General features: G+C 44.4%; 2 protein-coding genes across 17 annotated transcripts; one reads left to right on the top strand and one right to left on the bottom strand.

The window, feature by feature from the left end:
* Positions 1-12,622: 12,622 nt before the first annotated feature.
* Positions 12,623-97,145, top strand: LOC115083930 (zinc finger protein 569-like). 3 transcript variants are annotated; one of them, XM_029588045.1, is made up of 6 exons: positions 12,623-14,270; positions 17,674-17,800; positions 27,978-28,091; positions 37,110-40,560; positions 87,495-87,667; positions 97,014-97,145. In XM_029588045.1, the coding sequence occupies exons 1-4, from the start codon at positions 14,247-14,249 to the stop codon at positions 39,338-39,340; spliced, it is 2,496 nt and encodes an 831-aa protein (XP_029443905.1). In that variant the 5' UTR covers positions 12,623-14,246; the 3' UTR covers positions 39,341-40,560; positions 87,495-87,667; positions 97,014-97,145. The 3 variants fall into 3 exon arrangements, with proteins under 3 accessions (XP_029443905.1, XP_029443906.1, XP_029443904.1); XM_029588046.1 differs by lacking the exons at positions 87,495-87,667; positions 97,014-97,145 and adding an exon at positions 55,303-55,443; XM_029588044.1 differs by lacking the exons at positions 87,495-87,667; positions 97,014-97,145 and adding an exon at positions 53,046-54,878.
* LOC115083932 (gastrula zinc finger protein XlCGF57.1-like) lies at positions 95,675-125,848 on the bottom strand. Of its 14 annotated transcripts, none has more exons than XM_029588048.1 (7): positions 124,426-125,171; positions 120,503-120,584; positions 119,172-119,250; positions 116,815-116,921; positions 104,500-104,570; positions 101,568-101,684; positions 95,675-99,844 (listed from the first exon to the last, which is right to left on the bottom strand). In XM_029588048.1, the coding sequence occupies exons 4-7, from the start codon at positions 116,868-116,870 to the stop codon at positions 98,397-98,399; spliced, it is 1,692 nt and encodes a 563-aa protein (XP_029443908.1). In that variant the 5' UTR covers positions 116,871-116,921; positions 119,172-119,250; positions 120,503-120,584; positions 124,426-125,171; the 3' UTR covers positions 95,675-98,396. The 14 variants fall into 14 exon arrangements, with proteins under 14 accessions (XP_029443908.1, XP_029443909.1, XP_029443910.1 ...); XM_029588049.1 differs by lacking the exon at positions 124,426-125,171 and adding an exon at positions 120,811-122,324; XM_029588050.1 differs by lacking the exons at positions 120,503-120,584; positions 124,426-125,171 and adding an exon at positions 125,584-125,848.
* Positions 125,849-131,511: the final 5,663 nt, after the last annotated feature.

Genomic DNA, 131,511 nt, shown 5'->3' with positions numbered 1-131,511 from the left:
ACAGAAAAAGCTCTATTCCTGGTTCTGGCACCTCATGGCTCTCGCACAGAGGGGATGGCGTGCAGTGCCTCCTGACTCTGGAGTGCAACTCCCTTGAGGGGCTAAACCAGCTCATTCTATCCCTTATGAATATAGGGCCTTGTGGTCTTGATGCTTTGTGCATCCTAGTTAGGTGCTTGAATTTTAGCCTTGAGGTAACAGGCAGCCAGCGGAGCTCCTTTAGTGTAGGCCTAGTTCTCTGCCAGTATAATCTCCTTAAAATCAATCGTGCTGCAGAGTTTTGGATCAATTAAAGTCTGCATACATTTCTCTCTTTGTAGTCATGTATATAGGACATTACAGTAGTCCAAATGGGAGAAAGTGAGCTGGAGAGCTAGGACTTTGAAGGCGTTTTGATCCAAAAATGTTCAAATCTGGCGAATCAGCCTGCGTTTGGGAAAGACCTATCTACAACTAAGGAGATTTAGGGCTCCATAGATAGGGAAGGGTCCAATAAAACTCTGGCTCCTGACTCATCAGTTGACGATAAAGGGAGACTGAGTGGAATCTCACTTGCCAAGCCATTACACTTCGCTTTTTCTCCAAGTTACCTTAAGTTTGCTCTCTTCAGTTTAGAACTATTTTTGCCACCTGTGCAAAAATACGATTGGGCTAATATTTAGTGGGTAAGTGAAGTGGCAGTGACCTTTGGTGACTCAGCTCCATCAATTGTTAAGTTAAAAGAAGACCATTGAGATCTGATTGCTAACTCTGGGAAAAAAACAACCCTCTGCACGTCTGTAGCTAGTTCCGTACAAACAAAATATTTCCTTCTTAGCCCCAAATAGAATGATGGGCTCTGAATCACAGGATTATTACTTAGCCCTAGCATGTAGTTATATCACTGTACTCCCCTCTAAAAACATGTCTAATTTACTTTTGAATTGCTTTAATATTGTAATCATAAGGAATTCTGCTAGCAATAATGTTCCATTATTTTGCTGCTCTTTGAGTAAAAGGTCCCTTTGCTTGAAGGCTATAAAATCTGTTCCTCGTAATTGTAGGAGATAAGAACATATACAGCAAGTTGTGCCATAATGGCTCAGACCACAGGTGCATCAAGCCCAGCACCCTGTGTCCGACAGTGGCCAATCTGGGTTATTTGAAAGTAGCTGGCGGCTCCTAATATGGCTTTATTTGTAGCTGCTATGGTAAGAAGAGCACCAGCGAGATTCCTGTAGCTGCCTTTGATATATTTGTATTGCGTAATTATATCTCCTCAAATATCTTTATTTTTTTCTTAATGTAACTAGCTCTAGTTTGGACAGTCTTTCAGCATATGAAAGTCCCTCTGTCCCCTGTGTATCTTTCGAAGATTTAAAAAGCCTTCAGAGCAGGGTTGGTAGATGAGGGGCTGCATTATCTGTTTCCAGTTGGTGGGAGAGGAGGGCCCAATAACCTCTTGGGGGAGTGGAGGAGGTGGTCATCTGCTCTCACGTGACGTTCAGATAGTATAGTCAAATGTAAGAGGCAGGGGGAGACGCACAAAAATCAGAGTCCAGCAGCAACAGCAGAAAATATTTCTTCATGGAAAGGCTGGTGGATGTATGGAGCTGCCTACCAGGGGAAGCGGTGGAGCTCTGTACCGATGATGCAACCAGCTATCTGGGCAGGACTGTGCCAGGGAAGCTGTGGCACCTTACCCTCCCTTCTGATGGCTCTGAAGTCACGGTGAGGGAGATCAGACTAGTGTCCAGTGCAGTCAGTTGAACTGCCTGATGTGCCAGGGCCTAGGCATAGGCAATTAATTCATTTAAAAAAAATACAAATACAAGTTGAGAACTAAGATTATGATATTCTTATGTGTTTTAATGATGTAACCCACTTTGAACACTATATGATGGCTTAAGTGGAATATCAAAACTTAAATATCTATTTATAGCCTGCGTGAATTGTATGTACAAAGTTTGTTGGACCAATCCTGCTTGGAACTGGAACCTTTTAATGAACACAACTGCAGGAAACAGAGAGGTGCAGAAAACCTATAACAGTTTGACCCCCTGAGTCTATGGAATGCCTCATTAACCCACCCTGGTCCCATAGCATCTCTGCATAGCAGCTGAGCTCCTATAAAACAGTCACGCAAACAGGCCAATGCAATACCGTGCGCTGGCTGCAACTTATGGCTCATTTGGATGCATGTCTATAACCTCTGATGCAAAACGGCGGTTTCTTAGCATATAGACAGATGGACTTGGGACCAGTGGGTTATGCATCTCTGCCAGCAGATGGAGACGGAGCAAAGCTGACATCACAGTATATATATACACCCCTGCAGTAAAATCAGCCTTCCAGTATTCTCCGTCTCTAGCAGACGGTGAACGTGCATCTCCCTACTGGGGATTGCTTCAGATTTGAGAAGGAGAATTTTATAAAGAAAAGTATAAGCCCTGCTTTCCTGCGGTGTTACCAAATGGTCCCTCCCCCAGTTGATAATTCCTGAGGTGATTTCCGTGGTCCCTTAGATGTGTGCCTTGGTCCGGTAGCTGATTTCAGCCGGCGTGGACTTAGCTGATTGTACAGCTTAAAGGCAGCGGGTGCAGGAAGCCGAGCACAGCAGTGACAGCAGATGCCCTCTCACTCCTCAGCTGGAGACCATCTTTGTACTCAGCTGGGAAGGGCTGAGGTCAGGTAAGTTTAAAAAGAAAAAAAGGAGAAAGTCAGAGACAGAGTTAGAGGGGTTGTGTAGGACTTCCTTTGGTATCTGTGCTCGTTGCGCCGTTCTGACATTCATTCCCATTCCAATTGGGAATAAATGTTTCCCAGTTTCCTTAACCCAATTGGGGTTAAGGAAACTGGGCAGCCTGGCGGGTTGAGCAGCCCGGGTGGGCTAGGCCCTGCTGTTTAGGCTTTTTCTGTGCGCTGCGTAATAGGCCGTGGCGGCATTTACTTTTTTTTTTTTAAAGTTTCTTTATTGATTTATAAGAAAAAGGAAATACAGACACTCATGCCATATCCCGACAACTGGGTTACAATAGAAATACCATATCAAGGAGGAAACTTTACACATATGTGTAACCAATTAAGAAGGTCTAATATAAATGGGAGTAGGAATGGCAAAGGGAAGAGGAAGAAAGAGTGTGAGGAAGAGGAGAATAAAGGGAGAAAGAAAAGATGTAAAGGAAAAGTCAGAGGAATGTGAAGAAGAAGAACGTAAGAATGTAACAACATCTCACAGATGGCATCAAGAGAAGGGACATATGAAGAAAATATGACAATAACATTGCTGAACTGGTCATGTGATACAGAATCAAGGTTTCAAAATTGTATATAAATCTAATGGCTTACAAACCTGAGACCAGGTCCCCAATCTATTAAATTTTATTGCCATTGCCTTTTTATATTTACAATAAAGACAGCCCGAATTCCACCAAAGGTGTTCAGACAGTAAATCGCTTCTCTTCCAGTTTGACAAAACATTATGCTGCCCCACAGTCAGAAGAAAATCATGCAATTTACATTGCAGTAAGGGGAGAGTAATAGAGGGGTCTGCCCCTTTGAGTATGACCAGGGAGTATGTAGTAGGTTGGTGGAGATGAAGAAAATGAGAGATCACCGACCAAATTTGTTCCCAAAAAATACAGACCAAAGGACAGTAAAAAAGCATATGGCTAAGAGAGGCATTGGGAGAGGTACAGGACCAGCAAGAGTGAGGTGAGCTCTGTACAGCTTCCAGGGAGTCCATAGAGCCCTATGCAAAATAAAGTAGGAGGTCTGAGTCAGACTGGAAGATAAGGAGATACGAGCTGAAATGTTCCAAACATAAGACCAATTTACAGGAGAGGAAATCTGAAGTAATTCAGAGGTCCAAGTTGTATATAAAGTCTTAGAGGAGCGTTGCAATGAGAGTTCTTTAATGAGTTTATAAAAACGAGAAGCAAGATGGCCTTTTGGTCCAAATTCCTTATATTTAGATAAAATGTAAGGAATTTTGTCTAAAGAGAGCTCACGAAGCTTGGATACGGGTAGGGAGCTGCAGAGCTGTAACCAGGCAAAAAATTGCGTTTTGGGGATCCCAAATTTAGTTTGAAGCTCTGAGAAAGCTAGAATAGTGCCTTCAATAAGAAGAGAGGGAAGAATCCAAATACCACAGGACTGCCAGAGTGGCCAGTTTATAGTATGACCCCCTATTCTGACTAGTGGGTTGTGCCATATAGGCGCTAGGTTGGAAGTCTTCCAAGTATATGTGTTAGAGGGTCGGAGCACTTCAAGTTCCAATAAGGCCCAATGAAGTGACCGTAATATAGGGTTAGAGGCCTGTCTGGGAAGAAGGTTCATCCAGGAAAGCAATAGGTAGGGAAAGGCATCAAAAGATGCCGTTCAATAGAGAGCCATCTGGGTTGATGAATAGGATCAGCATCAGATTGAAAAAATGGAGCCCTTGTTGAAGAATGAAAACCTGGTGATATGTATAAAAATCAGGGAAGTTAACTCCTCCACAAGATTTAGCAGCTTTTAACGTTTTCATAGCAATCTTGGGGATTTTATTATGCCATAAGAACGTTTGTAGGATTCTATTGATTTGCGCATAGAAATCTTTAGGGAAATAAATGCGTATCATGGAAAGTAAATAGGAGACTTTAGGGGCTAACACCATAGTGTTAATAGTGTCAAGTCTCCCCCACCAGGAGAGATATAAAGGGAACCACTTCAAAGTAGCATCACGTAATTGTTGTAAGATCGTGGATTCACAATAGTGAGCATAAGCATAGGGTCAGTAAAGAAACGCATTCCCAAATATTTCAAGCGTTTTGTAACCTTTTGTAAAGGTATCAGGAAAGGTCCACCGTGGAACCTAGGAAATTCAAGGGGAAGGAGTTCTGTTTTATTCCAATTAACTTTATACCTAGATAAGGAAGAATAGCAAGAAATCAAATCAAAAAAACTAGTGAGAGAAGAGTCCGGATTAGCTAGAAACAGAAGGACATCATCTGCGTACGCGGATAACTTATACATCTCAGAACCAATAGTTACACCTTCAATAGATGGGGACTGGTGAATTTCCAGTAGTAGCGGTTCCAAAGCTAGATTGAATAGAAGTGGGGACAGGGAACACCCTTGACGGGTTCCTCTAAAAAGGGAGAATGAAGAATAAGCAGAATCATTTATGTATAAAAAAGTGGATGGGGATGTATATAGAAGCCGTACCCAGGATATAAATGTGGGGCCTATACCAAACCACTGGAGTGTCGCGAAAAGAAAAGGCCATTCGACACGGTCAAAGGCCTTTTCTGCATCCAAAGAGACAGCCACCATAGGATCAGAGCTAGAAATGGCCTGCACCTGCACGTGCAAAAAAAAAGCAAGTATTGTTGGCAATCAATCGGTGTTTGAATCCCAATTGATCAGTATGAATAATAGAACAGATAGGATGGGATAGCCTGGTGGCCAAAAGTTTTGCAAAGATTTTATAATCAGTATTTAAAAGGGAAATGGGCCTATAATTTGCTACATCTATAGCTTCTCTACCTGGTTTTGGAATTACCACAACACAAGCTTCGGTAAACGGACCAACAGCAGTGGGATGCGATGAGAGGGATGAAAAATAATTGTGTAAGTGGGGAGTTAAGTCTTTTTGAAATGCACGGTAGAAGTCCAAAGAGAAATCATTGGGGCCAGGTGCTTTACCCGCAGACAAAGAGGTGATAGCCTTTATAATTTCGTTTTCTGTGATCGGTTCATCCAAAATGGAGGACTGCGCCTTCGAGAGAGCGGGATGAGAGAGCGTAGAGAAGAAAGCATGAAATAAATCCGGGGTTGCAGTGTTTTCCGATTAATATAGGAAAGCGTAGAAATCTCTAAAGGCGGAGAGGATGTCAGAGTTCATTGTCACCGGTTGGCGAGCCTTTATTTATTTATTTATTTATTTATTTATTTAAAAAGTTTTTATATACTGCGATATGGTCAGGATCTGGCTGTCTAGGCAGTTTACAGTAAAAACATACACAATTTAAGATTACAGACAGATAAGATAAAAAATAAAAGTAAAAATTCTATCTACTATAAAATTAAAACAAGAACATAGTAAAAATAATCTAGACATCAGTATCATAATAAACTATTATGGTCAGAACTTGACATGTAGATATTGATAAACAAAGTCTGTATGGAGTAGTATTGTAAAATATTAAAGTGAGGTTATGTAAACAGAATTAACTCATTTAACTGAGGTTGTAAGCATGCTTAAATAGGTAAGTTTTTAAGCATTTTTTAAATTCTCCTGTATTTTGAATTAATCTGATATTTTCTGGTATAGAGTTCTAGAGCCGTGGGCCTGCAACTGAGAAGGCCCTTTCCCGTGTTATATCCAGTCTTGCATTTTTTACCGATGGTACTTCTAGAATGCACTTATCCATGGAACGTAATTGTCTTGTTGAAGACCTTAACAATCTGTTTCTTTTCTATCTTTTTTTTGAGAAAAGATGACAGTAAATGTCCACATTTATTATTTTCGGCATAATAACACTTTTGTCCGAAAGAGACCCAGTTTAACCTGGGAACTCATCTGTTGGTTGTACTGATAGCATGCTTTCAGTAGATCGTTGAGAGAAGTAGCCGATGGATTGGTTAAAACTTTTTCTTTACGTTCAAGTGTCCGCTTGCTGTTTGCTCCCTCTCAGCCACCTGCACAAAAGGGCGCAAAGAATGTGTATTTATTATTTTATTAAAATACTTAAAATGCTGCTTTAGTCAGAGTTCTAAGCGGTTTACAGCCAAAACATCCGTGATTAAAACAGGGGAAACACAACTCACAATTAACACATTAAAAACGTATACAATTTTTACATAAAAATCAAAGCTGCCACTTTACAGCCCATTGTTTCCTGGCAAAAATAAAACAACAGGTCAGCAGATTATATCAAAAGCCTGGCAGAAGAAATGTTTTAAAACATGCCTTATTCCTGCAGCTAATTCCATAATACTGGTCTACTAGCGACAGGAAACATGCAGACTTTTGATTCAGCGAGCTGAATAATACCGGATGAAGGAACATTTAATAAACACTGAATGGCTGATCTGAAGATCTTAAGCAATGAGCTAAAGCACAAGGGGGCTTCACTATTCAAGGCTTTATGAATCAGAGAGCATTTTAAAGATCGTTGTCCATTTAATAGGCAGCCAATTTAATGGATGCTAAGGCAGGCGTGATATGATCAAAGTGACAAGTACCCGTAAGGATATGTGTGGCTGAGTTATGTACAACTTGAAGGGCATAGACCGTAGAGGCAGGCAAGCCCAAAAAAAATGGAATGGCAGTAGTCAAGGCCTGTTAAAATCAAAGCCTGAAGCACAGTTCGAAAATCCTCAGGCTCCAAAAAAGGTTTCAAGTTGCATGATAGATAATAGAGCTACGGACTATGGATTTTAATATTGGCTTTGAAAATAACACCCTGGTCAAAAATAATGCCTAAATTACAGTGCATTCAGAAAGTAGTCGGACTCCTTCACTTTTTTCACACTTTGTTACATTTCAGCCTTATTGTAAAATGGATAATATGCATTTTTTCCCTTTCTCAGTCTACACACAGTACCCCATGACGACAAAGCGAAATCGGGGTTGTAGAATTTTGTGCACATTAATTAAAAATAAAAAACTGAAATATCACATTTCCATAAGTATTCAGACCTTTTACTCAGTACTTTGTTGAGGCACCTTTTGCAAGTGATTACATCAAGTCTTCTTGGGTATGATGGCAGAAAAAACCATATGGTCCATCCACTCTGCCCAAATAATTCTCATCATTTCCTTAAAAATCCCCTGAATTTATCTCATGCTTTCTTGAATTCAGATACATTTTTTGTCTCCTCCACCTATCCTCTCTGTAAAGAATCTACCCCCTTTCACCCTCATCCCATGACCTCTAGTTCTAGAGCCTCCTTTCCATTGAAAAAGGCTCACCTCCTGTGCATGGAAACCTTTGAGAAATGTGAATATCTCTATCATATCTTCCCTGTCTCGCCTTTCCTCTAGGGCTATACATGTTTATATCTTTAAGTCTATCCCATATGCCTTAGAACAAAGCCCATTTTAGTAGCCACCCTCTGGCCCCTCCTTTTGAAGGTGGGGTCTCCAGAAATGTACACAGTATTCCAACTGAGGTCTCTCCAGGGACCCATATGGGGCAATATTACCTCCTTTTTTCTGCAGACCATTCTTCTCCCTATGCAGCCACGCATCTTTCTGGCTTTTACCATTGCTTTATCCACTTGTTTGGCCACCTTAAGATGATAAGATACATTTACCCTAAGATCTCGTTTTTCCTTTGTGTTTGGAAGAATTTCACCTCCAACACTGTACCTTTCCCTTGGGTTTTTGCATCCTAAATGCATTCCTTTGCATTTTTTAGCATTAAATCTTAGCTGCCAGCCCTTAGACCATTCCTTGAGCTTCGCTAGATCCCTCCTCATGTTTTCCACTCCTTCCTGGCTGTCCACCATTACAGATTTTGGTATCATTGGCAAAAAGACAAACCTTTCCTGATAACCCTTTTGTTATGTTGCTATAACCTTTGCACGCCTGGATGTGGGGATTTTCTCCCACTCATCGCTGCAGATCCTCTCAAGTTCTGTCAGGTTGGATGGGGAGCATTGATGCACAGCTATTTTCAGGTCTCTCCAGAGAATGTTCAACTGGGTTCAAGTCCAGGCACAAAATGTGGAAAAAGTGATGGGATCTGAATAATTTCTGAATGCACTGTATGTGCTTTGCTGCTGCTGATTTTTCCTTTAAAAATTCAAATGAACATAGGCTCTTCAGAATGATCCAATAATGTCATGCATGTAACCCCATCCTGGGGAGCTGACTTCACGCTGATGGGACCATGAAAGATTTTAATGTCTTCTAGCATTTCCTCTTTGCCCAGGGGCTGGATTCTTTGTTGGTGGGGGGGATAGGAACTCCTTTCAGGGCCTGAAGTGATAGAGGTGACTCAATTGTATTTCTTTTCCCTAGGAGATGGGTAGGTTTTCCCTGTGCTGTGCGTACCCAAAGAATATACTGCAGCCACTGTTTTAGTGTTCAAAAATAAATTCTTTACGGAGGGGTAATCAGGTTGAAATATGGTACAAATTAACTCTAACTTCAGTACCAGAGATTGACTCTTTGTTAACAGGTTCTTTCCTTCTATCCGTTCGTGGGTCTCGATTACCAGGCCCAAGGAAGCATCCACCTGCCAGGGCTTGGCTAAGTGGATTCGCAGGTGGGCAGGAAAACCCCTTTAAAAACTAGGAGTATGTGCACAGCGTCATCGTCCTTCCTCTCCCCAGGGGTGAAGACTCCAGATGGGTGTCCTCAATGGTCTCGACGCAGTTCTTAATCACGGTTAGTTGATGTTCCTTATTCTCGCTATCTCTCAGTCAAATCTCTATAGGGTGGGATCCCTTCCGGAACAAGCGCCTCCAGTTGTTCCTTGGCAGGGTAGGAAAGAGGGGCAGCCAAAATTTTCTTCCTGATCTACTCAACCAAATTCTTCTCCCCAAAACAGATGCAAAACACCAGAAGACACTAAGCGGGTTACCCCCGTTCCTCTGCTTCCTGGGAAGATCAAAGCGGGGCAGATATTCATTACCCATGCACCCCTCCTTGCCTGTTTATATAAGACACTGCTGTGGTGCTGTCGGAAAGGACTCGTACCGGCTTCGCTCTGACTCTGGGGCTTAGGTATTTCAGTGCAAGCCTTACTCTTCTCAGCTCCAACAGGTTTGTTGAGGCCTCCCTCTCTTTGGCTGACCATCTGCCCTGCACCACATTTCTTCACAATATGCCCCTCCCCCCAGCCTAGTCTGCTGGCGTCTGCCACTAATGTCACCCAGTCCAGTGGAACTAGACTGACCCCTGCTAATAAGTTGCTTTCTACTAGTCGCCAACGTAAGCTGGCTCTGGCCTTGGAGGTGAGCCTGAGCCTCTCTCCATATCTTTACTTGCTGGGGTTCCAGCTTGAGAGCAATGCTGTCTATAGTAGGCACATATGAGCCTTTGCCCATTGGCTTACCTCTATGGTTGCTGACATTGACCCCCAACACCTGCAGGTAAGCTCTTGCTGCCGGTTTCTTGGTCCCTGTAAGCTTCCTCACCTGGTAACTCAGTTTGCCCTTTTCCACATCAAAAACACCTTTGCCTGCTTGGTGTTGAACTGAGCCCCCAGATATACGGTACTAACCTATGAGCAGGCTCTGACCTGCTTTTGGCCTCCTTGAGGATGGCCCTCACTCCTTGTGAAGCTGCTGTTCTCATCATCTGACCTGGCATCTCACAGTCTTTACAAAAAAAAAAGGCCCAAAATCCCCAAAACAACCTGGGATTCTGTCCTTACCCACTAGAGAGTGGATAGGCAGGGCAGCCCCTCGACCTGACTCACAAACTCCAGACAGGGTTTGCCCAAGTCCTAAAGAGGAGGATCCAAAAATCCAACTCAGGAAAAACTCCACCCACCTTCTATAGCTCGAAAAGTCAACTACACTGAATTCTCTGGAGCAAGCTGCTTATGAGTTCTTCTAAAGGTGACGACCATTCCAGCACCCTCAAAGGGAAAGGCTGTACATATGGTGTCTCCCTCTACTTGCTAGCCTATATTACACTAACACCAAGAGTTATCCAGGGCTTAATGGTAAGGAGCCCAGAGGGACCATTACATGTACTATACCAGGTACAGTAGAAAAAGCAGAGAGCAGCCTGGGCTGACATCTAAAAAGGGTTAAAATCTGGACAGATGGATGAAACAAGACAGCTGAGTCCAAAGAGAATTGGTGCATGAGTGTTACCAACCTTCACATCCAAGACAGATGGGACTCAATGATAATGGTTTCCAGAACCTTCATTCTCAATTTGTTTTTTTATTTATTCATTGTAAACAATGATGGAAAATCTTTTAAGTATTAGTTACAATGAAGTAATTTTGGGTTGACTTGTCAGGCATTAGAAACCTGTCTTTTGGAGTACACATACTCTCCATCTTCTCTTTTATCCTGATTTCTCTGTATCACATTACTCCCAAGATCCTCTTCCTCCTCCTCTCCTTCAGGTTCCTCGCAATTCCTTGTGGCACAGTCCTTTGTGCAGAACAGCCCCTGGCCAGCAGAGCAAGTACACAACAAGCACATGCTCTTCCCCCATGTGCATGCTTCTTTTGTAGTCAGAAAGCATGAGGAGAGGAGACATCCTGGATACAGAGTGCAGGTGTCCCATGCTGCCAGCCTGCTATCATTACTGCTGACCTGATTTCTGGGGAAGATGTAATGCCGAGGAAGATCAGTTGTTTAAACCTGATAATGTTTGTTATGATTTCTACCAAGAGGGTATTCTGTATTCTAGGGATGTGTAAGTGGTCACGTCACCCTCAGATCAACCAAACAGGCTTATCCAGTCCTGGTTTTGCCCCATTGCGTGCATCAATTTGTAGTTTTAATTTTCTTAGGGAAATCAGTGCATGCAATAGGACAAAATTAGCATTAGATTAGCCTATTTGAGTGAAGTAAGATAAGGTTGCAACTCCAGATAATGGAGAAGAATATAGAGCATGAGATGAGATGAACAGGGGGGAAAATCCAGGGGAAGCTGATGGAAGATAACTTGAAAGGAAGGGGTTGTGGGGCGGGGGCGAAAGAAGCCAGAAATTGGTCTGGGAACATACCCAGTGAGGATTAGATGAGAATGTGGAAGAGTCAATGGAGAGGAGAGATGGATTAGGGTTGGGAGAAGGGTTAACAGGGTGATAACACTTGCTGAATGGAAGGAGGGTGAAATCCAGATATGAACGGATGGAGGCGGTGAGACGAGAAATGTGAACCAGAGATGAGGAAAGGAGAACCTGGAAAGTTAAAAGACAACCAAAAGGGAGGCAGAGAAGAGAACGATCAGGACAAAAACAGATAGGTATTTTATTTCTGTACAAAACAAAGGTCTCTGGGGGGTGTTACTGGACACCCAACCAACCTCACGCTAAAGTTACCTTAGCTAACTTTGGCTTTCTGCCACCGCTAAGAGGAGGGATACAATCACTATTTTAAAAACATTAGAACTTACGTATTTGAGGGGGTTATAGAATCAGAAATATATGCGGCAGACAGTTCCCCCTAAAACCGGAATGTGTATAATGTGGTTTCATTCTAAGGGGGCTACAAATCCCAGAACAGAATCGCCTTTGTTCACACTGCCGCAGAAGCGCGGAAGTTTCCGGTTTGGGCTGTCAAAAACAATGACAGGCGTCCAATTTTAGAAGAATTTATATCTCAGGGGGAAAAAAGTATTAGCAAACGATTTATTTTTTAAAGAAAAAAAGACAAAAGTTGCTATTTGCTTGCAATGATCTCAGGAGTAGTAATGAAAGCGTAGGGAAGATTAATAAAGGAAGAGGATTAGGAGGAGGAGTCTGACACACCCACTCAGCTTTCATTGGTCCAAGGGCTTCGTAATATCTCGGCCCCTGGCTCTGATGTCACCTCTCCCGCAATCATGTGCATCTTGATTGGTCCTTTTTTATATCACCTGACATCGGCCACCAATAAGAACTGTCAATGTTCAGTGGCCTCCTACACCGGCTGCTTCCACTATCCGGTGCTCTCATAGGTTCATTTCCCTGCCCAATGAGATTACTGGTTTTCATGGGTGCAACCAGGCCTGCTGCTTGCTCCCTTCTGCCCCGGAGCCTCCGACAGCGGGAGAGCCTGGCACACTGGGCTCAAAGCATCCGAGAAGAAGGAGAGCCTGGCACAGGGCTCAGTGCCCGTGAGAAGAGGGAGGGCCTGGCACACGAGTCTCAGAGTCCCTGAGAAGAGGGAGAGCCTGGCACACGAGTCTCAGAGCCCCTGAGAAGAGGGAGAGCCTGGCACACGAGTCTCAGAGCCCCTGAGAAGAGGGAGAGCCTGGCACAGGGCTCAGTGCCCGTGAGAAGAGGGAGAGCCTGGCACAGGGCTCAGAGCCCCTGAGAAGAGGGAGAGCCTGGCACAGGGCTCAGTGCCCGTGAGAAGAGGGAGAGCCTGGCACACAGGGCTCAGTGCCCCCGAGAAGAGGGAGAGCCTGGCACACAGGGCTCAGAGCCCCCGAGAAGAGGGAGAGCCTGGCACACAGGGCTCAGAGCCCCTGAGAAGAGGGAGAGCCTGGCACAGGGCTCAGTGCCCGTGAGAAGAGGGAGAGCCTGGCACACAGGGCTTAGAGCCCCCGAGAAGAGGGAGAGCCTGGCACACAGGGCTCAGTGCCCCCGAGAAGAGGGAGAGCCTGGCACACAGGGCTCAGAGCCCCCGAGAAGAGGGAGAGCCTGGTACACAGGGCTCAGAGCCCCCGAGAAGAGGGAGAGCCTGGCACACAGGGCTCAGTGCCCCCGAGAAGAGGGAGAGTCTGGCACACAGGGCTTAGAGCCCCTGAGAAGAGGGAGAGTCTGGCACACAGGGCTCAGTGCCCGTGAGAAGAGGGAGAGCCTGGCACACAGGGCTCAGTGTCTCTGAGAAGAGGTAGAGCCTGGCACACAGGACTCAGAGACCCCGAGAAGAGGGAGAGCCTGGCACACAGGGCTCAGTGCCCCCGAGAAGAGGGAGAGCCTGGCACATAGGGCTCACAGCCCCTGAAAAGTGAGAGAGCCTGGCACACAGATCTTAAAGTACCTGAGGAAAGGAAGAACACTGTAAACAGGGCTCAGAGCCCCAGGAGCCCTGCCCTGTAGCCCCCTGAGAGAGGGAAGCAGAGGGAGAGCCTGTTAACCAGGAGTCCTGCCTGGTCTTTGTGTCTGTCTGTGTCTCTGACCAAAAGGCCCTCAGACTTTGACAATCACTGAACAACTGTCAGCCCTACTGTCACCTCAGGTCTACTCCTGCTTGGTCTCTGCAGAGTTCTAAAAGCTGCCCTGCATTCCTACAGGCTGGGAATAACTTCCAGAACTGTGCAATCACACCCACTGATGAGGAGTTGAGTTTGCTACATTTCTAGCATGATAGCCCTGGAGCACATCAACAAGGCAGTTTTTCTTACCTCTCTGAAGACCTCCATTCATATCTTTGTTTTTAGTGTTCTTTGTTTTAAAAAAATCCCTTCTAGTTATGTAAAAAAATGTTAAACACTGCTGTCGTGAACAGGGGATCCAACTGATCAATGCCTGCACCTTAGGGAGAAAACGATTTGCAGCCACAGGGGGAAATACCGAAGCTCTCCTTTTCCAGCCTGAAATTAAGAAAAGTAACATTCATCAGTGTCATCCCGAACAATTATAATTCATGAGATGCTGGGAGGAGATCCCATTCAGGTATAGTGCACCTGAACGCATAATTTTTTATTTATTTTGTTTATATTCCACCTTTCAGGCATCTGTTTGTGATCTTCCCTCTTGAGAAAAGTACAAAGATATCACCTACGAACTTGTTTCTTGACTGTTTACAGGTTTGTTATCAGGAATCTTATGTAAGCTTCCTTAATGTAAAACTGAGAGCAACCAACTTTTTGTGGTTAAAATCCTTAAGGTACACAGCAGAGCTGTATAACCACAGAGCATTTATAAAGTTCAAGCAGTGTTTATACGCAGTGCTGTACAGAGGGCAAGGATTATTATTTCAAATAACTTGCCCTTCTCACAGAATGTGACCTTCAGTTACTTTCTGTATATGGGTGCAGACTTTCCCAGGGTCCACGTTGTCTGAAACTGAAAGCACACTGAAACAAAGTGAGAAGTAAACTTTTTAAAAATCATTGTAAAAACCAGTGAGTGATCTGAGTTTCATCTCTCTCTGCTTATTTCTGGTATAAAGAGCCAGATGTACTAAAGGGGTTTTTCCGTTTTGTGTCTATAGTAGAATTGCTTAATGCTTAGTACATCAAACTCAATGATTCTCTGGATTCTTTGAGTTCTTTGCAAGTAGTCTCAGAATCCAGTTGGCGGAAAGTGATGAACAAACTAACGGGCCGATACATAATAATATGTACATAATAATATGTACGATAATATCGCCATGATATTAAGTCGGAGGGTGCACAGAAAAGCAGTTCTTACTGATTTTCTGTGCACGTTCCCGGTGCCCGGAGAAATTAACGTCTACCTTTGGGTAGGTGCTAATTTCTGAAAGTAAAATGTGCGGCTTGGCTGCACATTTTGCTTTCTGAATCGCGCAGGAATACCTAATAGGCCCATCCATATGAATTTGCATGTTGCGGGTGCTATTAGGTTCGGGGGGGGTTGGACACGCGTTTTTGATGCGCTATTACCCCTTACTGAATAAGAGGTAAAGCTAGCGTGTCAAAAATGCACGTCCAATCGCGGGTTAATAGTGCGCTCCGCACTGTACTGGATCAGCCTGAAACTGTCTGTGGAATTAGTTGTGGGGGGGGGAAGAGGGGTTCTGAGAAACTAGAATTAGTTATAGTAAGTGTACCCAGTTGTTTTTTTTTGGCATTACCATGGAAGTTCTGATGGTTGTGAGAACTGTTTTCTGGGCACAACCCCCCCCCCCCCCCCATTTCCCCGCCCCCACAAACACATACAAAAGTGTGCAAGTATCATTCTAGGTTGTATGAGCTGTGCAGTGCCAGGAAACACCTTCTCAGATGCCACATCTGCTCGGACGCCGGTTGTGCACCTTGAGTTGGCGCTGTACTGCAGCGACAGCCACACCATTGCACCAGGGACCTGGCAAGCTCAGTAGTGGTAGCAGTTTTCCAAGCGCTTACATAGCCATATCTGTCTAGCAGGCTGCACCAGAGACCTAGGAGGCCAGATGTTTGGGCAACAACCATGCTAGTACTGCTGGTTGTTTTAGATTATTATAGAATCCATGTGGTTGGGCATGGGAAAGGTGGGTGTTGGAGAGGACCGAGTTAAAGATATTATCTAATCTATCCAAGATTTAGTACAGAGGAGGAGGACAAAAAATTCTGTCCTGGATAAGGAAAAATACTGCAAGTGGTCACACATACTCTGTGGCTGGCACCTGGGATGTATCCTTAGCAATGTGGACAGAATAACCGGGCAGACTGTAGGAATCGGATGGCCTTTCTCTGCCATCAGTTACTATGTCACTCCTGCTGCAGTGGTGGTAGATTCTGCATTTTACAGCCTGACTGCAAATTCTGAGGCAAAAGGGTTTCTATTAAAATAACCATGAAACAACCATGTTTTTTTGAAAATCCTAACTTTCATCCAGATAGTACAGAGGAGGAGGCCATACTAGCAGACAGCTGCAGCACTTAAGTAGTGCTGGCACAATTGTTATGTATAAAGAGTGCCTACTACAGAGGAAGCAATTCTCCAGTTTGCACACACCTGTCGCTTCATCAGCTCTGCTCTAAGATTGTACTGGGAGAAATACTAGGAAATTGGCATTTGTCAACTCTAGCTTTTTTCTATGAAATACTATGGGAGGAGGCATGGGCTTTGTGGGTGATGCAGTGGGGTTGGGAACAGATTTCAAATCCTGCTACTCCCACAGAAACGTCTTGTGAATTTGAGCTAAATCACTTTTCCTCCCATTGCTTCAGGCATCCACTTAGATTGAAAGATCTATGGGTTAGGGTCTTACCACACCTGAACACTTATCAGTGCTATAAAAAGAACTGGTAGTGTTATATTGTCATGAAAAAAAAAAAAGAATGGAATCTTTGTAGATTGTGACACCTGGAAAGGGACTTGTGTGGCCTTAAACTCATCCATTATGACATTTTTTAGTGAACCAAAAGTGTCACTATCTACTAAGATTTCAGTTTTCTACAGGACCGGTGTAGTTGCACAAACAAGAAACATGCATCTTTCTGTTCAGATTCTCTTTTGCACAGATTCTGACCTGTCCATCTTGCTGACCTCCAGTCTTCCTGTAGGTAAAAAAAAAAGCTGCCTGTCATGGGAGGAGTCAACGTAATCCTGAGACTGGATCACTGGCTGGCTTTGGTTTTTCATGATAGGCTGATCCAGTCCTGGTTTTACAACTGTCCCATTCCAACTACCACCACATGGACATGTACGTGTGATTTCTGTTGGAAAAACAAGGCTAGAAGTTCATGTTGTGCAGTAAAACCAGGACTGGATTGTGCTGTGCTGAATGGCTTCGGTCTTCCCCCATCTGAAGGACTCAAAAGGGCTGCCCTAGCAGCCAGCTGCAAGAACCTTTCTGATGGGAGTTTAGTTTGAAAGAAAATAAAAGGTTTTCTGCTAATACCAGTTTGAGTCCTGCGCCTCGGTTGCAGGGGTAGTGGGTCCATCCTTTCAGTAGCAACAGAAACAGTGAAACAGTTTCTGCCCCCTTCAGAACAGGGAACTGGCTAATGCTGCAGATTGCTTCCTGCCTTGAACACAAGATGACTGCGCCCAGCAATTTTGGATAATAATTTTGAAGCCAGTTAACCATCAAATCACTTAAATGTTTAAACTAGTTACCAATTTGTATTACACTTGCCTCTGGTTTGAGGCCAGGGCTGCCCTTCTGTGCAATTTGGACTGTGTCCTTTAGAGCAGTTCCTTTTTCATGTACATAATTTTGAGAGTAAACTGTTGTATCCCAAGAATCTAATACTTTGCTTCATTAGCAAATAAAGCCATAATATTTGGCATGTTGGAGTACAGCATGGAATCTGACCTAGCTTTAGCAAACCCCTAGCCTGAGAACTGAGATGTGATGCCAGAGGCCATGGTTACTTCAGTAAGTGCTTTGCTCTTCTTGCTTCAGGCGCCAGTGACATTTGAGGATGTTGCAGTCTGTTTCTCAAAGGACGAGTGGAAGGAGCTGGAGGAATGGCAGAAGGAGCTGTACAAGAGTGTGATGAAGGAGAACTATGAAACTCTGGCCTCTCTGGGTAAGGATCAGCCATCATTGCTACAGAGCCATGTGTTTTAGAACTGTCTGAGTTTCAGTTCAGTTGGTGGCTATGTCTGGGGGATTTCTGGTTCTCAAAAATGCAGTTTTGGAAGAATAACCGATGCACTGTGGTCTGGCTGTTCTCACATAGATCTCGCACAAACTGCTCAGAATGTCTGGGTTGATTTGATTCTCTGAATCTTCTTTCAGGCTCAGTTCTTTGGAAAACTATAGCAAATGCTGTGGGGGATCTAGTTTGGTGCATTGGGCGGAGCTGTAGTCACTGAAGGTTCAATCCAGCTCAACTCTGCCTCTGAAACCTTCAAGCTTGTGCATAGGTCTGGCATCACTGGTGTTGCCTTTGCCCATGAAAAATGGGGGAGTGAACCTACACTGAGCTTTTGGCTTTGCTTATGCACAGGAAAACTCATCTGATCCAGATTCTGTGTGTCATTGCTTCTGGGAAATAGTTTCATAAACCTTTAGATTTGGCTGTAAGTAGGCCATGTGTGGTTTGATTGCTGCTTAAATAATTCTGGGAATATTATTCCATGTTTATTAAAAAATAAAAAAAAATTACTGTTCATTTAGATGATGGGAATGGAGGCAGGTGTTTGCAGTACAAAAGGATTAGTCCTGGAATGTGAACAGGATAAAACTGGGTTGCCTGACTGTCTCTTTCAGCATGACATGGACATTGAAACCAAGGCTAGAGACTTTGGTGTATGGAATCAAAAGGTCTGGGAGTAAATCTGATCAAAAAGCGAGGAGGTCAAGACACCTGCTTTCACTTTTACCCAAACATTGCCTGTTTGTAGGATCTTCTCAGAAAGGTTTGCCAAAGCTGCACATGGACCAGTGGTGACCTACCATCCAGTAACTGGAGATAGATAAACCAGAACAAGGGATGCGAGTCAGCTATACAAAGAGAATGTTCAATGGTTACATCTGTAGCGATGGATAAGACTGCAGTCCCAAAGAACTTGCTGCAGCTTTCAGGATTTGTGAAAGCTTCCATGGGATCCCATTTTTCTCCTAGGACAAGCAGGATGGTAGTCCTCACATGTGGGTGACGTTATCCGATGGAGCCCAGCACGGAAAACCTTTGTCAAAGTTTCTAGAAGCTTTGAGCAGCACACTGAGCATGCCCAGCCTGCCGCTATCCGAGCGTCCACGCAAGGTCCCCCTTCAGTCTCTCTTTTGCTGTAGTGCAGTTGCCTCACGGTTCATGGAGCTCTGCTCTTTTTTCTTCAATTTCTTGCAAGAAAAGTCTTTTTTTCTAATTCCATTGTTGGATCTCCTTTCGTGGACGGTGCCTTCTCGGCGTGGTAGGTTAGAACTTCTGTTTTTTTTCTGCTTCTTTGCAGTCGATTCCCAGCATCTCACTTCTCAGTGACCACTGGTCATTGTTCGCACGTTGGGTTCTTTTTCTATGGTGTCGTTCAGCTTTTGTCGGTGCCCCGGTGCCTGCAGACAATGTCCATCACAGATCCGTATGAGGCTTGCATCCTCTGCCTGGGGGCTTCGCATGACGTCCGAGGGTGTCAGCTGTGTGACCAGTTGACTCCCAAAGGCCGTTGTGCACGCCTTGATAAGATGGAGAAACTTTTCGGTCCTAAATAATCTACTCTGTCCTCTTCTTCGAAGGATCGAGGGAACAGTGATCAGTCCTCCATGATTTCACCAATTTCCAGGATATCGGGATCCTCTGCCTCCTTGGTGTCAGGGAAAGATCGGGCTGAGCAGTGTGGGACATCTCGCAAGCATCGGTCACTTTTGGCACACGGCTCTGGTTCCAGGGTGGTACTGGCTGCCATACCATCACAGAAGCGACCCCAGTCCTCTGATGTACCCAGGAGTCCTAGACATTCCCCACCGACATTGGGATCGGGCACCATGCCACTTTGGAGGACCGAGGAAGAGCCGGTGATACCTCATCCCCCTCCCTCAGTCCTGGCCTCACCGGACTTTCAGAAGGATTTGGACTGCAGGGTGCAGACCGCGGTGCTCAGAGCTCTGCGGAGTGTCGAGCCGCCCCCGCCACTGGCTCCCATGATGGTGCTGGAGCCTCTGCTGTCTATCTTAGCACCTCTGCTTGAGCGTCTGGACATCCTTCTTGGCACCCTCCCGACGCAACCTGTGCCTGAGGGACCTTCAGTTCCCCAGACGCCACTGATGCCCCCCTTAGGAGCTATCCCTATCCTTGGAGGACCCAAGAAGAAAGACTCAGCCGGTGCTGCGTTCCTGAGGCCTCAGTTCCCTGAGCCTTTGCCCGGGCCCTCTGGTCTCCTGTGACCTTGGTTCCCTTGTTACCAGGGGAACCGTCGATTCCCACAGCGCCCTCGTTGCCTCCAAAACCATCTGGGCCCAGGGCTTGGATCTTCCACAAGCATTGCCTGTGGTGATCCTGCGATGGCTTCAGTGAGGAGGAAGGGCCTTATGACCCTTGGGGTTGATGATTGCTTGGAGTCTTCCACCGAGTATTTGGACAACCCCCTTTCCGAGCCTTCTCCACCCGAGGAAAGGCATTGGGCCCACCCCCCAACCAGAGGATCTCTCCTTTGCGGGATTCGTTCGGGCCATGGCCAAGGCCATCCCCTTCCAACTTCTTACAGAGGAAGTTGCGTGGCATAAGATGCTGGAGGTGCTCCAGTTTGTCGACACTCCCAAAGACATCATGGCAGTTCCCATCCATGATATCTTTCTTTCTTTCTTTCTTTCTTTATTTATTTATTTATCATTTTTATATACCGAAATTCTTGTAGGGATACAAATCAATCCGGTTTACATAAAACAAGGATGCCAAAGGGCTTAGGAAAGCCAAGGTTTACATGAAACAGTTTAAACAGAACGATTCCATAGAACATTGAGGTGGTGACTCTTGGGTTTTGTAGAACAGACCCAGGGCTATAAATAAATTGACTTAAAACGATTAAGACATAAAAAATACAAAATAAATTAAATTAAAATTAATCCAAATTATATATAGATTGAGTACAACTACAGTTGTAACTATTATACATCGAAGGAAGCTGTTGCAAATATAAAACAGATTAGTTACAGATAAGTGTTTAAATTATACAGTATTTAAATAAACAGTTATACAGAGAAGGAGGCTGTTTAAAGTTTGACAAATGAGCAAAGTAGTGGAGAGAAACGCATGTGGCAGGGGAGTAAACAAGAACAAAGTAGTGGAGAGAAACGCATGTGGCAGGGGAGTAAACATGATATCAAAATGAAGTAAAGTGGAATAATAGTTGGCGTTGGCGAGAAAACCTGCATAGAGAGGGAATATAATGTGTCTGGGAAAGCTAGGCTAAAGAGCTTAGCTGAGGAGCCTCCTTATGTTTCTGGGAAAGCTAGGCTAAAGACCCAGGTTTTTAGCTTTTTTTTGAAGACAGGATGGCTAGGTTCAAGACGTAGGTCTGGGGGGAGCGCATTTCAATGGTGGGGTCCAGCAGTAGCTAGAGCTCTCTTCCTTAATGATGATTTAGCAGGAGGGGCATAAAGTGTACCTTTGTATGCGCTTCTGATAGGTCTGGTGGAGGTGTGCAGTCGAAGTTGTGTCTTTAACTTGATGGGAGAGATGTTGTGAATTGTTTTATGAATGATGGTGAGGACTTTGAAAAGGATCCTGTATTTTATGGGAAGCCAGTGTAAGTTGCGGAGGATGGGTGTGATATGTTCTCTTTTGTTAGAGCTAGTAAGGATTCTGGCTGCGGCATTTTGGACCATCTGTAAGGGTTTGATTGAGTTGGAGGGGAGTCCGAGTAAAAGAGAGTTGCAATAGTCGATCTTTGTTAGGATAATGGATTGTAGAACTAAGCGGTAGTCGTTGAAGTAAAGGAGGGGTTTTAGCTTTTTTAAGACTTGCAGTTTGTAAAAGCAATCTTTTGTGGTGGTGTTTATGAATTTTTTTAGGTTCAGTTGATTGTCCAGCCAGGCTCCAAGATTCCTGACATCTAGTGAGAGGTTGATGTTTAAACTTGTGGTTTGAGTGATGTTTGCATGGTTGGTGGGAGAGTCATGGGAGATAACGAGCATCTCAGTTTTGTTGTCATTCAGCACTAGGTTGAGGCTGGAGAGGAGTTGTTTGATGGGTTGAAAGCAGTCATTCCAGTGTGTCATTGTTAAGGATCTTTAAGGATCTTCTCCTTCGGATGTGGGAACAGCTGATCTCCATCTCTCCAGATAATAGGAAGGCAGATGCCACCTATTTGGTACAGCATCCCTGGGATTTGAGAGGCGGCACCTCCCCCACCAGTCGGGTGGGGGAGGTGCCGCCCTCAAAAAAGCTAAAAGCACCTGCACTCATTCCTCTGCCTCTCCCAGGAGAGAGTATAGGGAGATGGATGCTCTGAGCAGAAAGATTTGTCAGGGCATTATGCTTACCGCCCGTATTGCTGCCTACCAGTTGCACATGACCCAATACAACCGGGACCTCTGGAAATGGGTCCAGGACATCGCAGAGGGCTTGCCGCAGCAGCAGCAGGAGTCGCTGTCAGCTATTATCCTGCAAGGGTTGGAGGCTGGCAAACATGAGGTGAGGTCCCCTTATGACATGTTTGAGACTGTGGCCTGAGTATTTTATTTCATTTATTTAAATTTGTTATTTATACCGCCTCTATAAATATTCATAGCCGCTGTAGGCATAGGCGCCCGCAAAATGGTCTGGCTCTGGACTTCTCACCTCCGCCTAGAGGTGCAGAAAAAGCTGGTGGACCTCCCATGCACAGGTAATAAACTCTTTGAGGATTAGGTCCGGGATGCGGTGGCCCATTTGAAAGACCATCATGAAACCCTCCAGCAGCTCTCAGCTAGCGCTTTGCATGCTCCATCTGCCAGGAAGTCCTTCTACAGGCAGCGGAAATATTCTCCGTCCATCTCTTGAGCTCGCCCACCACTTGCTAACTCCAGGGGCCGCTGCCCCCATCAGATCTCAGCCAGCACCACAGGAAGCCCTGTTGCAGTGGCAACAGGCCTCCCAGGACCTCGAGAACTGTCTCTTAGTCACAGAACTTCTGAGAACGTCTCCAACCTGGATTGAAAACGCTTCAATCTGGAGCAGGGGATTCTCTTCCAGGCTACCCCGCCTCAGGTGGTCCTCACCACCAATGCCTCTCCTCAGGGCTGGGGAGCCCATGTGGACGGTCTCCACATGCAAGGTCTCTGGCCTGCCCACGAAGCCCGCTGTCAAATAAACTTCTTGGAGCTTCAGGCGATCCGTTACACCCTCTGGGCATTCAGGGACTGGTTGTCTAACATGGGAGTCCTGATCTGGATGGACAACCAAGTGACGATGTGGTATAGCAACAAACAGGGAGGCACGGGAGGTGGTACAGGTGTGGCCCTGAGGTCTAGCACAAGGGATGTCGTTGGGCGCGTCGTACCTACCAGGATCTCTGAATGTCCTGATGAACTGGCTGAGCCGCTCTTTTCAGCCGCACAAATAGTCCCTCAATCCGGAGGTGACGGCCAGAATCTTCCTCAGTGGGGGTACCCCAGATGTGGATCTCTTCACCTCCCCATACAACAACAAGGTGAGCAGTTTCTGCTCCCTATCTCCAGGGGGTGGACATCTGGCTTGGGACGCCTTCACCCTTCACTGGGGGGAAGGATCTGTTGTACGCATATCCTCCTATCTCGCTCCTCCTGAAGAACCTGCTGAAGCTTCATCGGGACAGAGGGACCATGATCCTCATGGCACCTTATTGGCCCCGTCCGGTCTGGTTCCCTCTTCTTCGGGAGCTGACAGTCCAGGACCCCATTCGGTTGGGGACGGCGTCCGACCTGATTACTCAGAACCAGGGTACCCTGCGCCATCTGAACCTTCGGGCGTTAGCCCTCACGGCATGGATGTTGAACGCCTAGTTCCCTGTACGTACCAGGATCAGTCCAGACTGCTGGGTTATGCCTCCCCTCCAGCAGATGGAGTCAGAGAAAAGCTGAAAAGCACCCCCTAGATATACTGGTGTGCCACCTGCGATCCCTCAGTATATCTCTGACTCCAGCAGATTTGAGAGACATAACCTGCGGTCTTGATCTTTTCTAAATTTGAGTTTGGTTATTCAGGTTTGACGTTTTGCTGACCTTTGACTAGATCAATTTCTTTTGTTTAAGGTAGTTAGATCAGCGGATAGGTTTGGTTTCTGTCCTTTCTTTTCACATGAGCTGGGCGAAGTTCTGATTCTTGGCAGGGCAGTGCCCTAAGGCCTATTTCCCGGAGATTATGATCCCTTGGGACCAGGGGGAGTATTCACCGGTGGGCTGGTCACTTCCCCCCCCCCCCCCTATGTATATTCCAGGGGTATTTCACCTCTGAAGGGGGCTCAACTATCACAGAAAAGAAGCGGGGATCAGATTTTACTTTTATAAAAAAAAAAAAAAAAAAAAAATATACAGTAAGTCCTGTTGGTGGCAGGCTGTTTGATCACTTCATTGGCCCTGGCCTGCCACGCTAGGGTCCCGGGACTCCGGAGGGGGTGGCCTGGTCACTCGGCACGTATGGGACAGAGGGTCCATGATCCTTGTGGCACCTTATTGGCCCCGTCCGGTCTGGTTCCCTTTTCTTCGGGGGTTGTCAGTCCAGAACCCCATTCGGTTGGGGTCGGCGCCCGACCTGATTACTCAGAACCAGGGTACCCTGCACCATCTGAACCTTTGGGTGTTAGCCCTCACGGCATGGATGTTGAACGCCTAGTTCTTCAAACCCTAGACCTCTCGGATAGTGTCTCCCAGGTACTGGGGCTTCTAGGAAGCCTTCCACTAGGAAGTCTTACAGTTTGAAATGGAGAAGATTCTTCTCCTGGTGTGCAGGGCATGCCTTGGATCCATTCACCTGCCCTCTTTCCAAACTGTTGGACTACTTGTGGCACCTTTCCGAGTCTGGGCTTCAAACCAGCTCAGTCAGGGTCCATTTCAGCGATGTTAGTGTGTACCGTTGGGGTGTCGCTGGTGCTCCCACTTTGGTGCAGCCCTTAGATTGCTTTATGAGAGACCTGCTCCAGTTGAAGCCCCCTCTTCAGCCTCCTGTTGCATCCTGGGACCTCAACATTGTCCTGGCACGGTTCATGCGTCCTCCCTTTGAGCCTTGCATTCCTGCGACCTGAAGTTCCTAACCTGGAAAGTGATATTTCTTGTGGCAATCACTTCGGCTCGCAGAGTCAATGAAGCTTCAGGCCTTGGTTACATATCCACCCTACACAAGGTTTTTTCATGATCGTGGGGTCTTGCGTACACATCTTATTTATTTATTTAACTCTTTTTTTATACCGACATTCATGATACAGATCATATCATATTGGTTCACATGGAAACAAGGGGTTATAACATTAACATTGAAGAAGAAGCAAAGTTACAATAAAACAAGGGCATGGAAACTTGGGAGTTGAAGGAGCCAAAGACAGAAGATAAACGTGGTAACTTTAACAAGAATATGCAGGAGGTGCATTGAGTCAGCAATAGAGTGCATTGATTAAGTGGCACTTATATATGAACTGTAGGTCGGATAAGAAGCGGAGTCTAAGATGGGGGATTAGCAGGATGGATGAGGCGGCTTGCCGAAGCAAGTCCTGTTGGAGTTCCTTGCTAACTCATTAGAGGTTAGCAAACAAAGACCTTTTAAAGTGGAAATGGATGACGTCACTACGGGGGGATGCCCCCGAGGTTCGCGCCCTTGCTGGTACAAAGTCTGGAGCGCCTAAAGTTCCTGCCTAAAGTTGTGACTGATTTCCAAATCAATCAGTCCATTGTTTTACCCACCTTCTTTCCCAGGCCTCATTCCCAACCAGGGGAATGGGCTTTTCATACTTTGGACTGCAAGAGGGCCATGGCTTTCTATTTAGAATACACAGCCGGTCACAGGCAGTCCACCCAGCTCTTTGTGTCCTTCGATACTAATCAGCAGGGAGTGGCAGTGGGTAAACAGACTCTTTCCAACTGGCTGGCCTTCAGCTGACAGGCCGAGTCAAAGCTCACTCTGTTCAGGCCATGGCGACGTCGGTGGCTCATTTGTGAGCGGTCCCCGTCGTCAAAATCTGCCGCACAGCAACGTGGAGTTCCCTTCACATGTTCGTAACCCATTTCTGCTTAGACAAAGATGGTCTACAGGACAGTGCATTCAGCCAGTCTGTTCTTCGCAACCTCTTCCAAGCTTGAATCCAACTCTTCCAGCCTAGCATCCCTGCTTGGAGCCATGCAGTTCCCTGCCAACCAACAGCATCTCAGTTGTTGTTGTGCTCCTTGGCACCTTGTTTGGTATCTGTTTGTCTCACCTGCTACTTGGGGACAGCCTGGAGCTTGGTGTTCACCCACATGTGAGGACTACCATCTTGCTTTTCCTAGGAGAAAGCACAGTTGCTTACCTGTAACAGGTGTGCTGCAGCAGTCAAAAAAGCAAACTGAATGTTAGGAATTATTAGGAAGGAAATGGTTAATAAAACGGAAAATGTCATAATACCTCTATATCGCTCCATTGTGAGACCGCACCTTGAATACTGTGTACAATTCTGGTCGCTGCATCTCAAAAAAGATATAGTTGCGATGGAGAAGGTTCAGAGAAGGGCAACCAAAATGATAAAGGGGATGGAACAGCTCCCCTATGAGGAAAGGCTGAAGAGATTAGGGCTGTTCAGCTTAGAGAAGAGACGGCTGAGGGGGGATATGATAGAGGTCTTTAAGATCATGAGAGGTCTTGAACGAGTAGATGTGAATCGGTTATTTACAATTTCGAATAATAGAAGGACTAGGGGACATTCCATGAAGTTAGCAAGTAACACATTTTAAGACTAATCGGAGAAAGTTCTTTTTCACTCAATGCACAATAAAGCTCTGGAATTTGTTGCCAGAGGATGTGGTTAGTGCAGTTAGTGTAGCTGGGTTCAAAAAAGGTTTGGATAAGTTCTTGGAGGAGAAGTCTATTAATCAAGTTTACTTAGGGAATAGTCACTGTTATTAATTGCATCAGTAGCATGGGATCTTCTTAGTGTTTGGGTAATTTGTCAGGTTCTTTTGGCCTGGTTTGGCCTCTGTTGGAAACAGGATGCTGGGCTTGATGGACCCTTGGTCTGACCCAGTATGGCAAGTTCTTATGTTAGTACTCAGGAATCCTGCCCACCACCCCACAGAGTTGGGTTCTCCTTCCAGTTTGTTGTTTTATTTTTTTTGCTTGTATTTTTATCTATGTTACGAGACTGAAGTGGGACCTTATGTGGAAGTGTGGAGAGCAGCATGCTGGTCAAAGCTTCTAGAAACTTTGACAAAAGTTTTCCGTGCCGGGCTGCATCAGATGATGTCATCCACATGTGAGGACTAACATCCTGCTGTCCTAGGAGAACACCTGTGACAGATAAGCAACTGCGTGTTGTCTTGTGGCCAGAGCTTTGAAAACTGAATTTTGTTCTTTTATGCACTGTCGACTGATGGACATATAGACAACCAGTTTCCTCTCGAAGCAGGCTTGGGCATGGCATGCGAGTTATGATTGTGTTACTAACTAGTGGTTTGTGTTAGTAAATGCAAAGTCAGTATAAAGTTCCATTTTTTACTTTAATAGTTAAAAGGGAGAGAATGGTGCCTGCTGCATTAGCTAATTTCTCTTTAAGAAATGCTGCTTACAGAAAACATGAGTCCTGGACCTTTTCAGATTCAGATGTGCTTTAACTTCAGTTTCCTCTGCAGCTGTAGGGCATGCTGCAGCCCATGTGCAGATAGTGTATTACTAGCTTTGCTAAAGGCGCCTTTTCTTATCCGGTAACCATAGCATGAAGTCTGATCGTTTCTGCATTAGACAAATTAATTTTGCAGGTGGAGAATCAGTCCCAAGGTAGAGCTTTCACTTAAAATTTTTTATCTTTAACTAGTGTGTTTTGGAAGCTTTAAGTTCACAGAAGATAACAAGGTCCAGGCTCTCTATATGCAGCAATTGAACTGCCAAATCAGATCTTACACTAATGCTGGAGGATCTGACATTTGCACTGCTCATCAGACCAAAGTTCTGCTCTGTGTGCTGGTTATGAATGGCTCTTGTTTGTACTTTGCACCCTTAGCAGTGACTTATTTTGTTAACTGAACCTCCACCCTCCTGACAGGGATCATATTCTTCTGAGGAGATGACAAGATATATTTTCTTTCTCATTGCACTACTAAACCCATCTCTTGTTACGTCCTGTAAACAGGTGGCCACATCACCAAGCCTGACGTCATGGTACAGATTGAGCAAGGGGAAGAGCCGTGCAGCGGCAATGGACAGGACTCTGAAGAAAGAGGCACCTTCTCTAGTAGCTTCAAGGGTAAGTGACATTTGGTGATGTGGCCTTGCTGATTTTAGAGCTGATCGTGCTGTTTAGAGAAGTAGCTGAACAGTTGGTGATATCGGCAGGTCTCCCCAATCCCACTCATCCACCCCTGTCTCCCCCACAAGAGGGGCAGGACAAGCTGATGTTACCACTCGGCTGCTGCAGCTCAGGATGGCGGCTCCCAGCAAAAACAGGGTTGTGATGAGCAGTGTTAGAGGCTGCATGCCTCCCTGCCCAGAGTGTGAATCTGTGTAGTATGTAAGGCAAAAGCAATGTAACAAAGCAACCAAACTGAGTGTAACATGCAACTTAAAAGGGGCAAGTTTCAGATTCTGCTTCAGGGCAAAGCCCACATGTACTTTTTACCTTTGGACTGGGGGGAAGGCATGTGTATTTTACTTTTGAAATGCTGCCACTTTCTTAGCATACAGACAGGTGAATCCAAAATCACTGGGTTATGCACCCCTACCAGCAGATGGAGACGGAGCAAAGCTGACATCACAGTATATATAGCCCTGAGAGTGACCCCAGCCTGCCAGTATTCTCTGTCACCAGCAGATGGTAGACGTGCATCTCCCTACTGGGGATTGCTTTAAGTTTTAGAAAGAGAAAAGGAGGAAATGTAATTCGCCCTGCTCTCTTGCGGTGATACCTTATGCTCCCTCCCCCAGTTAAGAATTCCTGAGGTGATTTCTGTGGTCCCTCAGCTGAGTGTCTTGGTCCGGTAGCTGGTTTTTCAACTGGCAAGGAATTAGCTGTAAAAAAAAACCAGCTGAAAGGCAAGCGGGTGCAGGAAGCAGAGTGTGGCGGTGAAGATTTATGCCCTCTCCTCCCGCAGCTGGAGACAGACCTTGTACTCAGCCAAGATGGGCTAAGCTCAGGTAAAGGGTAACTTAAAAAAAAAAATGGTGAAGAGAAGGGGAGTTGAGTAGGAATTCCTCCCCCCAGTCCTCCCAGTCTCCATGCTCGGTGTGCGATCCGACGGTCGTTCCCACCCTTGATAGAGTTCAGGGTACAGGGGCAGGTTGAGCAGCTCTTGCGCCTAGGCCCCGCTGCAAGGCTCGTCTGGTTTGCTGCATGGTAGGCCTTGTGGCGTTTTCACACATTTTGTTGTGTGCCTCAGACTACCTTCTTCAGTTTCTGTCGGATCGTGTTTGTGTGTCCAACTGTGTGACCCGTTGGGCTTTTGGGTGCATAGGAGTGCCTACCAGGGCGCCCATTTGTGTGTGCTCGCCCATGCCTTTTTACACACGCGCATTATCTGAGTGTCCTGGGGGAGCTCAGGTTGGGCACTTATATAGCCACAGTGTTGTGCGCCTTATCTGTGAGCACCTAATTTTTTGGGTGCACTATTGTCAGACGTCTGTTAGGGCATATTGACAGATTGATGGCGCCCATAGCGAAGAAACCTAAGCACATTGCCCTGTGTGTTGCTTGTCATGTTCGGGCATCTCAACCTGGTGTTCCCTCAAATTTGTCAGTACTGTTTGGAGGCTCAAGGAGAATTACCACCTCCCTGATTTTACTAAGGCTGGTACTTCCCAGCCTGGTGTGGGAATGGAAAAAGAGCTGCCAGAAGGGTCACCTGATTTTGGAATTCCACTAACTGGTTTGCCAGCGGAGGGAAGGTAGTTCAGTTGGCACAGGACAGTTGCCCCCTGGTTTTGATATGGATCCTTCTGCATTTTCTTGGGTAGAATTATTTTCAAGGACTGCACTCCTTCCTTCAGTCGCAGTCCACAGTCCCGGCCAATTTTAACAAGTCAGGATTGCAAGCGGTGAAATCCCACACGCCTGGTGCTGCAGGTAAGTGTCAGGGTATGCCTGGAGCCAATCTTCCCGATAGGGACCCAGATGGCACAGATGATGAAGACTGGTCTTTACTCCCTGGAGGATGGGGAAATTCCCCTGGGATTGGAGCCATATAGAAGCATATTGAGGTTCTTTTATAGAGATGAGTTACCAGCTCTGATTTCCCAGACATTGAAGATGCTGGGAGTACCTGGGGTTGAATCCAAGTCTGAGCCAAAGAAAGATCCAATTTTTATTTCCTTGCATAAAGCCTCATGCTTCTTCCCTATTATGAATTCAGGAATTAATTGATCTTTAATGGGGCACCCCAGAAACTAATTTTAAAGGGGGACGAGCTTGGAAGGACACTGTACCCTCTGGATCCAGTTGTGAAAGAGAAATTACATTTTCTGAAGGTGGATGGGCTTGTGTGTGCTGTTACCAAGTGGACAACTATTCCTGTAGAAGGGGGCGCAGCCTTGAAGGATGCACAGGATAGGAGAATTGAGCCTATCCTTAAGCAGGCCTTAGATGCAGATTCATTGCCTTTGCTTCAAACTTCCTGCTGTTCTCTGGTGGCTCGCTCTTATTACTCTCTCATAAGATTGATTGAATCTGGTGTAAATTCCAGGGCAGTGATGGAATCAGTAGCTGCCTTTTTAGCAGATGCGAGCTGTGATTTGGTCCACACTTCGGCCAGAGGGGTGGCTTCAGTAATAGCGGCTAGACGTCAGCTATGGCTGAGAAATTGGTCAGCAGGTTCAACCTTGAAGCCTAACCTTACAAAGTTGCCCTTTAAAGGCTAGCTCTTATTTGGGAGTGAGCTATAGAAAATGTCCAATAATTGGGGTAAGTCCCTGGTTCCTCAATTACCAGTGGATAAGAAACAGGTGCCGTAATCCTTCAGCACGAGAGGTCGTACTAGGGGGTTCGTACATTTTCGATCCTATAGAGGAGCGGCTTTTCAGAGGACTCAACCTTTGGGTAGATCTCAGTCCTTTCGCCACAGACAGTCTAGACGGGATGCAGGCTCAGGTAGGAGAGCACCCCGAGCCTCCCAAGGAAGGTGTACCTACCCACATCCGGGATCAGGAGATAGATGTTTGCCTCTCTCTTTTTTATCGAAGGTGGGTCGAGATCATGATAGACTAGTGGGTGCTGGAGGTGATAAGGAATGGCTATGCGCTGCAGTTTTTTGCAGTGTTCTTCGGGACATGTTTATGTTGTTTCCCTTCAATACTCCGCAGAAAAGACAGGCAGTGGAGGTTACATTTTCAATACTCCTGAGCCTGTGGGCTATGGTTCCAGTGTCCACGTCTCAAGAAAATATGGGCCGATATTCCATTTATTTCTTGGTGCCAAGAAGGAGGGCACTTTTCATCCCATCTTGGATCTCCAAGGAGTCAATTATAATTTGCATGTGACTCGTTTTCGCATGGAAACCTTGTGCTCAGTGATAATGGCAGTACAGTCAGTGGAGTTCCTGACGTCTCTAGATCTGTCCGAGGCATACCTACATATTCCCATCTGACTAGCGCATCAACGATCCTGCATTTCACGGTTTTGGGATGTCATTATCAGTTTTGAGCACTATTGTTTGGTTTGGCCAGAACTTTTTCCAAGGTTATGGAGGAGTTGAGAAAAGATGGGATCCTAGTATACCTGTACTTGGACGAATGGCTGATTCGAGCCAAGAGTCTGGAAGAGAGCCTCTGGGTCTCACGCAAGGTGACTTCCTTGTTGCAGGAGCTAGGTTGGGTCATGAACCTGGCCAAGAGCAATCTTGAGCCATCACAGTCACAGAATATGGCCCTCTGGCAGGGTGTTCCTGCCAGAGGGCCATATTCAGAAGCTGATGGCACAGGTGCGTCTATTGACGAGCACAATATGCCCGACAATGTGGGCCTATCTTCAGGTACTCGGACTGATGGCGGCAACCCTGGAGGTAGTGCCATGGGCAAGGCGCATATGCGTCCTCTTTAGCGCACTCTGCTTTCTTGTGGAACCCGCAGTCTCAAGATTATTCGATTTGGCTTCACCTGTCGATATCTGCTCTCTTCTACAGTGGTGGTTAGAAGCGTATCATCTGAGAGAGGGGGTTTCTCTAAGATCACCGACTGGCTGGTACTCCTGACAGATGTGAGTCTCTAGGGTTGGGGAGCTCACTGTCAGGAGCTGACAGTGCAAGGGCACTGGAGTGCAGAAGAGTCTTTCTGGAACATCAATCGGCTGGAAGCCAGTGCAGTCTGATTGGCATGCTTGCAATTCGGCGACAGATTGCAGGGTTGAGTGGTCTGGATAATGTTGGACAATGCAACGACAGTGGCTTACATCATTTGGCAAGGAGGAACCAAGAGCCAGCAGCCCAACTTATGGGTTGGGCGGAAGTGCATCTTCATGAGATCTCAGCCTCTCATATTGCAGGAAAAGACAATGTAAGAGCAGACTTTCTCAGCATACAGAGTCTGGATCCAGGAGAATGGGAATTGTCAAATGAGGCGTTTCAGCTAATAGTGGATCGCTGAGGCCGTTTCTGGACCAGTTGGCGACTTCTCGCGATGTGAAGATTTCCCGATTCTTCAGCCACAGGAGAGATCCAAAGTCCTTGGGCATCAATGCCCACATATAGGAGTGACTGGAGGGCAAGCTGCTGTATACTTTTAACTGTGGCCCATGTTGGGCAGAATGATTTGGAAGGTCAAGAATCACAAGGGAATGGTGCTTCTGGTGGCAGCAGATTGGTCCAAGAGACCGAGGTATACAGATCTGCAAAGGCCTCTGGTATTCTCTCCCCTCCAGTTTCTGGCGCACATCTGCTACAGCAGGGGCCTGTTCTTCATGAAGATCTGACTCGATTCTTATTGTATGGCCCTTGAGAAAGCTCTGCTGCCGAAGTGTGGATATTCTACTGCAGTGATTTGCCACCTTGTCACAAGCTAGAGTTCTCCATTTCCTTAACCTATGTGCGGATTTGGCGAGTGTTGAGGCTTTGTGTGAAGATTGAGGGGTTCTTTTTGTTCTGTTAAGATCCCTTTCATTTTGGAATTTTTGCAGGATGGATTGAATAAAGGGTTGGCCCTTAAGAACATAAGAACATAAGAAATTGCCATGCTGGGTCAGACCAAGGGTTCATCAAGCCCAGAATCCTGTTTCCAACAGAGGCCAAACCAGGCCACAAGAACCTGGCAATTACCTTAAAGGTACAGGTGGTGGCTCTTGCCTGTTTCCGAGGTCAGGTGAATGGTGGACCCTTGTTGGCTCATCCAGATATGGCCCGTTTCTTGAAAGGAATGAAGCATCTTCGTCCCTTGTGGAGTCTTAATTTAGTTTTGGATTTTTTAGTGGGCTCTACTTTTCAACCGATGCATAACCTTTCCTTGAGGTTACTGACCTTAAAACAGTGTTTCTTGTGGTAATTTGTTTTGCATGTCGAGTATCCGAACTACAGGCCTTATCTTGTTGGGAACCATTTCTATGAGTGATCCCAGGGGCGATACAGCTACGTACTGTTCCTTCCATTTTGCTAAAAGTGGTCTCGGATGTTCGCTTGAATCAGTCTGTTTCCCTGCTGTCTCTGGACAGGGCAAGAGAGATGTGGAGGAATATCGCCTGTTACGGTCTTTGGATGTCAAAAGGCATATCTTGAGGTATTTAGAGGTTTCTGAACCTCTCAGAAAGACATATTGACTGGTTTTTGGTTTTTTTTTGTTTGTAATATTTTATGTTAAGGGCCAACCCTTTACTCAATCCATCCTGCAAAAATTCCAAAATGAAAGGGATCTTAACAGAACGAAAAGAACCCCTCAATCTTCACACAAAGCCTCAACACTCGCCAACTTCGAATGTAATACAGTAAGATACAGGGAAATTCCAACTGGTAATTTTTAAAATACACAGAAAGCAGGTTGGTTCCGTACACCTTTGCCGTAATGGAATAATCTTAAGTAAAGATATGCCTTGTTCTCAACCCAACTTTTTTTTTTTTTTTTTTTGCTCCTTACTTACCCCCGGCCTTTCCCCTCCCCCCTTACCCATACCCCCCTAAGGCTAATAGGTCTGGTAAAAGAAAGAAATAAGAAAAATAAAGACAAGGAGCATTGTATAATCTTATTAGGCCCAAGTCTGTCATTAGCACAGTGTCTTATTTACCAATATAAGAAAACTTATGAGCTACATTACAATTATCCTGCAGGATAGAGGTATTCTGTAAAGGGGCACCAAATAGCTTTACATTTTGCTAATGATTTTGCAGATTCTCCCCAAAAGTGCATTGTTTCTAGTAAGTAGACATCTGTCAGAACAGTCATGCAATTTTCCACTGAAGGACCCATCGGTTCTATCCAATGCAGTAACATAACATAACATAGAAACATAGAAGTGACGGCAGAAGAAGACCAACGGCCCATCCAGTCTGCCCAGCAAGCTACGCAGTTTATCCATTTCTTTTTTTCCCCCTTTTTTCTCCCTCCCACCCATCTCTATTGGCTTCCAGCACCCTCCGGCCCCAATTCCCTTCCACCCCTCCACCAATGCAGAGAGCAGCACCATCCTAGTGAACATCCAGCTCAATCAATCAATTATTTTCAAGGCTATTACACATCCTTTAATAAGGAGCTCAAGTTGGTTGGAGGAACAACCTGGGTCCCAAGGTGTGACTCCCAGTATACAAAAAGCAGGGGACCAGACGTCAGTGGAAATTAACATTTTCTCAAAATATGACTTTATTGAAGCCCAAAATGTTTTAACCTTATCACAGTCCCATAAATAATGAATTAAAGAAGCTTTGCTCTCCCCACATCTCAGGCAGCAACATGCGCTGCATATCCCTGACTAGGCCAAAAAATTAAACAATATTTTATCTTGATATGTACTTCCCCTTTCAGGGATTTCGTCACTAATTTGGTGCTATTCTCCAAATGTGATTTGGTTAAGGATACCTTAAGTTCTGATGACCATTTAGTAGCAAGATTAGGGAAAATGGAGTTATTGTGTACAGATTGTAAAAATGTATACAATTTAGACATGGATATAGAAGATGAAAACCATAAAGAATGTAGAAGTTGAAAAGGACCATTTTGTTATAAAATTCCAGCCCCTTTCTAAGACCTTCCTAATATTGTTACGAATTTGCAGGTAAAAGAAATAGTCTCTATCTTGAAATGAATAGGTATCCATACAATAAGCAAATGAATGTGGTTCCCCTGTTCTTATATCCACAAATGATGATATTACAGAGTTATCATTTACCATGACCATATGTAGTAGTCTACTACTTAAGCTGGCACTAAACTGTGGGTTCCCCTCCATTGGAAGGTACAAGAAGGATTATTTTGATAAACCAAGAGGGGATCTAATTTTCCACCAGGCCCATCTCATAGCCTTGAACAGTATTGATTGAGTGAAGTCCATACCAATTTCGCAGGCATTTGCATGTAAAAAATATTTTAGACACAATGGGTACAGAAAGGCATTTTCCAGGTTTGTTATTGAACCCCTCATAATAGGTTATATCCAATCTCTTAATATGAGCATTAGGCAAGCCAAGTTGTACGTTCGTAAATCGGCTGTTTATTCTCCATGGTGGGAGTAAACAGGGTGAGCCGGTGTCACAGGCTACAGTAGCTCACAGGATTAAGGAGGTAGGCACGGTCGCGAATGCGGCTGCTGAGCAGCCGTTGCCTAGTCATGTTAGGGATCATTCCACTAGGGCTCAGGCAGTGTCACGGGCAGAAGTTAGATTGTTGTCTCCCATTGACATTTGCCAAGCTGCGATGTGGTCCTCCTTATAACCTTTTCCAGGCATTATCGCCTGGATGTGCAGGTCCAGGAGGATGCAGCCTTCGCATGTGTGGTTTTGACTGGACTATGGGCAGTGTCCCGCCCTCTTCAGGAGTAGCTTTGGTACATTCCACTGGTTTTGGATTCACCTGTCTGTACACTAAGAGAGGAAAAATGACTACTTACCTGATAATTTCCTTTTCCTTAGTAGAGACAGGTGAATCCAACTTCCCACCCTTGGCTGCTGATTGGTTGTGCTATGGTCCTCTTGTGTGGCTGTGTTTTCCAGGGAGTACCAGTAAGTGTCAATCCAGTTCCTAGATTAGTGTTGTTACACTCTTTGAGTTTAGTCTTTTCCTGTTGACTGAGGGCTGGAATGGTTATCTGTTAATCAAGTTTTGTTAGTTTGTCCACAGTTTGCTTTTGCAGAGAATACTGACGGGCTGAGCTTTGCTCTGTCTCCATCTTCTGGTAGAGGTGCATAACCCGCTGGTTTTGGATTTACTGGTCTGTACTAAGGAAAATTAAATTATAAGGTAAGTAGTAATTTCTCCTTTTGTAGCTGCTTTTTTTGGGTGCATATTTATTTTATTTATTTCTTCCAGGTTTTGTAATGTAAACCGCGTAGATTGTGAAAATGCAATCTGCACAGGTTTTTTTCCGGCCCAGAAACTTGCCCCTGGAAACACTGAATGTGGCTAAAGGTTCTACACATTGTGGACCAACCATATGGACTTTTAACCATATAGTGGTAGAGTAACTTTTAGACATTCAGATTACATTGCTAAATCTCTGTTTACTCATGTAAATGGCTTTGAAATGTGACCTCTCCTGAGTAAGGCTACTGAAATCGTATTTTACTTTTTGAATGATGAGCAGGCCTGAAGTGTCTCTCCAGAGTAAATTAAGCCACATGCCCAAAGAATTAAAATGCTGATGGCTGCATGTGGCTTCTTCTGACGTGACACATGCAACACTTCCTTACTAGTAAACAAAATGGCGATTGGTGTGACTGTATTGCTGTTACTATAAGTAATGCAATCCATAAAATTCATACACCAAACTAAACCAAAAATTTAGGGGAATGGCATATGGTGGTTCACACTTCGAGGCCTGGAAATGTTCCTTCCTTCTCACATGTGGGAGAAGGCAGGTCACCTTAAAAAGTATCACTGCAGCCATGTATTACTGTTTCAGCAGCACACGGGAACTCTGGAATAACTGATCAAGACCTGTGTCATATGACTTTCTCCCTGCAATACAACGGTTCATGGACAATGGCTTTGAATAGTTCTTATGTTGTCCTGGGAAAAGGCATCTCAAGCTCTAGATGCAATGCGGCCACTAGAGCAGTGCAGCACACTTGGGGCCATGTGAGGCTCACAGCTCTGGATACTTGCTTCCTGATCTCAAATTCTCTTCTTTTTTTTTTTTCATATCTAGACCACAACAGACTTAGCAAGAAGAGGGAAGAAATGGAGGTGCATGAAGTGGAGTGCCGTGCAGTGCAGCAGACCCAAGAGGAGATAGTTTTGGTAGAGGATAGAGGAAGAACAGGTCTGAATCCTGATGAGAGGAAAACTCATCAGAGTGTGAGCAGCTGCCGCCTGACAGAGCAGAAAGTTCCTGTGAACAAACCCAGTTTAGGGAGTACCAACCCAGCAACAGCCAGTGACGTGTCCCAGAGAAACCCACTGATGGAGGAGCTGTTTGTATTTAGCCAACGTGGCAACATCTGTCAGGCTAAGATGCCCCTCAAGGTGCTCAAGAAAAACCAGCCAGCAGAAAGGCAGTTTCTGTGTAATGTTTGTGGCAAGGGATTCACCTGGTGGTCAGCCTTGAATATCCATCAAAGAATTCACACAGGGGAACGGCCATATAAATGTAGCATCTGTGGGAAGAGCTTTAGCCAGAAGACTAATCTGACAAGGCACCAGCGCAACCACACAGGGGAAAAGCCCTACCAGTGTGCAGAGTGTGGCAGGAGCTTCACTCAGAAGCAGCATCTGTCAAAGCACCAGCAAACACACAAGAGGGAGAGGCAGCAGCTGCACCAGTGCCTGGAGTGTGGCAGGAGCTTCACCCAGAAATGGCATCTCTCAAAGCACATGCAAATACACCAGAGGGAGAGGCAGCAGGTGCACCAGTGCCCAGAGTGCAACAGGCGCTTCACCCAGAAGCAGCACCTTCTCAGGCATCTGGCAACACATGGAAGAACCAGAACATATCCATGCAATGAGTGTGGCAGGAGCTTCCAGCACAGAATAACCCTCCAGATACATCGCAGGACTCACACAGGAGATAATATGGTTACATACACAGAATTTAAGAAGATCTTCAAAAAGAGGGTAGCAGATAAATGTGTGCAGAAGTCACATGTGAAGGATCATCTCTTTACTGTGTCCAGGAGTGAGCAGAGTTGTGTTTGGAAGTCAAGCCTTGCCATGGATCAGGAGACATGTGTGGGAGAAAAAAAGTTTATATGCAACAAGTGTGGGGAAAGCTTCTCTTGTTGGTCATCTCTTGCTATCCATCAAAGGAAACACCCTAGGGAGAAACCACATAAATGTACTGAATGTGGGAAAGAATTTAGAGGGTGGTCATCCCTCAATATCCACCAGCGAATCCACACAGGGGAGAGGCCCTACAAATGCATACAGTGTGGGAAAAGCTTCAGTCAGAAAGCAAACCTGGTGCGGCATCTGAGGAAGCACACTGGGGAAAAACCTTACAAGTGTACTCAATGTGGAAAATGCTTCACCCAAAAACAGCATCTTACAAAACATCAGAGAGTCCACAGAGAGGAGAGACCATGCAGATGCACTGAGTGTGGGAAAAGTTTTCAGGATAACCTGTCACTGATGTTACACCAAAGATCTCATGTCAGAAACAGACAGTCGAAATGTACTGAATGTGGAAAAAACTTCAGCTGGAAGCCAAATATGGTCATACAGAAAACCCAAACTAAAGAGGGACCACGCACATGTCCTGTGTGTGAGAAGAACCTCCAGAAAAAGATAAGCTGGAATAACCATCGGAGAACCCAGGTGGGAGACCTGCTATTTGCTTCAGGTCAGAAGCTTTGTAGCTGGAAGCCAAATCTAATAATGCACCAGAAACCCAGGGCAGGAGAGCGGCAGTTTATATGCAATGAATGTGGGAAGAGCTTTAGCTGGTGGTCAGCTCTTATAGTTCACCAGAGAAAACATACAGGGGAGAAACCATATAAATGTACAGAGTGTGGTAAACACTTCAGCTGGTGGTCAGCCCTCACCATCCACCGCCGAACCCATACCGGCGAGAGGCCTTATCAGTGCACGTCCTGTGGGAAGAGCTTCAGCCAGAGGCCCAATCTGGTTCGTCACCTGAGGCGGCATACTGGGGAGAAGCCATACAAGTGTGCTCAGTGTGAGAAAAGCTTCACCCAGAAGCAACATCTTGTGAAGCACCAAAAAACCCACCGTGGAGCAGGAGGCCACAGCAATGGCTATTGTTTGAAACCAAATAGTAATTCTATGCAAATGGACCTGGTAGAACCACAGCCAGCAAAAGATTTTATAGGGCTTGGAAATATTTGGTCCCCGTTACTCTATCCAGGGTTGCCTGTGAACAGCTCCCCAGAATCACATTTGCTTTCAGTAGGGCTTGTCTACCATCCAGCAGGCTTTTCATGATTGTCAGGGGAGAGACCTTTGCAACAGCCACTTATCTGTTTTCAAATCCACCCTAGAATTCTCTTTTTTTATCTTGATACATTATTATTCATAAACCCTTTGGGCTTGGTATACCATCATCTAGTGTACCCATGTGGCTCATTTTCTCAATTGTCTTTCATTGTCTTGTTTGGCCAGAAGAATTCTTAATTTTTGCCCCTTAATGATCTTCAGATTTAAACATTTCCAGAACTAAGAGTCACCAAATATACCCATGGCTCTATGATACAGTGTGCATACATGGCAGATAGTCCTGCTCAGACTCACGCTTTATCTACCTGTGTAGTAGTTTCAGATTTCACACTGATGCCCTTTGGCTCAGGAATTTCCTCTCACAAACAGCCTGGATTCTCCACACAGAACTGTCACAACTCCTTACTTAGCCAGTAATGTTGAGTATGATAGCAGTTGCACTTCCTTTGCAGCCTGCATGTTCTCTCTTTTTTGCTAAGCAAGTCCTGTGCGCTTTTCTTAACCATGCTATTCCATGCAGCACAGTGTAACGCCACCACTCTTTTACTGCTAACTCAAGCCAGCAGCTTAAGAAGCAGATGACAGGTTTCGGAGCAAGTCCTGAGTACTGTCAGTGGGATGGGAGGCACAGGCTGTTTATCAGGCTTGGAAAGTTATGATACTCCAACCTCAAACCCTAAAAGTAAAATTAGAAAATGGATTACCCTAAGATAAGCTCTCTTACCTCCCCACAAAGGTTATGCCTTAAATCTTTTGCCTTCTCTGGAAAGGCTCAGATCTTTCAGGATTGACTGAGTCACCAGAGAGCATACCCTATGCACAACCTATGCTGCTGATCTCTCTTTCCCCAGACTGGATATTTGAATCTCCACAGGCAATGATGATGCACACCATGAACACTGTCACAGGTGATAATGGCATGTATCAGTGTGACCTCCAGGCTTCAAACTCCACAGCCCCAGCTTCCAGAGACCCCACACCCTTTGCAGTAGAAAAGGACCAGAAGGCTCATCTGCATACTGTTCCCAGCATTCCATGGGAGAGGACTCCAGAGGTCACAGCAACTAATCCAGGTTTCATACTCCAGAGCCCCAGCTTCAAGAGGCCCCACACCCTTTGCAGTAGAAGAGGACCAGAGGCACGTTTGAAATTCAAACCTCAATCCATTGAGAGAAGATCAACTTGCTGCTGGTGGTTGAAGAGGATTGGTAAGTATAGCTTTGGGAAATCTTAGAACCTAAAGTTTTGAGAGAGGTGAAATATAGGGGTATATTCTCTAGAATTTGTGTGTCTAAGATAATGGGCAAGTCAGAGGGAGTTAATTCTAGTGTCTGTCTTTCCTACCCATCCACCCACAGCTCATCCCTTGATTTATAGGCAAGGGCCACTTTCTCTTTGGAAATCAATCAGGCTCTTATCTAAATCATACTATTGCACGAGCCCTTATTGAGAATGTAATCATCCCCTTGTAGGCCACTATCAGATTAATGAGTGAAAACACTTCTAAATTTAAAGGACTCAAATTGTGCACATTCCAACTACCATAGCAACCTAAACTTAACTAGGAACCTAACAGCATTAAGATGAAGGCAGCAGTCCAGCAGCAAGAAGGGGGGTGGGCTTTCCAGTCTTTTGCATCAAGTGATATATATATGATTTTTTACCCATGGGTGAGAGGTTGTATATGTGCACCCGGTGTAAGGAGCTCCTGGCTCTCAGAGAGCAAGTGGTTAGTGCAGTTAGTGTAGCTGTGTTTAAAAAAGGATTGGATAAGTTCTTGGAGGAGAAGTCCATTACCTGCTATTAATTAAGTTGACTTAGAAAATAGCCACTGCTATTACTAGCATGGAATAGACTTAGTTTTTGGGTACTTGCCAGGTTCTTATGGCCTGGATTGACCACTGTTGGAAACAGGATGCTGGGCTTGATGGACCCTTTGTCTGACCCAGTATGGCATGTTCTTAAGTCCGATCTCTGGAGGCTAGAGTGACAGAGATGGAATTTCTGAGGCAGACAGAGAGGTACATTGATGAGACCTTCAGGGTCATAGTAGCCAAGTCCCAAATCCAGTCTGGCAGCCCCAGTGCTGCCTAGGATCTAAAAGGTCTCCCAGCTGGAGAGCATCATCCTGGTGTAGCAGGAAGTGATTCTATAGTAAGGACCTGCTCTCCAGGTGATGCATTATCCTCTCGCACTGAGGACAAGTCTTCCAGGGCTTCTGCCCAGGAGGAAAGGGTTAGATCGGCCATCATAATTGGTGATTCAATTATTAGAAATGTAGATAGCTGGTGGGGGTGAAAAGAGCCTGGTAACTTGCCTGCCTGGTACGAAGGTGGTGGACCTCAAGTGTCACCTAGATAGGAAAATGTGGGAGGAGGTTCTGGAAGCCAAATTTAGGGTTTTAGATAGAAAGCTGAAATCCAGAACCTCCAGGGTGGCATTCTCTGAAATGCTCCCTGTTCCACCTGCAGATCCCCAGAGGCAGGCAGAGCTCTGGAGTTTCAATGCGTGGATGAGACGATGGTGCAGGGAAGAGGGATTAAGTTTTGTAAGGAACTGTATAACCTTTTGGGGAAGGGAGAGGCTTTTCCAAAAGTCCAGGCTCCACCTTTACCAGAGTGGAACCAAGCTGCTGGCGCTAACTTTTAAAAAGGAGACAGAGCAGCTTTTAAACTAGAACAAGGGGGAAAGTTGACAGTCACTCAGCAGTGCATGGTTCAGAGGAAGATATCTTCGAAGGATACTAATGAGCAGAGTTAGGGCATCCCAACAGAGAGATTCCAATAAAAGCAAAGTAGTCCATGTCCCTATAAGTAAAGAATCACCTGAGCTAAAGTATTCCAAATTATCCCTATTAACTGAAAAGCAGGTTGTTAATACAAACAAAAAACACACTTTGAAATGTCTGTATGCCAACGCCAGAAGTCTAAGTAGTAACAAGGGAGAGTTAGTGTTTAACAGTGAATGATGAGATAGGAAAATAGTTTCTTACCTGCTAATTTTTGTTCCTGTAGTACCACAGATCAGTCCAGACTCCTGGGTTTTGCCTCCCTTCCAGCAGATGTAGACAGAGAAAGTTTTGCTGACACTGCCACATAACCTGAAGTGCTACATGCAGTCTGTCAGTATTAAATACCCAAGCCAAGATAACAATACCAAGACCAATAATGAATGAGCAGAGGGGATAGTAAAGTGATAACAAGTAACCTTGCCCACACTAAAAACATGCAGGACTAACAAAAACCTATGTCCATCTTCAGATTAGTTACAATAGCAGATCGAGTGGACTCTCCAAATTCCCTTTATCAACTGGGTGGGACTCTGGACTGATCTACGGTACTTCAGGAATGAAAATTAGCAGAGTAAGAACCAATTTTCCTTTACCTGTACATACCCAGATAAGTCCAGACTCCTGGGATGTACCAAAGCTTCCCTAAATGGGGTGGGACCACGAGAGTCTCGCTCGAAGCACACTCTTACCAAAGCCATGGCCTCTGGGGAATGGACATCCAAAAGATAATGCCTGGTGAAAGTGTGTAATGACTTCCAGGTGTCCGCTCTGCAGATCTCTTTCAGAGACACTTTTTGACACTCAGCCCAGGAGGGCACCTGGGAACAGGTAGAATGAGCCCTTATGTCCCTCAGGACTGAATGACCCGGACAGATATATACGGAGCCCATGACTTCCTTCAACCACTGCGCAGTTGTGGCTTTTGATGCCTTATGATCCTTTTTTGCACCACTCCCCAGCACAAAAAGGTGATCAGAGAACTGGACGCTGTTAGTAACCTTAAGATACCACAACAATGCGCACTGGACATCCAAAAGCTGCAACTCTTTCGCTTGAGGTGCCGTAGCCTCAAAATTTGGGAAAGCTGGGAGCTCCAACAACTGCCTTAAGTGAAATGACGATACCACCTTCGGCAGTGAAGCAGGAACTGTCCGAGTCCAAAATTCTTAAGAAAGGATCTCTACTTGATAACGCTTGAAGTTTCAAGAACCTTCTAGCGGAACAAATTGCAACCAAGAAAACCACCTTCAAAGTGAGATTTTTATAGTAGCCCTTTTAAAAGGCTTGAACGGTGCCACATATATGCCTTTAAGGAACTAAGTTAAGGCTCCAGGAGGGGCACAGCTTCTGAACCTGAGGGCACAAATGCTTTGCCCCCCCCCAGAGAAAATGCACTACATCCGGATGTGCCATGAAGAGAGTCTAATGCTGCCACCCAAACTCTGAGGAGTTAAATGACAAACCCTTCACCAACCCTCTTTGCAGAAAGGACAGAATATGTGACATGGACGTTCGCCTCGGATCTGCCCCCCTGCTCCGCGCACCAAGCCTCAAACGCTCCAAACCTTAACATAACCAAGGAAGTGGAAGTCTTTCTAGCTTGCAAGAGGGTAGAAATAACATCTTCTGAATATCCTTTCTCCCTTAAGTGCTGCCTCTCAAAAGCCAAGCCATGAGACAGAAGCGATCCACCTGATCCAAAAATATGGGACGTTTATGCAGAACCTTTGGCTAGGTTGATCAGATCCACAAACCTCGGTCACTCTGGTGCTACCAGAATCAACGTCGCCCAGATGTGTCTCTATCTACCGCAAGACTTTTCCCACCAGCGGCCACGGTAGGAACACATACAGAAGAATATCCCTCGGCCAAAGTAGAACTAAGGCATTGACCCCTTCTGCTCCTCATTCCCTTGATCGATTGAAGAACTGTGGGACCTTGGCATTTAAGTAAGTTGCCATTAGATCCATGTGCGGCCCGCTCCATTTGTGACTGTTAAGCATTGCCTCCTCTGATAGCTCCCGTTCTCTGGGATCCAGCTGTTGCAGACTGAGAAAATCTACTTGTATATTGTCCATGCCAGCGATGTGAGAGGGTGCTAACATTGCCAGATGCTGCTTTGCCCAGCTGATTAATTCCTGGGTTTGCTGAGCCACCGCCAGACTCTGGTGCCACCCTGTCGGTTGATATAAGCCATCATCATCGCATTGTCTGACAAGATCCTTATTGGCTTCCCTTGCAATCGAGGTAGAAACACACGCAGTGCCAATTGCTTGACTCTAGTCTAATCGATTGATGGATCACAATGCCTCTTCCGCTGCCCCTGGATGGACTGATCCTGACACACTGCTCCCCACCTGAAGAGACTGGCATCGGTGGTAACACTCATCCAGTCTGGAACTTCCAAGTCCACTTCCCGCCTCAACTAGTCCCGACCAAGCCACAATCAGAGACTGGACGGAAGCTGAAACTTCTCAGTCAGTAGGTCCCAGCAGGACAGCAGCGCCGACTGCAGAGGCCACATATGAGCAAACGTCCAAGGAACCAACTCCAAGGTGAAAGCCATGGAACCGAGAACCTACAAGTAATCCCAGAGCCTGGGCACCTGCTTCTCCAACAATCCATGAACTTGCACTTGCAATTTTGAAATGCGTTCCTTGGTGAGAAAAGCCTTCTCCACCTTGGTATTGAAACATGTTCCCAGAAATTCCAGGATCTGAGTAAGTGAAAGATGACTCTTGGGCAGATTGACTATCCAACCTAGAGAGGGCCAAGTCCACTGCCTGATGGCAAAGGACCTCTGACTTCACCCAAATCAGCCAGTCGTCCAGATATGGGTGACCCAAGATGCCTTCCCTTTGGAGGGCCGCAGCCACCACAACCATCATCTTGGTGAAAGTCCTGGGAGCTATCGCCAGATTGAGCAGAAGGACACAAAACTGAAAATGCCTTCCCAGGACCATGAATCTTAGATATCTTTGATCGGGCCATATTCCTCTATGCAAGTACCCCTCTGTTAAATCGAGAGAAGCTAGGAACCCCCCCTTGCGCACCGCGACTATTATAGAACGCAAGGTCTCCATCCGAAAACAAGGAACCTCGAGAGCCATGTTTACCCTCTTCAAATCCAAAATTGAATGGAATGTTTCCTCTTTTTTGGGGACGACAAAATAAATGGAATTGCGACCTGTTCCCCGTTCCTCCAGGGGGACAGGAACAATGTCCCTCAGCTTCTGAAGGCGACTGATGGTTTACTGCACCACCAGCCTTTTTCTCTCATAAGCTTAAAACCCACTGGTCTGACATGATCTTGGGCCATTCCTCGTAACAAAAAAAATGAGTCAACCGACCCCCCTATAGCTGGAACCGAGGAGTGGACTGGCCTCGCTTCATTGGATGGATTTGGCTCCACCACTGCCCTGGCTAGAGCCATCTCTGTTCGGCCTTCACCCATAAAAGGACTGGTTCCAGGATGCTTGCCTCCTGAGGACTGTCTCTGGACTCCACTTTCAGCCCTGTTAGGACAAAAATGCTTATTTCCTCTGAAACTAGAGCACGAAGGAAAAGAGCCTTTCCCTTTCGGCTTATTCTCAGGCAACTTAAGTCCCTTATTTTCCTTCAGATGTTTAATGAACTCCTCCAAGTCCTGACCAAAGAACAGCTTTCCCTTAAACGGTAACTCTCCCAATTGAAACTTGGATGACACATCCGCCGACCAGTTCCTCAACCAGAGGAGTCTCCTGGCTGATATCGTCAACATCATCATTCTTGAAGAAGTCCTAATGAAGTCATATAATGCATCGGCTCCATAGGCAACCACAGCCTCCAGCTGCTCCACCTGCTTTTGACTCTAAGTCAGACATGAACTTGTCGGCCTGCAACTGCTGCACCCAGCACAGACCCACCCTCAGCATAAAACTGCTGCACACCACGACATGTAGGCCGAGGGCAGACACCTCAAAAATCTTCTTGAGGTGAACTTCAGGCTTCCTATCCTGAAGGTCTTTTAGCGCAGCAGCACCTACTACCGAAATTGTTTTCTTCGTGACCGCCGAAACCGAGCCATCCACCTTCGGGACATTCAGGAGCTCAAGAATGTCCTCAGGCAAAGGATATAATTTATCTATCACTCTGCTAACCTTTAAGCCAGTCTCTGGAGTATCCCACTCCCTAAAAGCCAACTTTTTGAGCAACTTATGGAAAGAAAAAGCTTTCGCCAAACCACGTAGGTCATCCATGACCAGGTCTACTTCTTCGTCATCTGACTCCTCCAAAACCTGGGGAATGAGGGGATTCAATTTCTCTCTGTGGAGCAGCCAAACCACCTTCGGATCATCCCCTTCCATAGCCGGGTCCGCTCCCCGGGCCTTCTTCCGGGTCCTGGTCCACCAGAGCCTGATCTGCATCCTGTGGATCCTGAGCCTGCGGATCTTCATCCTCTAAAACCAAAGAGAAGTTATCCACCTTGCTCGCTGGTGAGGGCTTCTGTAGGACTCGCCAAATCCTTGTAGCCCCTGTAGCTCGAGAGGGTCTAGACCTCTTCCACAGTCGGGGACCTATTGACGTTCCATGCTGTGCCCTGCGCTGCCCCAAGGACTTTCTGGTCATATAAGCTCCGTGAAGCAACAGGAAAAGGTCCGAAGAAAAAGTAGAGGAAGCATCCGAAGCTTCCCCCAGGAGGTCCTCTTTCCTTCCTGAATGCAACCCCTGAGCCTCCCCCGGGATTCCTATCAGCTGGGGACAGCGGAGGAGGGAAAACCCCTTCCCCCTCTGCAGTCCACAAAGCAGCCGCGAAGGTGGACAAAATGACTGCCGTTCCCGCACTGACCAGGAAGGGGTCCTCTGCTTCCACCATCGCTCCAGCGAGTCTCCCAGACTCTTGCTGCCTTCCTGATGCCACTGCAACTGTTCCTGTGCTGCCCTCACCTCTGGAGAGGCAGTAGGAACAAAGATCACCGCACACAGTGCAGCTTGTGTCACGCAGCATGATGTCAGGGCACCGGGGTCACAATCACAGTCAGCCGCCCGAGGAATGGAGCAAAAAAACGCCGCTTCAACTCCCCTCGAGAAAACACAGTCCAGCTGCCGGCTATAAGAAAAGTGCATTGCAAGACTACTTTTTCTTTTTTTTTTTTTAAATTTACTAGCGCAGAGCAGTAGAATAAGAAATCACTTCCCTGAAACCTGAAGGCAGCAGGCTTTGTTTTTCCTCTAAAGGGTGAAGGAACTGGAACCACCAGCTTTTAACCCTGGGTGATAAAGGACAGAGAAATTAAGGGTCCCCAACACCCTGCTAATCTGCCTCAAAAACCTGGTGGGATGGCTCCACCAGGACTGACTAACCCCCTGGGAGGCAATCTCAGAAAGATCAAAACTTCTTTCACTGAAAATTTTTTTTTTTTTTTTTAAATAGTCACAGACTGCAGGTTTTGCACCTCCGCCATCTCCCGGAGACAGAGAAATACTGACGGACTGCAGGTGGTACCTTGACTTATGTTGCAGTGCCAGCAAAACTTTCTCTGTCTCTTTCTGTTGGAAGGGAGGCAAAACTCAGGAGTCTGGACTGATCTGGGTACATACAGGGAAAGACATAACTGCATCTCTGAGATCTGGTGGAAGGAGGATAACCAATGGGACAGTGCTATATCAGGGTACAAATTATATCACAATGATAGGGAGGATCAACTTGGTGGGGGTGTGGTGCTTTATGTCTGAGAGATCATAGAATTCAGCAGGATAAAGATCATACAAGAGACTAAATGCACAATAGAATCTATATGGGTAGAAATCCCATGTGTATTAAGTAAGAGTATAGTGATAGGAGTATACTACTGTCCACTGGCCAAAATGAAGAGACTGATGATGAAATGCTAAGAGAAATCAGGGAAGCTAACTAATTTGGCAGTGCAATAATAATGGGAGATTTCCATTACCCCAATATTGATTGGGTAAATGTAACATCAGGACTTGCTAGAGACATAAAGTTCCTGGATGTAATAAATGACTGCTTCATGGAGCAATTGGTTCAGGAACCAACAAGAGAGGGAGCTATTTTAGATCTAATTCTTAGTGGAATGCAGTATTTGGTGAGAGAGGTAGTGGTGGTGGGGCTACTTAGCAATAGTGATCATAACATCACACCATCACCCCCGGGCTCCCTGAAATAACTAACAGTGATGAGAAAGACAGAAAGACAGAAAGAAAGAAAAAAAAGTGAAAGAATCCATCTGGAACTGAGAGGGGAGGGGCGGTGTGTGATCCTTGATTGGGAGACCCGCCCCCTCTGATGTCACTGAGGACTGTGACGGACGTTAAACGGCGCCAGAACACCAGGCATCGCGCGCTGAAGGGGCACTCCCCTTCGTGCATCCCGTAGTGTTAGCCATTCCCCATGTTCTTTTATATCCCTTGTTAACAATCCCCATATTTAAATGTTTAATGTATTTGACAAAGGTAACGCATAAGTTCCTGCAAATTTTGTTTAAATGTAAACCGATGTGATATGTAAAATCGAACACCGGTATATAAAAGTAAATAAATAAAATAAATAAATAAAATAACATGATCTAATGACTGGAAGGGGAGCAATATGTAAATCTTCAGCTCTAACACTAAATTTTCAAAAGGGAAACTGATAAAATGAGGAAAATAAAAAAAAAAATGAAAGGTGCAGCTGAAAGGTTAAAAGTATACAACAGGCATGGACATTGTTTAAAAATACTATCTTAGAAGCGCGGTCCAAATGTATTTACTCAACACACAATAAAGCTCTGGAATTTGTTGCCAGAAGATGTGGTTAGTGCAGTTAGTGTAGCTGGGTTCAAAGAAGGTTTGGATAAGTTCTTGGAGGAGAAGTCCATTAACTGCTTTTAATCAAGTTTACTTAGGGAATAGCCACTGCTATTAATTGCAACAGTAGCATGGGATCTTCTTAGTGTTTGGGTAATTGCCAGGTTCTTGTGGCCTGGTTTGGCCTCTGTTTGAAACAGGATGCTGGGCTTGATGGACCCTTGGTCTGACCCAGCATGGCAATTTCTTATGTTTCTTACTCCATGCATTAAAGGAGGAAGGAAGGCAAAACAATAACCGGCATGATTAAAAGGTGAGGTGAAAGAGGATATTTTAGCCAAACAAACATCCTTTAAAAACTGGAAGAAGAATCCATCTGAAGAAAATAGGAAAAAGCATAAGCATTGTCAAGTTAAGTGTAAAACATTGATAAGGCAGGCCAAGAGAGAATTTGAAATGAAGCTGGCCGTAGGGCAACATCTCATAATAAAACTTTTTAAAATATATCCGAAACAGGAAACCTGAGAGGGAGTCTGTAGATAACAGAGAAGTTAAAGGGGCTCTTAGGGAAGATAAGGCCATTGCAAAAAGACTAAATTAATTCTTTGCTTCTGTGTTTACTAAGGAGGATGTTGGGGAGATACCAGATCCAGAGATGATTTTCAAGGGTGTTGAGTCAGATGAACTGAACCAAATCACTGTGAACCTGGAAGATGTAGTAGGCCAGATTGACAAACTAAAGAGTAGCAAATCACCTGGACTGGATGGTATGCACCCCAGGGTTTTGAAGGAACTAAAAAATGAAATTTCTGAGCTATTAGGTTACAAATTTCAACTATCATTAAAATCATCCATTGTACATGAAGACTGGTGGGTGGACAATGTAACTCCAATATTTAAAAAGCTTTGGGGTGATCCAGGAAACTATAGACCAGGGTGCCTGAATTCAGTGCCAGGTAAAATCGTGGAAACTATTCTAAAGATCAAAATCACATAGCATATTAAAAGACATGATTTAATGGAACACAGCATGGATTTACCCAAGGAAGTCTTGCCTCACAAATCTGCTTCCTTTCTTTGAAGGGGTTAATAAATGTGGATAAAGGGGAACTGGTAGATGGTAGTGTATTTCGATTTTCATAAGTCGTTTGACAAAATCTCTCTTGAGAGAGGCATCTAAGAAAACTAAAAAGTCATGGGTTAGGAGGCAATGTCCTTTCATGGATTACAAACTGGTTAAAAGACAGGAAACAGAGAGTAGGATTAAATGATCAATTTTCTGAGTTGAAAAGGGTAAACAGTGGAGTGCCTCAGGGATCTGCACTTGGTCCAGTGCTTTTCAATATATTTATAAATGATCTGGAAAGGAATATGAAGAGTGAGGTTATCAGATTTGCAGATGATACAAAATTATTCAGAATAGTTAAAGCATAAGAGGATTGTGATAAATTGCGTGAGGGCCTTGTGAGACTGGAAGATTGGCCATCCAAACGGCAGATGAAATTTAATGTGGATAAGTGCAAGGTGATGCATATAGGGAAAAATAACCCATACTGTAATAGTTACATGATGTTAGGTTCCATATTAGGAGCTACCACCCAGGATAAAGATCTAGGCATCATAGAGGATAAAACATTGAAATTGTCGGCTCAGTGTGCTGCAGCAGTCAAAAATGCAAACAGAATGTTGGGAATTATAAGGAAGGGAATGGTTAATAAAATGGAAAATGTCTTATTGCCTCTGTATCGCTCCATGGTGAGACCGCACCTTTGGGCCGATGCAATATCATGATTGAGCGCCTGCTCCCTTAACGCACGCCAATCCACCTCTCCCGGGTGCCCAATGCTAAATGCAAATGGGCTGCTGCAGTAAAAAGGAGGTGCTGGGGAAATTGCATGCCTCTAGCACCTCCTTGGCAGTGGGCGCTCGGGAAAGGTGGTTGTCAGCTGGGTAGGAAAACGGACGCTCAATTTTAGAGGGTCAATTTTTCGAACCTGACCGCCGGCACACTTTTTTTTTTTTTTTTTTTGGGGAGTGGGATCACATTTCTAGTTTTTTATTTCCTCTGACTTAATATGGCCCTGATATAAAGTCTGAGGAAGTACAGAAAAGCAGTATTTTCTGCTTTTCTGTACCCTTTTAGGGCTCCTCCAAAATTAACACCTGCTCTGGAGCAGGCATTAATTTTAGTGAGTAAAAATGTGCACAACGGAGCACTTTTTTTTTTTCTTTTTTGCATAGAGGGGGAATCTATTTATTTTTATTTTATTTAATTTTTATTTGTATTCTTATTGTTATTTCCCTTTTTATTTTTATCTTACTTTTATTCTATCTTATTTCCTTCATTTTATCTTATTCCCCTTTTCTTCCCTTGACCCTCTTCCTCATTATTCCTCTTCTATTTTAAACAACTCCTTGTAAATTTCTCCCTCCTACACTACATTATTTTAATACCACTACAAACCCTCCTACTAAGCATAAACTAAACTGATATGTAAATTGTTACCTTACATTCTGGTTTTCTCTCTGCCTTTGCTGAGATGTTAACTAATTACCTACATGTAAGTACGTTATAAACACGTTTTATGTATGAATTTACTTGTTTCACTGTAAACCGGAGTGAAGGCACTCTGCTATACTTCGGTATAAAAAAGAATCTAAATAAATAAAATAAATAAATCTATAAGAGCTTCATCAACATGCATTTGCACCTAATGAGTGCTCTGACCTATGCCTGCGATTGTACATGCTTTTTGGGCGTGCTAACCCCTGTTTTGCATTGGCGGATATGGACACGCATCCAATCGCAGGTTAAACCATCTGCTGCTGCCAGCGCATGGTATAGCATCGGCCTGATTGAGTACTGTGTACAGTTCTGGTCACCACATCTCAAAAAAGATATAATTGCATTGGAGAAGATACAGAGAAAGGCAATCAAAATGTTAAAGAGGATGGAATGGCTCCCTTATGAGGAACGGCTAAAGAGGTCGGGGCAGTTCAACTTGAAGAGACGGCTGAGGGGGGGATATGATAGACATCTACAAAATCATGAGGTCTAGAATGGGTAAATGTGAATCAGTTATTTACTCTTTTGGATAATAGAAGGACTAGGGGGCACTCCATGAAGTTAGCAAGTAGCACATTTAAAACTAATTGGAGAAAATTCTTTTTCACTCAGCGCACAATAAAGCTCTGGAATTTATTGCCAGAGGATGTGGTTAGGGCAGTTAATGTAGCTGAGATTAAAAAAGGTTTGGATAGGTTCTTGGAGGAGAAATCCATCAACTGCTGTTAATCAAGTTGCCTTAGGGAATAGCCACTGATATTACTGGCGGCATAAGCATGGGCTGTACTTAATGTTTTGGGTACGTGCCAGGTACTTGTAACCTGGATTTGCCACTATTGGAAAAGTATGCTGAGCTTGATGCACTCTTGGGCTGACTCAGTATGGCAACTTCTTATGTTCTCTTTTCCCACCGAAGTGCTTTGTGAAATGCTCATGGGGGAGTTCCTCGTGTTTTGGCCAAGACTCTGTCACTAAGGAAATGCCAGAATAAAGAGGTTTTGCTTTCCTTTCGGTGCACTGTTTTTTTTCTCTCTGTGTACCGATAGACATTAGATTAATTGGCACAATTTCCACACTCTTAACAAAAGGTGTTACAGATCAGCTGAATGTTGTGGGAATTTTGTTGCAGGTCAGTGGCAACATTCACTTAATCAGGCTAAATACTCTTGTGGTCACATACTGGTGACAATTAGTAGTTTGGTTAACTAACCACAGGCCATTAAATTTAAGATAATGTGACGTTTTCAATTTGAGGAAGCAAAGCAACCTTGGAGAGAATAGAGGCTACATGTGTGTGTGTGGGGGGCCTTCACAGTTTGATGCTCTGTGTTAATGATTCTCTCACCCTAGTCGCATAGGCAGCACTGCTCAACAAAAGCTAGAAAAATCCAGGGCTTTCTAGGAACAGATATCTGCCCCGTGACAGCAGAATTATTCCATCTTCACTTTCAGAAGCCCCCAATCACTGGTGGGAGTTTTCTCTCTTAAGCCAAAATCCATACTCCGACTTCATCCCATGCCTTTTCTTTTCTGATCTTCTGTGGCAGGACCTAGCACCTGGCTGGTTTGGGCTGCAATCGAGCTTTGAAATGAAGAAATCTGGCTTAAGAGGCAGCAGCTGGTGCAAGAAGACAGAAAGAAGATTTGCTGCATACACTTTAACAGTTGACAGGAATTAAGCATATGCAAATCTTGGATATAAGTTTGGTTCTGTTACTTTTGTTCATGGTTCTCTGTGATGTCGGCAAGTGCATTCAAGGACTTGGGAAGGATTTTCGATTCAACATTTCTATAACCCAGCTTAGTGTGTGCACATAGTAATAGTAAAGAGGCAAGCGAGGCAGCATCTACTGCAACAGAGCAAAGTCTACTCTTCATGTTCTGTGTTGGATCTTTAATTGCTGTTTAAGTGGGTTTACACTGCTGAAACTGGTGAACTTTATCAGCTTTAGGATGACTTAGATTGTAAACCCTCTGGGGATAGGGAAATACCTACAGTACCTGAACATAATCTGCTTTGAAGTGCTGAAAAAAAGTGCAAAAGGCAGAATCTAAAAATAAATAAATAAAATACATGACTGGTAACTTTCTCTATTGAAAGGTGGAAAAATGGAATTTAGAATGCAGTGGCTATGTTTTGTGGTTAGAGGAGCAAACATAATGGGCACCACAGCTGAGTGCAGATTGCTGAACAGATTTAATTATTTTATTTGATTAAATGTATTACTCCTTTAATGACAGGAACTGTTTTAAGTGAGTTATGCTAAAATTGTATCATATAAACAAATCAATGCATATAAACATCATGCTCTAACTCCAAAGAAGTTCCCATAACCTAAAACAAACAGAATATAATAAATATCACAGTATAATAAAATATTAAAAACAAAAATTAACCATACACAACTAACAGTTAAAAATAAAAAAGAAATGGACCTCCTAAAAGAATATCCCATCAGCCCCCAGCCAAACCCTTAGTGCTTCATCACCTTGGATGTCAAGTTTCAGACCTACACCCAAATAATCAAAACTTTAAAAAAAAAAAGTTGATCTTAAAGAAGAATCCTGCCAGCCAAACCTAAGGGCATCCATATTGCCTTGGAGGTCATACAATCAACCAAATCCTGCCAAAAATAACCCCCTTTTTCCTAATGAGGGTACCAAGATTATCAGAATTCAAAGATATATTATTGCAAGACATTTTAAACCCACAAATGGATTCTTAAATAGAAAACAAGTCACAGTATAAAGCAGTGGTAAAAATGTGGCCAGTAAGACCTTCCCTTAACTACATGAGGGGCTGGATTTAGGATAACTGGCACCCTGGGTGAAAAGAACTCCTTCCCAACTGATGGCATCCTCCCCTCCCCCCACCACTGGTCCTTTCTTCAGCCATGGCAGGATGCGATCTATTGTGGCCAAATGGTTCCTCTCTTTAGCTGCAGTGGGTGGGATCTACTGTGGTCAAGCTGGCCTGGCTTCAGCCGTGGCAGGATGGGATCTGCCATGGCCACACCAGTGTGTCTTCAGCCACAACTGGATGGGATGCTCCCTGGCCATGCAGTCCTCTCTTCAGCCACGTTGAGATGGGATCCACCACGACCATGCTGGGCCTCTCTTCTATCACTATAGTGCTCAGGGTGTTTCTCAGTTGACGATGCCTTAGGTGACTGCCCAGCTCATCCATCCCAAAAAACAGTTCTGGTCAGATAAATTTAGTCAAGGAAAACTTCACACAAATTGTATGTCAAAGCTAACAAATTATTTTGAAGACCAAGTATATTTATTTATTTATTTATTTATTTAACATTTTTATATACCGACCTTCATGAAAGAAATTCATATCAGATCGGTTTACAAATAACATGAGGGAAATAACAAAGTCAACCATATAACAAGAAATGAAAGTTACATATAACAAGGGGTATTAACCTGGAGGGCTAGGATAGCCGGAGCGATAGAAGGCATAACTGGAGATTAGATAATACAATAATATGAAGAGAAGAGGCATAAGTGTATAGGCTACACTTGTCAGAGAGTTTAGATAGGAATCAGTGTCTGATCTAGTGAGGAATTGCTGGGTCTGTAGGTTAGGTGAAGGCCTGGATGAAGATATGTGGAGGAAAATACCTCAGAAACAGATGGAGTTGTAGATTGAACTCACAACTGAGTTGTATAATTAGCAGTCAGAAATAGCTCCTTTGGTACTTTTCTTAATTTATAATGATCATGATTATGTTTTCTTCTTTATATAAATATGTAGTCTTGAACAATATCTGAACATTTTATTTTTTCTTTAAATAGTATATAAAACTACCAAAAAGGGGGCAAGATGGCTGCCGTGTAGATCCATTATAGATCACTCGAGGAGAGGCTCTTTACCTTTATACTGATTTCCTTAAAAAAAAAAAAAAAAAGCCCCATACTGAGAGGAGTGAATGGTAACTCACTCTTTGACGACCCTCTTCTGGCTCGTATCGAAGGATTCTTTGCAGGAGCTACAGCTTTGTCACCAGAGAGTTTGGTCGCTGGGGGAGCGTGTGTCGTCCCCTTTGACCTACGACATCATATTGAGAGCCGAGCAGGCCTGCTCACCCAGGGAATATCAGTGTACCTTCTTGTGCCTCGGAGGCAGCGAGGATTTCCCTGGCGTTGGTTCGGGGAGAAGGAGGCACTGCCGCCCGAGATGAGAGCGTGGGAGAGATCTGTGAGCTGGAAGGAGTGAGAAGCCCACGACCAGGAAGAGCTATGGCGGAGTTAACTTCAGATCTTTCTCTGAAAGAACAGCATGAGGCAGGAACATTTTTTTTGCAAGGTACTGTGGTGAGCATGAGCGATAGTAAGGAAGAGGGAGAAAGTTATTTAAGGGCTCTAACTGCAGGCTTTGCAATATCAACACCGGAAAGTATAACATTAGAAGGAATCTGGACAGTTTTGAAATCGATAGAACAATCTATTAAAACGTTATCTCAAGTTACATTGGACACAAGGAATCAAGCAGTATTAAATAATCTTATTTCAACCTTTAGTAAACAAGCAGAAGATCTGGATAAGAGGATTACCACCTCTGAAAATATTCAACAAAAGTTGTGTCTGAGAAGATTATCAATAAAAGATTAGAAGGGGTAGAAAATGTGCTTAGGGCACACAATTTAAGAGTGCTAAACTTTCCACTGGTATAAACGATTTCTCCTTTAGAACTTTTTAAAACCTAGATGCAGCAAATATTAAAAATTCCAGACACAGCCATGCCGGTAATTGTCAAAGCCTACTACCTACAATAGCGTGCCCAGGCCGAAGAACAGGAACCAGTGGGAACTCAGACTCCAATTTTGGACATAACCAATTTGCTGGAAATGACTTTGGATACAGAGGTAACTCAAAGAAAACCTTTGTTGATCTCTTTTGCTTTTCTTTTGTAGCGTAATCATATTTTGAGACTTTTCTTTAGAAATAGATAGCTTTTTACGGCCAACCAATTTAAATTTATCCCGATGTCATTCAAGTAACTTAAACATGTTGCAAAGATTTCCTCATGATGCATTCTGATGTTCTCCAACTACGTGCTAGTTTTATGTTAAAGTACCTGTGCAAGTGCTGTGTAAGATATTTAAATGTTAATTATGTATTTCAGGAGCCTGAGCAACTTAAGAGCTTTTTCAGTGACATGCTCCCAAGAAGCTTCCATTACAGGCTCGGCTTAAGTAAATAAAAAATAGTTGTAGCACTATTCGACGTACATAATTTTTCCTTTTATATTACCTTAGTTATGCGCTTTTATTTCCGCCTCCCTAAAATTCTTATAATTTAGATGTTGGTAATACCTAGTGGTATTGGAGTAATGTCATATTTCATTTACTTTGTTTTATTTTCTGTAAAACATCAAGTTTTCTGTACAAGAGATGTATTCTTGGGAAAAATTTCAAAATTTGAAAATAAAGAATAAAAAAAATCCTACCAAAAAGTGCCTGGCGTTGCTTGGGCAGTCTGTTTTATAATGTGCATGTTTGCCTCTGGGTGTGTGTGTGTGTGTGAGTGTGAGCCTGTATGTGAGCCAGTGTGTATGCCTGTGCAAACTTGTGTGCACTTATGCCTATGTGGTGTAGTTTGGAGGGGAAAATACATTCATGATTTGACAATTTGTATTCTCAGCTGGTTAGCTGAGAACACAAAATGCCTTTCGGAGGTAGAAGCTCATTTTACGGGAAAAGATGAACTGTAGAAAGCCTAGAGTGTGAGATGGCTATAATGAAATCCATGGCAGATACGAATGAACTGAAAATCGAAGGTCTTGAGAACTGCTCCAGGAAAAGCAGTCTCAGGTTTATTGGATTGCTGGAAACTGGTGAGTGGGATTTGATGGACAAGCTGGAGGCTTGGGTGCCGGAGGCTTTGGGGCTATTGGTGTCACATAGTAAGTACCCTGTTGATTGAGGGGGCGAGGATCCCTTCAAGGAAGGCCCAGACTGGTTACTGCAAAGTTTCTAAACTTTCATCATAAGAAATATTAGGGAAATATCAAGTAGCATTATTCAGCAGTGGTGTTGGCACGCTGAAATGCTCGTTTCAGTTTGCTCTAAGCTGAGGGAGAGGCAAATTAGATTAGTTCTTCAGTTTCCTGCGAGATTAAAGGTTACTCATAATAATAGCCCTCATTTGTTTGACTCTGTATCTGAGGCACAAACCTCTTTGCAAACCTTGCCTACCATCCCATAGTTGCTTGTGGAAGCAACAGTAGAATCTTAATGAGGTATCAGTGTCTAATGTCAGATGGGTGAGGCCCAAGTTACAGGCTGAAAGTGAATCAGCTATGTGGAGTAGAGGTCTGTTTGTAATCTTGGACCATTTCCAAATGAGCAATGATTTTTGAATCAGATGGGTAGATTTTCAAAGGGATACGAGCGTAACCCCTGAAAACCTAACCCTGTGTGCGCCGAGCCCCGGGATGCGCGTATGTCCCAGGGCTTTCCAAAATGGGCGGTCCGGGGGTGGGGGCGTGGCGGCAGGCCGGGGGCGGGGCCGAGTGCTCCAGCACAGCGGCCTGTGCCGGGGTATGGTGTGCTGGCAGCCGGCCAGCAGGTGTAACTTTTGGAACAGAGGTGGGGGGGGATTTAATTAAGGCTGGGGGGTGGGTTAGACAGGGGAAGGGAGGGGAAGGTGGGGGGGGGCCAAAAAAAGTTCCCTCCAAGGCCGATCAGATTTTGGAGAGGCCTTGCAGGGAACGGAGAAAGCCATCGGGGCTCCCCTCGGGCTCGGCATGCGCAAGGTGCACGTGTGCACCCCCTCGTGCGCCGACCCCGGATTTTATAACGTGTGCACATAATAAAATCGGATGTAAATTTGTGCCCGCCATTTTTAAAGATGGCGCGGGCCATCCAGTGCTCCTACCATGTGACAGGGGCCGGCCAATGGCACGGATACCCTGTTACATGGTAAGGGCAAAGGGCCATCGGCGCCATTTTGATTAGTGGCAGCCGACGGCCCGAGAGCGGAAGATCGATCCCGGGACCCCCACTGGACCACTAGGTACCTGTAAAATGTTTTTTTTGGGGGGTCGGGAGGGTTGAGGAAGCAAAGGGATTAGTTTTAAAGGGTGGGGGTGGGTTTAGGGGTTATTTTTGGTGCCGTTTTTCCCACCCTCCCCCAAAACGATAAGTGAACCCCCACGATCAATATCGTGGGGTTTTCCTATTGTTTCGGGGGAGCCCCCGATTTCTGACGATTTTGAAAATATCGACGATATTTTCAATCGGCCGAAGCCCGATTCACATCCCTAATTATTACTTCCCACATGTTCAATGAGCATAAATCATAATCTTCAATAAAAAATGCAACCAATACTGTAAATGTCACAAACTCTCTGCTTATTGAAAGAAACAAAACATCTCAGACTTGTCACTTGACATGCAGAGATTAAATCGAGGTAATTCTCAAAGGAATTAGATGCATAAAAGTGTATATTGTAGCAATTTTCAAAAGCCCATTTTATGTATGTAAAGTATTGAAAATTCAGCCCTATAGAGTGAATTTTCAAAGGAGCTATGTACATAAAAGTAGCAATTTTCAACAGTCCATTCTTTTGAATATTACCTCTAATGTATGCAAACTTTACCATCTACAGAAATCTTCCCTCCTTTCTCCGGACTATCGGGGCTGTTACCACCATACAGCCCGACTAAATTTGAGAGAGGAGAGGGTGAGAATTCAAGGACTTTTCTCCCGTGTTTGCCAGCCCCGTTTCCAGCTCCTCGGGCTGGGAGCCACGCCCCCACAGTGATGTCACTCTGTGGGGAGGGTCAAAAGTCGGCCTGGGACGCCGGGGAAATTCAAACTTTACCATCTACAGAAGTCTTCCCTCCTTTCTCCGGACTATCGGGGCTGTTACCACCATACAGCCCGACTAAATTTGAGAGAGGAGAGGGTGAGAATTCAAGGACTTTTCTCCCGTGTTTGCCAGCCCTGTTTCCAGCTCCTCGGGCTGGGAGCCACGCCCCCACAGTGATGTCACTCTGTGGGGAGGGTCAAAAGTCCGCCTTGGACGCCAGAGGCGCCCCGCGACTTGTCGCGCCGACGGAGCGCCACAAAGGAGCTCCTTTGTGCGCTCCTTCGTGCGCGATGAGTGCTGATGAGGGTGCCGCATTGTTGTCTGATGATATGTCTTCCTTATGTTATTCTATACCAGTGATTTCTGGCAAAGGTGTGTATGGTTCTTTAGTGAAAAGGAATGTTTATTCTAGGAAAGTCTCTCGGCGTTCTTCTCATTTAGTGAAAATTTCCTTGTCTGATTTAAATTTAGTTCCTACCTCTTGTGATATAAAAATAGCTTTGGTAAATGCTCAATCAGTCAGGAGTAAGTTTCAGCTCATACACGATCTTATAATTGATGAGAAGCTTGATATATTATGTATCGTTGAGAGTTGGCTACTTGATTCAGATTTTATTGTTTTAAACCAGCTTTGTCCTCAAGGTTTTACATTTTTTTCACAGCCAAGAGCTTCAGGCCGGGGTGGTGGCCTTTTAGTAATTTGTAGGGAATGCTTTAATTTAAAAACCCAGAATCTTAGTGGGTCATCAGCACAGGAATTGTTGTTAGTTTATAATTCCTGTTTTTCTATTTGTTTGGTTTATTGTCCTCCTAAAGTTCTACAGTCAAATCTTTCCCTTCTTTTTGAACAATTATTTCTTGCTCCAGTTTGTTTTAATAATATGATTTTATTGGGTGATTTCAATCTTCCTTTTAGTCATTCCAGTACTGATCCTCAGGTTCAGCTGTGCCATGACATTTTGCATTCCTTAGGTTGGCTTCAGGTGGTGAATTCTGCCACGCATCGATTAGGAAATATTCTTGATTTAGTCTTTATCAATGAAAGTTCGAATTTAAAGCTGGTAGGCCTTTTAAGCAATAAAGTAGTTCCTTGGTCAGATCATTCTTTGCTTAGTTTCTGTCTTCATGGTCCAACAGGAAGCTTAAATTCTAATGATAGTGATGAGATATATGAGAAAGAGGTCTTTCCTGGATATTAGTAATTTAAAAGAATCTTTAAAGGATTTTCCTGAAATTCCTGATGATATTGATTTAAATGTTTCTTTTAATGAGTGGGTTTCTCATTTAAACAATTCTATTGATAAAATTGCTCCGTTGAAATCTTTTTCTATGTCTGATTCTAACAAAAAACAGCTTTGCCCTTGGAAGTCCCCTGCTCTAATTCTGTTACGTCAACAGTTGCGTAAATCTGAACGCAAGTGGTCAAAATGTCCTTCTCATAATAATGCAAATTTATTTCGATCATTGTTGAAAGAATTCCAATCCGCTGTATTAGCCGCTAAGAAGGATTATTATGCTAAAAAGATATACGAACTTGGTTATGATTCTAAAGCATTGTTTACTTTAGTACACAGATTGACTGGAAAACAGAGCTCCAAAAAGTATTCTGATTCTTCTTCATTACATGTCGACCTATTTGTTCAGTATTTTTCTACTAAATTAGAGACACTACTTTTATCTTTCAAGGATGTTCCATCTTGGTACCTTGAGACACCGGATTGTGGCCCTTCTCAATGGTCTGAATTTGAACAAGTAGCCTCTACTCAATTAGCAAGTATTATAGCTAATCTTAATAACACTGTGTGTCCACTTTTAAAAATTTCAACAATTACATTTAAAGAGATCTTTGAATTACTGAAATCATCTTTTACTTTCCTTGTGAATTCCTCTCTTAGTACAGGTATAATGCCTACAATGTTAAAATCTGCTGTGGTTAAACCTTTGTTAAAAAAACCTGCATTAGATGCTTCAAAGGTTGAAAATTATAGACCGATTTCATCGCTTCCTTTACCTTCTAAAGTTATCGAAGGGATTGTGCTTCAACAACTTACCAATTTCCTTGAGAAACACGATATCCTAAGTCCTCATCAATTTGGTTTTCGGCAAGGTCTTAATACAGAGCTTCTCTTGATCTCTTTGGTCGACTCCTTTAAAAGAGGTCTTGATCGTGGAGAGCAATTTATATTAGTCTCGCTGGATGTTACTTCAGCCTTCGATTCTATAGATCACAAAATGTTGTTGTTTCGCTTGAGAGAGTGTGGTATTACAGGAACAGTGTATAGCTGGTTTCAGAATTATCTTTCAGAACGTTCTCAGACGATTAAATTTAACAACTGTGTTTCTGAAGCTCAGGCTTTGAAGGTTGGGGTTCCACAAGGCTCTGCCCTTTCCGCCATGTTGTTTAACATTTATCTTGCTCCAATTGCTAAACTTTTAGCCATCATTACTGATGGCTTCAAGTTATACGCAGATGATATACAATTCTATGTTAAAGTAAAGAATTCATGGCAGGAAACAGTAGACTCTCTCACCCTTTGTTTAGATACAATTAATCGCTGGTTGAAACATAACAAATTACTTTTGAACATTAATAAGACTACAATGTTGTTAATTCATCGATCATTATCTACTCCTATTCAGAATTCCTTGTCTATCAATAACATTTCATACTCTCTTTCTTCTCCGATTAAGAGCTTGGGTTTTCTGTTGGACTCCAATTTATCTTTCAAACCTCAAACTAGAATGCTCATTAAAACTGTTTTTTTTAAACTGCGTTTACTGGTTGGCTTACGCCATTTGCTTTATGAAAAAGATTTTCTGACGGTTGTTCGTGCGCTTATTTTTCCGCACATCGATTATTGTAATGGGCTTTATATTGGGCTACCGAAATGTCAAATTCAGTCTATTCAGCTTTTACTGAATTCCGCCGCTAGGTTGGTTTCTAATTTAAAACGTTCCGACAGAATATCACCAATGCTTTGTAGCCTTAATTGGTTACCTGTTTGCGACCGGATTTCTTTCAAGATAGGTCTAATTGTCTTTAAACTTTGCAAGTCCAACTTGTCACATTGGTTTAATGCTTTATTGAGAATATATAAACCAGTCAGATGTCTGAGATCTTCGCAGTTAAACAATCTTGAAGTTCCTTCTTTTCGTCAAGCTCGTTTGTTCAGTACTAGAGAGACTTCTTTTTCAATTGTGGCACCCTCTCAATGGAATTCAATCCCTATAGATTTGAGATCTATGGATGATGTTAAGAAATTTAAATCTTCTTATAAAGAATTTCTCCTTGCCCGTGCGTTTAAGTTGTAACGCAGTGTATTGAATGTCATTTGCTTCTGTGTCGATGAGTATTGTATTGAAGTGAATATGTTTGACTTCATATTTAGATGTGACATTATTTTATTTTTGTTCTTTTATTATTGTGTTTAATTTATAATGTTTGTTCATTTTAGTCTTTGAGAAACTTTGTGATTTTATTATTATGTATGTAATTTTGTATATCGCTTAGGCCATTTGTGTTAAGCGATTAATAAATTTTTTCAAATACAAATAAAAAAAATACAAATACAAATGTATTTACAAGCAGGAACAGATCGCTAACATGGCCCATGTTTTATTGCTTGGCTGCATCAGGGCATTTTTATTCTGAAAAAGGATAATGAGAAATATTTAACTAGAGACAATCCAAATACTCTCAGTTCTTATTTGAAGATTTTTTTTTTTAAACCTTAATTTGATTGTGAACATGTATTGAACATAAGAAATTGCCATGCTGGGTCAGACCAAGGGTCCAATCAAGCCCAGAATCCTGTTTCCAACAGAAGCCAAACCAGGCCACAAGAACATGGCAATTCCCACCTGCTTTTCGACATCTGTTATATCCCATAACCGAGATTCCTTATTGCCTCTGACCAGGACACTCAGAACATTCACTCTAGACTCTTTACAGCTCCCTTCTAGAGTTAATGGCAGTTTATTGTACATACCCCGAGTTCATTTACAAATATATATTTTTCTATTATTGTTCTGTTCATCCTATTACTATTATTTTATTAATCTATTTATTACTATTATCTGTCAACCTTATTGTTATTATCTGTTGTTATTATTATTCTCGAATGTGTATTTAAGCAACTGGTATTTATCCCAGATATTATCTTCTCAGTCACAAGTTTCATTTTATCCCCTGTTCCATGTAATTCTCTTATGCAACCCCTGTTCTAATGTAAACAGACATGATATGTACTTGGTACATGAACGCCGGTATAGAAAAATTCAAAATAAATAAATAAATTACCCAAACACTGAAAAGATTCCATGCTACTAATGCAATTAATAGCTGTGGCTATTTCCTAAGTCAACTTGATTAATAGCCGTTACTGGACTTCTCCTCCAAGAACTTATCCAAACCTTTTTTGAACCCATCTACACTAACCACGTTCTCTGGCAACAAATTCCAGAGCTTAATTGTGCGTTGAGTGAAAAAGAATTTTCTCCAATTAGTCTTAAATGTGCTACTTGCTAACTTCATGGAATGGCCCCTAGTCCTCCTGTTATCCTAAAGTGTAAATAACCGATTCACATCTACTCATTCAAAACCTCTCATGATCTTAAAGACCTCTATCATATCCCCCCTCAGCCGTCTCTTCTCCAAGCTGAACAGCCCTCACCCCTTTAGCCTTTTTTACAGGGGAACTGTTCCATTCCCTTTATCATTTTGGTCACCCTTCTCTGTACCTTCTCCACTGCAACTATTTGTTTTTTTGAGATGTGGCAACCAGAATTGTACACAGTACTCAAGGTGTGCTCTCATCGTGGAGCGATACAGAGGCATTATGATATTCTCTGTTTAATTCACCATTCCCTTCTTAATAATTCTTAATATTCTGTTTGCTTTTTTGACTGCCGCAGCACACTGAGCCGATGATTTCAATGTATTATCCACTATGACGCCTAGATCTTTTTCAGAGGTGAGAGCAGCGATTATGAGGACACTAATAACTAGCCTGGGGTCTCCGTCTAGCCATCAAAGCTAGGAAACCTTTCTCCCAAATTGATCCCCATTCCTCTCCCAGCCCCTTCCAGAGGAAGCAGCCCACAACCCCACATCAGCATCAAGCCGCCATGGAGCAGATAGGATGTTTTACTAAATCACTATCCTATAGTAAGAGGCAGGCAGCATAAAAAATGGTGACATGACGCACCAGAAAAATGAATGCTCGATGACCAGCCCTGAAGATTGTGTAGAATGTGGGATTTAGAACTGTGTACCTTTAACCTCCAATTACAACATTCAGATAACATTCAGTAGGCAGGTAATCCCCACTCTACGCTCAGTGTCATGCTCATAGATGGAGAGGAATAGCATCAATTTCACCAGTGACGTCTGGATCAGCCAGAACAATATTCGTGCCTATATCTCTGATGGAATACTCATGACAGCTGGCCAAGGCAGCAGATTAGCAGGGTCAGGTAGGCTTTGCTGCACACCCAGATTATGGATATAGGAAAATTGGTTCTTACCTGCTAATTTTCATTCCTGTAGTACCACGGATCAGTCCAGACAGTGGGTTGAGCCTCCTGTCCAGCAGATGGAAACAGAGAAAAACTGAAAGGGTATCCTATATCAGGACAGTGCTCACCCTGCACCCCTCAATATAAATGTTATTAAAGCAGAGGAAAAAAAACCTGAAATTGAACCCTAATAAGATCAAGCAAGTAACCATTGCAACATGAACAGTGTAATATAAATTCGAATCAGTCCAAAAACAGCTCTTATACAGCTCTTATATAGAATAGATACCTATTTGGTAAATACGTCCGGTGCCTTGTAGATCTGCAATGTTATAGTTCTGCAATGAAGAAGACAGTCCCCATATCTGTGGAGGAAAGACTTCGAGTGGTCTAATGGTATATGTAGTCAGGGCGGGAGTCTGGACTGATCCATGGTACTACAGGAACAAAAATTAGCAGGTAAGAACCAATTTTCCTTTCCCTGTACATACCCGGATCAGTACAGACAGTGGGATGTACCAAACTTCCCTGACTAGGGTGGGACCGAGACAGTCCCGCTTGAAGCACTTGTCTGCCAAAGGAACCAAAAATTGGCGCCTGTACGTCAAGACGATAATGATAATCAAAATATGCAGAGATTTCCAAGTAGCTGCTCTGCAAATTTCTTGCGGAGAGACCAGCTGGCTCTCCACCCATGAGGTAGCCTGCGAACGCAAAGAATGGGCTTTTAAACCCTCCGGAACCGGCCAGCCCCGACAGCGATAAGTGGACGTAATCGCCTCCTTTAGCCAGCGAGCAATGGTAGCTTTAGAGGCCTTTTTTCCCTTATTTGGCCTGCTCCATAAAACAAAAAGATGATGAGAGACTCAGAACTCGTTTGTAACCTGTAGGTATTGCAGCAGAACTCTTAACATCCAAATGCCGCAGGTCTCTACCAGGTGTTCGCAGCATCCTCCGGAGAAAAAGCAGGAAGCTCAACTGACAGATTGACGTGAAAGGAGGATACTACCTTAGGCAAAAAGGATGGAACAGTCTTTAGGGAAAACCCCGAATCAGAAAAACGGAGAAAGGGCTCCCTACAAGATAAAGCCTGGAGCTCGGAAACCCTCCTGGCCGAGCAAATAGAGACTAGAAATACTGTTTTAAGAGTCAGGTCCTTGAGGGTGGCCCGCTGAAGGGGTTCGAAGGGTGCCTCACAAAGAACACGAAGGACCAGGTTAAGACTCCAAGACGGACAAGTAGCCTGGATAGGCGGATTCAAATGCTTAGCCCCCTTAAGGAAACGGACGACATCTGGATGGGCCACCACCGCATACCCATCTAGCTGTCCCAAGAGGGAACAGAGAGCCAAAACCTGGACTCGCAAGGAATTGAAAGACAAATCTTTGGTGAGACCATTCTGAAGGAAAGAGAGAACCATGGACACCGAGGCCCTGCGTGTCGAAACACCGGACTCGGCCCACATATTGTCAAACACTCTCCAAACCCGAATATAACCAGAGGTGAAGAAGTTTTAAGGGCTCACAATAGAGTGGATATCACCTCTTCCGTATAACCCTTCTTTCTCAGTTGGTGCCACTCAAAAGTCAGGCCGCTAGACAAAAGAGATCCGCCTGATCGAAAAATACGGGACCTTGTCGCAGAAGGTTTGGAGGGTGACCGAGACGAAGAGGGCTGTCTGACGTGAGGTTCACCAGGTCCACGAACCACGGTCTCCGGGGCCACTCTGGTGCTACGAGAACGACCGGGCCCCTGTGAAGTTCTATCCTGCAGAGGACCTTTCCCACCAGAGGCCATGGTGGGAACACATAGAGGAGTATGTTGCTGGGCCAGGGTAGGACTATGGCATCTATGCCTTCTGAGTGGTGCTCCCTTCTGCAACTGAAGAATCTGGGAGCCTTCCAATTTCTGAAGGTGGCCATCAGGTCTAAGTGGGGAGTTCCCCACTTGCGTACGATGAGATCCATCGCCTCTTCGGACAACTCCCACTCGCCGGAGTCTAGATGTTGACGACTGAGGAAGTAGACTTGAATATTCTCCTTTCCTGCAATGTGGGAGGCTGCCAGTTGATCCAGATGGTGCTCTGCCCAGGAGAGCAGTTTGCTGGCTTCCAGGGCCACCAGGCAACTCCTGGTGCCCCCCTGGCGATTGATGTAAGCTACTGTGGTGGCATTGTCAGAGAGAACTCTCACTGCTCTGTGACAGACCAAGGGTAGGAAAGCCTTGAGGGCCAGCTGAACAGCTCGGGCCTCCAGCCGATTGATGTGCCATTTGGATTGGATCATGGACCATCGTCCCTGAGTAGATTGATTCTGACACACCGCTCCCCAGTCTGAGAGGCTGGCATCCATCATTTCAATAATCCACTGGGGAGTCTCCAGAGGCATGCCCTTCAAAAGGTGAGCGAGCAAGAGCCACCACTACATGCTGGCGATGGTAGAGTCGGAGAGCGGTAGAGATGTCTGAAACTCCTCCGAGACCGGCTTCCAACGGGACAACAAAGCTTTCTGTAATGGACGCATATGCACAAACGCCCAAGGAACCGTCAGGTCGAGGGAGGCAAGGAATTCGCCTGAGCGAACCGCCGCTATGACTGCCCTCAGGGTCTCCATCCGAAAATGGGGAACCTTGAGCGCCTTGTTGATTCTCTTGAGATCCAGGATTGGTCGAAAGGAGCCGTCCTTTTTGGGGACGACGAAGTAGATGGAATACTGGCCGGACCCCTGTTCCTGTAGGGGAACTGGGGCTATGGCCACGAGCTCCTGAAGACCTTTGAGAGTCTGGCACACCCTTGGATGCTTCAGATTTCCGCAGGGAGAGATGACGTAGCGGTCTGGGAGATCCCAAGCAAATTCTAATGCGTAGCCTCCTTCAGTCACCTTGAGGACCCACTGATCTGCAGTAATTTTGGTCCATTCCTCGAGAAAAAGGGACAGATGTCCACCTAAGACGGGCACGGAGGAGTGGGCCGGCCGCATCTCACTGTGAGGACTTTGTGGCGGGTCCTTGAGGGTTACCGTCCCGGAATGGCCGATGTCCCCGAAAGGAATGAGACCATGCTTGAGATCTAGTGGAGGTATTTCGCTGAAAAGACCCCCGTGGCTTGTTGTACCTGCGCTGCCCCCTGAAGCGAGAGCGCGAAGGAAAAAATGACCTGGACTATTTAGGGCAGTCCTCAGGCAGCTTATGAACCTTGTTGTTGCCTAAGGATTTAATAAGCTGCTCCAGGTCCTCACCAAAGAGCAACTTGCCCTTGAAGGGGAGAGTGCCCAACTGTGATTTAGAGGAGGAGTCTGCCGCCCAATTCCGCAGCCAGAGGAGGTGTCTGGCTGACACCGCGGAGACCATGGTTCTGGCCTGCACCCGGAGAAGATCATACAGAGCATCAGCCCCATACGCAATCGTGCCTTCCAGCCATTTTGCCTGTTCCACCTCTGCAGATGGGAGGTCCTGGGTGCTGAGTAACTGTTGAACTCACCTGAGGCTTGCCTGCTGCATAAGACTGCTACAGACTGTTGCCCGGACTCCTAGAGCCAGTACTTCAAAGATCCGCTTGAGATGCAGCTCCAACTTACGATCCTGAAGAGCCTTTAACTCCTTTGCTCCCGCCATCGGGACGGTGGTGTGTTTGGTGACTGCAGACACCGAAGCATCTACTTTAGGGACCTTAAGCACCTCTAGAGATTGATCTGGCAGGGGATAAAGCTTATCCATTGCTCGTCCCACCTGAAGACCAGACTCCATGGACTCCCATTCCCGAAGCAGGAGTTGCATTAGCATGGGATGGAATGGGAAAGTATGTGGCGGAGCCCTCAGTCCCGCTAGGACCGGCTCCACATTGCGCGAAGAGGAGGCACTGACAGATTCTTCTGGAGGAACCTCAATCCCAAGTTCATCCAGGACAAACGGATTAAGAGGGTCAAGCTCTTCTTGCTTGAATAATCTCAGAACCCGCGGGTCTCGTCTCCTTCGATGGACAGATTTGAGATTGACAAATCCGGGTCCTGATCCAGGTCTGGCAGAGGAGAGGGCTGAGGAGGGTCAGGTGGGTCCAGTACACCCGGGTACGGTCCTGACCCTAGTGGTACCCTGTGAATCTGGGGCACCAGGGCCCTGTCCGGTGGCATCCGAGGGATCTTAGCCAGGGGGGGACCCGGGGAAGGATCATCCTGCTCCTCCAAGCTTGGGGGGGGGGGGGGAGAAACCCAATAGGAGGGGTCGGGGGCTGCCCCCAGAGAGCCCACGGGGCTTAAATCAGGCGGCGAATGGGACAAATCTGGCTCCCCTCGTCCCTGTGGCTCCAAATCAGCAGCGAGATCCGGGCACAAAATGGCCACCGTTTTCATGGTTTTTTTGTGAGGGAGCCGGCTGGGCCACACGCTTAAGGGCCTGACCTTGGGCTGTCGATTTTACCGCCGCCGCCGCAGAGGGTCCCTCCCCTCAGGACAGACGGAGCACAGCCCCTTGCGGGAGAGCTGCGAAACAGGCTCCCTGCAGGCTATGCAAAAAGCTGAATGCGGCTTCCACAGAGGAAAGAAGGCTACCACAGATGAAAGCAAATCAGCTGTGCCTGTCTGTGTTTGCGATCGGGAGCCGGCAAAACAGCCACGCTCCGCTCCTTCCCCTGCCTTCAGGCCAAATCAATCGTGGTAAGCTGCCTGAGCCCGAGCTTCCTTATAGTAATATAGTTTTGTTTTGTTTGTTTTTTTTACAAGAGCAGAGGCATTAAATTCATCTCTGCAAAGGGACCCGAGGCATGCAACATCTCTGGGGTCACCTATCCAAAGGTGGGGGAGTGACTGGACCACCAGTATCGCCCCTAGGCAGGGAAAACAAAAGGTCACCGGGAATACGGGGTCCTAGGCTGAATACTCAAGGGGAAGATCCCCACTAGGACCCTATAAGAGCTAGGAGACAGAAAACTGTCTCCCGTAGAAACAGAGTTTAAACACTTTTTCTTTTTTGTTTAAATAGCTAATACTTGCTTGATCCTGAGAGATTAGGGGTATGAAGAGAAAACCTCGCAAGAGAGAAAAAAAAGCGAAAACAGCTAAAGAGAGGGAACAGCAGGTTCAACCATCTGCATCTGCTGGAGACAGAGAAATACTGAGGGGCACAGGGTGAGCACTGTCTTGAAATAGGATACCCTTACAGTTTTTCTCTGTCTCCATCTGCTGGACAGGAGGCTCAACCCACTGTCTGGACTGATACAGGTAATTACAGGGAACAGGCCTTCAATTTATTCCACTTACCCCAAGCCGCTCGTAGCGCCGACTGCGAGGCACCGCTCCCCAGCCACCGGCGACAGACGCATCGATCCCAGCCCTCGTCCGGGCCAGCAGCTAATCAACACTGCCCGCGGGGCAGCCAATCAGGGGACAGCCCCATAGGCCTTTAAACCCACGCGGCAGTTAGGCGTCGCAAGCGACAAAGGGGCAGGCCTCTTTGTGCGCCCCTTCATGCAGCACCGAAGTGCTATCTTAACTCTTGCCTGGCCGCACTCAAAATCCCCCTCTTAAGCATTCGCTCCTGACGTCCTTATATCTACAAGCCCTAACCTCCCATGTTCTGTCCAGCTTTCTTCCGAACCAGACAGCCAGTCCACTTCGTCCAGGCTCAACAAGCCAGAATGTTTCCAGCTTCCACTATCCCTATTCTCCAACGCTATACATCCTCTACAGGAAATTCCACCAGGCAAGCCAGACAGCGCTCATTAATAATCCTCACCCCAATCCTGATCGCACCGATCACCCAACTACTAGGAATTACTCCATTCTCCTTAACTCTTTTTAATGCACAATCCCTTACCAAGAAATCTCTGATCCTCAATGATTACCTTCTAGACGCCAAGCCAGACATATGTGCAATAACTGAAACATGGCTAAAACCCACAGATACAGCAATAATAAATCAACTACCAACACTGACCTATGACATCTTCTCTATCCCTAGACAGAAAAAAAGAGGTGGGGGCATCTTATTAGCAACAAAAAAAGGCCTCAGATTCACTCAACACCCTGTCATATCAGATCCTAAACTAGAAATCGGCCTTTTCACATCAGACCATCTTCAAATTCTACTAGTCTACGTCCCCCCGGGCCTCCTGGAAACAGACGCTTCTCCTATTATTGAAATAATCACAACCCTTATTAATTTGGATGCCCCAGCAATAATCCTGGGAGATTTCAATCTGCACATAGACGACCCCACACTCTCATCCAGCTGCGAAGCCTTCCTCACTGCCCTCTCAGCCTTGGGTTTCAATCAGATAGTCAACAAACCCACATACAAAGCAGGCTATACGTTGGATCTAATCTTCGTCAACTCCGGCATCAAGCAGTCATCTCACTTTAATTGCAAGAAGGTCCCCTGGTCAGATCATACACTAATCTCAACCAGGTTCACGATGAATGAAACCATCACTGACCGCGCACCCCAACCCTCCTTCCAATATAGAAGATCCTGCTCTTCTGAAGACCTCAGCAATCAACTAACCTCACAACTTACTCGCATAGACCTCACCAACCCCAACACAGCTCTCCTCACCTGGAACAACATTACAGAATCCATAGCTAACAAACTATGCCCCCTTGTAACAAAAAAACCCAATACCAACGCGCCTAAAAGACAACCGTGGTTCACCAACAAACTCAGAAAACTGAAACAAAGTTTAAGACAGAAAGAGAGCAAATGGCGTAAAGCCCCTTGTACAAGCACACTCTCCACCTATAAACTGGCACTACACCAATACAAGACCTCCACCTCTAGATCTAAAAGGGACTTCTACGAGCATAAGATCCACGACCTTGTCTTTGACGCCAAAGCGCTCTTTGCTTCTGTTTCCAATCTAACCCAAATCAATGCACCGGACATCCCTAACAATCAAGCACAATCAAAAGCCGAAGAATTGGCCCTGTTCTTCCGAAACAAAATTATCAACCTTCTAACACAGCTGCCCACCTCCACCCCTCCTTACTTGAGCTCACATCAACTAAACAACAACAAAACCATATATCTCGATTCGTTAGAACCCATCACTGCCACAGAGATTCAGTCAGTTTTAAAGAAAATGAAACCTTCCTCTCATCCTTCAGACAATATCCCCACCAAACTTCTCATGACAATCCCTGACTCCATCTCCCAAATGCTGGCGGACATCATAAACTGCTCTCTATCTCAAGGAATATACCCAGACGAACTCAAACTGGCATCCCTCAAACCACTTCTAAAGAAGCCAAAATCTGGATCCTACAGACCTGAACTTCCGACCGATTGCTAACCTACCATTCATAGCTAAGATCATGGGAAAACTAGTTAACATTCAAATTTCAGACTACATTGAAGATAACAAACTACTATTCCCTTCCCAATATGGGTTCCTTAAAGCTTCCAGTACAGAATCTCTCCTCGTATCGTTGACAGACTACCTCATTTTGGGTCTCGACAAAGGACAATCATTCCTGCTGATTCTTTTAGACCTCTCGGCAGCTTTCGACAGCGTTAACCACGCCATCCTCATAAACCAACTCTCGACCATTGGTATAACAGGTACGGCACTAGCCTGGTTCAAAACTTTCCTCAATAACAGAGGCTACAAAGTGAAAATCCACAACAAAGAATCTCCCCGCCATGACTCACCTGTTGGAGTGCCACAGGGATCCTCCTTATCACCCACGCTCTTCAACATTTACCTCCTTCCGCTGTGCCAGCTTCTAACTAATCTAAAACTCAAACACTTTCTTTATGCAGATGATGTCCAGATAGTGATCCCTCTTAAAGAATCCTTCTCCAAAACCCTCGAACATTGGGAATCCTGCCTCCAAAAAATCAATCACCTTCTTGCCAGCCTAAACCTCGTATTAAATGCTGCCAAAACTGAACTCCTGCTCATTTCCCCAGAAAACAGCAACACCACCATTACTCTTCCAGCCAACCCACTCTCCACCCAAGTGAGAGACTTAGGCGTTATAATTGATAACGGGATGAATTTGAAAGCATTTGTCAACTATACAACCAAGGACTGTTTCTACAAACTCCAAGTGCTGAAAAGAATAAAACCTCTTTTCCACTTCCATGATTTCAGAATGATACTGCAAGCAATAATCTTCTCAAAGATAGATTATTGCAACGCTATCCTACTAGGTTTCCCATCTTCGTACACCAAACCTCTACAGATGGTCCAAAATGCGGCAGCAAGAATTCTTACCAACACCAGGAGAAGAGACCACATATCCCCCATCCTAAAAAACCTACATTGGCTCCCTATTCACTTCAGAATCATCTTCAAGTCCATCACCATCATGTATAAAACCATCCACCACCTTACAACACTTGACCTACCATTCCCGCTCAGCCAACATAACGCCTCAAGAACGACCAGAGAAGCATACAGAGGATCCCTCCAGGTACCTCATACCAAATCCACTCGGCACATAACTTTAAGAGAACGGGCCTTCTCGACAGCTGGACCATCACTCTGGAACTCCATCCCACCGAATCTCCGGCAGGATCCTTGCCTCCCAACATTCCAAAAAAGACTTAAGACATGGCTGTTTAAACAAGCTTTTCCGGACCCCTCATAAATTCCACCTCATCAACTTCAAGAATGCAGCCACACCAGTTATCTGTAAATAACTCTATATGAGGTTAAATTTCTACTGTATTTCTTTATTCTCCCAGTTCAATCATCCTTGTTCTTTGTAACTGCATTTTCTTCTGCACAAATTCCAGTTTTATTGTATATCTTACACCCCCTGTTCAACTGTAAACCGGCATGATGTGATTGTATCATAAATGCCGGTATTTATTTATTTTATTTAACATTTTTTATATACCGATAACCATTTGCACATCGTATCGGTTTACAATTAACTTAGAACTGATAGGCAAAAAGGCCTTTACATGGAACAGTAACTGAAATTAGAACATGGGAAAACAGCAAACTAATAAACATGGGAACAGTAACTGAAATTAAAACATGGGAGCAGGAAACAGTAGTCAAATAAAGGGGAAAACTAGTGTACAGAAATTAAATTTACATAAATTTACAAGTATTTACAAAAAATAACCAGAGACAAATGCATATGGGATCTGTTAGCAATTATGAGGACGAATTGGCAAACGGGTAGGCTTGAAGAAAAAGCCATGTTTTGAGTTTCTTTTTGAATTTCGGGGTGGATGTCTCTGTGCGCAGATCAGGAGGGAGGGAATTCCAAATGGTAGGGCCGGCGAGGGAAAAAGCTCTATTCATTGTGGAGAGCAGTTTGTAGGGTTTGATAGAGGGAGTGCGGAGGGTTCCTTGAAGGGCAGGATGGGTGGGTCTTGTGGAGGAGCGAGGAAGGAGAGGGGGGCAGAGCCAATGTAGGTTATCATTGGTAATGCTCTTGTGGATGAGGGATAATGTTTTGTACAGGATGCGTGATTGAATTGGTAGCCAGTGGAGTTCGATGAGGGTAGGTGTGATGTGGTCTCTTTTTCTTGTGTTACAGAGGGTACGGGCAGCAGCATTCTGTAGAAGTTGCAAAGGTTTGGTGTGGTTGGAGGGGAGGCCTAGGAGTAGGGCATTACAGTAATCGAGTTTGGAAAATATGATGGACTGGAGAACAGTGCGAAAATCTGAGAAGTGTAGGAGGGGCCTGAGTTTTTTTTTTATAGTTTGGAGTTTGAAGTAGCAGTCACGTAGGAGGGATTTGATGTAGGGTTTGCAGGAGAGTTGGTTATCAAGGAGAAAACCAAGGTTGCGGGTGTGTGAGTGGAAGGTAAGGGAGGAGTGAGATGTGGGGACAGGGGGAAGAGGGAATTTAGAGGAAATAATGAGAAGTTCTGTTTTTTGAGGGTTGAGGGCAAGATGCATGTCGGTGAGGAGTTTGTTGATGGTGGTAAGGCATGAGTCCCAGGTATGGAGAGCGGACTGGAGGGAGTCAGAGAAGGGGAGGAGGATTTGCACATCATCTGCGTAGATGAAGTGTTTGATGCTAAGGTTAGTTAGGAGGGTGGTGAGGGGAAGCATGTAAATGTTGAATAAGGTTGAAGATAGGGAAGAGCCCTGAGGGACACCTTGATCTAAACTAATAGGGTCAGATTCATAGTTATCAGAGAGGACTGTGAAAAGGCAATTTTGTAGGTAGGATTTGAGCCAGGCAAGCGCAGTACCAGTGATACCGATGCTACTGAGGATGTTGATTAGTATGGTGTGATTAACAGTATCGAAAGTGGCAGAGATGTCCAGCATAGCAAGGAGGTAAGAAGTACCAGAATCAGTTCCTTTGATTATGGTGTCAGAAAGGGAGAGTAGTAAGGTCTCGGTGCTCAGATGTTTACGAAAACCATATTGCGTGGAGGGTAGAATGTTGTGAAGTTCAAGGTAGTCAGAGAGGCGAGCGTTGACAAGCTTTTCAAGGATTTTAGCCAAGATGGGGAGATTGGAAATGGGTCGAAAGTTGGAGAGGGAGGAAGGGTCAAGGTTGGGTTTCTTGAGTATGGGTTTAACTACAGCTTGTTTGAGAAAATCGGGGACCGTGCCTTGTAGTAGGGAGCAGTTGGACATGTCAGACAGAGGTTTGGAAATAGCTTTAGGAATGGAAAGAAGGAGTTTAGATGGGATGGTTTCAGCAGGATGTGAAGAAGGTTTCATTTTTTTTAGGATATTTTCTATTTCCAGGGAGGAGGATGGGTCGAAGGTAGACATGGAAGCCGAGCAATTGAGCGGGGGAAAGGTGACTTTGTTGAGATTATGGGAAAATTGTGCGGTAAGGGAAGAGACTTTGTTTTTGAAGAAGTGTGCAGGTTCATTGCAGCGAGTCTTCGAGGAGGAAGATTGGGATTGCGTAGTTGGGGAGTTGGTGAGGGCAGAGATCAAGGTAAAGAGGGCCTTGGGGTTGTATTGGAAACCATGTATTTTTTTTTAGAGTAGTATTCTCTTTTAGTGGTGAGGATGGTGTTTTTGTATTCATGCATGAGTTGGTAGTAGTATAAAAACCTTAAATAAATAAATAAATAAATGTTGGTATGTCCTAAGTGTATGTTGTCAGTTGGAATTTTGTTTGCTTGTTCAAGCAGAGGTATAGTAGAAGATATTGTGGTTATTTCAAATTGATGTAATATTTTGGCTGATTGGAATATAATTTAATACAGATTTCTTCTGTATTTTGGCACTTTTTGAGTTGGAGAACCCTGTCTAATTGAGGTGAGACATATGGAGAGTAAACACACCAAATGTATTCAGGACACATGTAAATATGTAAGTGTCTATGTTTCTAGAAAACAATCTTTACAATCCCCTTGCTGGTGAACCATGATTATTATCGGTAGTCAAGGGATGCTTGCAGACAAGCAGTTTCCAATTAAGGTAACACTGATCAGTGCATATTTCATTAGAATCAGAGTAAAGTCATAGATCACCTAGAATATCAGGCTTTTGATATATTTTGTATTATTGAAACCTGTTCTGATTTTATCCCAACTTACCTGGAGGGGTTTACATTTTTACTCAGCCACAAGAATTCAGACATGGTAGTGGAATGGCTAGTTTTATTTACACAAGTATATGAGTAAGTTAATACTTGTTTCTCAGCCAGTAGAGGCGGAATATTTATCTCAGCTTGGACTGGATAAACTGTTAGCAATATTATTAAGGTCCTCAAGGGCCATACAATTTTTTAATGATTTGTCCCAGCTAATCTAGAATATTCAGTTAGATTATCCCAATCTTCTTTTCTAAGTGATTTTAATATTCACTTGATTCCATTTTATTTGGTACTGGAGCTTATTTTTACTCTATAATGGCACACGGCTTTAGACACTATGTAGTGGAGTCATCATATTTGAAGGGTCAAATATTGGATTTAGAATCTTTGCACAATTCTGTTGGTCATCGTTGGTACATTTCTGATCTGATGGTTAGGCCAGTGGTCTGGTTTGACCATTTTTTGATAAACTTTACTTTAGGGGGCTGGATTGTCACTTGAACTCCAGTGATCAGCACATGGTACGGTTTAGTATAAGACAAAGCAGAGGGTCAGGAGTTAGTTAAAATGGGAGAGTACTTTTAATAAAGCATGCAATAAGCTGGGAAATTCTTTATAAAGCAGAACAATGGGCTAAACTAAATGGAGTGACAGTAATGGGAAACAATCTTTATGTTAGAAAAATAAATTTGAAAAAAAGGGGGAAAAAAGACCAGTATGATTTTCCAAAAAGGTGGTTAAAAGAAAGAGCAAAAAGATTAGTATTAAAAAAACTGCAAAGGATCTCATAAAAAGGAACACAGGGAAGAATATCTAGTAAAGCTGAAAGAAGTGGGGAAGGTAGTCAGGACAGCAAAAGCAAGTGGGAAAAAAAATAAGACAGTGATGCTAGAAAAGGTGACAAACCATTTTTTCAGGTATTTCAGTGAAAGGAAGCAGTCAAAAGTTGGGATTAAAAGATAGAAGATAAAATTACCATCTAGTTTACCAAGAGTAAACAATTGATTAACGAGTAAACATTAATCAGTTGTTTACACTTTCAAAAAGTACAAAGACCAGAAAACATACAATGAAGTTACTGGGTAATACATTTAAAACTAAGAAGAGAAAATGTTTTTACTCAATGCATAATTAAACTCTGGAATTCGTTGCCAGAGGATGTGGTGAAAGCTATTAGTATAGCTGCATTTAAAAAAGGTTTGGACAAGTTCCTGGAGGGAGAGTTGCAGAAATCCACTGTTTATTCTTGGGATAAGCAGTTTGGAATCTATCTACCTCTTGGGATCCTGCCAGGTACCTGGGACCTGGCTTGACCACTGTTGGAAACAGGAGACTGAGCTTGATGGACCCTTGGTCTGACCCAGTATGGCAAACCTTGTTCTTAATTAAAAGGACGACTGTATGGAAGATGAGGAAAAAAAACACTAAAATACGTTCAGTCAGTAGTCACTGAAGAGATTGGAGAAGGTCTGCTGATTGTTGGCAGGTGTACATATAGTAGCTACACTATTTACGTAAGAGAATTTGTGTGCAACTTGCAAAACTAAAAGTGGGCAAAGCTATGGGGCCAGATGGGATACATTCTAGGATATTAAGGAAACTAAAAGAGGTTTTAGCGGATCCACTGAAAACTCTGGTCAATAGATCTTCGAAAATGGGAGTGTTTTCATGGGACTGAAGGGCAGATGTGATCTCTCTTCATAAAAGTGATAATAGAGGCGGTTGGAAATTGCAGGCCAGTTGGTCTTACCTCAGTCATGGAAATATTAATGGAGTAAAGGAAAGGACAGCGAGATATTTACAGTTCAGCAAGTAGAATGATCCAAGGTGGCACAGCTTTACCAGAAAAGCAAGTTTTCTTATCGAACACAATCTTTTCCCATCGATAGCAGGGCTGAATTAGCCATGCTGTCATGGGGATCTGTCAATCAGGTCCGGAAGGCGGAGCTTGTCAAAGCAGAGAACAGAGCTTTGCTCTCTGCGGCTGCGCATGTGTTCCCGCGCAGGAAAGTAACGGAATCTCTTCAGTCTGTGATTAAACCTTAGTGTAGTCGAAGATTTGGTGACTGCCAGGGAGGAGGGTGGGTCAGCATGGCTAATTCATCCTGCTATCTACGGAAATACCGTTTACGGTAAGCAAACTTACTTTTTCCCGTCGATAGCAGGGCTGAATTAGCCATGCTGTCATGGGAGTCCCAAGCTCCTGATCACGTTGTTTTTGATATATATGTTTGTACGCGATCTTTGACAGTGTGGCAGTCACCATGGACCGGAGGATAGAGTTTGCAGGATTGCTTGCCATATCTTCGCATCTGTGGCTGTTTGTTGATCAAGGCAGTAGTGAGATGTGAATGTATGAAGTGATGACCATGTAGCTGCCTTGCAAATGTCTATGGGTTGCACATTCCTTAGGTGTGCCAATGAGGCTGATACTACTCTGACTTGGTGAGCTTTCGGCTCTGAATGTAGTTGTAGTTTTTGTTTATGGTAACAGAATTTGATGCACTGTGCTATCCAGCTGGAGATGGTGTGTTTAGCCACTGGTAATCCAGGTGCCTTTGGGTCAAAGGAGACAAAGAGTTGAGAAACACGGGAGTCCAAGTTTGTCCTTTCTTTGTAGTATGCTAAAGCTCTTTTACAATCTAGTGTGTGTAGTAGTTTTTCCCTATCATTTGCATGAGGTTTAGGGAAAAAGGTGGGTAATTCCATGGTCTGATTGAGGTGGAATTGGGAAACCACTTTTGGTAGGAAGGATGGGTGAGTTCGGAGAACTACCTTTTGGTGATGAAATTGCAAATATGGAGAATAATGGACCAAGGCCTGCAATTCACTAGCTCTCCGTGCTGATGTTACTGCAACCAAGAATACCACTTTCCATTTGAGGTATTTAATATGTGCCGAGTCCATGGGTTCAAATGGGGAAAGCATGAGCTGTTCCAGAACTATGTTGAGGTTCCATGGAACCGGAGGTTTAGATATCGGAGTACGAATGTGAGTTAGCCCCTTAATGAAACGAGATAGTAAGGGGTGATTGGATATAGGAATATTGTTAACTGGTCTATGATATGCCCCTATGGCACAGAGATGAACTCTGATGGATGATGTTGCTAGACCAGCTGTATATAGTGTATGAAGATAATCTATGAGCAATTCAGGTGAGCAGTCCAATGGTGGTACAACTTTGGAAGTGCACCATGTAGAGTAACGTTTCCATTTATAGCTATAATTTTTCCTCATTGAGAGTTTCCTGGATTCTAACAAGATGAATTGTGCCGAGGTGGAAACTCCCTGTTCTGTTAGAAGGAGCCTCTCAATCTCCACGCTGTCAAGTGGAAAGATGAGTGTAGCGGGTGTAGAAGCATCCCTCGATCTTGGCAGAGAAGATCCTGGCGATTCAGTAATCAAATTGGATCCATGATGGATAGTCTGAGAAGGAAACTGTACCACGGTTGCCTTGGCCAAGCCGGGGCTATGAGTATCAGTTGAGCTTTGTCTGCTATGCACTTTTGAATTGTCCTTGTTATGAGTGGTTTGGTAGGAAAGGCATATAGGAGGCCTGTCGTCCACAGGATAAGGAAGGCATCTTGGGCGATCCTGCATTGGCTTGGTCTTATCGAGCAGAATTTGGGAACTTGAGCATTGATCTCCGTTGCAAAGAGATCTATTGAAGGTGTCCCCCACTGCATTAATATGTCTTGGGCTATTTCTGTATTGAGTGCCCACTCATGAGGATGAAAGATGCGGCTTAGCTTGTCCGCTCTTGTGTTTGCAACTCCTGGTAGATAAGTTGCCTGGAGAAGTATGCAATTTCAATGAGCATGTTCGAAGATTGTCAGGGTCTCCTTGCATAGGGACCATGAACCGGACCCTCCTTGTTTGTTGATGTAAAACATTGCGACTTGGTTGTCCGTGTAGATCATGACCCTGCGTCCTTTCAGGTGGTCTTGGAACACTCGTAATGCATTCTGAATCACTCTGAGTTCCAATAAATTTATTTGCAAGTTTTGTTCCGAGATTGTCCATAATCCTTGTGTTTCGTAAATCTCGAGGTGTACACCCCAGCCCTTGCGAGACACATCTGTGGTTAAGACTGCGTTGTGAGGAGGGGAACTGAACAATGCTCCCTTGGATAGGGTGGAGTCTAGTTATATCTTTTCTCATTTCGGCGGTCAACGATAACTTCTGTGTCAATAGTTGCGAGTGCTGTTTCCATTGATGTTTCAAGCCCCATTGCAGGCGTCTCATGCATAGCCTGGTGTTGGGAACCATGAAATTCGCCGCTGCTATGTGGCCGAGGACTACTAAGACTTGTCTCGCTGAAGGTCTCTGAGTGTGGTTCAAGGTATGTAACAGAAGACGGAATTGTGATATTCTGTCGCTTGGTAGGTATGCCCTGTTGCGCCTAGTGTCCAGGCATGCTCCTATGAACTGTAACTGTTGTGTTGGTTGTAGGTGTGATTTCTGAAAATTGATCACCAATCCTACTCGATGGAGGTGCTTGAGTAAGATGTTTGGAGTTGGGGCGATTATGAGCCAATCGTCCAGATATGGAAAGATGGTTATATCTTGTTGTCTGAGGTGAGCCACCACCACTACCATGCATTTGGTGAACACCCTGGGTGCAGCTGATAGTTCAAAGGGGAGAACTTTGTACTGGTAGTGTTGATGCCTGTAGCAAAAGCATAGGTAACGCCACAAGGATGGATGGATTGGAATGTGTGTGTAAGCATCCTTCAGGTCGATGGAGCACATCCAATCGTTGGTTTGAATCAGAGGAAGGTTTGATTTCAATGATACCATTTTGAATTTCTCTTTGGTGAGAAATTTGTTCAATTCCCTTAGGTCTAGGATGGGGTGAAGGCCACCCGACTTCTTGGGTATGAGGAAGTATGGGGAATAAAATCCTACTGATTGGGTTCCTGGGTAAATTTGTTGACTTGCTTGTTGTTTGATAAGCAAAGCAATTTCCTCCCCCAGTTGTGGTTGAAAGTTGTGAATCTTGAAAGTGGAAAGATGAGGTAATATGGGTTTTGTGACAAATTGGAGTTGGTAGCCGTGACTTACTATCTCCAAACCCCATTGATCGGATATTATTCTCTCCCAGGCTGCCAGGCAGGAATGAATCCTGCCGGGTGGTGCTTGATGTTGTGGTGGTGGCGACTGGGTAATTAAAAAGATGAAGTTGCTTTCACTGCAGTAGCCGGCTGTTGAGCCTGCTGTCTCTGGTTACGTGGTTTACCTCTACATTGGTCTGAGGTATTCTGTTGAGGAGCAGGATGCTGGTACGCAGGGTAAGCCTGTGTATGAAAGGACTGGTAAGATCTGTAGGGTCTCCTGGCATATGAATGCCTACGAGTAGATCCAATATAACGACGTGTGGTCGAATAGTTAGGATGTGATGTTAATGATTGTACTGCTAGAGCTTCTTCCTTCAGTTTACCTACTGTGCCTGAAATCGTTCTCCGAACAGGTTATCTCCTGTACATGGGAGGTTTGTTAGTTTTTTGTGCAAATCTTCATGTATCGAACTTGAGCGTAACCATGCTAGTCTGCGGGCTGCAATGGCTGTTGCCGATGCCCTAGATGTTGTTTCATATGCTTCATAGATTGACCTCAAAAGGCGTCGGGAACACTCTTCCATGTCATGAAGAGGCGGAGGTATGTGATCCGCAGTCAAGGAAAGCATACCTTTTATAGCCTGTATGCACTCATATAGGTATTGTACCATGTAGAACTGATGGTGCATAATTCGGGCATTCAACATTGAGTTACGGTATATTTTCCTGCCAAACTCATCTAAATATTTGTTGTCTTTCCCTGGTGGGTATGAGGAATGCGACTTTGTTTTCTTAAATCTTTGCATCGCCGACTCTACTACAATTGAAGCGTGAGGTAATTGTGGTATAGAATACGGTGATGTTTTCCTCATACGAAATTTTATGTCCGTCTTTCTGGAAACCACTGAGATTGCGTAAGATATTTTCCAGGATTTCTGTAAGACTGAATGCAGGAGTTCTTGTGGTGGAAGAGATGTTGGTTCTCCTGGAGTATTGAAAATCTTTAGGAAGCCAAGAGTTTCTGATCTAGGATCTGTTTCTTTTTGAACCTCTAGATGAAGTATTGAACCTAATTTTTCCAGAAATTTTGGATATGTAAGGTCTTCCGGAGGGGAATCCGGTTCCTGAGGTTGTTCCTGTGGATCCGATGGGAATCCTGTAGATGATGATGGGGATGTTTGCGGTGAAGGAGAAAAAAGATATACCCTGGTTATAATTTGGTGAGGCTGGTTGGTTTGCTATGGGAGATGTTGGAGGCTCCACTGACTGCTCTCTCTTAGTCTGTGTCTTATGTTCCGGACAACTGCCAGAAGCAAGATTAGTCATTCTGAATGATGACTGCAGAGATTCATAAAATCCTGTTAAGGATTGGGACAATTGATAAAATGCCTCTTTTGTATGAGGGTGCATTATTGTACAACCATCTGGTTCTTGTGACTCACATGCTGTAGGTTGCATTGGAGTGTTGTGAGGTAAAGTATTGGATACTTTATGGTCTTTCTGTTTTTTGTCGCATAAGACAAGAAGCAACATACAGAGGTAACACAAGAAGCAACTTGTATTACCTCTGTATGACAAGAAGCAACTTGTATTACCTCTGTATGGGAGAAGGTATTTGAAGCTGGTATGTGAGATGATTTAGAAGTCGAAGGGCTTACTTCCCATGTTGCACTCCTCTTTGCTGCCCTTTTGTGGTGGTAGTGATGTGAGTGCTTATAATAGTGTGACAACGAGTCTGTATGACTTCTACGTGAACACGGTGATCACTTTCTGCGTTTTATTGTAAAATCTGTTGAGGTAGCTCTCGAAGAGAGGGAAGTACCCGAACGAGTGGGGTTATCGATGGAGAGGTGGAATGAGACATTTGTGAGGGTCCACGTCATCTCTTCAACTCATGGTGTAGTACATGAGACGTGTGCTGCTGTGTCTTGTGCGCAGATTTGGATTTGTGCGTATATCTTTCTATGTCTGTGTGCGCCAAAGTTATCGGCGCCGATGTCTCCGGTGCCATGCGCACAGCCATGTCTGGCGCTGTGCGCGTGTTGTCGGTGCCGTGCACCCAAGTGACTTCGGCGCCGTGTGCGATTTTCCCTTCATCGCACACACAGGTGTCTTCGGCGCCCTGCGTGCAGAAATCTTCTGCGCCGTGCACGCAGGGTCCTTCGGCGCCATGCGCACAATTGTCTTCGGCACCATGCATGCAGAAGTGTTGTGTGCCGTCATAGTTTAATGCACATAAGGCATCTTAGGTGCAGAAGTCTTAGGCGCTGCGATTTTTGGCGCCAGTGTCTCTTGCGTTGGCGCTTCTGGCTCTATGGATTGTTTGAAATCCGATGGCCTTTGCCGGCTTGCCATGTCCTTACCTCCAAGATTGGAGGATTGAGGACCTCACGAAGATGCCCTCTTTTTTGAGGAAGCCGGTAAAATTGCAGGGCCAGGCGACAAATGAGCCTCTGATGGCTCCAGTGAGGCAAAAAACTCCTGAAGCCTGTAAGCCCGTTGTTTCAGGGCTCTCGGAGATATCCTCGAAAAAAATTCACAGTCTTCACGATTGTGATCTGGCCCTAGGCATCGGTAACATCGGTCATGTCCATCCGTGACCGACATTACCTTGCCACAATTACAGAGTTTAAAACCCGATTTTGACATTTTTATTTAATAACGCTGAGGAGAAGAACAGCTCCGAGTGTGATCCCATGCGCGGAAAGAACAGACTGAGGAGATTCCGTTACTTTCCTGCGCGGGAACACACGTGCAGCCGCAGAGAGCAAAGCTCTGATCTCTGCTTTGACAAGCTCCGCCTCCCGGACCTGATTGACAGATCCCCATGACAGCATGGCTAATTCAGCCCTGCTTTCGACGGGAAAAGATTGTGTTATACAAATCTGATCAATTTCTTTGATTGGGTGACTAGACATTTATTTATAAACATGTGCTATTCTGCTTTGAGACCATGATAGGGAAAGCAGATTACAACCAAAATTTCAATCAAAGATTACCATTTCTTCACAATTTACAGTCAATGTAGGAGTACCGAACACAAAGGAGGGGACATAGCCAGACAGAAGTAGAGATATGGGTAGATTAGTGTTTTCATCTGGTATGTAGTGGAACATGCCTCTCTTGACTCCTTCGAGCCCACCACCTCCTTGGAGATCGAATCCACCCTCAGGAAATTGAAACCTTCCAGCCATCCAACAGACCACATTCCAACTAAACTGCTGCTCCTCATCCCGAGCACCATCTCCAGATCACTGGCTAACATCATAAACTGCTCCCTAGTCCATGGAATCTACCCTGATGAGCTAAAAACGGCGTCCCTCAAACCTCTCTTGAAGAAACCTAACCTAGACACAAAAGAACTCTCCAACTTCAGACCTATATCCAACCTCCCTTTTCTAGCGAAGCTCACAGAGAAAGTTGTGAACACACAACTCTCAGACTACCTGGAGGAACAAAATACTATACCCTTCCCAGTACGGCTTCCGTAAATCGTCCAGTACAGAAACCCTTCTCATTTCCCTATCAGACCACCTCCTTATGGGCCTAGACAAAGGGCTTTCTTACTTACTTGTCCTCCTAGATATCTCAGCGGCTTTCGATACTGTGAACCACGCCATCCTTCTAAACCGCCTTTCAGACATCGGATTATCTGGACTCGCCCTCAGATGGTTCGACTCCTTCCTCAACAACAGAAGCTGCAAGGTCAGAGTCAATAACAAAGAATCCCCAAGTTTCAAGTCAACGCTAGGCGTCCCCCAAGGCTCTTCTTTATCTCCCACCCTCTTCAACACCTACTTACTACCCCTCTGTCAACTACTCACAAACCTAAATTTAATACACTACCTCTATGCAGATGACGTCCAGATCTTGATCCCCATAAAAGAATCTCTTCCAAAAACGCTTACCTTCTGGGAAAATTGCCTTAAGTCCATCAACAGCCTCCTCACCAGCCTGAACCTGGTTCTCAATGCATCCAAGACAGAAATCCTTCTTATCTCCCCTGACCACTCTGCTAACACCGATCAAACAGTCCCTGACACACAGATATCTCAAGCAAGAGATTTAGGAGTAATCCTAGATAACCATCTGAATTTAAAGAAATCGATCAACAATATCACTAAGGACTGTTTCTATAAGCTTCAAGTTCTGAAATGACTCAAACCCCTTCTTCACTTCCAGGACTACAGAACCGTCCTTCAGTCAACTTTATTCTCTAAAACTGACTACTGTAATGCTTTACTCCTGGGGCTCCCCATCTCCGCCACCAAACCACTACAGATGCTCCAGAATGCAGCAGCCAGAATCTTAACCAACACCAACTGGCAAGCTCATATCACCCCTATTCTCCGAAACCTGCACTGGCTGCCAATAAAATACAGAATCCTACATAAAGCACTCCCTATAATCCACAAAACCATCCACAATCAACTGACACTAGACCTTCAGATCCCTTTCAATCTCTACTCATCCACAAGACCCATCAGAGAAGCATATAAAGGAACTCTACTAGTCCCACCAAATAAATCCACCCGCCTAACTTCCACCAAAGAGCGTACATTCTCCACAGCGGGCCCAGTCCTCTGGAACAAATTTCCGACTGACATAAGACTGGAACCCTGCCTTCTTACCTTCCGACGAAAACTTAAGACTTGGCTTTTCCTCCAAGCCTTCCCCTAATTTCTAAAGTGTTCAATCCAGACTCAGCCCAACTGATGGGACGTTCGCATTAGTCTCAGTACTATTCATATGTATTCTACCTCTAGTTAATTTTTGTCTCACTACTTCCTGGCTACTCTAGCCCCCAAGTTCAATCTCCTTGTTATATGTAACTTTGCTTCGGCTCTCTTGTTTGGTTAATTAGTTACTCCCCTAAGTTCCATGTAAACCGGCCTGATATGAATCCCTTCATGAAGACCGGTATAGAAATATGTTAAATAAATAAATAAAATAAACATGCGCTAAATACTGGTTTGATAGATAGAGGATAGGGACAGATGTGGGCACAGAGCGAGTGCTGGATGTAGTGTACTTGGATTTCAGCAAAGCTTATGATATTGTCCTATAAAGGAGGCTCAAAAACTGAATAGCCTGGGATTGGGCCCCCAAGGTAAAGGACTGGATTAGAAATTGGTTAAGTAACAGACCACACAGCATCATATTAACTTAAATTCATTCTTGAGGAAAGAAAGGTGATCAATGGAGTGCCCCAGAGACCTGTCCTGGGGCTGGTTCTGGTCAACATTTTTCTGAGTGATATGCAGAGAAGGAAGTTTGCCTTTTTGAAGATGGACACAAGGGTCTGCAACAGAGTTGTCAACCCCTGAGGAAGTAATTGAAGAAAGTTTGAGGAGTGGTCAAGTGCTTGGTAGTTAATGGAAAAATGTGCAGCATCATGCCTCTGTAGTACAGAAATCTAAGACAACTGTGCATAATGGAGGGAGTGGTGCTGAGACACTGCTGCACTCTCAACAGAAGAGCTCTTAGGGGTGATGATTCATGTCCAATGATCCCAGTGTAGTGACACACCGACAGGGTGGTAGCCACAACCAGAGAGATGCTAAGGTGTGTAGGGAGAGGCATAACCAGTAGCAAAAAAGGGGATAATGCCTCTGTACAGAGATCATTCACCAGACCTTATCTAGATTATATCAAATTCTGGGGGCTGTTCCTTGCAAAGTATATAGACAGGCTGGAGGCAGTAGAAAGGCCAGTGGAATGGTGCAGCTGCAACACCAATAAAAAGTTCTTGTATATTATACTAATTGTTCTAATGGTTTAACAGTTTCATGAAAATTGGTAATTTGGTTATAGTGCCCTGCATACAGGGAATCTTATAATGTGTGCACTGCCTGCATCCTAAGAGGTGCAGATGTGACCAGTAAGAAGTTATTCTTCCTTCTACTTGTTTTATTCCAGGTACTGTAGAGCTCTTGGTCATTATAATTTTGGATTAGAATTAGTTTATTGTTCACAATTCAAAATGGCCGAAGAGAATTGTTATTTTTATGTAATGTTATGTGGCACATATGTTCTCCAAAAAGCACTTCTCCATTTTGTGCACGGTCTGCATACTGGAGGGAGCAAAGCTGACCAAAGATTTATTATGCCCTTGTATGTGTTTCATCCCAGGTGAATTTGAATAAAATCCTTTGAAACAGCAAAAGCTGCTGTCCAGTTTGTAAAAGAACTAAAGGAACTGGCTAAACACTGACAGGAAAAGTCCAGCCGAATGGAAGGGGTGACTATCGCAGAGGAAGACAACAAGGTGAAGCTAGTTACACGGGGTCAACACCAAACATCAGGTGAGATGAGACTTAAGGACTTAAATATGTACACCCTAGAGGAAAGAGAAATAGGGAATATGATAGAGACATTCAAATACCTCAAAACATACTTCCGACACAGGAAGTCAGTCTTTTTCAGAGGAAGGAATACTCTAGAAGATATCATGGGAAGAAGCTCCAGAGAATGGGGAAGCCTCAGGCACAACATCAGAAAATATTTCTTCATAGAAAGGGCAGTGGATGCAGGGAACAGTCTTCCAGTGGCGGTGTAGAGGTACAGTGGGTACATATGGAATTATGCAATGGACCTGACACTAAGGAACTTCATTCTGTAAAATGGAGTAAACAATGGCAGAAGAAAAGTATAAGTGTTAAAGAATGACTTGGCCTTGGCAGTACCATATCAAGAACATCCATTAGAAGGTAAAAATAATGGATGAATAGCACAAGATTAACCACCTCCATACAAGAAAACCACTAGATTTGGTCACGTACACAATTTGGGGCTGACCTCACAGCAGCAATGCTGAAAAGGGGGCAATCCTGAGGAACTTTGAAGAACATTCCACTACTCAGACCTGAGTAGACACATAGACAACACAAGTTGTCTCCAGTGGCACATTTTGAAGGCACCAACTGATCCTCATAGCTGGGAATTACTACTGCAGCGCTTCTCTTCATACAACCTGCAGGGTACAGGAGGGGAGGGGGGCTGGCTAAAAGAGCACAGCAATTGTTTTCTGTTCTGCAGTGTCTGGTTACCCCATCATCTCGCTCCCCTCCTGTCCCCAGAGGAAGGAAAGGGGTGTAGTTGGTGCAGAAGCGGGAGGGAAGGGGCTAAGAGAGCAATCATTGTTCCCTGTACGTACCAGGATCAGTCCAGACTGCTGGGTTATGCCTCCCTTCCAGCAGATGATGGAGTCAGAGAAAAGCTGAAAGGCATCTTCCATATAACTTGGTGTGCCACCTGCGGTCCCTCAGTATTTCTCTGACTCCAGCAGCTTGAGAGAGCATAACCTGCGGTCCTGATCTTCTCTAAATTTGGAAGGTTTTTCTTACAGGTTTGGTTTAAACTTAAAGGAGAATCCTTTGACCAGATCAATTCCTAAGGATATAAAAAAAAAAATTAGAAATACATAAATAAATAAAAAGGACACAGACAGGCAAGGCATTGCCCTATAGCCATTTACCGGAGATTTTTTTCCCCTGATCCGGTGAGCTATACGGGGGAGGATTTATCGGTGGGCCAGTCACTCTCCCCCTTCTTGCAGAGAAGTAACATTCCTCTGAGGCCCAGCTTTCCCGAGAAGTTAAAATTCCTCTGACGGGCAATTGTTCTGGTGGCTCAGGGAGGTTGTTCCCCTGAGTTGGGAGGGCTGATTAAAGTTAGTACAAAAAAGCTAAAACATTTTTTTATGTAGAGTGCGCATTTATTTCTGTCATTTTAATACACACCTTTTGCAGCCCTCGCCTGCCTCGATTGCCCAGGCCTCCAGAGGGGGTGGCGTGCCACCCAGCTGATTTCACACGCTTTTGGCATGCCGCGGGGGACCGTTTGTTCTGCGTGTGGAGAGCTGGGGTACCGGCTCTCCCACAAAGGCCTCTGCTCCCGGTGTATTGCCGGGGACGAGGGGCCTTCGCAGTGGCTGATTTCGGGCCGGGGATCAGCCCTACTGCACCCACGGGGACATCGGGGCGAGCAGCCTATTCGAAGGCAGAGGCCCGGCACACTCCTAATTGGCACGGGGGCGGCGGCCATCTTGCCTCCTGCAGAACCCAATGCAGATTCAGTGGGGGAGGGAGAGGAGCTCCCTCCTCTTTCCCCGCCGGCGTTAAGCCCTCAGAGACTGCGCGATTTTCAGCAGGACTCGGCCCCTCCCCCTCCTTTATCGGCGGGTGCTGCCTTAAAGAGGCAGCACCCGTTTTCCTCTCAATTTGTGTTGCTTCTGCATAAGGCTTATGTAGAAGCTGAAGCTGACTGGGAAAGCCAGTCTCCTACCCAGGCTAAGTGTTTTAAGGCCTCAGCGGACCAGGAGAGACCTGGACCGAGGGTGCTCCTGGGGGATGGACTATCCATTCCTGTCTCACCTGCGGATCCGATAGCTAAGGACCCCTCCACTCCTGCTATGAGTGATGATGTGAGCAGTGCCAATCTGGTGGAGGGGGATGATCCGCAAGTACTTCGTTTGTTCCGTAAGGAAGAACTGGACCCGTTGATTTCCCATGTGCTTCAGGAGCTAGAGATCCCACTTCCACAGGCGATACCGGACTCTTCGCCGGGAGATTCGGTGTTATCAGAGCTTTGCACTCCACCGCAAACATTTCCTTTTCATCCAAAGCTTTTCCAGCTCGTGTCATGGGAATAGGATATTCCTGAAGCCACCTTGCGGGTCAGCAGAGCCATGGAAAAGCTTTATCCGCTCCCTAATGAATCTCAGGATCTTCTTAAGATCCCTAAAGTGGACTCAGCAGTCAGAGCCATTGCCAAGCATACTACCATTCCTGTGACAGGAGGCACAGCGCTCAAGGACCTCCAGGATAGGAAGCTGGAAGTCTTGCTTAAGCGGATTTTTTAAGTGTCAGCATTGGGAGTACGGGCCGCTGTCTGCAGCAGCATGATGCAGAGGGCTACTCTCCGTTGGGTTCAACAGATGCTTACGGACCAGGAACATCCTCCGGAGGAAGCGGAGCAGGCGAACCACATGGAATCTGCAGTAGCCTATATGGCAGATGCTTTGTATGATCTCCTCTGCACCTCTGCCCGCACTATGTCTTCAGCGGTTTCTGCATGGCGACTACTATGGCTCCGTAACTGGTCAGCGGATGCCTCCTCTAAGTCACAGCTGGGTTCCTTTCCTTTCCGAGGCAAGCTTTTATTCAGAGATGAGCTAGAGCAGCTGGTTTGCTCTTTGGGAGAGAACAAGGTTTACAATCTGCTGGAAGACAAGCCCAGATCATTTCGCTCAGCCGGCACATTTAGGGGCCGTTTTCGTGGACAGCGCCGTTTCCGCTCAGGTAGGGGTTCTTTCTCCTATGTCCCTTGGCAAACGTCCACAAGATCTCAAGCATGGGCGCATTTCCTTTCGTGGCAGGCGGCCTCAGCGCTCTGGAACCTCTCATGCCTTCGCCACAAACAAAGCGTCCCAATGAAGGGGTGCCGGCCCATCCCTCAGTTCCGGAGATTGGGGGGAGACTCTTCTGTTTTCAAGAGGAATGGGCCAAGATAACCTCAGATCAGTGGGTTCTAGACATTATAAATCACGGCTACGCTTTGGATTTTGCACGACCCCTTCACGATCTGTTTCTAGTATCTCCCGGCGGGTCTCAGACGAAGCAGCAAGTGGTTCTTCAAACACTGTCTCGCTTACAGGCTCTGAGAGCCATTGTTCCGGTTCCCGCAGCCGAGCGTCGGACAGGTCACTACTCCATCTACTTCATCGTGCCCAAGAAGGAGGGATCGTTCCGACCAATATTGGATTTGAAGCAGGTCAACAGGGCATTGCGAATCCCTCTGTTTCGCATGGAGACCCGTCATTGTGGTTATCCACAAAGGCGAGTTTTTGGCTTCTTTGGATCTGACAGAGGCTTATCTCCACATAGGGATCCAGGAGTACCATCAGAGGTTTCTACGGTTCATGATCATGGGGCAACATTACCAGTTTTGTGCCCTACCCTTCGGGCTGGCGATGGCTCCGAGGGTCTTCACCAAGATGATGGCGGTGGTAGCAGCGAGCCTGCGGCGAGAAGGGATATTGGTACATCCTTACTTGGACTGGCTTATCCGAGCGAAGTCGGCAGTGCTCTGCGAGAACGCAGTACAATCAGTTTTGGGTCGTCTGAGTTCCCTAGGCTGGGTTGTCAACTATACCAAGAGCCAGCTGGTTCCATCCCAGTGTTGGAATTTCTGGGAGCACGTTTTGACACCGGTATGGGTAAGGTTTCCCTGCCACTGGTGAGGATGGAGCGGCTAATGTCTCAGGTTTGGCGCCTGTTAGCTCTTCCCTTACCCGTGGTGTGGGACTATTTGCAGGTTCTTGGTTTTATGGCAACCCTGGAGTTGGTCCCGTGGGCTTTTGCTCATATGAGGCCTTTGCAGAGGGCGCTACTTTCTTGTTGGGACCCCAAGTCGGCAGTTTCAACTGCCATTACCGCTCCGCTCCTCGAACCGGCCAGGTCCAGTCTGGATTGGTGGTTGATACCGGATCACTTGCTTCAAGGCGTGGATCTAGAACCCCTTCAATGGATAATCGTGACGACGGATGCCAGCTTGACAGGTTGGGGGGGCACTCTGTCAGTCGCGGTCAGAGCAGGGTTTTTGGACACTGCCGCAGACCAAGTGGTCCATCAATCGCTTGGAAACCAGGGCGGTTCACCTGGCGCTACGCCAATTTCTTCCACTGGTTCACCACTGGGCGATACGAGTCCTATCCGACAATGCGACCACCGTGGCTTACATAAACCAACAAGGGGGTACAAAAAGTCGGCTAGTAGCATCCGAAGAGGACATGTTGATGGACTGGGCAGAACGCCATCTGTCTCGCATAGCGGCATCCCACATAGCTGGAGTCGATAACATTCAAGCAGACTTCCTCAGCCGACAGAGGCTAGATCCCGGAGAATGGGAACTATCAAATGAAGCGCTGCGGCTCATGACCAGCCGGTGGGGGACTCCCCGGTTAGACTTGATGGCAACTCGTTTGAACACGAAAGCATCTCGTTTCTTCAGTCGCAGAAGGAGTGGGCGCTCTGGTTCTTCCATGGCCCCCACATATTCTCCTTTACATGTTCCCCCCATGGCCATTGGTGGGAAAGGTTTTACGCCGGATCAAATCACACCAGGGGCAGGTTGTTCTGGTGGCTTCAGAGTGGCCGCGAAGGCCGTGGTTCGTGGATCTGGTTAACCTGATGGTGAACGGACCCTTGCGCCTCGGCCACCTACCGCACCTCCTCCGTCAGGGTCCAGTATTTTTCGATCAGGCTGATCGCTTTTGTCTAGCGGCTTGGCTTATGAGAGGAGGCAATTGAGAAAGAAGGGATAGTCTGAGGCGGTTATCACTACTCTTCTCGACGCTCGTAAAACCTCTACTTCTGTTACCTACGTTCGGGTATGGAAGGTGTTTGATTCGTGGTGCCGTGGGTTGAGTTGTGTCCCCGTGGCAGGCCGCCATTAGTCACATTCTTGCCTTCTTGCAGGACGGCTTAAAGAAAGGTTTGGCGTACAGCTCACTACGAGTGAGTAGCAGCCTTGGGCTGTTTTCGAGGTAAGGCTGACGGTGCTTCAATCGCTCTTCACCCAGATATGGCCAGATTCTTGAAGGGTGTCAAACCCCTAAAGCTGCCGGTGCACTCGATCTGTCCATCTTGGAGTTTAAATTTGGTTCTTCGTAGCCTGTGTAGTCCTTTTGAACCTTTGAAGCGAGCTACACTAAAAGATTTAACACTTATGACGGTGTTTCTCGTGGCTATCTGTTAGGCTAGAAGGATGTCAGAAATTCAAGCATTGTCCTGTGGGAGCCTTTCCTGCATATTTCTCACTCGGGTGTTTCCCTCCAGACCGTACCTTCCTTCTTGCCTAAGATGGTATCGGCCTTCCATGTCAATCAGTCGATTGAGTTGCCGGCATTCTCAGATGAGGATAGGAATGCTCATCAGGCTCAGGATCTCAAGAGGTTGGATGTTCGCAGAGTCCTCTTGCGGGGTACTTGGAAGTAACTAATCCTTTCCGATTGTCTGACCATCTTTTTGTCTTGTGGAATGGTCGTAAGAAAGGGACTAAGGCTTCTAAGGCTACTATTGCCCGCTGGTTGAAAGACACTATTGCTTCAACTTACATATGTCACGGGCGCCCAGTACCGGATGGACTTAAGGCGCATTCTCTTAGGTCACAAGCGGCATCCTGGGCAGAGAGCGAATGTGTCTTGCCCCAAGAGATTTGCCGGGCGGCCACTTGGAAATCTTTGCACGTTTGCCAAGCATTACCGCTTGGATGTTCGGGATCCGAAGATGGATTCGTTTGGCAGCAGTGTGTTTCGAGCGGGGATCTCCAGGTCCCACCCCCTTTAGGGCAGCTTGGGTACATCCCAGCAGTCTGGACTGATCCTGGTACGTACAGGGAAAGGAAAATTAGTTCTTACCTGTTAATTTTTGTTCCTGTAGTACCAAGGATCAGTCCAGACGCCCGCCCATAGGAAGGAGAGATCCGCTCTGTTACTTGTATTTTTCTCTTTGCAGATTTTTTCAGCACATGCAGATTTTTTCAGAACATACTTCTTTTTGTCAAACGTTTATAGTTTTTTCAGAGGTTACTGTTTTGACTTGATCTAGTCATTGTTTGTTTACCATATGTTACATTCATTCTGCTTTGATATTGATTATACTGAGGGACTGCAGGTGGCACACCAGGTTATATGGAAGGTGCCTTTCAGCTTTTCTCTGACTCCATCTGCTGGAAGGGAGGCATAACCCAGCAGTCTAGACTGATCCTTGGTACTACAGGAACGAAAATTAACAGGTAAGAACTAATTTTCCTTTTGCTCTGATGTGATAGCTCCAGCTTTACTCTCTCCCCATGTCAACAGTCAGGAATGGAGGGGTTGAATTAGACAGTTTAATCCCTGCTGAGATCTCAGGGCTTGGGACTGCTTAGAGGAAAGTGGGGGAGGAAAAAGGATTCAGAGATAACCCAGAGCACAAGTCCGACAGCTGTGAGTAACTTATGGATGAAGAGGAGAGTGTTGGGGTCAGGAAGGGATGAAAAAGAAGAGTGCTTAGGTCATCCCTGGAGGAGGGAAGGGTATAAGATAGTGTGTACTGGGTTGGGGGTAGGTGGGAGAGAGAAAGTTGATGTGCATTTCCCTCCCCTTTTAACCCTGCTAATCAACAGCACTTTCAGGGAAATCCTGTCTCAGAAGTGCCCAGGTTTATCAATGCCATCTCTAGTACAAGCCCAGAACTTAAAATCTGTTGATGGGGATCTAGATGATGCTATGCCCCTTCCTTCCTCTCATCTAGGCTGGCTTGCAGCAACCATGGGACCTGTGAACATGTGTGCACTCACAGTTTCCCCCTGCCTTCACATGGATTTCCTTAGTAGCAGAGGAAAGAGCAGAGTCACCATGAGCTAACTTCTTTCCATTGTGCTACTGGCCAGGCTGAGGAGGGGCATAAAAGGACTGGAGATGAGGGTTAAAAAAAACAAACCAAAAACAAAAAAAATTCCAAGACGACCACCTACGCAGGGGTTTTCTCCTCCCTCTGCCAAGAGTATCTACAGCCATCAAAGTTAAAAATCTGGCCTCATCTACTCCTCAGCACAAACCACTTAGATGAATTCCCTGTTCATCCACAGTTCCCATTTTGCCAGCAGACCAAATTGTGGAACGTTAAGTTTAGACGTGAAATAACTTTATGTATATGGTACCTTATGTAATCTCCGATACATAGCCTCCCCTGAGGATCCCAAGTGCAACTGTATGGATCCTGAGTGGTCTATGCTTCCAAGGGGAAAGGATTGTACCATGCATGTGATTATAGTAAAATTACACATCTAACAATTATTGTAGCAATTCTGTAGCACACCAGGCTTTTTTGGTTCTTGTATACAGGTGATGCACTATAAATGGCAGTTATTTTCATTACAAACGAAACTTGACTGAGACGGCAAATGGAGTTACCACTTCTTATTCATAAGATCTATCAAGCACATGGTGCAGTTCTCCTGCCTGTGATAAAATAATTTCTACAATTCATTCCCTGGAATTTCATCCCCCCTTTTTCCCCAAGTGGCAACAAACAGTAATTGATTTCAATGGGATAAGCAGAGGTTCCTTAGGCATTGATGAAGGATAAGCCAGTGATCAAATGGGGCCTTACGCATTTCAACAGCAATAAGAGATGGGCTTTCGGGTCCTTGTCCACCATCAAGTCCCGGTTTCTAGGTAAACAACTTTGTCATATAAAGAGTCAGTATTGATTCAGTGTGTGAAGCAAAATCAGCTTCCATAAATTGAAGAGAGACAGTCTTCAGAGGGCTGTAGGACATTTTGTTTTACCATCAATTTCATCTATATATTAACATTTTATGTAAAAAGAGAAGCAAACAAAACCAAAACATAAAATGGACATACCACCAGAGAACAGGCATCACTGGAGGCTACAAACAGCAAACACAAGAAAGGTTAAAAAAAAAAAATTAATTAAAATAAGTACAAAAATTGTAAAAAAAAAAAAGAATGACCCTCTTGCTTATTTTAAAGATAACACATAGGTACCCATTCCCAAACACCCAGACAGAGGACATAAATTGGAGAGGGCAAGTATTTTGAGTCAGATCATGTAAAGCTAAAAACAAAAATAATTAAATACATTCATAATCAATGCAGAAATATAAATAAGAACCTGCATAAAAGCATGCAGCCTGATTCCTGCACCTATGCCCTTCCTGCAGAGAGTACCAGTGCTCAGGACTGTCACCAAGCTACAGTGGAAGTGACAGGAGAAACAGAGGGCAGGATTTATCTTCAAGCTGCACATAACCCAGGTAATTCCAGGAATTTCTCTGGCCCACATATTCAATCTCTCTCAACATCTGGCAATTTTTTTTTTTTTAATGAAGTTTTGCATTGAGAATATTATTGGAAGGATACACAAGGAAAACAAAATGCAGGGATATTCGGATACACAGATATTTCATACAGAACCAGGGCTCTAGTGGTCCTAGGAGGAAAATTGTTCCTAGTGACAGATTTAACTCCCTGATGTCTGCATTCCGGTGGGGAGAGAGGGTGAAATGCCACCATCAAATTTCAGCTCCTTGCAAAAACAAAGCAAACAAAAGACAGACAGACAGACACATTTCAACATGGTCAACCCGGGCTGGATCAGACAACAGCCAACAAGAGCAGCTTGTTGGCTGTGTCCATTCCACTGTGTCCATTCAAGAGCTGCAGGAAGAACAGGCTGGGTTTTCTACTCCATATTCCCTACAGAAACCAAGTGCAAAAAAAATTAAATAAAATGATTTCACAGATTTATACAAAAAGGAGGGGCAAACTAAAAACCATTTACAAAACAATCTCAAAGTCTATTGCATAGCTACAAAAGTTGGCAATTATCTAAATTGCAGTGCTGCTTCTACTCTGAAGTTCCTGGCGGCAGAGTTCATCTGCAGCAAAAAACCAGCACCATCCCCCCCTCTGTCTGCCCAGAGGGCGGAGGAGTTTAGGTTCTTTCAGCTGGCCTCACCCTGGCCCCCTCAAGTTTGGAGGTTTTTTCCTCTGAGCTTTATTTTTGTGTGTGTTCTTTTCAAAATGAAGTCTCTGCCATCTGACAGTGTCTTTGTCCTGTTATTTATTTATTTATTCAGTTTCACCGAACCTGGAACAGATGTGACCCTGGAGATGGCAGAGCAGAGGAATGCACAGGTCTCACCGATATGACGACTTGCCACTGGAAGGACATTTTATCATCTTCAATCATTTGGATGCAACCCTCTTGGAGCTTAAATCTGCACGACTGGGTAACTCCCTTCAGCCAGGGGGGCACCTGTACTGTTATCTGCAACACCTGCCCATCATCTGAGTCTAGGTCATGAGATCTTCAGAGGCGGCACGCCGCTGTTACTGCCCCCTTATCAGCATGCAAGTAAAGGTGGAGCTGCCTCCAGCCTCAGCCAGGTGCTGCTGCAGTGGGAGGAACAAACAGGCTTGTCCAACTGTCTTGGGTTGGGTCAGTGTCAAGTTCCCAATACCCTCCTCTCACTAAGGCATAATGAAACTGCACTGGGCTCTTTGGGTGAGGAATGAGAGAAGCTGCCTGCCTCCCCTCCCCAACCTGCTGTCAAAGTGAAGAGTGTGCGCTAGGCGCTGGTACTGAGTAGGAGTGGTTAGCACGAAAGGCTCACTGTTACCTGTATGCAGACGTTGCACTAGACTCTGCTGCTAGGTAATGACTGAGAAGTAAAACAGCAATCAAGATACATGTGCCAGACTGCTGCAGTCTGGAGTGCGTGCAGCATACACCCCCACCTCCGTCCCATGTCACCACTTAAGAGAATATGCTGCATAGACCAACTCGGATGGGCAGGTGACTTGAGTTCACCAATAGCTCACTCGAGGAAAAGAACAGCAAATCCTCCTAATCCTTCAAGATCTTTCACCCTCTTCTTCCTCCCTCCCCACCCCATTTCCTGTTTCTCAGAATTAGAGAGGCATCTGATCCTAAAGGCTTGAGCGTTTCTGTCCAGGTGCCACTCTGAGGCTTATTCTGTTCCCAGATCTGAGACTCCTTCCCTCCACCTTCCAGAGGAAAGGCAGGAGATCGCCAACCGATTCTTGGAGTCTATGGGCCCTCAGTTCTTGTCAACACTTTTCCAATGCATCTTGCCAGTCCTCCCAAGCCAACTCCAAGTGCTTTAAGATGCCTCACTTTAATAAAGGGTACAAGAGCAAAAGTGTAGGTATTTGTCAATCATCCTGACTTCCCTATGCATCTACCAGCTCTCGAGTCTCATCTCAGAACTTTTTTCACCATCATTATCTCGCCACGATATTCATATTGTTGTCTGGGGTGTGAGCAGGAGTTTGTGTTTGACACATGATGTTTGTACATTGTATGTATGCTCTTCATAGGGTCAAAATCTGTTTTGGAATTAGCTTTCGACTGGAGCACACTCGTATGATTCAGGCAACTCCTCCTCCTCTTCCATCTCTCTTGAGAACATTCTACTGACAACTTAGACGCCAAGTGCCTACCAAACCTTTTCCACCTTCAGGTGGACTTTTTGGTGTGTGTTGAGATGCTGCTTCAAAGTGAAGGTCTTCCCACATTCAGAACAGGCATATGGTTTCTCCCCCTTGTGGACTGTCTGGTGGATCATGAGGGCCGACCACCAAGTAAAGCTCTTCCCGCACTCGTTACAGATAAACTGCCTCTCCCCAGTATGTGTTCGCTGGTGTTCCATCAGTGTCTGCTGCTGAATAAAGCTTTTACCACAATCAGGACACTTGTAGGGTCTTTCCCCCTTGTGGATTCTTTGGTGGATGATGAGGATTTGTTTCTGACTGAAGCTTTTGTCACACTCTCTGCATGAGTACAGCCGACCTTCTACGTGGGGTCTGGGATTCAGCTTCCTGTTCAGGCCCTGTGAGTACCTCGTTCGAATGAAAGAACGCTCCTTAATGTGGCTCCTCAGGTGCATCTTCAGGCTCCTCTGACTCTTGAAACGCTTCACGCACTCAGGACATCCAAACGGTCGGCTCCGAGCATGGGTTTTCTGGTGCTTCTGGAGTTGCGGCTTCTGGATGAAACTTTTCCCACACTCTGTACAAGTGTAGGGTCTCTCCCCCGTGTGGATTGCCTGGTGCCTGATAACATGATACTTCTGAGTGAATCCTTTCCCGCACTCTGTGCATGTGTATGGTCTCTTCCCTGTGTGGGTTCTGAGATGTCTCTTGAGGTTAGACTTCTGGGTGAAGCTCTTGCCACACTCTGTGCATGGGTAGGGCCTGGTCCCTGTGTGAATTCGCTGGTGCATTAGCAGATTGGGCTTCTGTTTGAAAGTCTTTCCACACTGAGTACAGACATAGGGCCTGGTCGTATCAAGGACAACAATATGGGTTTTCTGATGCCTTTTGAGATTAGAGGTCTGCGTGAAGGTCTTCCCACACTCCAGGCAGGCATAGGGCCGGGTTCCTGTGTGAGTCCTTTGGTGTTTTAAAAGATTGGAGGTCTGGGTAAACTCCTTCCCACACTCCATACACATGTACGGTTTCTTCCCTGTGTGGGTTCTCTGGTGCCTTTTGAGGTTGGATGGTTGGCTGAACTTTCTTCCACACTCGGTACATACATATGGCCTCTCCCCAGTGTGGATCCTCATGTGTGCCACCAGGCTAGACTTCTGGATGCAGACCTTCCCACACTCTGTGCAGATGAAGGGGCTCTGGGTCAGGGAAATGCTGGTGGCATTACTGAAGCTTCCTTTCCACGTCGCCGCGGTCTCCATCCCACTCTCGTTGGGGCCAGGGTCCTGCCACAGTGACATAGGCACGCTGTTCCAGCCATGCTCCTGGCTGGAGCCACAGAAGGCGTCGTCACCCGAGGCTTCCGGGGACACCTGGGGCGAGCCCTCTTGGTCGCTGCAGCAGTCGTCGTCATCATCCGGCTTTTCCTCCTTGATTTTGATCAGGAGACCATCGCCTGCATCAGTGGGAAGAAAGGGCAGAGGTTATTGGGGCAGTGGTGACACAGACAGCCTTTGAATTCACACTGGAGCTCCAATGGGGCAGTACAGGATAAAGCGATGGACAAGCAGGGTACTGACCAGCCCAAAGCAGGGGCTTACACAAAAGGATATGGAGCTTCTCACCTCTGAGAAGCTGATCCCAGTCAGTCCAGTCGCCCTAAAAACAGTTACTAACATCATGCACTGCACAGTTCGGGAAAATCTTTATCTAGGGACTATTTTAGGATTCTCATTTCGCAACAGTTTGAGTCAGCCCAGATCTCATGATAAAGCCATGGGGTTGCTGCATTAGTCCACCTGAATATCTGGAAATAAATATTGGCTGTGTTAGTACCTTACTATTGGACTTCACACATTTGCAAGAGCCATGTCCCTTTCATCAAGACAAAGACAGGAGACAGGGTAGGAAGGCCTCGGCATGCTTTCCCTGCTGTGGCCTCCAAAGATCCTGTTTTATATGGGGACACAGCTCTCAATGTATGTATTGAGCCACAAATGTACTGAGCTAGCCCAATAAAAAAAGAGGTATTAACTGCAGCTTGTTTGCTTACCCTTCTTTCTACAGCTTTTACCATGATCTTAACTGGCTATACCTGAACAGATGAGAAGTTCTACGCTCTAATTTTACAGGTAAAGAAAGAGGGGAAACAAAGCCAGCTTTTCGGTTTCATGCCAATGTTATCCTAGAGAAAATGATCTGAATCTCATTGGGCTCCTTTTGATTTCAGCCCAGCATTTCCCTCCTCCTCCTGCATTTGGGTTTCAAATGCAATCAGAATCAGCCTCATCAGAAAGCAGTGCCTCGAGCCTTCATTCCCAACAACCTGGGGTATCTCCTCTGGTTTCATATCCCGTTCCCAACTCTCAATCCAGCTATCGCAGGGACTGCCCAAGGCCAGGGGCCACAGGCTACGACTGTCTCTGGAACCTGACTAACATGGGTTGTAAGTCTGGCCTCTAGGTGTTTGCCACTGTGCGATGAATGAGATTCCTTACTTTGGGGAGCTGTGAACACTACTTCCAGAGCATCCCCATCCCTAGCCAGTCTGAAAACCAATGACCTCACCGGAGAATCTAACCCTGCCACCGAACCAAAGCCTAGCACTAGCTTCTGACCATTTTCAGTAATGGAAATTGTAGAACCTTGGTGGGACTTTCCTCCCAGTTGGTGCATGTGAGGATGGTCAGATTGAATCCGTTCCCTCAGCACATGTCGTACACGTGTTGAAAGGCACGAAGCGCTCAGGGGTGGGGAGGTGCCCGATAAAACTGTATCGCATAGTGACCACTTGGCCCATCGCCAAGCCAAGTCAATCCCTAGCCATCTCTCTCCCTCACCAGCATTCTCTGCAACCAAGCCATTTCTTTGATTAGTACCGGATCTTCATGTTCCAAACAATTTCAAGGACAAGGAGTGACAGGATTTGAACCTTCTAACTGTAAGGCAGTGACACCACCATTGAGAGATCTTAAACTCTTCCCGGTTTTTAAGGCTCCCATTCCATAGCAGTTTGAGCCATTCCAGCTCTTCTGGGCAAGTCTGAAGATTTTTTCACTTGCACAGGACTTCTTACTTACTCAGGTGAAGCTACTGGAACTCACAGGAAAAACTGGACTGGCTCAAGCAGTGGGAGTCTTAAAACATTCCCTGTAGACACCATTAGCAATCATACTTACGTATGGTGGTGGTAGTGGTATAAAGGTCTCCTTCCTCGGTGTCCTTGTATGCCCCAACACATGGCTCTTCCTCTTTCTCCATTCCTGCTGCCTTGTCTGTTCTTGGCACGGGATGATCTATAGAAGGCAAAGAATGTAAAGTAGCAGAAGATGCAGTGTGAAACAGGCCGAATTTCATTCCAAGTACTCCTGATCCTAGCATGGTCACAGTGGAATAGGTTGGAGCCCCTGTGCATTTGCTGAGTGCAGCCTATGGGGCCTACATTCCCCTGCTGAGCACCAGAAGACGAGTTATACAGGGTGCCTGTCCACTTGCTGCGGGCTGGTCTATAAGGTCAGCAAGAGGGAGGGCAATAAGGGGCCTGTCCGTCTGCTGACCATGGTTATATGGTATGATTGTACTGAATGCAATCGCATGGGGTGGGCTAGCCCTTCAGCATTGCATAGCATCTGCCTGAGATCAAACAGATAAGACAGCAAGGGAATCTTAAAACCCAAAAGGACAGACATCCCCCAAAGACCTGGGAAATGTTTATGGGCAATGAGGTACAGAACTAAACCAAAATGCTCCTGCAGTTAAATAAAAGAAATTATACCTTATTCAAAAAATTAAACCAGAAAACCAACTACAGCACATATTTATGAAAATATCTTGCAAAGAGAGGAGGGGGAAAAAAAAAAAAAAAGATATTAGAAACCTAAACCAGGTCCTTCACTCACAGCTAGCTTATAAAAACAGCAGATGCGGCACAGCACGGTTATTGCTTCCTGCTACAATTTTGTCCTTGATACAGACCTTGGTCAGTGGAAACGTGGCCATGATCAGAAAGGGGGAGGGGAGTGTTTTCAGATTTGCTTTTTAAAACGATTCTAAGATTTTTCTCTGGTGATGCTTGATGTACACTTATGTAGCGGTGCCATTTTTACTACACGTCTGCCTTTTAAAATTTTATTCTTCCATTCTTTATGCAGTTCCCTTTGTAAAATATTTTCACAGTACGTCAACTGCTGGTGAAGTACTGGGGTGTTCTAATGCTGTGCGGTGTTCTTTTAACTGGCGAGTTGTTTGGATTCAAAATCATACATCTTCTCATGCCATGGGCTTTGCCTGACTGTGAAGGCCATTTTTGCACTGTTATAATGAGGGAGGACCTCTGTTAAAACAGAACTCAAATGATGCTGAATCAGCACCATTAACCCTAGGATAAAAGAAAAACCAAAAAACACACACACTTAAGGTCCTAAATATGTATACCCTAGAGGGGAGGAGAGAGAAGGGGGATACGATTGTCTCAAATAACTCAAGGATAGAACTAATGCACAAAAAGCAAACCTTATTCAGTGAGGGGGATGATCAGGGACCCTTGTTTGCCAGGATTCTGCTGCAGAATTTACCCTCCCTGATGGAATCGTGCGGAATCAGCAGAACCTGCCACTCATGCCCTTTCTACTGCCCCACTTCTCAGTCACTTGGCAAATGCCAAAATCTGTCTCCCCACCACGAACAGCGACCCCTCTCCCCCACCCTGGTGCCATGCGGGGCCCTTCTTCTTTCCCTGCTTCCACTGGTCTGCTCATAATTTTATAAAATAAAAAAAAAAGAGAGAACACTATAAAAGGAAAAGTGTCAGTCAGCCAATGGTAAATACATCTTTAATTCAGGGCTCAAGGTCTAATTTTCAGGCCCCTCTCCCTTCCCTTCTTGCCCCATGAAACCAACTCAACACTAAGCCACTGTGGGAGAGTGCGGGAGACTGAAAAGGGTCCTTCAAATGCTTTACCAGACAGGAATAACAAAGCAAGTAGATAACCTGGGTACAATCTCTACACCTCTTTCTCCTTCTCCACCTTAGCCCAGCCACGGTTCACAGCGCAGCCCTCACAGTAACTTGTGCTGTTGTGAACTGCAAGGATAACTGTTCCTTTGGTACTATGACAGTTTAGCCATGGCTGCAGACCATACAGGATTCATCACCTGGGGAGGAAGGGATCGCAAGGGATGAAACCGTACAAGATCCAGGCAGAGAGGATACGAGGGGACGAATGGAATATGCATAGAGGAGGGGGAAAGATACAGGAATGAGAATGGGATAAGACAGAATATGCCCTTTTGCCGTAGTTATAGGAACTCGGCCCTTAGTTGCTGGTCTTGCCTTCATTCTACCCCAGGCTGCCATTCTTTGTTCATCTTGCACTCTCTTCCCTCTCTTGAGCCATTGCTGTCAGGAATGCTCCGCTGCTCGCTAAAGCCAAGTTGTGTATCAGCAACCCACGAGAGCAGGAAACATTACAGCATGGCACGACTTGGCACCAGTAAGCAGCGCAGCACTATGCCGACATGAACAGGGGCAGGGGGGAACAGCATGGGGGTGCCAAACCAATGGAACATGCAGAGATGGTGGTGGTTAGGAGAAGATCTGATGGGGCACTTTGGAAATGAGCATATAGTGGAGGAAGGGAGAAGAGAATGCAGATTGGAAGGAAGGAGATGTGAGGGAGAAAGGAAGAGGACGACAGGATGTGCATAGAGTGGTGACTCTGGAACAGAAGTGGTGGAAAGACTGGAGAAGAAAGTGTATAGGGGAAGACAAGATCAAAAACTGGATGGGAAGCAAAGAGAGGAGGAGGGAGCTGAGGGGAGAAAAGAGCCAAGGGGAGACATGCTGCTGTGAAAGAGGATAGGAAGAGAGCAAAAGGAAGGAGGAGAAAAAGGGAATTAAAAGTAAAAGAAATCATTAAAAAAAAGTGTATAGGGGAAGACAAGATCAAAAACTGGATGGGAAGCAGAGAGAGGAGGAGGGAGCTGAGGGGAGAAAAGAGCCAAGGGGAGACATGCTGCTGTGAAAGAGGATAGGGGTAAGAGGAGAGCAAAAGGAAGGAGGAGAAAAAGGGAATTAAAAGTAAAAGAAATCATAAAAAAAAGGCGACAAACCTCCGGGTTTAGTAAAGTATGTGCCTTTGCTGTTCAGAACCACGGCCTGGATTGCTCCCGTGAGACAAGGACTGAAATTAAGACCACCACGTTACATTTTGGTAACGTACTGTAAAGAAATTAACCAACACATGCACCCAGGGTTAGACAACTTTTTAAGAAAATGAAAAACATGTAAAGATGTGAAAAAAAAGTCAATTTTATTACACATCAAGCAACATCAAATTCTGCAAATGTGCCACAGACTCTATCCCTGAGCTGCGGCACGACACCAAGGGGGTTCTTAGAGTTACTTTGAGGCTCCAAGGGGGGCAGACTCAGAAGTAACATTTAAATATCCTCATGGACAGGATGGTGGATGTATGGAACAGTTTCCCAAGGGAGCTGATGGAGACAAACAGTAACAGAATTCGAGAAGGCCTGAGACAAGCACAGAGGATCCTTATTTGGAAAGAAATGAAAGTAAAGTCGGAGAGCAGCTGGGGTCTAAGGCAATGTACCGGGAATAAAACTGGGTAGACTAGATTATCCTACGGTTCTTATCTGCTGTCATATTCTAGGAGGTCTATATTCAGTAAGACAGGAGTGCTCAGCATTGGAAGTGTAAACTATGGGTAATGTGTCTTTTGTAGAGAGGACATATTGTGGTTGGTTTTGAGTAGGAAGGCAGACTGAGCCATTGGCTAAGCATTGGCTAAGCATTCCCCCCATGGCAGGTGCCACAATGGTTCATTCCTGTGACTTAACCCAGTGATTCCTAGAGAGTTCTAGAAGCAGAACTGCAGAGAGGAGTAGGAGTTTGAAGAGCGAGGAGGTGTCTTTTAAACTACAACATGGGGGAAAGCAGACAGTGGCTCAGTAGCGCATGGTTTGGAGGGCGATATCTTCAAAGGATACTGGCAAACTAAGTAAGTTAGAATGTCCCAAAAGAGAGGTGGTTTTAAAAGCTGGAAAAAAACAAAAAACAGATGTATTTGAATATAGATCACGCAGATAAAAATGACTCCAAACTGCATGTACCATCTGACAATAAGCAGGCTGTGGGTAGATATAAAAATAGATAAAACAAACCTATTTTAAAATGTCCGTATGCAAATGACAAAGTCTGAAAAATAAGACTGGAGAGTTAGACTGTATGGCGCTAAAGGAAGATATAGACATAATAGACATCTCGGAGACCTGGTAGAAGGATAACCAAAGGGACACTGATACCAAGGTACAAATTATATCGACAGGAGAGGAGAGGATCATCTTGCTGGTGGCTGAAAAGAATCAGTAAGTATTGCTTAGGGAAATTTTTAAAGCTTAAAAGTATTGGGGAGAAGTAAAACTATTGCAGTATATTATTTAGTGTATTTGTGTACCTATATTGATTACCTAGACAGTGGGCAGGCAAAAAGCAGGGGTTTTGTGTTTTTTGTAATAAAGAGTTAGTCAGAAAGGCAGGCAAAAAAACAAGTTTGTGTGTTTGTCTCTCAGAGAACGAGTCTGATCTCGGGAGCCTAGAGTTTCAGGAAACACAACGGAAGCCGATCCAATTTTGCAATGTAGCAACCAGAAGTAGACAGATTGGTGAAAAAGATTCTTTATTTATCACAGTACGTAGGCCTGACTCTGGCCGAGTTTCGCTCTATTCTTAGAGCTGCCTCAGGGGCTACTATAACAGTGAAACATATATAAACATTTAAAAATTGTCACGACGTCACAAAAACATAAATCATAACAAATAAATTATAAATTCAAATTAGAGTATAAATTACATAAAAATGGCATACAATAATGATAGACAAATGTAAAAATAATAGTATATTGTTATAAATAGTGACTAAAAACAGCTACTTTAAAACTTATTTGTGTTATTACATGTTGTATCTGTGGAGCTTATTCGAATATTCTCAAAAGGTTCGTGGATTCATAACCCTTGCTCTTTAACACTCTTTATCTGCGAGAATAGTTCCTCTGCTGGTATATTAATGAAAATGGAAACATAATATAATAATAAAAGTGGAAACATGGTGGGCTGGATTTTAAAAGCCCTACGCACGTAAATCCAGAGGATTTACGCGGGTGGGGGGGGGGGGGGGGTTACGTGCGCCAGGCCTATGTTATAAAGGCCCGGCGACAAGCGTAAAGTCCCGGGATGCGTCTAAGTCCCGGGGCTTTACAAAAGGGGCGGTCTGGGGGCATGAGAGGGCCAGAGGCCTCTGGCACAGTGGCCATTTGCTGCTGTGTGGGAGGATCATGTGTTGGCAGGCTGCCGGCAGGCGCAAAAGGTAAGATAGAGGTCGGGTGAGGGGGGGGGGTTAGAGTAGAGTTGGGGGGGGAAGGATAGGGGGAAGAGAACGGGGGAAGACTGCGGGTGTTGGCAAGCGCAAGATGTACAGGGGCGGATTTTAAAAGGGTTATGAGCGTAAGATACGAGCGTAACCCTTTAAAACCCCTCCTGCGCGCGACGAGCATATTTTGAACAAGCCTTGGGATGCGCGTTATGTCCCGGGGCTTGAAAAAAAGGGGCGGGGAGTGGGTGGGGCCAGAGGTCTCTCCACTGCTGCTGGGCCCGGGGATCTCGTGCCGGCACTTGGCCAACGTGCGCAAGCTACGCCTGCCCAGAGGCAGGCGTAAATAATGAAATAAAGGCAGGGAGGGGGATTTAGGTAGGGCTGGGGGGCCGAAAGAAAGTGTGCACCCCCTTGCGCGCGCCGACCCTGGATTTTATAACGCACGCGCATGTTATAAAATTGGGCATAGATTTGTGAACGCCGGGTTGCGCGCACAAATCTAAGCCTGCGCGTAGGTTTTTAAATCTGGCCCATAGTTTGCACCCCCTTGCGCGCGCCTGCGTATGTTATAAAATCAGGCGCACGTGTGCGCGCTGGGTAGCGTGCGCACATGTACGCCTGCGTGTAGGTTTGAAACTTTTCCCCAGTATGAATAGTGCCCATAAGTATATATACATTGTGGTTAATTACATTAAAAATATCGTATCTACATCTAAATAATGGTATTATGTACTTTTGAAAAATATTTATCTAGTACTGTATATTTCAAGAATTTTTAAAAAAATCTTTTAAAAAACATTTTAATAGCCAAGATTGTATTTAGGTTTAACTTTACCTAATAATTGTGCTTTCCCTATTCTATATCTAATTTTATTGCTTTATGAAAGTAATTATACATTGTTCAATGTGTCTTACTGACCGTACATGTATCCATATGTCTGTCTTTTAATCACGCACAGCGTTGAAAATTAAATAACCTCCGCACCATGCCAGAAAAATGCCTTAAGTATGAACAAAAAATAACTGAAAGCAAAAAAATCAATAAAAATTAAAAAAAAAAAAAATTAAAATAAAATAACAAATGTGTACATATGCGAATAAAGGAGATTTAAAGGTACATTAACACTACTATGTCTGAACTCATGAAGTATACTGAACTGGATTTTTGCTAAAGGCATGAAAGATTATTATTGTCTAGTTTGTTCCCAGAGCAATATTATGCTTCTTCTTCTATTAAATCATAAATATGGAGGAGTAGGTATACTCTCTTCAAAAAAATCTGGTTATAGATATTAGATCAGTAATTAGAGACACAGAGGGGCAATACAGAATAGTAAAGATTGGGTGCCCAACGAGACATATACTTTGGTTAAAATATACGCACCAAATGTGTCTCAGGGAGCTTTATTTGATACAATCTCGAAGGTCATTTCTAAGTAGCTGGAAAGTCACCTCATCATTGGGGGAGATTTTAACATTCTATCCTTATTTAGACAATTCGTGTGGTTCACATATGAAATCTTGACATCACAGACTAAGTTTAAAATGTTTAACTGCAGATGGGGACTAGAGGCTGTATGGAGATTAAGAAACCCTGTACTGCGCAATTACTCTTTTTTTTTTCTCTAGGCCACTCTTCTTATTTTATACTTGACTATTTTCTTGTACATAAGAACGTAAGATATGCCATACTGGGTCAGACCAAGGGTCCATCAAACCTGGTATCCTGTTTCCAACAGTGGCCAATCCAAGTCACAGCCGTTCCATTCCCCTTATTCTGGTCGCCCTTCTTGGCACTTTCTACAGTGCAGCTATATCCTTTTTTTAATACAGTTAACATAATTGCACACAGTATTCAAGAAGCAGTCTCACCATGGAGCGATACAGAGGCATTATGACATCCTCCGTTTTTTTTGCAATTCCCTTCCTAATAATTCCTAACATTGTTTGCTTTTTTGATCGCCACAGCACACTGAGCCGACAATGTCAATGTGTTATCCACTACACCTAGATCTCTTTCCTGGGTGGTAACTCCTAAGTCAGAACTTAACATTTTGTACTACAGCAAGGGTTAATTTTCCCTATATGCATCACTTTCCACTTGTCCACATTAAATTTCATCTGCCATTTGGAAGCCCAATCTTCCAGTCTCACAAGGTCCTCCTGCAATTCATCACAATCTACTTGAGATTTAACTACTCTACATACTTTTGTCATCCGCAAATTTGATCACCTCATTTGTCATACCCCTTTCTAGATCATGTATAACTAAATTAAAAAGCACCGGTCCAAGTACAGATCCCTGAGGCACTCCATTGTTTACCTTTTTCCACTGTGAAAACTGATCATTTAATCCTACTCTCTGTTTCCTGTCTTTTAACCAGCTTGCAATCCACAAAAGGACATCACCTCCTATCCCATGACTTTTTAGCTTTGTTAGGCCTGGATTTATCAAAATGCACTAAATATCGCATGCGATAGGAAAAGGAGCGTGTTTTATGGTAATAGGCTGTTTATCACAAAGTGCGCTTAGCGCTTTGCATAGGTATTAGCGCAAACTGTGATAACTTTTTCGCACTTTGCGATAAGTGCCAGAATTGTTGTATTTCCTACCTACAACCACTGGGGGGAGGGGGGGGGAGAGAGAGAGAGAGACAGACTAGCTATAAGGCCCTCATACTAGGTAGGTATTTATACTTCTATATAAGGCCTACCTAGCTGCTCAAGGTGAAGTTTAGGTATTAGTGTAGGGCTTAGGGACCACTTTGACATTCAGAGTGCGACGTATGAACAGAACAGTGCACTCTTGTGAGGATTTGATGACCTTCGGAGTAAGGAAACTCATCCAAAGATGAGATTTGTGCAATGTTCTCTCAACCTAGCTTGATGTTACCCAGGTAGAGAGTCCATCAAGTTAGGTTAAGAGAACACTGCACAAATCTCACCTTTGGGTGAGTTTCCTCACTCCGAAGGTCTGCTTGAGACCGAGTAGCAGAATATGTAACTTGGCAGATATCAGAAACACTCTGCACTTTATTGCCCCTGATGAAGCCTAAAGAAACACGAGCTGTGTCGGGCTGTGCGGTTTCAAATGCTGTTCAAGTCCTGCTACGCTAAGTTCTTTATTACTGCCTAAAGACATTATAAACTAAAAAACCTTTAAAAAAATTGTTCCTTAATGACTGGACCAATATCTAAGTGGGGAAACCGATGATTATAAGCTGGAAATTACAGTCTTAGTTCCGCTAGTGACTGTAAAAGCTTCAGAGTTGGTAACCTGAATATAGACTACACGGTGGTAGCTATCTGTAGCCTTTAAATATGTTTATTTATTAACAATAGTTGATTATACATCATATATAGACAGTTTTATTGAATTAGTGCCTCTGAGGACCTGCACATGGAACAGGAAGCATTTCAGAGAATGCCACCCTGGAGGTTCTGGATTTCAGCTTCCTACCTAAATTCCTAAATTTGCCTTCCAGAACCTCTCTCCCACATTTTCCTATGTCGTTGGTGCCCACATGTACCATGACAGCCGGCTCCTCCCCAGCACTGTCTATAATACTATCTAGGTGACGTGTGAGGTCTGCCACCTTCGCACTAGGCAGGCAAGTTACCAGGAAGTCCTCATGTCCACCAGCCACCCTGCGATCTACATTTCTAATAATCGAATCACTCTAATGCTTCATTAGTATCTGTTCAAGATACCTCCCTCCGAACCATCTCACAGAAGCTGACATGAGACAGAACACATGGTGGAATCATACTCCTGTAATGGATTACTTTGGGGAGTAAAGACAGTCTGAAATTGAGGTGTTATTGGAGACTGAATGACAGTCTATTAAATAAGGATTTTGTGACTTAGCTTCAGGATGATATCCGGGAATATATGTAACTTAATAATAATAGGGAAGTGCCTTCAGTTACATTATGGGACTGCTTGAAGGCTGTAGTTAGGGGTAAACATCTCTCACAGGCTTCTCACGTTAAGCGAGAGAAGGAAAGGGTGCATTTATACCTAATAAAAACAGATAGCCCAGTTAGAACTGAGACACAAGAGAGCTCTGGATTCTGTAGTGCTTGATAAACTTGTCTCTAAGATCTGAATTGAATAAATTAGAACTGGAGGCCATATCCCATCAGATGAATCTGGTAAAACAAGATTATTAAGAATTTGGAAATAAAACCAGTATGCTATTAGCTAGAAGGTTGAAAGAAAAAAAAATGACAAAATCATATATGGAAAATTAAAGATGGATAAGAAAAACTGGTTTGTGATGCCCAAAATATTAGTGAGCGTTTCACATAATTTTACTAAGAATTTTATGCAGCTGATGAGTCTATAACAGTTGAACAGATAGATGCCTACCTGGAAAAAGTCCTTTTACCATTGCTATCTACTGAAGGACAAGAGTTCATTAATGGGGAAATTATAGCCCTAGTAGAGCAAGTGATAAAGAAACTCAACATGGGTAAAGCACCCGTATTAAATGGATTCACAGCCAATTTCTATAAAGCTTTGTGACCTGTGATCATGCACCCTTAGTCTTCCTGTTCAATTCCTTATTACTTGAAGGCTACCTTCTGCCAGATTCTTACAGTGCAGGAATAACAGTGCTGGCAAAACCTGGCAGGGATGCCACTTTATGTGGATCACACTGTCCCATCTCTTTAATAAATGTTGACGTGAAAATTTTAGCAAAGGTTCTAGCCTTGCGACTAGGAAAATTAGCCCCATTTTTGATCCATATGGACCAAACTGGCTTTGCACCAAGGAGGCTGGCCTTGGACAATGTGCATACAGTATTCAATTTGATATGGTGGCCACAAAACAATCATATTCCCTTCATCTTACTAGCGGTGGATGCTGAAAATGCGTTTGATAGAGTTTATTGGGCCTTTCTATTTAGAATACTGGAAAAGATGGGGTTAGGAGGCAATTTTCTTACCTGGATAGTGAAATTATATTAAAATCCCTCAGCATGTATTAAAGTTAATGGCTATTATTCTGCATGCTTTCTGGTACATAGGGGTGTCCCTTGTCACCTCTTCTTTTTGCTTTATCACTAGAGCCTCTCACTGATAAGATTAGGTGTACTGATGTAATAAAGGGGATGGTAATAAGACAGGACATATATAAAATGTCCTAAGTCACAGACGACATCCTGTTCACCTTGTCAGATACAATTAACTCACTTAAGCAGCTAACACATGAGAGAGTTTTGGTAAAATATCTGGATTGAAAATGAATGCAGATAAATCTGAACTCCTAAACAAAAATACATCCAGTGATTTAGTGGGGGAAATAAAACATGTTTTTGCTTTTAAATGGGCAAAAAAGGGAGTCCGATACCTAGGAGTACATATTTAAAATGAATTACTAGATAAGGCTATTTCACGCAATCCCAGATGTTGGGATAGATTCCTTATTTCTTGGATGGGAAGGGTAGCAGTAGCAAAAATGAATCTGCTACCTCACTTTAGTTATTTGTTACAGATTCTTCCAATACCCATTTCAGAGGGCATGATCAATGTCAGCGGAAATTATTTACATTTATTTGGAAACCGAGACCTCTGAGGATGTCCAAGCAGATGCTCTATCAACCTAGAGTTTGGGGTGGGTTTGGGTTACTGTGATTACAACGATATTATGTAGCTTCCCAACTGCATGCTGTGATAGGTTGGCATAGAAACTTGGTGATGAAAAGGTGGGTTAAATTAGGAGATTTAGGGAAAGGTTTTTCTTTAGAAAAACTAATATGGCTTCCTATCAAAGCTAGGCCTGCTATGGCAGCGCTTTCTCCCATTTCCCAAACATTTGAGAAACATTTATTAGTGGGGGATAAAGACTATTTTTTTAGGTCATCATTTCATTGTATTAAAGATTTTCCACAGGGTTCTGCTTCTTCAGCCTTTCGTAAATGGAGAGAAGCTGGTTTGATCAGATTGAAGCAGGTACGGAATGGCAGGGGGCCATTTCACTTAAAAATGTACAATAAATTTTCTCTCTCTCTTCCAGTGATGTATTCTCTTACTTAAAACTCACACATTTTATGCATCACAAAGAGATAATTAGAGATCTTCTTAAAGGTAAAATGATCTTCCAGGACTTTATCAAGAGGATAAATTAACTAGAGCTCTATCCAAGTTACATAGAATTTTGAATGGGGTGCTGCCTCGAAAACCGTCCCATATTGTGGCTTAAATCTGCATCTAGAAAAGTCGAGTTGGGATATATGCTTCTCACATATTGGTAAGAGCTCCGTTTCCTCTTATAACATGGAAAGTGGGCATAAGGTATTAATCAGATGGCATTTTAACACCAGAACGCCTACATAAAATGTACCTGAAAGGTTAATGAGATGTGTTGAAGGGGCTGTGGCCAAAAAGGCACGACTTTCACCTCTGGTGGGTTTGTCCCTTTGTGATATTTTATTGGGATAGGGTTATGGAATTGATCTGGCAGATTGTGGGGATAAAAGTTCCCAGAGACCCGAAGTATATTTTATTGATCATACCAGATTTGGAGGCAGATCCTCGTTTAATCTCTTTGATACGACAAATCGACAAATCATTATTGCAGCTAAGTGCAAAGTGGCTAAGTAGTGGAGGAAAACTTTACTTCCTTAAAAATCCCGTATTGAGCAAATATACCTAATGGAAAAAAACAACAAAAAAAAAACCAACTTACGGCAATAAGAAGAGATGATCTGGAGAAATTCTTGCGAGTATGGGCAGCTTGGGAGAAATGGAGGTTAGTCTAAATATGGTGGACTTTAGATATATATCTACAATGCTGGTAAATAGTGGCATGACTTTTTGATATTATTACTAGAACTACATCCTTTGTTATTACTGTGAAATTTTACGTTTAAAGGTGAACTCTGTGATCCCACTCACAGGAGGGTACCTAGCAGGGTTTTGCAAGGAGCGGGTCCAAGTTACCAAGGACAGGTAGGATTTCCTCAGAGGAGTGTCAAGTGAAAAAAAAAGAGGCGATTCAAGCAACGTTACCAAGGTTGCACCAATTGGAAGTGATAGTACCAATACCAGAAGAACAAAGTGGGGAGGGGTGTTATTCTCTATATTTTGTAGTGCTAAAGGAGGACGGTACCTTTCGTCTGATACTAGAGTTGAAGAAGGTAGGCACCTAAGTATCCCAAGATGTTCAAGATGGAAACCTTAAGATTAGTTATGGAGTCAGTAAAGAAAGGAGAATTCCTTACCTCCTTCAGTCTATCAGAAGCATATTTACACAGCCCAAAAAGGAAGTCTCATCAGAGATGTATCTAAGACTTGCAGTGTTGGCCAGTCATTTTCAGTTCAAAGCACTGCTGTTTGGCCTTGCAACAGCATCACGCATATTTATCAATGTAATAGCGGTGGCGGCAGCATTGAGAATTGGTTCACCCGTACCTGGATAACTGGCTGATCAGAGCCAGGTCTCGCCAGGAAAGCAGCTATTCGATGGTAATAGTCAGAAATCTGCTAGAGACACTGGAGTGGGTAATAAACGAGAACAAAAGCCAGTTGGAACCCACCTAGTCTCTAGTGTATTTGGGAGCCCGATTCGATACACAGATAGGGAAGGTCTTCATGATTCAAGAGAGGATCTCGAAGTTACAAGGCCAGGTGAAGGGCCTATTATGAGTGAGGATCAGGTCATATCCGAAAATTGCTAGGGTTGATGGCAGCAGCCACAGACTTAGTCCCATGGGGAAGAGTGCACATGCGCCCCCTTCAGGCAATCCTACTAGCAAGATGGGTCCCTCAGGGGCAGGATTACAAAGGAAGGCTGAGGCTACTGGATGGGGCCAGGGAAAGCCTATATTGATGGATGTCGGGTGCCAACATGACAGTGGGGGTGGCATTAAAACAGCTAGTCTGGAGGGCAGTAACAATAGATGCCAGCCAGATGGGTTGAGGGTACATTATGGCAGCCAAGGTAGATGGATAGAGACAGAAGCAACCCTGGATGATAAAATCAGCTGGTGCCCAGAGCCTTCAGGATGGCTCGCAGTTTTTAACCCAGCTTGCAGGGGCAAACAGTAAGGGTGTTCTCAGACAGCGCCCGTTGTGGTAGCATACATAAATAAGCAAGGGGACACATAAAGGAAGATGAAAACCTTAATGGAGCAGGAAAAGGGCACCTGGAAGCCTTGTCGGCAGCACATGTAGTAGGGAAGGACAACCGATAGGAGGATTAACTCAGAAGATACACACTAGATGCCGGAGGAGGCATTTATAAAGAAAGTACAAGCATGGGGACCCCAGGCTGGGATTTAATGGCAACCCAGAAAAATGCCAAAGGCAGAAAGGTTTTTCAGCCAGAACAAAGAATGGGCAGTAAGGGCAGTAGATGCACTGATAAGGAAGTGGCCAGTAAATGAGTTACTGTATGTCTTCCTACCATGGCCAACATTAGGAAGAATCCTCAGAAGGATCTCTTACCATAGGGGCTGGGTCATTTTAGTGATGCCATTTTAGACTTGCCCAGGTGACCATGGTATGGGGATCTGATGAGGTTGCAGAAGGAGAGCCCGATCAGGCTAGAAGGGATCAAGGGCCTTCAGCAACAGGGTCCCTTCTGTCTTACAGCCTGGCTGTTGAAAGGAGAAAAATGAAAGCTAGGAGGTAGTGAGCAGTCTTTAGTACATTACTTAAAGCGAAGAAATGCTCAATCTCCCTAGCATACAGAAGAGCACAGAGGATATTTGAAACATGGTGCAAGAGAAAGAATATTGCTGCTGCTAGTGAAGGGATAGGAGCAATCCTAGAATCCTTGCAGAGGGCCTGGAGAAAGGGCTAGTGCTGAATTCCTTGAAGGTTCAGGTGGCAGCTCTAGCTTGTTTTAGGGGCCAGGAGGAAGGATGTTCGGTGTGGTCCCACCTTGATGTTCCATGCTTCCTGAGGACGGTAAAACATGTCTGCCTTCTAATACGTCAGGTAGTGCTGGTTTGAGACCTAAATTTATTCCCGAGGTTCCTGGGGAAACCTCCCCCCCCCCCCCCCGCCCCCTTTTGAGCCTTTGCAAGAGGCCCTAGTGAAGGACATGACATTGAAAACAATCTTTCTCGTAGCAATATGTTCTGCAAGTTATGATAGAGGTATTTAAAATCATGAGTAAATGTGAATCCGTTATTTGCTCTTTTGGATAATGGAAGGCCTAGGGGGCACTCTATGAAGTTAGCAAGTAGCACATTTAAAACTAATCAGAGAAAATTCTTTTTCACTCAACGCACAATTAAACTCTGGAATTTGTTGCCAGGGGATGTGTTTAGTGTAGTTAGTGTAGCTGGGTTTAAAAAAGGTTTGGATAAGTTCTTGGAGAAGTCCATTACCTACTATTAATCAAGCTGACTTAGAAAATAGCCACTGCTATTATTAGCATCAGTAGCATGGGACGTACTTGGTTTTTGGGTACTTGCCAGGTACTTGTGGCTTGGATTGGCCACTGTTGGAAACAAGATGCTGGGCTTGATGGACCCTTGGTCTGACCCAGTATAGCAATTTATGTTCTTCTGGTCTTTGAGCTTCAAGCACTCTCTTGTAGGGATCCATATCTGGTGTTCCATAAGGATAGGGTTACAATACAGCCAGTCCCCTCTTTTCTTCCAAAAGTGGTAACAGAATTACACATGAACCAGGAAATCTCTCTTCCCATGTTCACAAAGAAGGAAAGTAGAGGAGAAGGTAGAAAGCTGCATCTTTTAGATGTTAGGAGAATCCTCATGAGATACGTAGAAGTCACAAATAATTTCAGAGTGTCAGACACACTATTTGTTTTGTTATGGGGGCCCAAGAAAAGGGAAAGCCATGTCCAATGCTTCCATCGCAAGAGGGATCAAGGAAGCAATGGCAGAAGCTTATGTTGGATGAGGCAAACAGATATCGGTAGATCTGAAGGCCCACTTGACTAGGGCCCAATCATCTACTTGGGCAGAATATAAGGCGGCAACTCCACTGGAGATCTGCAAAGCGGCAACTTGGGCATCTTTGCACAAATTTATAAAATATTATAAGCTAGACCTACCGGCAAAGGAGGACACGGGTTTTGGCAGGAAAGTGTTGGACAGCAATAGGTGCCATACCCCTTTCAACTTATCACTGTTCTGGCACATCCCAGGAATGCAGAGTGGTCTACAGGACGAAAAGGAAGGTGAAATTTAGTCTTATCTGTTAATTTCTTTTCCTCAAATCCTAGCAGGTCAGTCTACATCTCTCCCAGAAAAAAAAAGTTCAGAATCTAGGATAGTGGAGAGATGCAAGGAGCAAGCAAGTAAGCAAAGGAATGTACACACAAGGGTGCAGTTTTGAAAGCTTCCTCGAGTGTCTCAGAGAAAGAATGGAGAAGGCAAGGTGTCCATAAATTCAGTAAATGTATTGACTGGTGGCCTACTCATATGCTCCCTCTTTGTCTCCAAAAATGTGTGTAGGTAAGTTATTTCTGGCTAGGGCAGTAGGCTACTGGCAGAGTTCCAGCTATCTCAGAATACATAGAACCTCTTATTTTGTTGCTATGTCTCCACCTGCTGGTGAAAGAAGTAAATCCCAGGAGTACAGACTGGTCTGCTAGGACTCAAGGAAAGGGAATTAACAGGTAAGTCAATTTCACCATAGATACCATGAAGAAGTTGCCTTGCTGTATTGCCTTCATATTTGTTTAAATAAAAGGAAAAAAAATGAAACACATGATGTTCTATTATAAAAACTGAAATTTAAAAAAATACCCAGCAGAAAGGAGCTACAATCCATTATTCATATAACTTGTCTTTAGTGCAATCTCTCTCTCTCTCTCTCTGTATAAATATAAATAGAAGGCTTGTGTTAGTCACATTATCGTGTCTTATCTGTGGCAACCAGTGGTACCCTGAACGGTGGAAATTGCACTATGCAAAGACAATATGCTCTGTGTGCAAAGCCCTTTCTGTCAGGCTCCCCCACACACAGAGAGAGACAAGGGCTCACACACTGACACACACACTCTTCTCTAAGCCCTAGATTCATTATGAACATAAGAACATAACAAACCTCACCCTGAGCTAGTAGTTGCCACTGCTATTACTAGCATCAGTTGCATGGGATATAGTTGGTTTTTGGGTACTTGCCAGGTTCTTATGGCCTGGATTGGCCTCTGTTGGAAACAGGATGCTGGGCTTGATGGACCCTTGGTCTGACCCAGTATGGCATGTTCTTATGTTATGTTGGACGGAGGGGGGGGGGAGGGGGGACATATAACATATGTAAGCTGTAATTTTCTTCTTTATTCTGATGCGCATAAGTGTCACATGTGCATCAGATCTTGAATTTGTTGCAGCTTGCTTACAATAAAAAATGTTTCAAACTAAAAGACAAGAAATGGAGTAAGGCTAACTGGTCAGTTCTCTGAATGGAACCAGTGCTTTTTAACCTCTCTCTCTAAACAGTGGTTCCCAAACCTGTCCTGGAGGACCCCTAGCCATTTGGGTTTTCAGGACTAGTAAGGTGCAGCTGTTAGATATCCAGCTTGTGCAGATGATACTTTCCCTTTAAAAATGGTGTGTGTTGGTGGGTCTCTCTCTTCTCTTCAGCCACCTAGCAAGACAACACAGCTACATGCTAGGGAAAAGCGTTAATCTGGCGATTCTGAGCCCACGGCCATATTATGTAGCAAGAAGGAATATTTTTCAGTTATGCAGAACTGGTTCCCAAACCTCAGTGGGTTGTTTGTTTTTTTTTTTTTGCCTCCTTTCCCTGGATTATCAACTGGAAGAGAGAGCAGTCTGGCGAGCAAGAGGAAGCTGGGATTGACAGAACTACCATCTCCGTTCACCCAAAACCTATTCTGTGATTGTGCAGAGCTCGCACTGCTCAGTGACCCCCCCACGTGTTTCTCTAAAACACATCTGAGATCCTAAAAGAGGGGTAACAGAAGTGAAATCCATCTATATCATCATGGAAAATGGTGACAGCGCAGCCGCACACAGCAGTTAACCACCCTCGGCTTCCGAAAATCGCTTATCCCTACAAAAAACAAACAAACAACCCAAAAAACGAACAAAGACAAAAAACAGATTAAACTACAATTTTCAAGATCCTGATTTTACTAACTCCTTGAAGAGGAGGGTAAATAAATAGAAAACCTTGGCTGTGTACCTGTTATGCTACCGTTGTGGAGGTGGTGAGGTCTAGTCGTTAGAACAATGGCCTGAGAACCAGGGTACAAATCCCTCCTCCGCCACTAACATCCTCTGTAATCTTGGGCAAATCACGTTATCTCCCGTTGCCACTTAAGACTAAGTTCTTTGGGGCAGGAACTTAATTGTTCCATAATGCCATAAACCGCCTTCAGCATCATTTAGAATGACAGACTAAAAGTTATTACTCAAATTAAAAGAGGTTGTTACTTACAAAATGCAGAAGAGTAATATTTCGATGTTATATACTGAAGCCTCCGATCTGCTCAGTGCAAGTTATCTTTGGTTGTATCCTAGATAGGCAAAGAAGTAAAAAGTTACCAAGATACCAAAGAAAAAAAAATATTTTATTTTTTTTTCTAAGAATGGAAAAATAAATCACATTTGACTTGACTGAGTGTTCAACGTAAATGTCTGTCAGCTGAGGTTCGTTTTTTGCCAGAATAAAAGTAAAACTGACAAGGTAGCGGTAATTTATTATCTTTCGACCTCTTTATGGTCAAGATTCAAGCACTGGGTCTGAGCCTTGAGCAATGGACAGTTAGTCTCATCCTGGTCTCTGGGGTTAAAGCCCTACTGCCCAACTCACTGAGAACACGATACCAATTGAACCCTGGCCAAACTAGAAGGATTTCAATTTTCTGTTTAAAATAAATAAATAAATAAATAAATAAAATTTTAAAACATTTCCCAACTATTAGGCACTATTGTGCAATATTGTGCCTATTAGATACTAATACCAAAAAAAACCATGCTTCGGAGTGGAGTAAAAGCACAATTATTGTTTTTCAAAATAATCTTTTATTAAATCTATGAAAATTCACCCACAACAATAATCAAGATTTGGAACACACATCAAATTACAATGAACTTTCCCATTTCATCAATACATATCTCTCTAACCCTGCTCTCGTTAAAATCAATACTCATTCATACCCATCTACTTCACTCATTCCCATACATATTCACAATTTTTTGTGCAAATTTTTATGCAAATATACATTTAAACTTTTCAAGCAGAAATTACATGATAAATGTTAACATTAGAAGGATTTTAAATTATGTAAACATTCTTTAAGCTTATAATCTTGATTAATGCCAGCATAAAATTACAGCAAAAATTACATGGTACCAACATTCATATTTGTAGTTCTAATTAATCCCCAGCATAAATTACAGCAAAAATTACATGGTACCAACATTCATGTTTATAGTTCTAATTAATCCCAACCGGACCTCGTTTCGCCTTCCGGCTTCTTCAGGGAATTTGAAGTGATTAAACCATAAAATATCTATTTATCACACTCATATGAATTCTTGCCATTCTAATAGAGGCACCATTGATCTTAATTAAATTTCCAACTGGTTATTTCGCATAGCCAATTTCTGCATACAAATCGTCTGCATTGAAAAACAATATCAGAAAAAATGTTTCTTACATTTTATATCTCATAATAAAAACATTTTTTTAAAAAGGTTATTTTTTATTTTGTGTGTTTAAAAATTGTTGTTACCTATGATTTATATACCTCTACAAGATATTACCTGTCTTTACTTCTGTGTACCGCTGTCTTAACCTCTCCCGACAATCATCATTTTAATTCAATCTCATGTTCCTTGTCTTGAACTAAAGATGAATAAATAAGCATTAGATTTACATCACTCTTTATAAGTTAACCACATTCTTTAGAGGGAACCAAATAAATCCCTCATTGTTACTGGACTACTGCCTTCCACAGCCTTCACTACCATCATATATTGTCACTGTTTATTACAATACGCTCTCCCATTATATCCCATTCAGCTCACCCTCAGACACCTTATTCGCCAATATTTTAAACTCTCCTACTTACTTTAACATAACTGCAACGGAAAAGTCGTCACTTTCCTGCAATATCATTCATCTTCTTTTTTCCTTTTTTTCTCTATTTCACGCTTCATACTCTCATTACAACCATAGTCTGTAATGAAATCTGAAAACCAAGAATATGTCCATCTTAATCCTTTGCAAACACCTACTATCGAAGTGCCAAAACACTAGCCAACTCCTCACCTTCTCATGTTATTCTCAAACACTCATGTCTACTTCCCCAACCATTTTATGAACGTAAATGCATTCTAACATTACGTATCCATTTCACATTATTTAATTTTATACTTTTAATTATCAAACCTTAAATCAAAGAGTCAAAAAACATGACCATATCTCATAAAATCTGCGATTTGTCATATGTAACGAAACCAAACTTACTAACTTACTTCCACAAGTTAACTCAGAACATATTCTCTCCTTCCGCTTGTGTTCTCAAAGACGCAGTGAACGTACGGCGTCATCTGTTCTTTAAAAGCTGGCCATCTGATTGTATTCTGACCAATCCCTAGTGTTTTTGAGATCTAATCACTGCCCATTGGACCCGTATGATACAGTCCCACCCTATCTACCAATCCAAAACTCCTAATATTTACCTGACTACAAACCTCCATGTGGTAAACTTTTAATAAAATGCTTCCCACTCAATCTTTGAATTTAACCCATGGGGAGTTAAAGTACCCCATTGAAAAATAAGCCTCTGCTCTTGCTGCCTTAGTAATAATGAGACATTTCCACTCCGCAGACACTTCAACTGCTTTAGGACACTAAACCTTAATTGATCTATTGTGTGTGATGCCTCCTGCCAATGATGGACTAGAGGTGCTTCCACTTTGCCAGTGCGTATACAGCTTCTATGCTGAATAATACGTGTTCTTATAGGCAACATTGTGTGTCCAATATATAATTTCAAACACGGACACTGAATCACATACACCTTCTGACTTGAACCACAATCAAACCTACCCCTCAATTCAAACGGATATGGAATAAAGTCATGTATGAACACTGTACCCACCATCACATATGGGCAAACCGAGCACCTGGCACAACACTTCTGTCCTCCATCTTCCTGAATAATATTCTCTTTTACCACTGAAGAAACCAATAGATCTTTTAGATTGCGGTCCCTAGTTTTTGCAAATATTGGTGGTGTTTGCAAAGCCGGGTATAGAGATAAAATTGGCCAATGCCGAAGAATGATTTTCTGTATATGATGTGTCCTTGATGAAAACGGCAGTATACAAACTAATGAACCTAATTCAGATTTTTGTTTAGGTTGGAGTAACAAATCTCGATTGGCATATAGACCCCCGTTTAAATGCTCGCTTGATAACCTTTTTGGGATAACCCCTAGAAATGAACTTAGCTTGCATGTCCAACGCCTGTCTTTTATATTCCTCAATTCCATCACACAAACGTCTTAGATGCAAGAACTGTCCTTGGGAATGTTGTCTCACAAATTTAAAGGATGAAAACTCCCATAGTGTAATAAATGATTTCTCTCTGTTGGTTTAGTGTAAATCGTTGGAACCAACCTGCCTTGATCTTTATAAACTCTTAGATCTAAAAAAAAAAGAGATCGACATTATATGGCTTGTTAGGGTAATAAACAGCGACAATATATGATGGTAGTGAAGGTTGTGGAAGGCAGTAGTCCAGTAACGATGAGGGATTTATTTGTTTCCCTCTAAAGAATGTAGTTAACTTATAAAGAGTGATGTGAATCTAATGCTTATTTATTCATCTTTAGTTCAAGACAAGGAACATGAGATTGAATTAAAATGATGATTGTCGGGAGAGGTTAAGACAGCGGTACATAGAAGTAAAGGTAATATCTTGTAGAGGTATATAAATCATAGGTAACAACAATTTTTAAACATACAAAATAAAAAAATAACCTTTTTAAAAAAGTGTTTTTATTATGAGACAGAAAAAATGTTTCTTACATTTTATGATATTGTTTTTCAATGCAGACGATTTATATGCAGAAATTGGCTATGCAAAATAACCAGTTGGAAATTTAATGAAGATCAATGGTGCCTCTATTAGAAAGGAAAGAATTCATATGAATGTGATAAATAGATCTTTTATGGTTTAATCACTTCAAATTCCCTGAAGAAGCCAGAAAGCGAAACGAGGTCCCGGTTGGGATTAATCAGAACTACAAATATGAATGTTGGTACCATGTAATTTTTGCTGTAATTTATGCTGACATTAATCAAGATTATAAGCTTAAAGAATGTTTACATAAATGTTAACATTAGAAGGATTTGAAATTATCATGTAATTTCTGCTTGAAAAGTTTAAATGTATATTTGCATAAAAATTTGCACAAAAAAATTGTGAATATGTATGGGAATGAGTGAAGTGGATGGGTATGAATGAGTATTGATTTTAACTAGAGCAGGGTTAGAGAGATATGTATTGATGAAATGGGAAGATTCATTGTAATTTGATGTGTGTTTCAAATCTTGATTATTCATGTGGGTGATTTTTCATAGATTAAATAAAATAATATTTTGAAAAACAATAATTGTGCTTTTACTCCACTCCGAAGGGAGTTTTTTTTGTATTTATATAGATATAGATATATAAATAAATACTCCCACAAAATGATGGAATCTTTTATATTTAAGAAAAATCAAAACACCACCCGTTGGGAAAGAGTGGGCAGGAGCTAGCTGCTAGCCACTAAAAATCTGAACTGGAATAACGGTAAGTTGGAAGCGCAGATCCAACTTTTATGACAGTGCACAGATTTGCAGAAACCAGGCAAAATGGATTTTTGTGGCAGCCCCTGTATGATCACCCACCTATCATCTTTGGATTCTATAATTCTACCTTCTTTAGGAGTATTAAAAAAAAAAACAGAAACACATATGTAAAAGGAACTTCCCCGTGGCTGAATATAATCACAGTCTCTGGCAGACCAAGTCAAGCAGCACCAGCTGTGGTATGGGTTACTCTGAGATGCTAGCCCCTCACCCCCCTTTTCCTTCCCCGGCTGGATTGGGGGAAGGGACCAGCAGTAAGTTCAAGGCACCTACCTGCATTATTTCTCCTCCAATATAATACTACTGTGTGTATGGGGAAGGGGGTGAACTCCAGCAGGATATCTGCATTATTCCCCCTACAATACAAAGCCGATTTGCACAAGAGGAGGAGCTCCAGAAGCATACCTGCATTATTCTCGCTCCAACAGAGCCAACGTGCATGGGGGGTTCGGGGGAGGAGGAGGAGGAGCTCCAGAAGGACACCTGCATTATTCACCCTTCACTACAAAGCAGATTTGTAAAAGGAGGGGAGCTCCAGGATAGCTACTCGCTCTCCAATTCAAAGCTGATGTGTAGGGAGAGGGGAGTGCGCTCCAATGCATTATTTCACCTCCAATACAAAGCAGTGTGCACGGAGTGGGAGGGTGGGGAATACAGTGGGAGGGAATAGATTCGCCCAGTCGGATATAATCACCCTATTATGTCTGGATCGGTGGGAGGCGGTTCTGGCCTTTTTTCCTTACCTGCAGCAGGCTCTCTTTCTTACCCCTGGGATGCTAGAGAGTGACACAAAGCAGGACGGACTGGACTCTATATCCTACCTTAGAAGGAGGCTCGCTGGATCAGCCGCACCAACATTTCAGGCCTTCGCATCAGGGATGGCCTTATTCTTTTTTTCTTTTCTTTACAAGGAGCGCTGCACGCAGCCATGGCCTGTACAATTTTTTCCCCCTCTTCCAGCCCAAGGTTCCTCTGCTAATGGCGACAAGCTGGGCCGCAGGACGAGCTCGGGTAGGGCTCTGTGTTTCTGGCTATACTGAGGGGGGCAGGGCTAACAGACAGTTGAGGGGCGTGCTCCCTTTGCATGCTGGGACCTGTAGTACTGAGCCTGGCCCGGCCTGTATTTGCTTACACCTCGCACAGAGCCCAGCGGGCCCATCAGTACCAGCATGCAGCGGGCCAGGCCATACAGGATTTGATTGGCTCCTGCTGGCATCCACTGACTTAACTCAAAACAGTGCAAAAGTAAGCGAGAAAGGAAGTAAAGACACAGAGCTAAATCTAGGGCAAGCCGGCCCTGCATGCTGGGAGTTGTAGTCTCAGTTTCTCTAACAGGTAGAAGTAAGTGTCCTTATGGCTGCAGGTTTGAATCTTGAGACCATTGGTCTTAGTAGCCATTTGGGAGGTTAATGACAAATAAAAGATCAGCAGTAAGGGTCAAAAAGCAAGTTGAGGTGATACTCCATTAAAAAAGTTAACAACTCATCTGTGACTGGCTTTTGACAGCTATGCTCCCATCATCAGGACTGCAAGCCCATAGATGCAATGGGGATAAAATCTGGCCTGGAATTACGGTTTCTTCTAACATGGAATGGAGTTACCTGACCACCCAGCAAGAGGAATGGTAGAGTCGAGTACAAGGACAAGGATCAATTAACTAAAAAAGGAAGGGGGGGGGGGAGGCGGGGAGAGAGATAATGTAGCGGGCAGCTCTCATATAAGCCAGGGCAAAAAAGATAGCCCCCACAGCAAGAGGAACAAACAGGAAAGAGGTAAATGGAGTTTTTAATTTATATAAAATTGTATTTAAAATACAAAAACATATTACTGGATACAACCTGAAAACCAAAATCCCAACATGGCAAATATTTTTTAATTGCTTGCTTCTGGGGAATCTGATACAGAGTTGTTAAAAAAAAATGTATCTATATTTAAAGAAAAAGGAAACGTGCAAGTAAAAATTATATTAACATCATTACCATGATGAGACAACAGTGCCTGTTGCAGCTTCATTACAGATCACCTCTGACCATCTCTTCCCAAGTCAGCCCTGCTCTTTCCTGCAAGTCGATATTGAAGAGCTTCGTTCAGGAATCTTCCCTTGTTCCATTCTTTCTACATGTTATTTCCAATATTATTTATCATCATCATCATCACTATTTACTTATTTCACCTTTTCCAAATAAAGAGCTTAAAGTGTGATATTTGAGTTTCGCATTCATTATCATATATTAGTTATACTTATACCGTCATTCCTTATTCTGTCTTGTCTGTTACATCCTTTAACCGATCTTAGAAAAGGAATTCTGCTAACATCTCTACTATGCATAACCCTTATCCCAGATCCATACAAAAGTTGCTGCCGTATCTTTATAACATTTAAGTAGTCACTCTAGTTTTCCCCTTTAATGTTTTACAGATGATTGGAGTCGATGCAATTCATTGGTTATAGCCTCATAATTTTATTTATTTTTATTTATTTAACTCTTTTTTATACCGACCTTCATGGTAAAAACCATATCAAATCGGTTTACACAGAAAGTGGGGCAAACTATAACAATAACAATCATTTAACATAGGAAGCAAAGTTACAATCAACAAGGAGGATAAACTTGGAAGTTATGTTACAACCAAAGTAATTAAAATGCAAAACTTGTTGTCAATAAAAATCTTAAGGGGGTCATTTTCATATAGACACAGAATGGGAAAAAAATTTAGTAAATATAGGCCTTAGTTCTAATAGACCATTTTCCTTTAAACACCATTGCCTATTTTATTTGAGATTCTTTGAGATTATGGGGCAGATTTAAAAGGTGTGCGCGCAACCCGGCATGCACAAATGTACGCCCGATTTTATAACATGCGGGCGCATATTATAAAATCAGGGGTCGGCGCGCGTTAACGGGGTGTACACTAGTGCATCTTGCGCAGGCCGAGCCCTCGGGGAGACCAGCTGCCTTTCCCCATTTCCCCCCCCCCCCCACCTTCCCCTCCCTGTCCCGCCCCCCAGCCCGAAACCCCTCGTTACTTTATTTCACAAGTTACGCCTGTCTAACTCGCGCGCACCGGCGCACGATTCCCCGGCCCAGCGGCCTTGCAGAGGCCTCTGGCCATGCCCCAGCCCCACCCCGGACTGCCCAGTTTTCAAGCCCCGGTATTTACACGCGTCCCGGGGATTTATGCGTGCCGCCGGGCCTTTTGAAAATAGGCCCGGCCCGCGTAAATCCTCCTGGATTTATGTGCGTAACCCTTTGAAAATCTGCCCTTGTAGTTCTTATGGAATTGATGTAGTTGATAGATTGATTTCTGAAATTCATTTTCCATTTTATATAATATAACATGGTCATCAGCAAAAAGTATTTTATTTATAAATGTATTGATTCAGTGGAATTCCAGGATCAATTACATTTTTCCACTCTCTAAGAAGGCCATCAATATAGGTTTTAAACATGTAGGGAACCCCACAATGGGGCCAATGCAATAAAATGCTTGTAAAAAACGTGCGACCATTATGGGCGCGCACATCCGATCTTCGGTGCCCTGGATGCAGTATTCAAAAGAAACAAATAAAAAGGGCGCCAAAAATGTGTGGCTCAAGTGAAGGCTTTCCTTCCTCCTGAGGCCCTTCCTCAAATGCTGCCTCTTGCTCTCCTGTGGATGGCATCTATGGAGGGTTCCTCATTATCAAGGACGGCGACCTCCTGATTTGTTTTAAATGTGCTACCTTTCAGCTTCATGCAGTGACTCCTAGTCCTACTATTATTTATAGCAAACCTGATAACCAGGGTTCAAATCCTGCTGCCACTTCTTGTGACCTTGGGCAAGTCACTTCACCCTCCATTGCTTCAGGTACGAGCCCTCTGGGGACAGAGAAATACCTACAGTACCTGAATGAACATAAGAACATGCCATACTGGGTCAGACTAAGAGTCCATCAAGCCCAACATCCTGTCTCCAACAGTGGACAATGCAGGCCATAAGAACCTGGCAAGTTCCCAAAAACTAAGTCTATCCCATGTTACTGTTGCTAGTAATAGCAGTGGCTATTCTCTTATTTAATAGATGGTAATAGACTTCTCCTCCAAGAACTTATCCAATCCTTTTTTAAACACAGCTACACTAACTGCACTAACCACATCCCCTGGCAACAAATTCCAGAGTTAAATTGTGCGTTGAGTGAAAAAGAACTTTCTCCGATTAGTTTTAAATGTGCCATGTGCTAACTTCATGGAGTGCCCCCTAGTCCTTCTATTATACGAAAGAGTAAATAAGATTACCATGTACCCGTTCTAGACCTCTCATGATTGTTGCGTCCGGTCTCAAAAGGCTTTGACCTCTGTGCCTCACCTTTCTTCCTTCTCCCTCCTGGAGCCTTGGGAAGATGGCTGCTGCCGCGTCTTCATGCCGCTCTCTCCGGCGTCCCCGGAACGGCAACGGTGTTCGCCATGTTTCTCCTGAGGACCTCCTAGGGTGCATGCGCGCACACCACCCATGTCTTTATCCACGTCATGGTGGGTGGGAGCCTGCGTCCGGGACTTCCTCTAATACCTTGCACTGTCTACCATCTACTCAAGTGTGGGACTGGTCTCCTCTGCCGAGGACCCCTGGACTACTTCTACTGGGTTACTCATTGCTGCCACCTCCTGGGCAGTATCACCAAGCTGTATAATAAATACAAATATTCTGTGTCTGCGTGTATAGAGTCTAGCCTTGTACTGCGGTTCCTCACGGGGCTCCTCCCCATGGGAGTGACCATCGCCGCAGTACCCAAGAATCCACTCCAACACCTCAAAACGATAACAGATTGCTAACTCCATGGATTTGGCTCAGCTCACCGCCTTGCAGGCCATTCCAGGCCTGGCCCAGCAAATCTCCAAACAACAGAATTCACTGGATAACTTGACTGTTGCCTTTAACCAGTTACACGCACAGATGAATACCGCAGGTAAAGAAGTTACATCGCCAGAAGTGACGGTCAAGACTACTGTGCCTCTAACTACTCCCAACACGCTTCTCGGGTGAAGTTTGGAAATGTAGAGGATTAATCAATCAATGTTGCATGCACTTTTCTCTGCAACCTAACCATTTTCCTACAGCATATGCCAAGACCACCTATATCCTGTCTTATCTGGACGGCAGAGCGCTGGCTTGGGCCTCTCCGCTGTGGGAGCGCAATGATCCTATCCTGAATGATCTTACCCGGTTTCTTGAACTGTTCAAATCAGTATTCGATGACCCTGCCTGGTACTCGACAGCAGGATCAACGTTGGTTCATCTAAAACAAGGTAATAAACCTTTACCAGACTTCGCCACTGAATTCAAGGCATTGGCTTCTGAATTACATTGGGAGCCCAGATGCCTGAAAACCCTCTTCTTTGAAGGCCTGAACTCCCGGTTGAAAGATGAGCTGGCGGCTCAAGAGATGCCTGAGACCTTAGCAGAACTGATAAAGTTGGCAACAAGGATTGATTGCCGACTTCGCGACAAGGTTCAAGAGGTCAGAGTCCCAGAAGACCACTTCATGGAGAGACTCGAGTCAAGTCTGTACCCAGGCCTATACTCCCAGGTCCTGTTGTTGGCGAAGAAGAACTAATGCAATTGGGCTGCAGTCATTTGACTTCTAAAGAGAGAAGAACACGAAAGAGGTTGGGACTATGCATGTACCGTGGACAAGCTGGTCACGCTGTACAAACATGCCCTATATGGAGCTGGCAGACCTAAGTCTTGTGGAAGGATTCTTCTTAGGTCTAACTGCACCCTCTCCTCCACTCTCTCTTCCAGTATCTTTAATCTGCGAACCTCTAGAATACCAAACCCTTGCCTTAGTGGATTCTGGGACAGGGGGAAATTTCATTTTGAAACGTCTGGTGGAACATTTGCGGATCCCCACTACTACCATGACGTCTCTGCTACTTTTGTCCTCTATTCATGGAGAGCCCTTACCGGGTGAAGTAACCCTGCTTACAGAGCCAGTGAGCTTACGTACCTGTGCTCTTCATACAGAGACTATTTCCTTCTTTGTGCTAGAGAAGGCCATGCACCCTTTGGTACTTGGGCTACCATAGCTGCAGAAACATATGCCACAATTCAACTGGGCCACTTTGGAGCTTTCATGTTGGGGTCCAGATTGCCATGGCAAATGCCTGATGGAAGTCTCTCCAATTCCCTGCATGCCAACTACCCCGCTGTTGCCTGGGTTGCCACCTCAATATGCATCTTTTCAAGATGCATTCTCTAAAGAAGTCGCTGATGTATTGCCTCCACACAGATCATACGACTGCGCCATCAATTTGAAGCCCAATATGGAACCACCCAAAGGAAGGATTTACCCTCTCTCCATAGTAGAAAATAAAGCGATGTCAGAGTACATCCAGGAGAATCTCCAGAAAGGCTTCATAAGACCTTCCAAGGCTCCTGCCGGCGTAGGCTTCTTCTTCGTGGGGAAGAAGGACGGAACATTACGTCCATGCATTGATTACAGAGGTCTGAATGAGATCATTGTAAAGGATCGCTATCCCTTACCACTCATCTCGGAACTATTCGACAGGCCACAGGGAGCCAAGATATTCTCCAAGCTTGATCTCAAAGGAGCGCATAATTTAGTTCGCATCCGCTCTGGCGATGAATGGAAGACGGCTTTTAATACCCGGGATGGGCACTTTGAATACCTGGTGATGCCTTTCGGCTTGTGCAACGCCCCGGCTGTCTTCCAAAACATGATGAACGATATTCTGCATGATCTACTCTACCAATGTGTCGTTGTCTACTTAGACGACATCTTGATATTTTCCCAGGACCTGCAATACCATCAGGAAGATGTCAAAAGAGTTCTGCAGAGACTTTGCGAGATCCGCTTGTACGCCAAGTTGACTAAATGCGAATTCCACAAGGAATCCGTGCCCTTCTTAGGGTACATTGTCTCAAACAAAGGTTTCCAGATGGACCCTCAGAAGCTTGAGAGTATTCAAAAATGGACACAACCCACTGGCCTAAAATCTCAAAGACGATTTCTGGGATTTACCAACGACTACAGGACCTTCATCAAAGATTACTCTTCATTGACTGTACCATTAACAGCGATGACTAAGAAGGGAGCCAACGTTGCGACTTGGTCTATGGAAGCTGTGACAGCATTTCAGAAGTTAAGACGCCTTCTCAAACAAACAATGTCTCCGCATTCCGGACCCTACACAACCCTTCATTGTGGAAGTCGATGCCTCGGATATAGGCATAGGGGCCATGCTAAGCCAGACCAGTGATTCTAAAATCTTGCACCCCTGTTCTTTTTTTTCCCCGACGCTTTTTGCCAGCGGAGAAGAACTATGGGATAAAGAACTACCTGCAATAAAAGTGGCATTTGAAGCATGGCGCCCCTGGCTTGAAGGTGCACAACATCAGATCACTGTTTACACTGATCACAAAAGTCTGGAGTATCTCAGTCACGCTCAATGCCTTAACCATAGACAGGCGAGGTTGTCCCTGTTCTTCAACAGATTTGACTTTGTGCTGAAATATTGCCCTGGTGATAAGAATGCCAGAGCAGACGCATTATCTCGCTCTTTTCTCTCTGAAGACATACCTGATGAACCCCAGCATATCATTGACCCGAAGAGAGTTATTCTGACAGCTACACATCCGGTACCCCTGGGCAAGACCATTGTACCCTGCAATCTAAGAAAGAAATTGTTAGCATGGGCTCACGATTCGAAACTGGCCGGACATCCTGGTCAACGAAGAACACTGGCTAAGCTACAAAAGTACTATTGGTGGCCACCATGAAGGAAGACACTCTTGTGTACGTAGCTTCCTGTTCCAATTGTGCTAGACAGAAACCTCCACCCGGATGTCCTTGGGGCCTGCTTCAACCCTTGCCAGTACCATACGAGCCCTGGACCCACATTGCAACA

Source organism: Rhinatrema bivittatum, chromosome 2, assembly GCF_901001135.1.
Source record: "Rhinatrema bivittatum chromosome 2, aRhiBiv1.1, whole genome shotgun sequence".
NCBI classification, from domain to species: domain Eukaryota; kingdom Metazoa; phylum Chordata; class Amphibia; order Gymnophiona; family Rhinatrematidae; genus Rhinatrema; species Rhinatrema bivittatum.
The sequence above is the reverse complement of the archived record's forward strand: the minus strand, read 5'-3'. Positions and strand labels throughout refer to the sequence as shown.

Excerpts from the sequence above, each read along its gene's own strand:
- LOC115083932 (XM_029588050.1), bottom strand. The coding sequence starts at position 116,870 with ATGGCACCTATTGCTGTCCAACACTTTCCTGCCAAAACCCGTGTCCTC. Across the intron at positions 104,571-116,814 it reads ACCCGTGTCCTCCTTTGCCG|TCCTTGTCTCACGGGAGCAA; the intron begins GTAGGTCTAGCT and ends TCTTAATTTCAG. Across the intron at positions 101,685-104,499 it reads ATACTTTACTAAACCCGGAG|ATCATCCCGTGCCAAGAACA; the intron begins GTTTGTCGCCTT and ends TGCCTTCTATAG.
- LOC115083930 (XM_029588045.1), top strand. The coding sequence starts at position 14,247 with ATGCTGGGAGGAGATCCCATTCAG. Across the intron at positions 14,271-17,673 it reads TGGGAGGAGATCCCATTCAG|GCGCCAGTGACATTTGAGGA; the intron begins GTATAGTGCACC and ends TTCTTGCTTCAG. Across the intron at positions 28,092-37,109 it reads CTTCTCTAGTAGCTTCAAGG|ACCACAACAGACTTAGCAAG; the intron begins GTAAGTGACATT and ends TTTCATATCTAG.